General features: G+C 35.8%; 3 long non-coding RNA genes across 4 annotated transcripts; 2 read left to right on the plus strand and 1 right to left on the minus strand.

Annotated features, from left to right (window-relative positions):
* The first annotated feature begins 18,672 nt into the window (after nt 1–18,672).
* Nucleotides 18,673–78,270, plus strand: LOC112988494 (uncharacterized). Its single transcript, XR_010387218.1, has 4 exons — nt 18,673–18,963; nt 30,481–30,563; nt 74,226–74,429; nt 77,323–78,270. It is a non-coding gene; the product is annotated as an uncharacterized LOC112988494 (long non-coding RNA).
* Nucleotides 46,942–68,110, plus strand: LOC135327140 (uncharacterized). 2 transcript variants are annotated; one of them, XR_010387219.1, is made up of 3 exons: nt 46,942–47,089; nt 47,913–48,054; nt 66,745–68,110. It is a non-coding gene; the product is annotated as an uncharacterized LOC135327140 (long non-coding RNA). The 2 variants fall into 2 exon arrangements; XR_010387220.1 differs by lacking the exon at nt 66,745–68,110 and adding an exon at nt 59,505–60,144.
* A 10,924-nt stretch (nt 78,271–89,194) lies between the features above and the next one.
* On the minus strand, nt 89,195–101,479 carry LOC135330242 (uncharacterized). The gene is made up of 4 exons (XR_010392126.1): nt 101,377–101,479; nt 100,376–100,399; nt 93,368–93,503; nt 89,195–89,455 (listed from the first exon to the last, which is right to left on the minus strand). It is a non-coding gene; the product is annotated as an uncharacterized LOC135330242 (long non-coding RNA).
* Between the last annotated feature and the right edge of the window lie 42,700 nt (nt 101,480–144,179).

The following is a 144,179-nucleotide window of genomic DNA, read 5'->3' on the forward strand; positions in this document are numbered from 1 at the left end:
GGAATTCAGCATGTCAGAGGGTCATGTCTACTCCTGAAGTCAGCATGTCTACTCATGAAGTCAAGACTCTCAGGTCCAGCATTTCTTGGCATTTTCTAACTCCCTGATCTCCATGTGGGTTCCAAAGACTTTTCATATTTGCCCAGGATTTCTGCTGTTAAGGCATTAAAGCCATAAACCTACATACTTTTGGAAGTGTCAGGCCCCTGAGGGCACCGCCAGCCTCACTGTCTCTGGAGGGTTTGACAGCCCTATCGAGTTGTCAACCCCTGTCGGGTTGATGAAACCCCTCAGAGTTCTCCCTAGATGCCTTTGGGACTTGGTTGTGCCAGTTGCAAGCCAGCCCCACATTCCTTTTTTCTCTCACTCTCTGCTCCTGCTATTAGGCATCTCCTTTCCCTGTCACTGACTGCTTCTTCACTCTACTATTCAGAGGTTTCTTTAAGCATCTGAGTGAAGGTACAATATTCTTTTTTTCTTAAAAGGGATATGCTCCTGACCTGGACTGCAATAGGTAAGACAAGGTGACTCTCCTTAGGGAAAATATAAGACCCAACAGGAGAACAATGAACAAACAGGTTTTAATAGTTCTACCATCCATCACACCTTGTATCAACTCTTGTTCTCAGACGAGGGCATTAAACTGCACTGAACTGTGGTACAATTACTCTCTGATGAAACAGCTAATTTGCTTTGCATTCTTGGAACAATTCATTTACAGCCAGTTTGGTCTGCAGCAGAGACATGTGCAAAGAACACAAACCCTTCTGAGGTTTCCCATTAGAAGCTTTATAGGATTCGAAAGGATATGTGTCTGCCTTATAAGTTCTGCCCCTTATAAGTTCAACCTCCATAGAATTATGAAGAAGGAAAATAAAAATGTGCTGGCTAAAAATTTACTGTGAACTGAGTTCATGCTTTAGACAGGATAGATTCCCTTCCCCCTCCCTTCCCCCCAATACACAGTGTACATCTTAAAAGTCTATTCAGTGTTCCTGTGGTATAGTACTACTTTCTGTCTGTCTTGTTTCAAATGCTTATATGGTATTTGAAGAAAATGATACTTAAGCTATCACGGTAAGTTTATCCTTTTGTCCTTGCTATTAATCTCTGTATTCATTTTCAATATGAAACCATTATTTGACAGATCTTAAATATATAAATTTTCAAAATTTCAACACTTTTTGTGAAAATCAGCTTCTAAGTAGTAGTGCATGAGTGAGTGTCCCTGTTAGCGTCTTCACAGAGGGAAAAGTTACCATGTGATACTTTTTTAAACATCAGCAAATGTAAGCATGAAATGCAACAGTCTTCATCAGTCAAGTGAGAGACACTATTCATGCTTCACTACTTGAATCTATTGCAGAAGTACTTACAAAATGTATAATTAAAATGTTAAAAGTCTGAGTTAAAACAAATAAATTATGGTTGATTGTCATGTGTGAACCGTTAGTTCACCTTTTCCCACATCATAGTAACACTTCAGGTTTATTTTGTGAGGCCCAGGTGAGTAGTAAGGGTGCTGCATCATATCAAAACCAGCTACAGGGGCAGGTCAAAATAGAACAGTCTATTTTGGGCTGGTCTAAGGTTTTAGTTTAGGTGAACATCCCATTTAAGATATGCAAATACTTTAACAAAAGAAAAATCAATTAGATAAAATGGCACCCAGTTTAAAATTTATCCTATAATCTGAGTTAATGAAGCAATTTCTGAGGGATGACCTGCTAGAAATCAGCTCTGCAGAGGAAGACCTGGGAGCCCTGGTGGACACCAAGTTGACCACGAGCCAGCAATGTGCCCTTGTGGCCAAGAAGGCCAATGGTATCCTTGGCTGCATTAGGAAGATCTTTGCCAGCAGGTTGAGGGAGGTGATCCCGTCCCTCTCCTCAGCCCTGGTGAGGCCACACCTGCAGTACTGTGTCCAGTTCTGGGCTCTCCAGTATAACAGAGATATGGAGCTACCAGACACAGTCCAGAAAAGGGCTGCTAAGATGATGAAGGGACTGGAGCATGTCTCATATGAGGAAAGCCTGAGAGAGCTGGGATTGTTCAGCCTGGAGAAGAGAAGGCTGAGGAGGGATCTTCTCAATGTGTATAAGTATCTGAAGGTAGGGTGTAGAGAGGATGGGGCCAGACTCTTCTCAGTGATGCCCAGTGACAGGACAAGAGGCAACAGACACAAACTGAAACACAGGAAGCACCAACTGAACATGAGGAAAAACTTTTTTACCGTGAGGGTGACTGAGCACTGGAACAGGTTGCCCAGAGAGGTTGCGTAGTCTCCTTCCTTTGAGATATTCAAAAGCCATCTGAACAGGGTCCCAGGCAACATGTTCTAGGTGATGCTGCTTGAGCAGGGGGGTTGGACTAGATGATCTCCAGAAGTCCCTTCCAACTTCAGCCCTTCTGTGATTCTGTGAATTAAAAGTTTTATTTCTAAAATTCTTAATCTTTTTGAAGTTTTTCTTACACTTTTGTGTTAATCTCATAGATATGGTTCTGGTGAGCAGAAAGTTTAGAGCAACTCAGTATTAATTAGCTCTAATCTATTCCTCAGCTAGTCACCTGGATCTCTCTCTTATTTCTCTATATAATAGAAGTGGACATTGGTTAAAGAATTCCAAGAAAGTATCTGTGAAGAAACAGGACAAGTATTTGATCTGTATGTATGTCTACCAGAAAAAAAAATGTAGTCAGTTTAACAGATTGGCAAGGATATGTTGTCTTCATAATCTTGGAAAACCATGCACATGTGCTGATAACAAACACTGGGCTGAAGAAAAGATTGACTACCTCTATATAAATCTATCTTCTTTTACTGAAGTCAATAAAAAAATATTTCTCACATTACTTCTTTCAAAGTTAGGCCCTGAAGAAAGGAAAGACTCATGTAAGTCCTAAATGTTGTTAATATCTTACTAAGAGGACTGTTGATATTTTTAACAAATACCATATTAAGAAATGTCATTATGTAAATTTTGTATTTTTGAAGATGCCTTTTCTAGTGGGGATATTGTTAGAGAGTTCACTCCAGGTATTCCATAATCATGGAGATAATTCAGGCAGATTTTTGGCTGAACCAACAGTGGTTGTCAGAAGCTGGGCTGCGGACAGATACTCCCAGACAGTCCCAGCGGCACCTCCTGCTTTCCTTCTTATCCCCTTTCTTGATCCTCCCCATTACCACACTTATCTCCCTTCCAAAAAAAGCATCAGGTCCCAATTTACTCTTTCTCTTTAGACCTAGTTCACTGACCCACTCTCATTTAGTACTGGTGATACGGTTGCTCTGTAAACTCCTGCTTTAGTGATCACCCTTTGGCAATTCCCCTTTGTTAGATACATTGCTAGTTGTAGGATTCCAGTCCTCCCTTCCACTGACTTTTGTGTGGCACCAAGTCACTGTTGGTCACCTGCACAAATGCACTTATAGGTGTTTTATAAGAATGAAAGACATCGTTATACAGCATTTTAAACTTCTACTGATAAATATGAGTTTTTGTTTTCATTTCTGTTTTTTTTTTATGAGAATCCATTGGAAATGGAAGAAGCTTCTGAATATTATGAGTGCTTTCTTAGACAAGTATGCACCTTTCCATTACAGTCTAACTCCAGGCAAAGAGAGAAAAAAAAACCAAAAAACAAACAAACAAAAAAAAAAAAACTAGAGAAAGAGTGAGAGGGAAAAAGAAAGAACCCTTTAGAACTGCTTCTTCTGGAAAAGTGCAAGTCTGTACTTACTCCATATTCCACAGATATTCCATTTTGAGCACATTTTCCTTTCCTGGACCAAGGAGACAATTAGTGCTAGAACAAAATTTTATATTTTTCTTCTCCCATTTTATATATGCATAAAATGTACTCACTTTTTTTAATGTCATGAATCATTAAAAGTTATATTATCAGTAGCTATAAAATTTTTTTCAAAACATTCATCCAAAAATATGCCAGAGTAATGTAAACAACTTATTCATTAAAAACAATAAGCTGATGAAGAGTCTTTGGAAATTGATTTTTGCTATCTCTGACTTAATGCCAAAATTATGCATCAGCATCTGCAGTTTTCTGGCCTAGGACACTTTAACTGTAGGTTTTTTTCAGTTAAAGCAAAATAAAAATCTTAAGATCACATTTAAATAATGTTCAGAAACACAGGGAGCTTAATCTTGCATGGTGTTTCTGATTTTCCTCTCTCAAAATCTTTAAGCAAATTGCTCCTATCTAAGCACAAAATCATAAATGTAATGTCTGACTACAGTGCTTTGCAGTACTCAGCACTTTAACTGATTCATCGCAAAAAAAGCAGACTTGGAATACATATATATATATATATTAATTCTAGTTTGTATGAGGAGGCTTATCTCAAACATTTGGATTTTCAGAACTGACTGAATAAGCATAAGTTGACATAAGCCAAGCATATGTCAACTCTAATACCTTGCAGATACTGTTTATATTGTTATTGTGGTGGTGTTGCTCAGTGTAGGTCACCTTTCTATATCAGCTCTTTTAAAATGTGCCCTTAACTTGACAAAGACCTTGCAGATGAATATCTACCTTATAAATCGTCTTGCAAGGGTAAATTAACCGCAAGGGTTTAATGCTTAGGTAATGTCACTGTATTCTTGATAAGCTGGAGAGATACCAAATGACACTGCATTTAGAAAGAAATCTAGCTGACAAATAACCTGACTGTATGGTTTGTGTACTGAAGGTGCAAATACAGTGTGGGTTTTTTTTTTTTTTTCAGTTGCTTAGTTCTTATTTAGCTCTTCATCAAAATGCTTACTCTTGAAGTCAATTCCACGTGTTACAAAGTATAGTCTGAAAAATGATCAGCTTAGCAACAATGACATGTCTTTAATTGACCTACAACCAGGGAGACAAATCTCCAGAGAGAGCATGAATAGCGGCAGTTTTATGAGCCAGTTTTATATAGACTATTTTACTCCTCCTTCCCTGATTCAAAGGCCTGGAGCACGACAACACAGGAATAGGGTAAAATACTGTCTGTTTTGCTCCTTTGTTTATTCTCCACCACAACTTAATTCAGTCTGTCAGTTAACAGCTCAGTTTTCTTCTCTGGATCAGTATAGATTAGGGAAAGACTTCTGAGACTGCTGGGTTGGACTAGATGTTCTCCAGAGGCCCCTCTTCATTTCAGCCATTCTGTGCTTTTGTGAAATATTACTGACTTGTTTATCCCAATATTGGTAGGCTTTGGTAATAGCAGTAATGATCATACTTTTTAGTTATATTTGATGGAAAGACTGCATTTCTTTAAAGGACTAGTACAAAACCATACGTTCTGAGATATATTTTGAAGCTGAGCGAAATAAAGAGCAGAAAGAATAAATCATACTCAATTGACAGTTAATGGAGTCTCTTTCTGTGAAATATGGCTGGTATCAGTACTGGACATTAACAGAAACAGGATATTAGATAGGGGTACAGGAGAACAGGAGATTAGATATTAGACCAGCTGGGATATTTCTGTGATCCAATCTATCCATTCCTATGCTAACAAATGCATCATTTACTGCAATTTTAGCTCAAGTTCTACAAAGTTCCTACTTTCTACTAATCATATATATAAAATATATATCTTTTATTTTATTAAAAACATAACTGCATTTTGAACTTTTGGAGCTTTTAAAGTTTTAAAATTATTTGATTCAAGTTTTTCATGTCATTTTCCTGAGATTTTTGTTGTTTACCTGATTAATTAATTAATGATTACCTAAGAAAAGTCCAAATATCAGTAATAGAGAAGATAATAGAAAAGCACTGAAGTAACAAAGCCAGTAACAGTGGTTGATATTTACAAAAATGGGTGCCACAAAGCAGAACTGAGAGATTAGCTAATGTTCTAGCCAGTAGATTCCTACTTTCCTTAAGTAACTTTCTCAGGAGGCTATAAAGCTGTAGCTGTGAATCTGTGATAGCAATCTTATGATAGTAAAAATGGCAGTTTATTAGAAATGTATGCAAAGCCACCTTGTAAATTCTTCTTTGTATAGCATGGAGATCAATCAAGAGGAGATCTTAAAGTGCAAAAATTACTCTGTGGCTGCTATGAGTAAATATATCTCTCTGGAAGCACCTTTTCAAGCATCACTGCTGCAAAAGAACCACCTAGCTCCAGAAGAGCAAATGTTAACTCGAGGTCTGGTACAATGTATTATAATAGATAACATGGGTACTGGCACTGGCAATTAGGAATGCCTGACACTTTGCATTACAGTTTTATTTCCAGCTGCTTCGAGTGTTTTTGTCCTATAAGTTTTCCAGCTGTATTCTATGCTGAATCCGAGTTCTGCACTGGTCTGAATTTTTTGGAGATTTTAATCTGAAACCATTCAATTGGTTCCACAGTGACATGAAGTAAACACTTATTATTATTCCAGTGTTTTCAAAATAGCTTTGTTATCTTTCTTGTTAAAAAGTCCGTGCTCCAAAAGTACAGGTGTGGTATTTAGCTGATAGTTTGCCAATATATCACGGAAATATATTTACTATTCCATTAAAAAAAAAAAAACCCTCTATTAGGTAAACTTAAAGCTTTTAATACATATTTGTTTGGTAGAGATTAGAGTGTGTAATCAAATTTTCTGAAAATTTAGTCCTCACTGTTCATATTGTAGCCAAGGCCAGATGGCCTGAGCATGATTTTTTCTTGAAATTGTTATTCCACGATGTCGATATAAATGATTTCTAGAACATCCAAGCAACCGGGAATCTCGTAACTCTTGCATTCTTGCCTTGCAGACTAAATTCTTTTAAAGTAGCATGACTGAATACTTTTTTTTCCTGTATGGTTCTTTTGGTGTCTGTTCCTAACGCAAGTTGTCTGAAGAAAACACTACTGAGAACTGAAGTGAAAGTGTACCCATTTCGCATTATCCCGTTGTGAAATGGATCTGTATCATTGGTGTGAATGGCTAGAAAAGAGTATCTGAAGTAAAAAGATCAGAAGATGTAAAGTCAGGCATTGCTAAATGATATATCATTCACACTGATTCACATATAGATATCTGAGAGCAGGTTCCTTGCTATTATGACTACTGACTTTCCAGATAGGAAAATGATGAGATAAACTGAGACCCATACTGATGTATCATTAAATCACCTTTACAATTATCTCCTCTTCTATTATGAGTGTACCTCATTCATGGCTGAAAAATTGTGGTTGTCCATAACATTTGTCTTAAGTCTTTTTTAACAGAAAATTGGGGAATGAAACGGAAAACACTGACAAATATACAAATTATGATACTACTACTGATCTGACACTGGTACAATATGATAGTCCAGATGTTCATTACCCTCAAAAGCTAAAAATAACCTGCTTATTAATGTCATTGCTCTTTGTAATTTTTTTAAGATCAATTTATTACAAGGAAAAATAGTGTTGTGTGAAGCAATCATACTGCATCAAAAAAATTGCTTGCAAACCTCATATATAAATTGTCAGTTCAGAGTATTAAAATAGATGGATGTAATCATTAATAATGTAATTTTAATTTTAAAAGTCCATTTGCAGTAAGTATATCATTATTACTTCACAATCTTGAAATTAAAATGTATTTTATGTTATCTCTTACTAATTTGCATTTAAAATTAGATAACATGCTATGCATAGTTAATATCAATGAACATAATTAACCTCTATATGCTCAATGTCTTCTTCAACATTCTAATCTAAACACATTCAAGATATATAATTACATGTAATTATAAAAAAATTAAATAGCTGTATTTATTATATATTGATTATAAGAGAAGCCTATACGGTTTATGAACAACTACAAAGTATATCTATTCCTAAGTGAGAATTCTCATGCTTGCTACTCTCTGAAATAGCAATTATTAAAGGAGAATAACTTAAGAGAAAATCAGCTGTTCAGCCTATTAATAAATAAAAATAATCTGGCAACAATGCAAAAGTGGGTATTCTAAATTCAAATGAGGGCCTTTTAAAAGTTTGCTATTTCAAGCAATAGCAAGACATGTAGCAGAAGTATACAGAACATTAGTTTTTGATAATGTGGTAGAGAAAAGAATAAAATAAAACACAACAGTGCATAGTTATCCGATTAAAAAATATTCTTTATTTTTAACACAGACATTTCACAGCTAAACTGCAATATGATGCAGTATTTTTTTCTAGAAATTTAATATGATTCATACAAACGTAGTACATTCTCAAGGTTAATTTAAACTCTCATATAACCTACTGAAGTCAATAGGATTTCATTAAAAATGACTGACACCCCCCACCCCCACCCCAGAATTTAGATATATCTAACAGGAGTGTACTTTGTCAAGAGGTTAAAAAATTATTTAACCCAAAACTACTTGAAGGAGAAAAGCTTCTTTGTCAGGATTGTCATTCATCAAGCTTTAAACAAGAAACTAACAATATATTACAGCATATAAAGAGGACAGACATAATCAATATTTGTTATTTGAAGGAAACAAACCCTATAGTCTCAATGTATTTCTAAACTGCCAACTCTGGTTGTTACAGTGCCTGTCTTCTTAGGAGTGTGATGGTTAGTGCTGGTGGATTCAGCTCCCTGACAGGACCTGTTTGACTTCACACTCATCGCAGACTTAATGCTGTGATCCACTGGTGTCTATTCTCACTTTTGGACCTCCTGTTCCACATAGGTTACAACCAAAGGCAATTGTTTTGTTCTTTCATAGACACTAAGGATGGTTTACAACTGAACTGTACATCTTTGCAAAACCAAACTTCCATTCCAGTTTTAGAGTCAAAGTATAACGAAAACTGCCTGGTGGATAAGCCACACATTGGATACAGACAATACTAATACAATACCTTTATGTCTAAGGAAAAAAAAAAAAACAAACAAAAAACCCCCACCACTTTGTTTTATCAAGAAAGACAAACTGTTTTTTTTTTCTTTCCATGGGAAAGGGAGAGTAATTGGGAAAGGGAAGGATAATCTCCAAAAGCTGGAGTGCAGATCTGAAGAATAAAGCTGTCCCCTGCTGTCAGAAGGGACATGGAGGAAATAGGACTCTGCTCCCATTGAAAGAGGAAACTTTCCTTATCCATTGCCACCTTCTGCTTGGTGGTAATAGGAATTATTGAGGAAAAGCTACAAAGAAGTCAGCGAAGTCCTGCTGATATATACAGCAGCAGAGAGAGAAGAAGCAAACCTAATATACAAGGCTATTACATACTAAATACAAACTCACCTGAAGATTTGGAGGGAAATGTAATTTCAATAGCCTATTTATGAATTTGTATCCAACAAGAAGAGATGTAGCACAGACTTGTGTAATGACAACTAAAAAAGAATCACCTTTTCTGTATGTTTCTCCAGAAGCTTCAGAAAGCCTTATGTAAAGGATGCACAAAGGTATCTAGATTTTCCTGAGCTTGGAAAGAGTGGCTGTTAAATCCAGGGACATGTGGAAGTGACTATGTCCTCGAACAAAATCCAATCAGCAGTAATCAATCCTTTCGATTGTGTAATAAAGTCTTGAGAAAATGAAACTTTGCCACCGAAATGTGACATTGTTTTCCATTAAATAATGAAGCAGCAATTGCCACAGCAAACCAAGGTCAAATCACCGTGAGTAAAGGACGATCCTTCATCTATCATTATGTTAAGTTAGGGCATTTTAGTGGAGTACTTGAAACACTGGACAACAGTATACATAAACCATAGCAACTGCGATATTACATTGGATTTTTTGGCAATTAGAAAATTATTTACTCACCTTACATGCTTATTTGCATTTTCTTCTTTCATGAATGACGAAATGGTTATCAAAATACCTGTCTTTTATTGTTTTACAGGCTTTTCTGTGAGGACAGGTAGAAACTGCAGATTATATATACTCCTCTCCACTGCGAGGCACATAAAGGAATTAAAAAGAGAGAAAGAAAGAAAGAAAAATAACAAGCCCCAAAAAGCTCTGAAAAAAAGAAGGGATAAGAGAACAGAACTTCAGTGAGGACCTTGAAGGTCTGTAACAATTTTTTAATGAACATCATTTATCTGTCATTGGCATTTATCTTTCCTTCTTCCCCTTTTGATCCCCACTACCCCACAGCTATCAATGGATTCACCTCACAATATTCCCATTGTCTCCATTTGGACACTTTTTGTTTGTTTCTTTGTACAGCAGCTTTGAAAACTTGAATCAGTTGCTCTGAGCTAGTGAGCAAGCTTAAAGAAAGGATCCCTCTTGTCTACCTTAAAACAGTCTACAGTAAAAATATCTATGTCCCAGCTAATCACTCTGTTCTCTTTATAGCCTGTAAAGAGAAATGGCCACTTTCAGGCTTTCATTCACCTGACCTTTTCAGGTGTTTGCTTCAGGATGAGATGAATCATTGGAAGCAACCATTCTTTCCATTAGCTATGAAGGGAGTTTAAATTATTATCTCAGATGCAGGCATCAACATTGTGAACGTCTACATCTGCTCAGATGAATTCCTGTCACTGAGGCACAGACATCTCTTACTCTTTCATGAGCGCTATTTGCCTAAAGTATGCTGCCTATTGGTGTATTAAATATCCACCACAGTTACGGGCCTTATCGTCAGAGATATCCTTAATCACTAAGAGCACTGCAATGGGGACCTGAGGCAGAGAATAAAACCTAGATCAACAAACTCATTTTCTACTTTCACGGGTTAATGTTTCAGGGAGAATAAAGATCATTTCTGATCAGAGACCAAACCTGAGAGGTTTCATACAAAAATGCATTTTTTAGAAAATTTTTATTTTAAAATACAAAGCCAGAGCAGAAAATGATCTCAGGTAACAAATTCCTATTTGAATAAAGTGGTGCATGTGGTAGAGAAAAGGGTTGCATATTTACCATTTGTGATATCTGTTACTATGGAGCAAATTAACAACCAAACATTTTCTGAAGATGTTAATGTCTCCCTCTCTCACTAACGTAATTTTTAGATTCCAGGACAACATTGGCTGAAACTGGACCTACGGGTTGGCAAAGATAGATTATTAACAATGCTATAAAATAATCTGAGAGAAAACCTCCTAGCAAATAAAAATTGGATACCAATAAAGTATATTATTAAGAGCATGGATGATAGATTTTGACAGCATTTCATTAAGGAATGTGAATGTGAAACATCTAATGAGAGGAAAATGAGGAAAATAAAAATTTTGCCTATCTTCTAGCAATAGAAACAAGATAAAAGGGAAACTTTATGAAAGACAATAATCATATAAGAAGGAAGTGAAATAGAAAATAGTATAATAATTTATCTATCTTTCTTAATAAATCTATCTTTTTAGCTATCACTGTATGACCTAACTAAACAATGTCTTAAGTAACTAACAAATTGAAAGTGAGAAAGATCTATGCTTTACTCCACTTGTTATATAGTATGTAATGGGAGAGAGAAATGTCAGTGATCATATAAAACCTTTTAAGGAATAGAGAGGATTTGATTTAGACTTTGTTTTTATATTCATTGGCTAAAGAATTGTCAGTAGCCTATCAAAAAAAAAAAAAGAAAAAACAGAGAAAAAGAGAGAAAGAAAAAGTAAACAGGATGTCTATTTGTTACTGACAGGCTCTAGTTAATCCATTGCCCCCAAAGCAGATAATTAAAGGATTTTTGATGTGTTGCTGGTGAATTCAATTTGACACATTAGAGTTTATAATCCCTGTGACCTCAATTATTGAGTATGAATGATGGCAAACACTACTAATCCAAATACCTGGTGTCTTAATTTCTTTATAAAATCCAATACTTAGTTAACTAGCTGTGAATGAAGGTTATCTGAATCACTCCACCCTTCATCTTTCAAAAAGGAGAAAAAAAAAAAGAGCGCATTGTCCTGTCTGTGAAGGTCACTGCTTTAACAATATGCATTGCCTATACTATGAAATATACAGAAAAGGTATCAGAGGTTTTTGTTCTTAACCTTTCTGTAAAGAAAAGGGCAATTGAAATGTTTTTTCTTTAGAAAAAATATGGAAATAGAAATATAGAATACAAATATAGAATATAGAACATTTTCTTTAGAGAGATACTAATTCCTAATGTTTTCTATTTCAAAATAGAAACAAAACAGTCAAACTTCAACAAGCTTAGGACAAACGTTTATGTGTTACAGTACACGTATCTTTGATAGCGTTGAAGAAACATGCAATGAAACAGGAGGTGTTGGTCAAAACAGGTCAGACTCTGAGCTAGTACAACTTCTGTATTCGAGTTAAAATAAATTTTTCAAAATCAGTTAAATGAATTTCTGTAGCTTGGTGTTTTCAAGCTTGAAAGGTATTGAAGAGTACAGAAAAGGTCCAGGATAGTGGGAATCCCTGAATTAACTTATACTTCGAGTGAGAAGAATTAAAATTGCTAGGAGATTTTCCCTGCTTCTGGATCATTAAGGGAAACATGCCCTACTATATTTACTGTGTAAATACAGTATATAGTATATATTAAATTAATTACTTGCTAATTACACTACTCTTTTGAGAATATGACTCATTGTAATTATTGACACCAAATCCAGGGAGGGAATGCAAAAGCACAACACTATTTGTGGCATGGTGTGTTCCCTGCTTCCACCTATTTTGTGGGCATTACTGGACCACACTAAACTTTGTTGCCTATCTGCCACCTCACTTTTTGAGCGTTTGTTTTCATCTCATTGTGCACTGTGTTGCAATAGCTGTCCCATAACTCTGCATTTCCTGAATGCAGGTCATCTTTGCTGGCACTGCATTTCCAACTTGCTTGCCTCACCCTACAGCTGTATCACTATGCCTTTATAAGATACTATACATTATATGCATCCTTAGCTATTATTTTGCAATTGTGACATCAAGATGGCAGTTAACATTGCAGCTAACGCCATCTATCTCCTGCTGCTATGGCTCATGTGACCCTTCTCAGTAATGGTGGCCCACAAAGAGATTTGAATTAGCTATAGACCCCAAGGGTTAGTGTAGCAAATGTTCTGTCAGTCACCTGTAAAGTAGACCTTAAAGGAAAGGGTGGATGTCATAATTACTACCCCAGAGGCCGTAAGATCACCGAGCCCCAAGTTAGATTTTGCTTGAGAAATGGATTGACCATATGCTGAAATAATGTGGCTCAAGTGCAAGTAGAGATTTTTAGGATTAGATGGATGGACAAGAGAGCTCTTTTGTACTATTGAGTCCACAGCAGAAAGACCTAGAATGAAGATGATAAAAGATGTGGGTTGTGAGGAAAGCACTTCTTCCTGGTTTTGGCTATGTCTGTCTCTGGGACAGAGGCCAGGCTGTGTTAACATGTTTACCATACAGGACTGAGTTCTGCTGTGGTTGCATGCACAGGTCAGCAAAACCCTGGCCCCGTAAAAAGAGAAGATTAGCAGAATACACATACATACACTGCATTGCCTCAAGAAGACAATACCTATCACTGATCCCTCATGCAGACATCTTTGCCATTTTTAAAATTATTTTAAGAAATATTGTTCATCTCTTTCCTGAAAGCAATGTGGGCAATCCATCAATCTTCTTATGAAAAGCAGACTCTAGGCCATGTCATGGTAAATGAAGACCAGAGCGTTGATCAGCTCAAGCTTTCATGTCATCTTCCTCACCTCTAAGTCACTGCCTGTTAATATCAAATTATAACAAAATGCTGCTTTTATTAGTGTGGCATAAGACTACAATAAGTGTAATTTGGGACACAGCTGCCCCTTTGGGGCAAGGGCTTGACATGATATATGAGGGCACTTGTCGACGCATCTTAGGATACTTCCAACTATTATAGTTGGAAAGAGTGGTGTTATTTTTATTCACATTGTGCAAACCCTGACACAAACTACTTTCTGATCTCTATCAGGTAACTAGCTACCTACTGGTCTGTAAAATAATGCTATTTGGGATAAGTATGATTAAGTAGGAAGTGGGGATGACCTAAAAAGTAGGATCCCAGCAAAGAAGATGAAACAAAGGACTGGTAATAACATTACAATTAGTGAGAAACTTAACAATCGCTAGAGCAGAATATGTCTACAAAACTGTAAGTTAGTAAAAAACTTTTCCTCTCTCCCTAGACATGATGTCTCTCACTTACAACGTACTCCATAGTGGAAAATCTCATCCTCTCAGAAGACTCTTATTGGCCAAATGCACAATCCTTGGATTTTGTTGTTGTTTAAAAAGACATTTTCCCCAGAGTGGACCTATTCCTGCTACTTGCAAATGGTCAGCTTATTAGGATGGCAGGCTTGATTCTCAGCTGACAGAGATCACACCTTCAGCTTAAAGCTGCCCATTGAGCACACCTGGCTACTGAAGATGTTGTAGGTTTGTGGTCCTTATATTTATTACATTATGCAAAACTTAAGTGTTTGTACACAGCAGGTTTTGATAAAACACTTATATTTGATAATATTTTCTAAAATACTTGTATAAGTACTTGTATTTTATTTTTTGCTGGTATAAACCTAAAAACTTAATAAAAATCAATGGCAAATGAAAAAGTTATTTATATTTATTTGTATATAATAGCACAACATCCAGCTGGAACAATTATATCTTTAACTAAAGGTGTACTGTGGAAATAAACAAACCCTCTAAAGTATTAGGTGAAAAGTGTTGAATTCATTTGGAAATACTGCTTAAAGCTCATTTTCAGGTAGAAATGAAAAAGCAGTTTAGAAGAAGTAAATGACACTTCTGGATTCTTATTTCCCTTTGTTTAAGCAGCTGCACACTGCAAATAAAAAAGGTATATTGATTTTTTTTAAATATAACATTGGTTTTGAAAATAATATTGAAGATTGTAAATATATGTGGTTTACAAATATTTGCATTCTGTGATTGCTTCTACAAAATACTGGAAAGGTTGAAATATATTAATTCATTTTTTCTTCTGCAAAGAGCAGCAGAATTTTAACTAGCTTCTTTTCCTGCTATTCAGCCTCTGTGATATTTGATCATACTTGCAGTCCCCCCCCAGAAGAAATTCACATATGAAGTGACAAAAAATAAATAACCACTGTATTTAGATAATAGGAATTTCTGAGAGTATTATGTGTAGTGCAAGGTTCTGCGTGCATGCCATAATGGATTGCTAAGCAGGGTTTGATTTCATCATATTTCAATGCTGGATTCAGAAGAGCAGTTATTTTTGCGGTATTTAACACAAATTGCATTCATTTGGGAAAATAGAAGGTTAGGTCTTCTGTTTTATACTAGACAGGATCTGTTTGTACGAAAAAGGTATATTTATATGTTTAAATGGATATATAGTAAATGACTGAAAAATAGGTCCATTATACAAAATGTTGTGTGATTCATTTACAATGAACATATCTCAAAATCATCATAAGTTCAAAATAGACTGCCTAAAGTTGAGTAAGAAAAATTCATATGAAGATTGGTTTTACAGCAGATTCTATATTGATTTATGAAGGCATTAATTTGCCATTTAGCTCTAAAATTTGACTATTAATAATTCTTGACATTCCAAAGATAAATTATTATTTTTTACAATTAAACCAAGTCTTTTGACTTTCTTAAAAATATGACTTTGTACGTGTGTGCATTTTTTTAAGGAGAAATGCATTTTTCAAACTTTTTAAACATAAAGGCCTTTTTTCTAAACTTGGAATAGATTTACAGAAGTTTTTTTTTAAGTTCAGATTTTTTTATTTCAAATAACTTACTAATGTCAAAACTATCCGTCCACTGTAACATTCCCTAGTTAATAAAGTACATAAAATTGTCAAGGTGCTATTAAAATGACAGTTTACAGAGTTATTGAAAACTGTTGTCGTATATACTGGCTACTCTACAGTTGGCTTCTTTATCTAAGCTAGATTCAAAATGTACTAGTCTACGTCAAAAACATAGCATATTTTCCAACTGCTAGTTAGCTGATAAAAGTATTATATACAAAAATACGTATTTTCTTGGAAAACAGATTTAAAGGGATTATTTAATTTATAGGACATTTAATTCTTAGTTAAGACAAAGAAGAATTCATTTCAGTTTAGAACTTGATCACAGAGAAAATGAGATAGGCAGAAGTAATCACATAAATGAGTAATATGATGATAAAGATAACTGTAAATTAAATGCTTTGGGTTATTATAGGCAGTCAAAGAACAAACAGAACCACTTAATTTAGTAGTTCAACAGGAGATATATTGTCTACATATTTCTTTTTTTATGGAAAAAGAAATAATATATACTCCTTAATACTTTCATACAGTAAGAGTTTCCAAGAGCCCTAAAGCTACTTAACTTAAACAAATATATCTCATAAAATCCTATTCAGACAGCTACAGAGGAATAGGTGCTATGTATACATCATAGACTAAAACAAACTGAAAAAAAAAAGACTACAAATAATAAAAAAAAGCAACAGCTAAAGATCACACAGGGGAATGAATTGCTATCACTTCCAAAAATAGGAGTCAGAATATAGTAAATAATTGTAGTCGATACTTGAGGCTCCAAATAATACTCACAGCACCACTGAGAAAAAGCACGCTTGCTTTTTAAGACTGGAAAAGGGGATACCGAGATAGGTAAGAGTTGAAAGAAAGAAAAAAGATGAGAGAGAAAAATGTGAATAAATACAGGAATAACAGTATACAATGATGGTTACAAGGAGCGCAGTCTGAACAGGGTTTCTTTTCTACTGCAGATTGAACATCTGCATTGGGATTTCAGGAAATTTTTGTAACATATACAGTAAATATTTTTTTTAAAAAAATGGGTTTTAAATCCTGGGTGAAGACTGGTGGATTCTGAATTATACTTTAACACCAAAAGAGAAGAATTAGAATTTTCAATTTTTAATCAGTTCTCTTAGTATTCTTAGGACACATAAAAAGACTTGTCCTAAACACATCCACAATCATCAGAGACACAGGAAAAAATTCTGAGCATGAGGAAAAAAACACATCAAAATACTGAAGAATCTTTGACAGAATATATTGTCTTTATTTACTGGACGGTATGGAAGAGAGCAAGCTCAGAGAGAAAATAGGAAGACCGGTTTTCTTCCCACTACAGTAGAAATGGTTTATCTGTACCGCAGAAGCAGAGGAAAACAATGATAGAAAATTGATAAAAGAGCACACAAGTATATTGCTTAATGGTAAAATAACTGGTGAAAATGAAACCCTACTCCTAATTGGGAAAGCTGTGAAGCCTCCGGCATTCTGTAACGTTTCAATTCCAGATATGTCAGTTACACAGGGCTTGGGTGACATCTGTCATAAAAGCTGAATTTCTAATTTAGACTAATAGAAAAATAATGTTGCATAGGTGTCATCCCATGCTTTTTAAAGACTGTATCCTGAGTGGAGCAGACACGAGTCTTTCAAATGTAGGGCTAAGCAGACTTCTGGTAAATCTGTGGGCAACAGTATAGGACTAAGTAATCAAAACATTTTCAACCTTGTTCTAACAGGTTTTCATGACAACTCTGACGGCATAAATGGAATCAGCAATATTGAAAATGCAATGGTGTCTAAAAGGCACATCAACCTGATTGACCCCTTGCCCTGAGGCCGCTCTAAGTTGATAGACAGTGAAGACCAGGGCAATTCCAAAATATTTAGTTAACTGTGACTTTTTTTTTTTAAATTTGGCTCTACTCAGCTCAGCTCTCAGACAGTAACAGGGCATCTGCATTGCAGTGAACAAATTAATAACAAAGCAAATAGAAGCATATCAAATATCATGATTGATTCTACTATTATAGTTAAAAATGAACTCCCTTTCTGTGAGGCACTTAAAGATACCTGCAAAAACTGTTCTTTTTTTGTTTTGTTTTTCCCAAAGGCACAGTTTGAAATTAAAATATATACAGAGCTAGGAAAATAAAAGGAAGAAAGTAATAACGTACGTTAGAGCTTGTCCACTGCCGAGATCTGTATTAAATCCTACTTTCTAGTAATCAATATTCAAGATGTTTCAGAACAGCAAAGAACTGTCCTTTGATAATTTTAAATTGCAAAATGTGTAACTGATGAATAGGAAGGTTTTATTTCCTCCTGGAAAACCACAGAGGGTTTTTTGTTTGTTCTGGGGTTTTCTTTTGCATTTTTGCAACACAGTGAACAAGAGTGAGTCATCAATCAGGTACAAGGTGCAACATTATAGATTTTTTTTATGAGGCAGAGTAGCAGACGAAGAAATATTTGAGATATATTTTAAGATTAATCTTAATGAATTCTTGGAGGATGTTCTGAAAACAACTTTCTCTCTCTGGAAGTAAAAGTAGAATCTTAGAAGTTACGCCAGAAGGGAAAAATCCCATAAAAATGAAGGGTGGAAAAAAAGAAGTAAAGGAAATTGTGATTAGGATTTAAAACTTTATGTTGCAAGAATCTTTAATTTCACATACAGCAAGATGGAAAAAGATTTAAGAAGAACACAGTTTTGCACAAGCAGAAGTTTAAGGGGGGGGGGTGTCTCTCTAACTGCCACCAGTATGCTTTTAGTGTTTCCCATCCATCTTTCCCAATGTAATTAAACAAAAGAGAATACAGTTCGGGGGGCGGGGGGGGGGGGGGATCACAGGGACTGAGATGAATTTGTGAGCAGTATCAGTCCCCGCGGGCTGCTGCCCTCCGGGCTCCCCCTCCCCGCGCAGACCCGACCGCAGCGCGGCCCAGCTCGGCGCCGTGAGTCGCTGCCCCGTGACGCCGCAGCGCTGCCGGCTCCAGCCCCGCCGCGGCCCGGCCCCTGCCCGGCCACCGGCCCCCCGGCCCCGGCGTCCTGCTCGGCGGCGCCCGACGCCCTCCGGGGCCGGAGCTGCCCCGGCTGCCCCGGGCCCTGCTCCCTTGGGGAGGGGGGACGGGCCCTGGCGGCCAGCACCGGCCCGGACCGGCCGGGATCCGCCCCGTCGGCAGGCCCCGGCCCCCGCGGCGTCGGCACCGGCACCCGGTAGCAGTGGGTTAGCGAGGTGCGCTGGTAAGTCTTCATCCAGAGGGGACGGATTCCCCTGCAGGGTAGGAGAGGAATAAATGTAGCATAATAGAAAGAAATAAAATAGAGACATTGGACAGATAAAAACAAGATCGTGTTACTATCAGAAAAAAAGGGGAGCCATCACCTCTGGTGAACAGTTGTGTGAAGGAAAACTCTTCAGCGGGTGGGGAAAGAAGGAAAAATCGGAAGCAAGTTATGATAGTGCAGAGCAAGCTGGAAATGCATTTTTTGGAACTGTATTCTGGTAAAAATAATCCAGAAATCAAGATGATAATTCCATCGCAGCTAACAGTTAATTACACTTTCTCACAGTATTTCAGCATTTTTTTCACACAGTTCTGTAGAAGACATGCACCTCTTTTCCCTGCATCTTTTCCTATCCCCCCCCCTTTTCTTGTTGGTTGTTTTTTTGGTTATCAGAAAAGTGTTTGCAATCTAAAATGTGTCTGTAGAAAAAAGGAGATTGACAATGTCTTTTTTCTTTTTTCTTTCTTTTTTTCTTTTTTTTTCTTTTTTTTTTTTTTTTTTGCTTTCAAGAAGCTACAGAAGCATATATAGGAAATGAAGTACAATGTAAAGGCCCTGGATGTCCTGAAGGACTTTGTTTTCAGCCAGGTTGTGGTATGAGACCCAGTCTTGTTTCACTAATGATACAGACCTAGTCAGAGAAAATCCGAGGGAAGACAGTAAGAGTGTGTAAAGGTGAAAAAGATATGACCTATGAGTAAAGCTTGAAAAGGCTGGTGTTAATAATGTAAAGAACTAAAAAAGGGACATGAGAATGGTAAAATTTGGATGTAAAGAGGAAGGGAATAAATTTACTCTCTGGATATCATGTGAAAGATTGGGCAATATGAGACCAAATCAGCTGGTGTTACTGAGACCAGCTCATTTTTCCAGGATTCTGATTATATTTGGAAACGAGACTTTTTGGTTTAGAGAAAATCGGGCATGAATCATTGGTTTTGGCAGTGTGATCAGTCATATGCAAAAATGAAGCAATAATATAATGTGCTTTTTATCTGGTAAAAGGAGCCATAAGTCTATGTAAGAGAGATCCTAATTTTTATACAAATATTCGTATTTTCAACATACATACACATACATATATATGTAAAGAACAAGGTGAAAGTTGACTAACTTCAAAATTAAGCTCTGTCTGCCTTTTTTTTCTGACAATTTCCCTTTTATTTGCATATACAATGAATTTCAGTATGTTGAAATACATCATAGTTGCTTTGGAGAGGTTCAGCAGACAGCATCATCAAAGAAAAACATGTAAGAAAACGGTGTTTGACAGCAGATCTCTAGAAATCTATAGAAATAGAAGAAGAAAATAATAACATTATGTTTTAAAGAATATTAAAATGTTTTGGGACCTTTTTATCCCTCCACCAAAATACTCCTCAGTAGAACATGATTACAGAAATAAAAACCCCTTTTTCTTCTCCATGGTCATTAGGGCTATACAAACACTATGGATAAATTCAGGAGAACACCGCCATTAATGGTAAGATTAAATCCTAGAAATAGTTATATCAGTTGCCATGGCTGATGAACATTTTAAAAAAAGAACTAGAAGTTACCAGTCTTTGTTCTTAGTTTTAGAAAAGTAATTTTTATTGTTTGCATTGGTGATTTTTTTTATGAGACCTTTAGAGGATACAGTTACACTGAAAGGAAAAAAAACCTCTTTCATTAAATATTTCATGTACTGCTACTCAAAGACTGCTGTACTATATGATACAATTAAACTTCCTTAAATATACTAAAAATGTGGACAGAACTGTATGAAATAGGAGAATGAATTATTAATACTGTAACATTATGTAGTCAGTCGAGGGCAGGATAGCTATGTATAGTAAGGACCCTTGGGTGATAGAGATCAAAGTATGGATACTCTCTTCCTGTCAACATCATCTTGATGTGAAAAATCCTATTAAAAGTGTTGTGGAAGTGAGTAACGGCTATGACAGACACTGATGCTGAACTAACATTGCTGTTTTTCATTCATTATGGTTTAGGACTGTAAAGATGCTTTGCCCTTAGTAAATAACACAAGAGATTTTCTCCTAAAAAATAGATTGTCTTGAATATCAATCTGTTAATGTTAGCATAGGCATATAATATGTTAACAACAAGTGTGGAACCTTTCGGGAAGTAATGGAGTGGTTTATGAAAATATTGTATATAATTATAGTAGCCATTTTCATATTATTAATATGAATCATGAAAAGATGCTCCTTTAAAACCTCCAACAGTACTGAGAATCAAGTGTGTATATATACTACTAGAATTCGTGATTTTACAAAGCATGTTTTTTGTGACTTATGTTAATAACCTTGTGAACAAAAATATTTTCATAAACCACGTCTAATAATTCCCACAGCTGTCATACGCTTGAAGTTACTGTAGTTTTACTGAGTGCATTAATTAGCAAAATACAGTACAACGATGTGATGACAAAAGAGAGTATGATGATATTCAAGTTTAAGGAAAGGAAAATTACATGTGTGTGCAATCATGCAATTGCATAATATTGAGACATAAAGCTGGGATGTTTAACTCCTGAAATTTGTAAATAAACTCAGTGGAAATGTATGCATTTATGCCATTCTGAATTAAGATCCTTTACAGTCATTAATGGGCTCTGAAATGTTAAAGATACTTCAAAGGCATTTTGGAAGTCTACTCTCCATTTTTGCCTTGGTGCAATTCCTTGCATGTGACATTAGCTTTAGGACTTCATCACTTTAGGGTGTTCTTAGAGTGAGTATCTGCCTCTGAGTCGTTGTCCAGTTTGTCATTATAGTTAATAAGCGTCTAGGTCCTGAAGTCGCTTAAACAGGGCTTCTGTTGGCTTTTGAGTTAGTTACTGTATTTCTCCTAGTGTCCAGCTGCTGACCCAGTAGCATATATGCACCTCCCATAAATCCTGTCACAAACCTATGCAGATTTACCAAATAGCACATGTTGCTCTGGCCTGCCCTAAGATATAAGAACTTAGGCTTTAGACCTCTGAAAATGGGCAAGGTGAGTCTTATCCAAGATGCTCAGGCACTTTCCCATATGCTTCATTGCTGTAAGCATCGCCTGGAGTTTTATTTGCAAATGTATACACTGCTACACAAAATAATCAAAACCATTCATTCAGTACATGAACATGCTAATGCTGCATGGAGATCAGTGGGACCAAGACTGAGACAATGGCCTTATCCTTTTTTATGTACTAGTGGCTCCCACTTTTCAAAAAGGTCTTCTGTTGAATCTCACATAATCTCAAGTAAGAATGAGATGATATAAAACTAACCAAGAAAAGGAGAAACCAGAATGTGGCAAATGAGGGTAGACACACCACAAGAACTATTAAATTAAGCTCTGGAATAGCAGGAGAGAACACTATCATTCTTAGACTGGCTCAGCTTCTTTCCTCTGCTGAATAAAGGGTCAGACTAGATATGTAGATATGATTGTTAAATGAGGCTTATCCCAAATCTTTTTTTTGGAAAATAGGGAGATAGGAGAGGGACAGCATATGAACATGAAAATGTTTTCCCTCTCTCCACTATCTCTATCTCCTAAAAAAAACAGTTAGTTTTGTGGCACTGTTATAATAATAAGGGCATCCCAAGAAAAATATGAAAATAAGTGATGATGTATATTTGGTTATGTTAAATTGAACAAATAGGAATCATCATATGCCTTGGTGGAAACAAAACAGAGCAAAGCAATAGGATTATTATTGATTGAGGAATGAATACAGAAATGTTAAAGCATAAAAATGTCATTTTTATTTCATTTCATTGTTTACATGGATGGTGTATATTAACCACAATCACAACAGGACTTAAAGGGTAGCAGGAATACAACTATTTCAGAGAACAGAAGATGTATCTCATTATATATATCATGTGCTTTGATGTTTTTGTTTCTAAGTTATCCTACAACACCCCTTGTTCTCTTCCGTGAATATGATGTTTGCAGTTCGAATAGATAATAAAATGTCCCCTTCAGGGAAAGATGAAGAATGAAGATCATTTGATCAATGAGCTACCTTTAAGCTCAAATAGCAATTCATTGCTTCACGTCTGACTATTAAGGCTTCTGGGAATCTCAGTATGGTTCTTCAAAAACAGATCATAAATCCACAGAGAAAATTCAGAAGCTTGCATTTCTAGGAAACATTTCTGCTTTAGAAACTAGCAACGTTTTCTTAACATTTTCATCTCCAAATCTGGTGATGCAAGCCTGTAAACTTTTGGGCTAAGATAGAGTTATTTGGAAATGTTCTGTTTCAAAGATCAGTTTTCGTATTTCAATTTATTTTAATTCCGTACAATAATTGCTGATTATCATGTGCATTGAGTTATTTTGTCATTGTCATAGCAGTGCTGAGCCTCACTTGGGATAAACAGTTCTACAAGCCACAGAAGTCTTACAACTTTCAGTTTACTTAAAGGATACCAGATTTGAAGACCGTAATAGATATCTTGGCTTCACTGGCATTTGTGATAGTTTTGTAGTAATTTCAAAGGACCTAGACTTTCACCCTAAATCTGTACCCAGAAAGAGATTTTTGTTTTACTATAAAGCAAGACAGGAAGGTTTACTACCAAGCAGATTGTTGGTTCAGATCTTTACCGTGTGCAAATTTGTGTAATCTGTAAAACTATATTGATTTAAACCGCAGAGAATCTGGACTGCTGTTTGCATAACAGTAACCAGGAATCAGCTTATGTTTATCACTTACTTATTGATCACAATCGTATATTATTATGGACTTTTTAGTTACTTTTGGCCTTGTTGATAAAGCTTAATTGAAAAGAGTGCAGTCTATCTAGAAGGCCCATGCCAGGAAATAAAAAAAATTTCATGGTCACAAAGTACTCTGATATATGTATTAAATTTTATTATTTTCATTAGATTGTTAAAACAATACAACTATAATAATGAATTCTAGCAAAACCATTTTTAAGTTTTCAGATTTCCTGCCACCATCATGTGGACTTTTAAAGATATGAATACATTTTTTTCCTTCCTTTCCTTCAGATGTTTTGGAAGGGGTAGAAACTAGTGTTTTATTATTCAAACAGAACTTCATACACTACAAAGATTGATCATTCTGTGTCTTACAGATTACTAGAAGTCGTGAAACAGAATATCTGTAATACATATTGAAGACAGAGTGCTCTGTTTTCTTCTCAAGAGGTATCTACAATACCTTTACCCAGATTTCACTTTACATGAGAGTGATAAGCATATAGATGAAATGCAGCTGGTTCAAATTTAACTCAGACATGAATGAAAAGGCACTGGTGGGATTTGAAAAATATACTAATATATGTATCAATATTACATTCTTCTATCTATTGACAATATGTATCCTAAAATCCTCAGAGCAATGTCTTTTAGAGTTGTTTCTGCTCTTGGACTAAATGTTCTGAAAAAGGAAGAAAAAGGCTGCCTTCCTTTTCTGTTCTCATAGAAAGCTTTACATTTCCAAACACATGAGAACATAATCATTGAGCTTTGACCTTTTAGCTCAACCTTCTGCTGAAGGATGAAACTAAAATCGAAACTAAACATATAACATATAAACATAGTTTCTACAACAAAGTAAACCAATAACAAAAGGACACCAAAATAATCGTGTGTAGTTTGCTGTTCAATGCCTCCTTACTGATCCATGACACCTTATGGACTAGGACCTCATCTCTTACCTCTTTGTCTTTTCTCTTTGTTATCTCTTTTCATCAAGGAAATTCAATCAAGACCAGCCTGGCAGGCTTATGAAGCCTGACCAGAAGAGCTGAGCAACCAATATAGCAGTTTATATGCATTCTCTACAGTTATGTATAGAAAATAAATACTGGTATTGTTTGGATTTAGGGTGCTCTATATCACTGATACTTGCTGTGATATTAAGAAAGATAAAACACAAATCTTGCATGAAACAGAGTTTAAAATTACTTTCATGAAGTTTAAAATATTTCCTTCTATCTGAAGAATGTTACGCAACTCTGATATTTTACTGTTGCTAGACATGTAGCTCTCCTTTCAACTGATTCCACCAGAAAATAAGCTTCAGGAAATTTATACAGTTACAACAGGGATTTCTCCTAATGACAGGACAGAATCTCAAGCTCTTGCACTGTTCTGCAGATTTGAGAAGGAAATAATGTTAAAGACAGAATCATAAAGTCATGTAGGTCGGAAGAGACCTCTGGAGATCATCTTGTCCATCCTCCTTCCTGTGGTCGAACAGTTCAGTCAGGCTTCTCTGGACATTCTCTACTCAAGTTTTAACGTTTCCAAGGATGGAGTTTATACATCCTCCCTATGCAACCTGTTCTAGTGCTTGACTATCTCATGCTATTTTTTTTTGTCCTTATATCTAGTCAGAATTTCCTGTCTTCCAGCTTTTATCCATTGCCTCTTGTCCTTCCACTATGAACCTGGGAGAAGAGTCTGGCTCTACATTCTCTACAGCCTCCTATTAGGTTGCTGACAAAAGCAATAACATCTTCTCCCTAGCTTTTTCTTAAAGATAAACAACCTAGTTCTCTTAGGGTCTCCTCTAATGTCATGTGTTCCAGCCCCTTAATTATCTTGGTTGACCTCTGCTGGACTCACTCAAGTTTATTAATGTCTTTCTTGCACTAAACTGGACAGATCCTCCTTTTCACCCTGCTTGAAGATGAGCATTACATTTGGGCTTCTCCCATCCTCAGCAACCTCCCCTGATTCAAAAATAATAGAAAGAGAGCTCATAATGACATCGACCAGCTTTCTCAGCACCCTCAGGTGCACCCATCTGACCCCATGGACTTCTGTATGTGCCAAGAGTTATGACTCCTTCCTACAGACTCTGCTTGTAGGGTTAGTGATTTGGGGTGCCTGAGAACAAAGCTTAGCAGTAAAAATTGAGCCAAAAAAAAGACATTGGAGTACCTCCTCTTTTTTTTTTTCCCCCAAGTCCTTTGTCAACAGGTACTCTACCCCACTGAGCAGCAGCCCACATTCTTCTCAGCCTTTCCTTGGCTGACAGTGCACTTACAGAAACTCTTGTTGCCCTTTACAGCCCTCCCTACTTTCAATTCCAGCTGAGCTTTGCTTTCCTGACTCTAGCCTGCATGCTCAGGCAATGCCGCTGTATTCCTCCCAGGCAGACTTTCCTCTTTTGCACCTTCTGTGTACCTTATTTTTGCTTTTTGAGCTCAGACAGGAGTTCCCAGTTTATACCTGCCGATCTTCTGCCACACTTATTCGACTTCCTGCACATTGGTATGGCTGTTCTTGTGCTCTGAGGAAATTGTCCATGAAGATCAACCAGCTCTTCTGGGCCCCTTTGCCTTCCAAGGGCAGTTCCCCATTGCATCTTGCCAAGTATATTCCTGAACAAGCCCAGATCAGCAGATTTGGCTGCTGATTATCCTATGCTTATCATTCTAAGATTTATCTTGCTCACTTCTCTCAGGATTTTAAACTCCACCTATCTCATGATTGCAGCAGCCAAGGTTCCCCTCAGCATTCACATCCTCCATGACTTCCTTGTTTGCGAGTAGCAGGTCCAGCAGAGCATCTCCCCTAATTCTTATCAATCACATGCCAAGAAATTATCATCCATACGCTTCTGAAATCCCCTACCTTTCCTGTGCTTAGTCATACTGCCCTTCCAGCAGATGCTGTGGTGGCTGAAGTTCCCCATGAGTACCAGGGCTTGCAATTGTCAGGCTACCTCCATCTCTGAAGAAGGGTTTGTCTGCTCCCTCTTTTTGATCAGACAGTCTGTAGCAGATACCTGCCACAATGTCACCTGTGTTGGTCTGTGTTGGTCATGAACTCTTGACTGGCTCATCACCTGTCCCAATGCAAAGCTCCCTGCATTCCAGCTACTCCTTTTAATCTAGCAAACCTTACTTTCCTTTCCTGGCTTTTCTGAAGTGTTCATATGCATCCATTGCAGCAGTCCAATCATGCAAGCTCCCCTCAGTCTTTATAAACATTAGTACAAAATGTTTTTCTCCTACCTGCTGTGTTTTCTTTCACAGCAGCTGATAGAGTTTAAATCCCACCTGCCCCAGATTTCCTCTGCCATAGCAGCTGATTAAACCAGTCATGCACTGTGTCTAATGCGATAGCAAAGCTAGGGAAGGAAAGAAGGAAAATCAATGCAGTCAATGAGCTGGTAATCAAGAACTTCACTGTTCTGTATGACACAATATGACATTGCAGGCTGGGTTTATATAGTAAACAAAGTAGAGGAGGGCTCATTTGAAACTGCAAGGGCTGTGCCATGGTGTGGCTTGTTTTAAAACTCTTTTTCCCTGAAAAAAACAGGTAGCAATAGTGCCTGCTTGGAATGGTTTCTGCTTCATGCTGTCTAAAAGATTTCTAGTTTATGTAGACAAATTAATTCCACAGAGCTTTCTAACAATTAAATGATATAGACAATCATGTCTAATGCTTCTGCTCATGCTTTTGTTATGTTTATTTTCCTAGTACAGATTTAGTTGCAAAGACTTCACTGGAATGTATTTTAGGTGCATTTTGCTCAATACAGGCATACAGTAGATAAACATGGTGAAATAAATCTAGAAAAGCTTTCATTTCAAACTGGTCATGTAGTAGGTTTTACATCTCAAAGATATATATATATATATATGTATGTATATGTATGTATATGTATGTATATGTATGTATATAAAAAGTTACATTTTATGAAGATTGAAGGGATAAATATACGCATACCTGTGTGGTTTTCAGAAATTTTCAGATCTTCTTGGCAGGATATACAAAGTCATTTATTTAAGAAATAAGAGATGTAGGTACAAGTCTCCTTTTAATTAAAGGAGGTTCAAAGCCATACCTACTGTTTCCAGGAAATTTCTACTGTTGATCATCCCATTTTGGAATAGTTGTCTCAGGCATCTATTTCTTCACAGGATATCAATTACAGATACTTAACTATGTACTGAAGCATTTTGAGTTCTTTTCTGGGAGCTGAGCTCTAGTGATCACTTAAGCCTGCTTTGTAAATGGCTATGTCTTTTCAGACATCTAACCCAAAGACTGCAGCCACATTGTAGTCTGAGCATGGGTTCAAGCCAGTCCTCCAGTTTACACTTGATTCCTGTCCATCTTATGAGGACAGCCTTAAAGCTGGTTGCTCAGTGCCTTAGATACCCTAGGCTTTGACTTACTATGGGTCTTCCATTTTAAGTCCTGTAGCCTACTTTTCACTTGCATCTCTGTGACTTTTCACATAAGCTATTGTGATAGTGTTTTTCAAGGGACTCTGTGGCAGTCGTCTTTCTCTTGTTGTTTCTATGCTTTTGTTCTTTTGTGCTTAGTGTCATGGCCTTCCACCTGCAAACCCTGATATTATTTTTATGGTGGGTTCTAATGGGAAGCTACTGCCATTGCTCTGGGTGTGAGAATCAGACTTTCTTTCCCCCATTGCCTACCCTTTGCTTGCTGCTTTTGGTTTATATTAGGGAACCCAGAAATATAGATTAACAGTCAATCAACATGTAACACCTGCCCCTGATCAAAGTATGCTCCAATTAGTGCTAGTAGCATCATAAGTAGGAGTAGCCAATAGAGAGTTTGAAAGAATCCTAATAAAAAACTACAGTTACTATAAGAAAAGTGGTATGGGATGACTACTGCACTGAAAAAGTTGCTTAGGGCAGGATGCTCTCCTGGGTACGTGTGTTACTTTTCCTTCTGGTTTGCTCTGGGAATATTTTTTTTCTTTTGCGCCTCTTTCTCTCTGTCTCTCTCACCCTCTTGTTTTTATTTTTCCCTGTAAGTAACTTTCATTATTACAGTCAATGTATGTCGTCAGCTATGGACCCTGCTAATAAAGCTTTGTGCCCGTAAGCATGTCTCAACACCCTTTGTGCAACACGTTGCCTTAGGAATTGCTAGCAGAGAAACTTGTGGGCTGCATTATCTATTGGTGTTGACCCAGATTTGTACTTATTTGAACTGGCAGTCCAAATTCTATCCAATCACATGACCATAGGATTTTTCCTTGACGTGCCCCAGTATTGCCTATCTCAAGAATGTATGAGATTTGTAGGCAGATAGGGTCTCCAGTATCTACAGACAAAACAGATATGTGGAATCATGGGCATTATACCTTATTCTATTGATTTCTTTTTTTTTTTTTTCAGTAGCTAGTGACTAAATACTTTTTTTTTTTTTTGCATCTTTACATTCTGGTAAAAAAGTTAGGAAGCCTAATCTGTTCTTCCTTGGCACATCCTCTATCCTGTTTAGATTTCAGAAACATGCTGGCCATTTGGCGTAGGAAAGAGAGAAAAAGCTTCTTGTGAGAGTGGAGAAGGCTAGCTAAACAGCAGCCTGCTACATTCATAGAAGAAGAATTACACTAAGCAGGATGTAAATAATATTAGCTTGTTTTGAACTGAAACATTAACACACTGATATACATAGCTGATAAACATTGCACAAGCATTTCTTCTCCCAGTTACACATCAAAATAGTATTTCTTTCACTGGGAATAGGTCTAAGGTCTTATGCTAACTGTGCACCAGACTGACCATCTAGCTTGCTGTCAATTGTTATGAAACTTGATGTGTGGACTGGAGCTAAGCTGACTGTCTGGAAGCTAAATATCTTATAACCATATGCTTGGAGTTATCTGGATTAATCCTAAACCAATTAACATGTCTTTGTTTCCCCTCCTTGTCTGACTGTCTCTTTCATACATTAATTTGTTGGTTTTGCTTAGATGGGTGAAACAGCTTTCTATTTTATTTTTCTTTTTGTTCCCCCTTTGCGTGTTAAAAATTAGCCTTTTTTAGCCTTAAAATAAAAATAACTTAGCACACTGTCCATCACTTTGGCACATGCTTTTAATAATGTGTGTAATGATCCATAATAATTATTTATTTACCTTGAAATTTCATTTTCATCAGAAGTATATTTACTATACACAAACAAGCAAACAAAAAATCTCCAATGCAGTAAGTGCCATAAAACATCCTATAAATCAAATCAGTTCAAAAGGAAGGTAATTGAAAACTCTCAATTTAATATGATTAAGTAGCTGTAGGTCCAGAATTCACAGAGGAAAACAAAACAAGGAAAACCATGGACAACAATATTTTTATATATTCAGAGTCTAGACTAACTTTTACTTTCAGTTTACTGAAAGTAACTTTTCAGTTACTTTCAACCTGTCATTGAGAGAGTTTTTCTCACTTAAAAACCCCCAGAAATTATTTTTACATTAATATGAAAAATCTTAATTTGCTTAAATCAATTGTTTTTCGTAGCACAAGATGAAAGAAACATGTCCATCTTGTAACTTCTTTTCTAAAATAATATATGGACCACCCTATTAACCTCATCCTTTCATGAGTGCCAGGAATGAAGTCTCTTCAACTACTGGGGACCCTGTCTTCTGTAAAGCTTCATGTTAATTCAGGTTCACTACTTAATGAGTAATGAATTCTATTCTTACAGAGAATTTTGACTTAACCATAAGGTGGATGGAAAGTGATACGTTGTTACGGAAACCAGGAGACTGAAGAGTGCTAGTTCATAAGGTAATGGGAATCCAAATGTACCTTTAATTTTATTTAAAGCGCGTTTCCAAGTATTCTTCTATCTATTTCATAATACCTGACTGTTTGCTATTTGATCATGTTTCAGATTAACTGGTATAGACGATAAATGTAAAAGATACTTAGTCCTGATACCATGATCAGAATTGAAGAGGAACTATAATTCATCAACCAGAGGGAGATGTTGATGCATAGAGTCCTGGGAATATACACAACATAGTGTTGCTTTACTCAGAAATTCAGATGTTCAGATCTGCTCTTGACTTTGCAACAACTAAATTTACAAAACTTACGGTTCCTTAAATACATACAGTTCTGTTGGTGGATTTTTCAATGCCACCTAAAACAAGACTACCAAGCCAGAGAAGCCTGTTCCATACCTAAGATCCAGTGGCACTTACAAAACAAAGCTCCTCTATTTATTTCATTGGCATGGTGCATTCAGAATGAGTCCAGCTCACAGGAAGCATCACAGAGAAATCTCTCCTTTTTCGGGAACTTGTTATGAAGTAATGGCATAGGAGACCCAATTATAGACCCAAATCTATTCCTAGCATCAGGGAAGACAAACTCACATTTTTAAGACTTGTGGTCAGTCTGTGCAGCTTCAGGAACTCTGTTGTCCTTGACTTCTTTTGTAATCAGTGTAGAAGCACTATAACATCCAGAAGGGGATTTTCATGACTGATCTCCACTGATTATGAACAAAGCTTTTTAGTCTTTTAACTTAAGCACCAGTGTGAGTCAGTGTGCTGAAAGAATCCAGATCTTCCTTACTGGAAGAATACGTTATCTCCCAACCTGCTACAGCAAAGAGGTTTCTCCATCCCCCCTTCAGAAGCCATTCTACTTTGTGTAAAATGCTAGCGGAATCATAACTGGGTCAAAGATCAAAAAATAGTAAATGGATTAGGTCTCTGTAGGTATGGAGAAAGTTAGATTTCAGTTCTTTTACAATGTCTTTGCTGCAATGTTTTTAATGTATAAAGAAAAGTTTTGCTTTCAATTTCTTCATGGGATTGGCATAGATTTGTAGCAATTGGGGTTTTTTTCTCCCCTTCTTTTTTTTTTTTCCCCCTCAGAGGTAATTTCAGGTGTTTTTTTCAGGTAACACACATTCATATTTCTCAACGGCATGACAACATGTGTAATAAGAGAAGTTATCTTGGTTCTGGAATAGTTAGAGGTGATACCACTGATTTTTGGTATTCATTTTTAATCAGTGCATTTCAAGTACATTTTGGAATTTTATAGTGTCAGAGTGCTTCCAGGAATGGAATATGTTGGCCAATGTATGAACAAAAAAGAAGAAGAAGAAAAAGAGAAGTATAAAACCAGAACAACTTCTGCTTGAGAAAAAGAAAGTAGATTCTAACACATTTTTGTCAATACCAGCCTAAAGATCCAGACCAGTGCATCATAGACAGTGTCTGGACAGCCCTGAAAATTACTGGAGAGTAAAACAAAACAAAACAAAATGATTTATACAAATATTTATACAAAAAAGCAGTAATATGGTCTTGCAAAAAATAAAATAGGCCAGGACTCATAATATTTCAAAAGCATAGGTATTCATTTGTTATGGTTGAGTAAAGAAGTCTTCTGGATATGTCTGCATGAGAAATCTTGACTACTGGTTCTTGGTGCAAAAAGACCTTACTCTTCTCTTGCTGGGCAGGGCATGCTGTTACTCAAAAGAAAGGAGATAAAATATATTATTGGACCTGAAAACATCTTTTTTATTTCAGCTAAAAGTATAATAATAAAAATTTTCTGCTGTTGCTGCTATAGTGGAAATGTTTTCCAAATCATCTCCACAATCCTTTTCTGTAAGGCATAACATACAACAGTTTCCAAAGAACCTTTTGCAGAAACATTACTTCATCTTTTTTTCTTTACTAGAGTTGATCCTTTCTTTTCTTACATAGCCAGAACAATCTGTCTTTAAGCAGAAAGAGAGAATACCAGGTGAAAAAGTGAATAAAAGAATAAATACAATATATTTTCCAGTATATTTGTTCAGATCAAGACGGAAGCTATTGCTTTTCCTTAGCAGAAGTATTAACAAGCTGTAAGAGAGGGGTTTAAATGAACATTTTCGGTATTATTACCAGGGTTTTAGACATGCAAATCACATAAAACTTAATGGGATTCAACAGCAAACTAACTTTCTCTGCACCCTGCAGAAAGCATGCCCTGAAGCATCAAATGTATGATAAAAAGAAAAAAAAAGGCTTGAAAACAAGAGAAGAGACATTTAGACTATAGTCCAGTAATAGTAAAAGTTTAATACCTATTCCTGAAAAAATTATAGATTTATCTGAAACTTTAAAATGGGTTGTTAAATTTAGGGTTAAATAATCTTTTTCTAGTTAAAAGGAATGAGTGCCTTTCTCTGCTTCTCTGTTTTTTGTTTGTTTTTGTTTTTATTCATAGAAGTCTAATGATGGGCTCTGTTTGATTGAGGAGCTACCATAACCTAGTCAGAATCTCATGATCCTGAGAATCTACCCCTTAAAAATGGACAATTCATACTCAGAGCTCTTTGAAAAAAAATGCAGCTTTTGCCTCTGGGCAGAGAAGGGTTAAGAATTAAATGTTACACAGTTGCTAAAGTTCATTGTATGTGCATTTAATGGTACTATTGTTTGAATGGAAACAGATTTATTTTGGTAGCAGTAATGATTAGGTTTCCATCACAGTGCACAGGGAATTACTGTCATTCCTGATTACGTTGATCAGAATTTCTCAGACGTTCTGAATATAACCCTGATTCGTAGACTGCACAGTCCCTTTTGAAGTGCTCTCTAAAACTTAAATCATTTGGTCTTTGTTCTTTTTCTTTTTTTTTGTCTTTTATCTGAAAATGAGTGACTGTTTACATACAGAGATGTCTTTTCTTTCTGTGTGTGCCTGTAACTCCCACTGACATTAAGAGGAGTTAAGCATAAATGTTGAAAAAAGGATAGATCTGTTAGGATTTTGAAGATGTGAATTGCTGCCTCCAAGTCCTTTTTTCTCTTTGGTTTCTTTTGATAACTCACTGTCAATTACACTGACCAATGAAGTCAAATCTTTATAGACCTTGTACTTTCAGTAGATATTTCTCACAGCACAACTGTCTTTGGTATATAATAATCCTGAGTTGCTCTCATTTTCTTTTTGACAAAGCCATGCGTCTTTTTACAATCAAATACATACCGGTTTTGTTTGACATGATACAGTATATTTCCTCTGCAACCTGATGAAACCCAATCCACTTTTTCTATATGTTATGGGAGTTTGAAGGGAGGTTTCTGTTCTTAATAGGTTGCTCACTTTATTTTCTTAGTAAGGCTTTTAGTAGTGGTAATTGCCCTGAACTTTAGTTGATGGCTGTACATAGTCCTTCTTTATATTGCAATCATCAAAAGAGGGCTGATGGTAAAGTAATTAAGACATGTTCTCAAGGTATGAACCTAACCCTCACTAAGCTTTTGCCTGAAAGATGAGCTTTATCGATGAAGTTATGAAATGGATGCCTTAATCATTTGATGGAGGGGGCATAAGACAATATTTGTGACAGCAGCTCTTTTATATATTCATGCCAAAAGAAGTTAGTATGTCTTCCATATGCTAGCCATGTAGGCCAGAAAACTTAAGGCAGATGTGCTTTCTGAAGCAGATGCATAAGACAACAGGTTTCTTTTCTGCAAGAGCACACAGTCTAGAAATATAAGGGGAAAAAAATGGGGATAGAAATAGTTAGTGTCCAAAAATATCACTCACTAATGAGCTGGTATATTGTGCCCATTAAGAATATTGAACTCCTTTATTTCTGTCATGTGAGCTAGTTCCCTCTGAACTTCCATGTGTAAGCAAAGAAGCAGCTGCTGCTCGTCTACTGATCTACTGCATCTGCAAATAAACAAAAATGGCAGGGGGAATAATAATTATTTTTTATTATTATTTATTTATTTTTATTTTCTGCTTATGCAGAGTTCACAGGAAACAGCATTAAATAAAGATGAAAATTATTTCCCTTCTAGGCTGACAAGGAACTGAGAATGGAACTCTGCTATAAGCAAGATACCGCCTCATAGACTGATTTTGTTTTTACTCCCAGAATAAGCCAGTCCACATAATTTAAACATCGGTCCTCTTTTATCTGTTTATGCAAAGATGGCTGAGGGTGAAATGCAACAGTTTCTCAGGGCTGGTGCTCCATTCCTTTACTGCTGGGTGAGGCACTCCATTCCTGTCCCCTCTCATATGGATGAGAAAATCATTCAGACAGAGGTGTCTGATTTTCACTTCTTAACTTCATTTTCAGATGGTTCCATGATCATAAACACCCAGAAGAAGTTGAAAACTGAACTTTCTCTGCGTAATTAGTAGCTTGGTCTTGGAAAGTGAAGATAAGAGATTCAATCACTCTTAAGCTGAATAGTTTCTGTGGTATATAGTTAGAGTCTAACAAAATGTTTATCATTGCCATCATATTGTGGTCATTTTCTTGTCTGCAGCACATTTGCTGAGTCTCCCTAGGTTTAACTGGAGTTCGAATGAGTGTCTTCCTATTCCAAGTTTATAGACTGCTCAGCAGGAAAGAGACATTTTTGCCTTTGAGCAAATATTTTTGAAAATGCATAGGCAGCTAAAGTGAAAAGCTGGGGAACTTTTAGAATAAACATGGCACTAAATGGGTTTAGACACTTCTGGAGAAAGAGACTGGATCTCGCCCTTCACAGTATATAGAGAGAAAAGTGGCATTTTAGGTCCCTGGAATTGATAGTATCTATCACTTATTCAAAGAACAGGGCAGATGCATTGCCTATTCCAAGAATTTCTTTCCTTCTTTAATGTTGAATCCTACTAAAAATTACAACTGTCCTGGGCAGCTCAGGATTTAGCATATCTCCATTTGGAGAAACCTGAAATGAAACAATGTGAACAAATCTCTGAAGGAAAATAAAATATGTTGCTTTCTCTTCTGTCTTAGTATGGGTAATGTTTATTTTAATGGCGATAGATCCTGTATAACTTAACATGAAACACAGATGAAATTTTCTGCTTTAAGTTTCACTAAACTAAGATGACAGACAAGGTCAGAGAAATAGACAATATGTTGACTATTTGGTAGATGTTTAGAAAATTGGCTTCCCACTCTAGTTACTCCATATTGACATGGCAGAAGTATTTTCATTACAGTCCTGGTATTCTAAATTGCTAAAGATCAGTACATCATTGACTACTATGCTGACTATCATAAGTATATGGCTATCAAAGAGTATAGCTACAGAATACAGAATACAAAACACGAACAAGAAGCCCTGAATTATATACAGAAATTGTAGCAAAACAATATACCCTGAATTTGTTCCAGTGTGACATTTAAGTCAGTATAATAAAAAGTATCACTAATATACTTTCCTTTCCTTTCATATATCCCCATAAGAAGCCAAAACAGCAAAAAAAACAAAAACAAAAAAAGACAGTCCTGTCGCTTCATCTTACTGAACCAAATATGAGACTGTCCCCACTAATTTCCCTGCTTAAGCAGCAAATGCTGTTGATGACAGCATATGACAAGGAAGTGTAATCTCAGTATAACATAATCCCTACTACAGCTCACACACACAAAAAAATTGTACAGTGTAGGCAGTGCATTGTACAAAGCCAAGCCTTTCTAGAAATTATGTAGGCTATATATTTCTTTAATTGCAGTCACAACTGTCTTCTATGCCTCCTTTTGTCTCCTTTGTTGATGGTGGCAACTCACAAGAGATTCAGCTAGAAACTAAAATAGATAAAAATATTCAAATGCCTTCAAGAAGAAGATAGAATTTCACTGAAATATTTATACTGAGAAGAGACTGAGATGATTTTGAATAGTGTGAGGAGCCAAGGTTATTTATTTATCCTGTGATCCAGAATGCATCATCTTGTTTTCAAATGAGAGATTACTTATTACATTGAAAAATACATTTTTTATTTATATTGTTATCTCAGAACAAGCTACCTACTATACACTTCTTTGACGATTCCTTAAGAGATTAGCATGCAAACATCTCACCTTAGAACAATCCAGGACACTGAAAGACTCATTTTACTCTGCAATGGGCTAGGATAATGAATTTTTAACTAGATTTAGAGGTTGAGATGGTGCTGTGTGTTAGTAACTTCGTCCTTTGGTTATGGAGACTTTAGTTCACACTAGACATAAGTAGCTGTTAGAAGAAGAGTTGATAATGATATGTATGTATGATATGTATGTGTGATGATTGTAACCTGTATTTTGCTCTTCTGTTCTCAACCGCTTAAAAAAGTTGAGGTCCCATTTGTGTCTAAATGTGGATTATGAGGGGACACCCTTTTTATTGGCAGACAGTGAAGGACAGTCATTTCAAAAAACACCTGGTTGGCCTCAGTTCTTAAATCATTTTGATTTCTATCCAAAGGTCAGTGCCTCACAGACATATAGGTCATAATTTACTTCATTCTTCTCCACATCTTAGTGCTCTGTATCACTGTTTGCCCGAATCTTGTCAAGCGGAAAAAATTATCTGAAAAGCATAGAGTAGGGATCTTCATGACTTATTAAGTAAACAAAGGCAGGCTCTGCATCCTTCATAATACCTCTAATTAAAATTTGAAGTAACAATTTAGGTGTCTATCAAGAAAGAAAATCAGGTGTAGCATTGCTCAGCTCTGCATTCAGAATTGCACTTGCGTCCTTCATTAGTGTGACTGGTAAAATAAATAAACCACCTTCAGAGTACTGCCCCAGTCCACATTCTGTCCTGTCTCAGGAGACCTCTCATGTCAGGGTTAAAATCATTGTTTTTCTTGCTGATTTCTGTTTGGCACCATGAAGTTTTCATGCTTTTCTGCACAGTAGCCTGGCAGGAACAGAAGCGTTATGGACAAACTCAACTTCATTCTGTTTCCTATGCTTTTCTCCTGGGAAATAGAGGAAGTAAGTTTAATCTCTAGCTGGAGGAAGAAAGTATTGAAAGTGGAAGATAAATTCATCTCACCTTGTTTTAGACACCTAAAACACAGACCTGTTTTCCTGAGCTAATCAGGGTCTTCTTATATTTTCTGTAGTTTTCTACATGTGATCAAATGAATCCAATTTCAGATCTCTCACTTCCAATCACTAACCTATCATATACAAGGTGGTTAAGTCCTCTTTCTCATTTTTTCTCTCAGTTACAGTTTTGAATGAAAGCCTTTGCAGCTGCTGTGCTCTATGCCACATTCAATGTTATTCATATTCACTAGGGTTTGATTAGGCCCCTTCACTAAACAAGGCTATGTTGGCCTTCTATAATCCTCTAAAGACAAAAACAGAGAATTTCAGGAAGGTGATTTGTCTCATTTAAAATTAGCAAGGGGATTGAGCTCCAGTAGGTACACACTTAAATTTGCTTAAGTGTGGATATTTATATGTGACCTAGAAGTTTAAGCTCCCATTAGATCAGTTGACATCCAATCAGTATATTGGTGGAAAGCAGAGAACTCTTCAACTGACCAAATGTGGGTAGGGAAAATGAAAAGCTTTCTAGACTTCATTAGTTGCATTGATAAGATGTCTACAGTGTGAACCAGCGGCTGTCATGTGTACACACTGGTGAGTAGACAATGAAGTTTGAGCACCTACAGTCTGAAGCTGCACACCATCTCTGACACCTAAAGTGCATGAGAAAAAAGGCCCAGGGAAGTGGGTCCATCCCAACAAACAAGAAATCAAGTGAAGGTGGCAGGAGGCCTGTACAAATGAACAAGGAGCTCTTGACTAAACTCAGCTATAAGAAGGATGTGTACAAGAGGTGGACTCAGGGGCAGGTGACCCAGGTGGAATATGGAGGCACTGTGTGAGCATGCAGGGATGGGGTTAGGAGAGCTAAGGTCCACTTAGAGCTGAAATTGGCAAGGGACATGAAACACGAGAAAGGCTTCTATGAGTGTATAAACAGGAAAAGGAAATCTAGGGAAAATGTGGACCCACTGCTAAATGAAACAGGGCCCCTGATAGCAGAGGAGACTTAAAAGACAGAAATACTGACTGCCTTCTTTGCCTCAGTCTCTACTGGCAAGACCAGCCTTCAGGAATTCTAAGCCACTGAGAGCAGAGGGGAAGTCTGGAGCAAAGAAGACTTACCCTTGGTAGAGGAGAATCAGGTTAGGGTATACTTGAACAAACTGGACATACTCAAGTCCATTGACCCCGATGGGATGCACCCGTAAGTGCTGAGGGAGCTGACTGATACCGTTGCACAGTCACCCTTGGTTATCTTTGAAAGGTTATGGCTATCAGGAGAGGCTCCAGAGGACTGGAAGAAAGAAAATCTCACTCCTCCCTTCAAAAAGAGCAAAACAGAGGGTCCAGAAAGTCACAGGCCAGTCAGCCTCACCGCAGAGTCGCTCCTGGGATGAAGTGACTAATCCTGGATACTAATTCCAGGCATATAAAGGACAGGAAGGTGATAGGGAGCAGTCAGCATGGATTTACGAAGGGTAAATCATGCTTAACCAACCTAATAGCCTTCTTTCATGAAATGACTGGCTTGATGGATGAGGGGATAGCAGTGGATGTTACTTACCTTGACTTTAATAAGGCTTTTGACACTGTCTCCCATACCATCCTCATAGGCAAACTGATGAAATATGGACTAGAAAAGTAGACAATGAGATGGACTGAAAACTGGCTGAACTGATGTAAATAATGTCATAAAGTCCAGCTGGAGGCCGGTCACCAACAGTGTGCCCTGGGGCTTGATAGTGGGTCCAAGGCTGTTAAACATCTTCATTAATGATCTAGATGATGGGACAGAACACACCCTCAGAAGGTTTGCAGATGATGCAAGATTGGGAGGAGTGGCTGATACACCAGGGGTTGTGCTGCCATTGAGAGGGACCTCGACAGGCTGGAGAGATGGGCAGAGAGGAACCTCATGAAGTTCAATAAAGGGAAATGCCAAGTCCTTCAGCTAGGGAGGAATAACCCCATGCACTAGTACAGGCTGGGGACAGACTGCAGCTTTGCAGAGAAAGCCCTGGGGTCATTGTGAACAACAAATTGAACGTGAACCAGAAATGTGCTTTCATGGCAAAGAAGGCCAACAGCATCCTAGGCTGCATTAGTAATAGTATGACCAGCAGGGGAAGGAAGGTGATTCTTCCCCTCTAATCAGCCTTGGTGAGGCCGCATCTGGAGTGCTGTGACCAGTTCTGTGCTCGCCAGTATGAGAGAGTACAAGAGAGAGATGGATTTACTGGAGCAAGTCCAGTGAAGGGCCACAGAGGTGATTTGGGAACTGGCGCATTTCTCATTTGAGGATAGGCTGAGAGAGCTAGGACTGTTCAGCCTGTGGAAGAGAAGACTTAGGTGAATGTTATCAATGTTTATAAGTATCTGATGAGAAGGTACCAAAAGGACAGGGCCTGACTCTTCTCAGTGGTGCTCAGTGACAGGGCAATAGGCAACGGGCACAAACTGAAACACAGGAAATTCCACTTGAACACAAAACACTTTTTTACTGTGGGGGCAGTTGAATGCTGGAACTGGTTGCAGTGGTTGGATTGTGGTGTATTCATCCTTGGAGATATTAAAAACTTGACAGGACTTGGTCTTGTGTACTCTACTGTAGCTGACCTTGCTTAAACAGGAGGATTGGACCAGATGATCTCCAGAGGTACCTTCCAAATTCAACTGTTTAGTAATTCTGTACTCTCTCCCATGGAAATAGAGAAACATTAGACTGAATGCTTACTAATTGGTAATTTGAATAGAATCCTTATTCTTCATTCAGTAATATATGTCACAGTAAAGAACAAAATACACCTTTTAAAAAAACACATAGATATTCATGAGCAGGTAGAGAGCACAAATTCTTACAACTTTGGATACTACGTTTCTTTCACTTTGTGGCTTGTATTACCAACATATTAAAGCTAATATGGAATAATGAATTTGAATGACTATATGTTTGCATCCCTTTGAAGTGAGCAAGCACTGTAGAGATCAATGCATTGATCCAGTTACAGTTAAGAATGTCTTGGTGGACATGGTGGTTGGACTAAAAGTTGCCAAAATCCTCAAAAATTTCTGTCTCCTCTCAGAGATGCTGGAAGAGGATAACTGGAGGACCAGTTAAAAACAAACAAAAAAAAGGACAAAGAAAAAGAAAAAAAAATAAACTGGAAAGACATGTCATAGATACTTAAAAAAAAAAAAGATAAAAAGATGTATTCCGAGAATTGGCTTCTCCCCATTCATTTTTCTGCTTAATGAAGTAAGCAGCAAATATTGCTGAGAGAATGACAGCATGAAAATAGCACATATTTTATCTATCTTGAATACTGAATTTGCAAGAAAAGGAGACCTGCTTGTTTTTTAGTTATTATACGGCTTTCCTTCCTTTTAGCCATAGCAATGATATATAGTATTGGACAAAATGACTAATGGATCAAATTTTCTTTATATGACATAAAGAATTGCATTGCATATTGACAGGTCCAATTATTTTTCAGTACATGCAAATTAGTAGATACGCATTTTTGTTTCCTTGTGAAGTTAATTCTGAAAATAATGTATTCATTTGTGCTTTGTATTCTTATTTGCATTCAGTTCAGCTGAAATCAACTGTTGCACAGCTTTTTGAGCATCTGAACCTACAAGCAGCAATGGAAATAAAATCCTGGCAGAATTTCAAAATGGTATCATATTTTTACTTAAAATGCAAGAGCACTTTTTCTAGCAAAAAAAGAGTCTGACTACATATCAGTGTACTTAAAAGTTTGACCTTAAATAGCGGAATGTCATGTCAGACTATTTTTTTCAAGCTATTGTATCTTACTAACTAAAGCAGAAGAGAAGAAGCTGTGGTTTTGATCTTCTACTCCATCATGAACACCACATGTGATAATGGCATAAATACTTTAAGCAGTTGTACATGGAAAATGTATCAGCATGAACCCTTCTGTAGTCATTCCACCACTATACATACCTATATGCTGAGATTCAATCTTTCTTGCTGATTTTTTTCTTTACTATATCTCAACATATGTTTCCCTGTTAAGTTTGTTTTCAGAGAAGTGGAAGGTCCAAAACAGATTCAAAATGTGAGTAGGTTATGCAAACTTTATTTAGGTCTTTCTCTGTGTGAAGTTGGTACAAAATGAAATTGCAGAATTGCAGAAGTAGCAGCAATTTACTACTAAGTATTCAGGTAGCTGCGTTTACATTACTTGTAAACAAGATCCAGACTCAAGAAAGATGATTCAGAAGGTGAATACGTATTTTTATTTGTTCACGATAGTTTTTCCCAAATATGACAAGGTACCTTGCAAACGTAAAGGCAGAGGGTAAACTCCTGAACCACCAGGGTTTTTTTTAGATCACTGCACATTAAATACTACACTTCAGACTTGATAACAGCAACTGTTAGGCTATGCTTTGTGTCTGAATAGTCCTTACAAAACTTTCATAATAAACATCTCCAGCAGCTTATGTTTCAGACCACCTAATCCTCTTCTGAACAGAAGAAGGTACTGTCTTTTGAATTGTTTTGGCCCGGTTAAGCACCAAGGTGAAACTGAGACACCTAGTTGACACTTGGTGAATATGAGTTACATAAAATTTGGGAAGACAGGACCCAATTTGGATTCAGGAAGTTTACTAGGTAACTTAAAGCTGGATATTAAGCAGTCAGCCGTATCTCACTTTGTGATTATAGCTCGAATCACTTTACCTGATTGTATTTCAGTGTTTTGGAACTGACATATAGCTTTGTTCCTCTGAGACAATAATACTTTGCATTTATAGAGGGCCGTTCATCTGCAGATCTCAAAGGACTTTACTAGCAACAATAAAGCTTGAGCTATTCCGTAACATTCTCTTTTCATTTTGTATATTGTTTTCTCAGCCTTCTATCTCTCTCAGACTATTAAATTTATGTATGTTATTTTTTTTTCCTTTACAAGCGGCATGGACCTTATCTACTTGACTTAGAGCTCTTTTCGGTATTAGATAGACTCAACTACCTGCACACAAATGCACACGTACAATCTAAAATATTAATATAGGCTAATTTACTCTATTGATCTCTTTCTGTCTTAAATCAATAATATCCACTGGATAGTACTAAAGAAAACAAAAGCGAAAGTAATATTATTGCAAATATATCCCTTGAAAAGTGTGTTAGTGTGCTCATTCTGTTAAGACCAAGGAAAGGCAAAAATAATCAGACTGCTGATGACAGTCTAGCCAGGGGTAATAATCCCCATTTTATCAGATACATTTAAACAACTGTGTTTCACATTTCTCTAAAGCAGCTTTGCACATGTCACAGCACAAATTAGTGAAGTCTAAATTTCAGCTCAAGGCTCCATGTGTCATTTGATTGCATACACTTGCTAACGGTAGCCAAAAAGCAGGCTTCCATCAGGGACCCTGAAACACCTCATTTACATAAGAATGGGAAGTTAATTGTGTTACAGATATTCTGGCTTCCCCAGGGAGTTCATTAAGCAAGCTGAACTTGCTGAGAATATAACTTAACTGTCATTTCTAGGAAATCAGGGAAATTTAACTTCAGAGACAACACCGGTGGAAATAAAAGACTTTAATTAATATTCATTTGATCCAAACCTTTCTGGGATGGGCTTGGAATACCTACTACACTCTATTTCCTGCAGTTATTTCCCAAATATCAGCAGTCACTTGTGGCAACTATTTCTTTCATCACCTCTGAATGAGTCATGAGGTTGAAATTACCAAAAGGACCTGCTTAGGGTTGTCTTACATACTGTTTTGCTAACATTCAGCTCAACTGCAAGCATAGAAACACACAAAGAAGGAAAGAAAATGAGAACAGTAAAGGAGAAAATGTATTTATACTTAACAGAACTGATAAAGGGAGACAGAGACATCATAGTTTGCAGCTTCCAGGTAAGATAACATTTTTGTAAGTAAGTGATCCATTTCTACCCTGTGTGAAAGCACAGGTTTACTTAAAAAAAATAAAATTAAATAAAATTAAATTAATTAATAAAAATTAAATATGTTAGGGTTAAATTCTACCTAGACAAGTAAGAATAGAAGAACAATATTTTACTTTCATTTATAATCATACCTACATATAAAGAGATGGTACTCGAATTCTAACATGAATACGTGACTATAAAACTTTAAATACACCTAATGTTCTAAATGTACTGTAAATATACTTATCGATAATGCTAATTATTTTAAAATGTTGTGTGTAAATGTTTGGATTTAAAATTCAGTCTGCAGTAGGACCTTCTCACTTATTCGTACCTATTCTTACAAAACTCTTTTCTACATTATCCTGTTTTGTATAGCCACAGGCTGTAATACCTATTTTCACTTCTCTCTTCTTCCTGTCATTTAGTTTTAATATTTCCTCTTTGACTCCCTCCCAGAAAACTTTTGAAGTTTTAAAATCATTATGTAAACAGTATTACAGAAGTTTGCAGGTGCTCTGGACGTTTTTGTAAGTGGGAAAGTCTGCCTGTTAAGGATATCTAGGTTAATTTAGTTTTACAAGCTTTCAGTACAGGGTCCTGAGTTGATTTTGTTATTTGTCAAGAGGATTTGCATTTATGTTTACTCCTATGGATGAAAAAAGAAAGTTAGAGTGAAATTCTGCTCTCATGCACACATAAGTGAGAGAACACAAGCACTCAGCATATTCAAGACATTTATTCAAAATATTTTGGTCTTAAAATAACTCTGTGAGATAGTAAAACAGTACTGAAAATGTTCTTCCAGTTAACACACAATCTCCAGCAATAGACTGTAGTGGTTTTATATCAAAGAAGAGTCTGACTAGGAAGATATGGCTGTCATGAACCTTCCTATAAGGCCTATGGTCAACTGGAATGGCTAGAAGAGATTCCAGAGATTTTTTTATATATATATATATTTTTTTTCTCACTAAGAAGTTTCAGATAATACAAACCTACATTTATTCTATGTAAATTAGCTTTATGCAGAAACAAATATATATATATATTTTCTATTTATAGGTTACTGGCATTTTAATTAAATCGGGGAAATACTCTATTGTCATAGGTTTTTGTTTTGTCTTGTTTTGCTTTGACTTACTTTTTTCCAGAAAAGGGAGAAAGTGAAAGTATGTTATTAACCATTTACTCTGACAGGGAAAGAAATGGAGAACAGGATTGCTAACTTGCCACATCACGTGAATTATAGGGTATAAATGCTTCTCGTTGCAAGAGTGTAAGTCAAACCCTTACACATTATCCATTTTGCCATTTTACAGAAAACTCCTGAGCTATTCAGTTCGCTGAATAGCACACTTGCTCACTAGCACATTCAAAAAACAGTCCAAAGTGGAATCATAGTAATCACATATTAGAGAAATTTGACCTCCAGTTCTAGATTTGATTATTTGTAAACTGAGGATGTCATATGAGGTGATTAAATTCTATACCTTTTATAAAAAATCCAGGTTCTCTGGAAATTTGTTCTCTGAAAACCGAGAACAAAATTAACTTAAATGTATTTACATATATATATGTACACATAGTAATTTACATCATGTTTCCAAATAAGCTTTAAACATCTTACAGTAAAACTGTCAAAAAATTGAAGTTTAGTATCAGGAGAACAAAACTTCAAAATGACTGCTCTTTCCAAGTTTTGCATACAATTTTGCTTACATGAAGATTATTTGTGTCAGCCAATAGAACAGAGAAGGTCATAGATCCTTTGACATAGATGACATTATTTAAACTGCAATCTCAAATGCACACGAAATGGCAGCAGCATTTTTGGAAGTCTGTTTCAGGTTTTTTTGAATGCTTCTGTAGAAATATTTAATGTTTATAGATCTAACCTCAGCTATTTATATTATGCAGTAGACTGAAGCACTTTCTATTTTTGGCTTCACATATACCTTGTTTAACCAGAAATGGGTCTGGCAGTACAAGTCAGATCTCATAGCTCTATGTTAAAGCATGTATGTCCAGTCAAGAACCATTCAATACAACTCCAGTTTTGCCGCTGAAAAAGCAATATATTGTTAGGAAAGAAATGCCAGGATATGCCATGAATACATTGTTTATTATTTTCTGGTCAAATTGAAAGTAAATTTGGTTAACAATATAGACTGTATCACCTCTTAGACCAGTTCATGTAAGCCATTAACAAATAATGTTTCACACTGTATTGCAAATAGACATGATGTCTTACAACTTGCTGCAGTTTCTCACCACAACATGTGACTGAATAAAACAGCTCAATATAGCAGTAGGATTTATTGTTATACTACATTTCTGAACTAGAGCTTTTTGTGAAAAATCCTGTGATAGTGGTAAATGAGGTGTACCATATACGTTTTAATATTTCAAATACATTCACCATTTTAATCTACAAGCCTAAATACAGGCAGCTGCAATAGAAGAAAAAAAAGTAATATCTTTAATTTAGGAAGCAAGGAAAGGGATAGAAGGATAGTGAAAGAAGAATATTCAATACAATTCTGAAAAGGTCAGGAGGGAAATAAACAGCAATAAATAACAGAGGCAAATTAGACTGCCTGCAGTGCCAGTTGACTAGCATGCACAATACGAGGTGATGGAACAGAGGAAAGTCTTATGAGCTCTTCTCACCAATGCTAAAGGCCTAAAATGGGTAATCACAGTGCTTGGCATCCATTAGCAGCTCTGAGAAAAAAGCCATATCATAAACCTGGGAGAAGGAAGATAAACAGTAGGTTACAGTATTGCCAGGCTACTAACTTTACAGGTGTGATAGAGTAGGAAGTACAGGTGGGGGACTGGCACTGAAAGCGAAGGATTAGATAAAGGGGAACAGCACCAAAATTCTACAGAGAAGAGAAACTCTTCAGAATCTTTGGAATTCATAAATAAAAATGTAGTACCAGGTTTGTACTACTGACTCTTTAAGCAAGATGATGATTATACTCCGGAAATGTTAAGTGAGGTTAGACGAGCTGCAAAGTTAGAACAGACAGAAACAGTAGGCGTTCCATCCAGGCACGTATAAGCTGAATTAATTTCTCATCAGTGTGAGAAGTAGCTATAAAAGCTCTGGAGGAAACAAATGATTGCTTCCTAGAAATAGTCTTAGAACTCACAAGGAAAGGTACCATTCTCATCTGGTTTTGGGTTATGTCCAGTATTTAGTCCAAGAGTCATTAGTGAAATAGTAATGGAACAGCAAACACAGCAAAATTTGGCTTGCAATTGTAACAGAGAAAAGCAGAGAAAAGAAATTGAGAATTTTTTTTTTTAATTTAAACAAAGGGACCTATATAAAAATGAGGCAATTATTAAGAAAGTGAAAAGCCAAGAAACTCAAAGGACCAGTACAGATCACAGGTGGTCTACAAGCAGCCAGGGGGTTGTTTAAGTTGGTGTATTAGAAAACCTGGTAAAATTTCAAAATAATTGAAACCAAAACCAAACAGAAATAAGTTGAGAGATGTGAACTTCTCTGCTTTGAGTAGAAGGTATGGAGAGCCATGACATAGCCTATCCATTATTCTATCTACTTATAATTAGTATGTCTTTGTCTATTCAACTGTCAAAGATACAGACATAGTGGCTATTTAGGTAGAAGAATAGAGTCACCTTAATGTCTTCTGACCTGTTTGGGTGGTTACACAGCAAAATCTAACTCATAGATATTAATCTAGACACTTTAAAATAGAAACTATAAAATATTCAAGGAATTTTCTATATTGTTATATAAAATTCTGGTAGATTTTTATGACTGGGAAGTTGTGAGGGTCAATCAGTTTTGTTTTATTCACTATATTTTTATTTATGTGTTCAGAAAACTATTCAGAAGGAAGTAATGAACATTTCTTACAGATTAAGTAATCAAAAAAATTATTTCATAATAAAAGGTGTTAAAAGTATCTCCTTTTTCAAAATGGCTTTTCAATCAAATTTGAAAATGCCAGATTGACAGCCAATGAAACTGAATTTTTATTTACTGATACAATGACAGTGCAAATTATCCCTGTTATTCTGCCCTTAATTGTACTGTTTTGACATCAGATGACTCATATTTAGCTTGAAATTTTTAAAGACTCTATACCTATTTTTTACATGCCTAAGTGAATAGTTATTTGTGTAAGAATACTGTTATACTCATTCAAAAATTCTATATAGAGAAGTTTCAACAGTATTACTTCTTTCTTTATTTCCCTGTGTATTGATGTTGCATTAGAAATTCTGCATGTGTGTACATAACGTCTTAACTGTGCAGCTTTATCTGGAAGATAACAATAACATTAGATACACAGTACATTTCTTCTGTGCCCAAAGGGTGAATACCGCAGAGTTTCTTCTGAAATGGTTGAAAAAAAAATCACTAATTTATACTCTAAATCAGTCCTCCCAAGACCACCTCTATCAGCAGTATTGATGAAGAATGGTGAAGAAAAAGAATTATTAAACAGTAGTAACTGTAAGTGAATCTTTTATTTCTATTACTATACCCTTCATGGATTCATGTCTTTTATTATGTCATACATCTTGGCATTCTTCTGGTTAGATTCATTCATTGATTTTTTTCATATTAATGTGTTCATGTGTAACAACCTGGTCTCTGAAGAGCTCTACTATTTTCAATTGGATTTCTCATATGCTTCTGAAGTCAAACCCATTTCAGCTCTGTACTGGTTCACAGATGTGTCTTGAAGGAGTAATAACCTTCTTGTAATCCATCCTCTTTTACTCTCCGAGGAACAAACAGGTAAAACATCACACAGTGTAAGTAACGGGTGACAACCCATGCTTAGATTAAGCACTAAACTCTCCAGTAAAAGATACTTTTTATTTTGTGTTTGTACCAGTCCAGTAAAGCTCCTAATTTTTAGCAGAAAAATAAAAGTCATTCTTCTTATACAAATGAGTAATGATAAATATGCAAAAAGACACCCAGGTTTAGTATATGTTAAAACAGAGCTATAGTAAATCTGTCCCACAAACTTGCTTTCCTGAAATAAGTACATTAAAAAAAAAAAAAAAAAGTGGTCAGTGTTTCCTAATCTCTAAAGCAATGTTTGATTAGTACACAAAAATAATAAGCTAAGATAGGATAATTCTGTAAATAGTGGCAGCTCAAATCTTCTGGCTCAGAAATATTAAATAAATGGCCTAAACAAATCTTCCCCTTGTTAAATAAGTCCTTGAAAAACAGAACTTTTTGTCTGGTCCTACACTCCTGTTCAGAAATTTTCCTTATTTTAAACAAACTTTCCAGAATATCTTCTTGGTATATCTATAATGATAAATAGGAGAAAGTCATGGAGCAAGTTCAAGCACTAGACTCCTGGTTGTCCTTGTTGTTTAATTGCTCATGTCCTAGCTCAGGTTTGGATTGCTGCAGCTAGCTCTTTGCCAGATATATCTTCTATAAAAAGGTCTTTAAGTGCTATGGATTCAAGACAATTTGAGCTTTGGAGCTCTGTCCTGATTTTTATTTAATACTAGAAAGAGATATAACCTTCAGATATTCAATTTTCAATTCACTTTCTACTGTGGGCAAATTCTTGCCCCTCTTTGCCCTGTCCCATTTATGTCTGTGCTATAGCTGCCTGCCTGTCATGCACAACTGCCTTCTAGAAGCACAGCCCAGTTGACCATATTTAGTTACTTTTAGGGGAAAAATAGAAGACTATCGCTCACTCTTTCTCTCAGTCTGGATAGATTTTGCTTGATAATCTGTGGCAACCCAGACAAGTAAATTAAGCATCGGCTCTCTTCTGTGCTGCACAGACCCACTCTTTCTAACAAAACAGAAAAAAAAAAAAACCATAGTAATCATGCAACTATGATGAGGCAAACCATAAGTGTATTGTTTGTCACGGTTTGTAACAAAGAATAGCAGAGAAGGGTTTATTTTATGAATATTCAGTTAAAAAATTCTCAGAAATAATTGTTTGAAATAGGTAAAACTAATGGAAGCTGTGGAAAGATGTGGAAACTTTTCTCCTACTTTTTGGCATATATTACTATTTCACTGGACTTAGTATAGCACTACAGATATTAACAAGATCTGAAATTTAACACTAGAAATTGTCTGCAATTTTGATGACTTTATGTTATAAATTGTATGTTGTAGATAAAAATTTAGCATCTTGAAAACTGTAATTGAATTCAAAAACATTCTGATATGTGTGCGCTGAGACCCTCCAGCTTGAACAACACAGTCAATGTTGTCATTATTTGCAACTGGATAATTTAAAACTATGTGGTTGTGATTTTTCAAATATTTAATTTCAGTGACATCTGCCTCAATATATACAGATGTTTTGCATTAGCTTAAAACATTGTTAAAATGTAAATAACTTTAAAAAACTAGCAAATAAATATCCTATTAATGTTGAGAGTATCTGGTGTTTTGCCTTCAAGTAAAAGAAATACATTTTTTTTTTGTCTGAAGCTAATATCCTAGAGGCCAATGAGAAAGTTATTTGGGGATGAAAAAAGAAGGGGAAAAGAACCGATATTCAGTAATCAGTATTAATGAAATATGATCTTTTCAAGCCTCCCTCTCCTTAATTGAAAATCAAATGAATATATTAGAAATGTGTGAGAAAAACACTGGAGAGAAAATGAAGTCAATTGACAATTAGAAGAGAAGTATGATCTCCCAATCAACTCTTTAATTTATAATTGAAAATTAAGTAATATAAGGTACTGTGAGCATCTGTGTAAACAACACTGATTAGTCATTCAGATAAAATGAATACAAATTTGTTATATAAAACAATATGAACAACAGTAGACTTCACAGTTGTACTGCAAAAAAATGAGAAATCAGAAAATGTCAGTCTCTCTAATGAAGAATTATTTAATAAGATGCTAAGTGTGTAAGAAATTAGGTAATAGTAGAAAATTACAAAACATGAAATATATGAAAAATACATAAACATTCATTTTTGAGAGTGTTTTAACTAAATGAGTCAGTAATGATGACACATCTATAGAAATGCTATGGGGAAATAGAGATCTTAATGTGTAAATTACAGAACTATTCTATTATGATTTTTTGAGATGAAATAAGGAAAACAAAAAAACTCCTATGGCTCAGCATTAGAATGATTAATCCAAAGATGAAATTTAGGGCTTGTGTGTATACTTTGGAATAATGGCATTCATGCTAATGAGAATTAGACTGGATGTATAAGAATAATATGCTAGATTTGAAAAAAGGGAAGTAAAAACTTCACAAGTGAAGAGTAAGAGAGTTTTTTTTTTTTTTAATAATTGGACTTGAAATTACACTTTGGTATATAGAAATGTTTAAACATTCTGAAAGGCCAAACTACACAGAGGAGATAATCAGGTGTGACAAAGCATATTTTGTTGTTCTATTCCCTTAGCTGTTTACTGGCGCCGTATTTGTCACAAAACAACTGAAGTATTTGTGTTATTCATGTTACAGAGAAAATAAATTGCTGTTTTCTATTTTGAATTCACTTAGAATTAACACACTGTTCTTGTTATCTCTTTTTACAAGAACCCTATTTTGAATTTGGATGGAAGTATATTAGTCTTTTAAGTTCTTTGTTATTATTTGATAGAAAGTGAGTGTATACATTTGCATTTATATATGCAATACATTACTCTTTTAGGATGCTTCTAAGAATCAGTGAAAGCCAAAATGATCAGTAGACAAGAAGAACTAGGACCCCAAATTTTGATGTTTACATTTTAAATCCAAACACTGTACACAGTTTCTCTGATGCTGGGTAGACCCAGAGGCACACTTTTTTGTAGCTACATTTTGACACCTAGAACTTTATTCTATGTTTACATTGCTAAAGAGTCTTCTCTTTAGGTCCAATAGGTCCAAAGAGTTAATTTAACAGTGGACCCTAATCACTGTTATCTCGCGGCCCTGGTCTGCTCTGAGTCCTTTTGGATATCTCCTTTTTTCTCTCTCAAAAGAAAATCCCAGACACCGTTCTTGTGACCATTTATTTCATGAACATTTCCAGGAAGTAGTAGAGATGATACCACAGCAACTTTTACTCCCTTTTGACTCTCATAAACTACTGCATCCAGATCTACACTCTCAAACATCTCACATCAATCAAACATTTCCCCTTTAATCCCTACCCTGTACAGTGCACGTTGACCTGTAGAAATACTGATTCATATCTTGCTACTTCAAGAGAGCGAGAGAGTAGTATATGTTAGAAAAGTTTATTTTCCATGTAAACCAGACAAATTCAGATAAAAATCATGCAGAAAGGGCTCAGTGCAGTTGCCTATGGACCATCATCATATGAGAAGCCTTTTTATATGCCACCTGACCTCCACCTGCTCTTACAGAATAGCACAGGTCTCCTAGGTCATGTGGTGTTTTCGCCAGTACCACATGGATGTCTTGAATGCCTTAAGACATCTCCGTGTTACCAGATGGCTAATGCAAAGTCAGTCTGATCGAGCCTTAAGTGTCCACGTTAACATGTATAGAACCACTCTTGGGGTTTCACTGCTACTCCAGCTCCTTCTGCTTAGTATACAGTGGGAAATTAGACATCTAGACAGCATATGGACACCTACATATAGATATCTGAATTTAGGTGTCTTAATCTTAAACTGAATGACTCCCAAAGTGCCTCCAAGGCTGATGCAACTCCATGCTTCCCACAGCATGGAAGATGTTCTTATGGAAGTTTTGTTCCAGTAAAGTTATGTTCAATATTAGATGATAAAATATATCATTTTACTGATTTTTTTGAGCCAAATATGTTTTTATTTCTTAATCAAAATAATTTATCTGACTCTGCCCTTATACAGTAGATTTTCTTTTTACTTGAGAAAATAAAATCCAATACCACTGATGATGAGTAAAAGCATATTTTTTTCCTAGAATCTTATAACACCTACTGTGACCAGAATCTCTGATGCAGTGCTATATATTTTTCAGTGGTACTTTCAAAACAACAGTAACACAAATCCAAATCTTGAAAATGGTGTGAGAATAATGATATATTATTATATCCAGCTTTTAGATTTCCAGCTCTGGGAAGGAAATTCATAAACCCAAGGCAGAACAGAGAAGCTAACTGAATATTGGGCAGGGTCAGTTTAGGCAGCTGGGACTAGAATAGGCAGAATCCTAAGATATATGTCAACTAGATTACAAAAATGGCTGGGGAGAAGAATTCAACTTAAATTCTGCCTCTTGTTTGAGTTTATATAGCTGTCCATACTTCTGAGTTTGTGTGAGGCTGGAATTGACAGCACAAAATCTCTTCTTACGTATAGATATTTATACCATCTTTTTGGATACGAAATACTAGCTGACACTTTCTTTGAAAATACAGTTGATGGGAGAGGCAGTGACAAACATAACCTTTCTCATAATGGCCTATGAAGAAAAAAAAAGTAAGAATCTTACCACTGGGAAAAAATAAGGAAGGGGAACACGACTGTCCTTAGGAGTGGTGTAATCAGGGTCCAATTCACAACACTGCTTATGCATTTTGGCCAATTACTATAATTCAGAACACACAACTCAGGACTCTTTCCTTTGGCTCGTTCCTTGCCTGCAATGTCGTCTTTCTTTTTATGTTCTGCTCTTACAGCCCAGTGAGTCTTGAATCATTTTTTACACAGTGACACATTTCCAGCAGTATAGGGAAGGGACAATAATCTCACACAGACAATAATACACCTACACGGAAGCCTTGCACTAACACTTCTTTCTCTAGAGATGCTATGACCTACATCTTCAGGCTGGAGCTGGGGACTTAAAGCCCTGATACTCCATTTTGCTGATAGCTGTTTTAATCATCATATATTAAATAAAAGCTCATCTCTGAACTGTAGTTCTGAAAGAAATTAGCCATGGTTTTTATTGTACCTGATAAAATCAATATTGTTAACCTTTAGCAGGTGTGATCTGAAAGATTTGCCTCTCCTTTTGACTTTGATACAATGGAGGTATATTTACTAAAGGACTGTAAACTTTATTATAAAATTTATTTTCTCAGTCATGGGACTGTGGTTTCTCTTAGTGTAATCTGCATTTTTGAGAATACAGCTCACTAACAATGTAATGTAAATTATATATGTCAAAGCATGCTTTTATATGAAAATAAATTTAGGAGTATGCTCTTGCTGTACCTAGTGATGGATTAGAAGAATACCTAGAACCTACATGGGGAGCAAGATTCATGCTGTGCCACTCCATACAAAATTAATATCAGTGTTATATTATTATGCCACTTGCATTTTTCAAACACCTTCTGGGAATTAAAAAGGATAAGCCAATCATCAATAAGAATGCTTTCATATTAAGCAACATTTGCTTCAGTCAAACGTTTATTTAAATAATTGTAGTTCTTCCATTTGTTCCAGTAATGGCCTCAGAAACAACAACGACAGGGTTTTTTGACCAGACTCATAGGATATATCTTTGTGAATTCACAAATTTCAACAAATTACAGCCTTCACTGACATCAAAATAATCTGAGTAAGAGAATCACCTCAAAAAACAGAAGTTTACTATATATTTATGTGTATATATATGTTTACTGAGCAAAGAACTTGAAGATCTTGTTTACAGGGTATTTTCTGAGGAAAGAGATTTAATTATGATGATTTAAGCTGTGTGGATTCAAAAGGGTAAACAGAAAGAGAAGAATAAAAATGCCTGTTAACTATACTTACAGCATCTGTGCGATTGCATACCTGGTACTTCCGGAAATCCTGGGTTGCAAATAGATTTTAAGAAGAACCCCTCAATAATGCAGAATCTTCAGAAGATTGAGCTCCACTCTCTCATTCACATATTTTATTCTTTCCACCATGACTTGAGCTTTTTCAGTTTGTGCATGTTTTCTGTGTGCACTAAACCATCTTGCAGGGATGCAGGCTTCACAGAAGAATCTGGAATTTAAACAAGGCAGTGCTGAATCAGATGGCATTATTTTTTCACTGCTTCCTCCCTTGAGTTTTGCGTGGGAGAGTCCCACCAGAAGCAATAGGACTTTCTCTTTTCTAGCTGATTATTTCAACCTAAATACATTGTGCATTTAATGTATTTGAGAATACTAAGGAAAACAGGATAAATGCTGAGTTCTACAATCCTGTCTCAAACAACTCATCTTACTTGAGTCACTAGAATCCATTAAATGGCACACACAAAAATTCCATGTTGAAATACTGCTACTGCTGTAGAACCAAGTTATGCTTCTTTCCTAACTTATTACATTCAAAATTTTGTTTTGGGCAAAAAGCCAACACATGTTATGGATCCAGTAATATATTGCAAATTCAGTTAAAAAAAAAAGGGGGGGGGGGAGAAAAATTCAGTTAAAATGGAACTTACACAACAATGATCCAAATTCCTCCATTAAAATAAAAAAAAAGTGAGAATTAATAATGCAATTAAAATAGCAATATACAGGATATACTATCTCGTTGCTGTTCCATTTATGTGAGGTTTTTCTTCATCCTTCCAGTTGTTGAAGGATTCCTGAGTGTGTTGACCAGTCTTCCTTGGGCAAAGGGGATGGGGAAGCTGTCATAGCAAGATGTTAGCATCCCAAATTCCAGTCAGGAAGGACAAAAATCAATGTTGATGGGGTCAGTTTCTTGCTCTTCCGGTTCTTTTCAAATTGGGGTTTGCTTGGGATCATATCATTTTTTTTTATCATTCACTGCCAGTGTGCTTCTCTGCCATTGCTCAGCAGTTCTATATTATGCTACAGTTTTTACTTATCCATGGTTGTTTCCTGGACTTTTGTAATATATAACACAGTTAAGCTTTACAGCCTCTGATACGGATAAGCAGTACATCACACAATTAAGAAAAGCCAACCTCAAGAAGTTCCAAAAAGTCCCAATGAATTCAAGGATTAAGGGTAATGAACAAGGTCTGCGGTTAAGCTATAAACACTTAAACACTTGTTTTTGCTGTTAGACTTTATATAACAAGCAGCTTTGCAGCTAGAGCAAGCAAACCAAGACAAGAGAAGTTAATAGAAGTCCTTAGGCTAATATGGTCTGTTGCTATCAATAACATCGTATTTACTGTACTACAAGGTTAGACATTAATTGATAAAATACTGTTATAATATTAAGCTGGAAATAGAAGGGTTGTCAGGTCCAACATAACTTATATCAGTGATGACATGGCTCAAAATGTAGGCAGAATTTATATTCCACCAAGGTGAAAAACTGAGCAGTAGTAACTAGAATGCACCTCATATTCACTATTTTTATTGTGAATGCTTTCCTAATATATTGCTAGCAAATAAATAGCCATTGAATTTGTCTGGCTTTCCAGAGGCTGGACAAGATTACACTGCCACAAAATGCAAGTAGTCAACTACTCACTGTCATACCATACTAATTCTTGGTGTTTGTGACTCATATCAAGACAATGGAGAATGATGATACACTATATTACAGCCTCCAGTCTTTGTTTAATTCCTTTACACCTTGTTAAAAACATATCAGATATGTTTTCTGTCATACCAGCACTCTGAAGAGTTTAAGAATGGCTTGAGAAGAGTGGAGGAAGGTGAACAAATGTAAAGTTCTATGACATGAGATTTGTCTATAAATAGTAACAATTTTCAGTGATGTTCAGTGCCTGACTTCACTCAGATTTTTTCTGTTGCAAGCATAGTTTAATTATGAGCCAGATGTTGTTGGTATGGCATGAATTTTGTCTTGTACGTCTTTTCCATGACTTAACTGAAGCTGAGTTTGTTTGGCTGTGTTCCCTGGGTCTCACTATGGTCAGCCCACTGCAGGCTGTGGAAATGAAACCTAGTAATATCTACTGTTAATCAGATTATGGATTCCCACCAAAAAACATGGTCAAAACAAGCTTTTCTTGCAATAATTATTCACTATTTAGACTGGAATTCCAGCAAACCAGTTTTGATTTGTCCATTTTGTTCCATTCAGGTCTTTCTCCAAATCATTTTAGCAGACATGGTCATACACATTACATCATTAGTCTCAGTAATCCTTGTATATTTGCATCAGCCTTGTTTTTGTATCAGAACATTTGCATATATACATATATATACATATATATTAAAAAAAAAGCTTTTCATATATCATGCTGGGTTAGATTTTCCATTTCTGGAATAATTTAATGTAGAGGCCTCTTCACATTTATGCATCATCAGAGGAATGACATTATGGAATAGTGGACTCTGAAAAAGCAGGTTTAAATGCAGACTTTGATATTTCTGTGAGAGTGAATATTTGAAGTTGTATTTAGGAGGCACAAAGCTTGTATGTACATTTTTTCGCACACACACACACACACTGCAAATCTGGGGCAAGACCTATTCCTTTCCAGAGAACAGGCACAGTACTGTATTCCATCTAAAACGGTCTTCATATTTAGGCATATAGTTTGCTTGCTTTGTGTAAATAACTATTTCACTCAGTCACTTTGCCTTGGATTCTTAATTGAATTTTGTTGTAGCTAAAAGGCAGTCTGAGAATGGTAAAGCTTATTTATAACAGTCTTCAGGGAAAATATAGTTACATTTATCTTAAGCAGATGCTGTTATAAAACAGTAGTAAATCACACATAACTTTATAGTGGGTTTGATGGAAACATTGCATAGCATGTAATCATTCTGTATGTTTTTAATGATACTAGCTTTTATATTACGCTATTCAGCAGATTTTGATGTCATCATCTGTTACGCATTCATGAATGATTAATTTCCTAAGAAAGTAGTTACTTTCCCTAGTCATTTCAAAAACATGAACATAAAAGCTTTTTAAATACCCCCTTCATCTCTATATTCTGATAAAGAACTGTGCTAGTCCAAACTGACAAGTTTGCTTTACCATTTTCCCTCAAATTCATATCTTGGGCTAACAATTTGTGAACAAGCCAGTGCAAATGCAATGTTTTTTTTTTTTCTTTGTTTGAACTAGGTTGTAAGATGTTGCCAGCACCTTCCTGGCTTGGCTTTGCATACTCTGAGATGAGAAATGATGGGAAGCATATAATGTATATATCTGTGTGTGTGTATACACACACACACACACACACACATATACATATATCATTTTCAACTCCTGCTTCCTGTGAAGAGTGTCTGTTCTTATGTCTAGGCACTCAGTGCAGTCTTTTCAGTGACAGACTTATTTCCATTGCCATTCCTGTACAATTAGTGTCAATTCAAATCCAGAGAAAAAGAAGCAAACTCAGATGCTGTCAGTGAGCTCCGGGGTAATTTATAAGGTCTATGTATCACAAAGGAATGTTGCACTTCATGTAAAGGATTATATTAACTTCCACAGGCTTCAGTCTCTTCCTTTTCTAGAAACAGAAAAAGCTTTTCACTTATTGACCACCATTGTTCACATTTTCCAGATTCATAGCAGAAATAAAAAGATAGAAGGATAGAAGGATAGAAAGAAAGAAAGAAAGAAAAAGAAAGAAAGAAAGAAAGAAAGAATTTTTTTTCCTCAAAAATTTCCTGTTGGAGAAAACACTGCATTAATTTGTAGAATTCAAAGAGTTATTGATTGAGGATTTGGCTGGGGGGAAGGAGTCTTAGGTCAGGGCATAGAGACTGCAAGATTTGCTGTTCTGTCTGCTGTTACTTAAGGGGGAACCACAGGCAAAGAACCAATAACCTGAAATTAGAGAACAGTGATCTTCTGTATATTACAAGGTTAAAAAAAATGGAAAAAAGCTGGCCTTGGGTTGCTTTTGAGAAACTATGATTAAAAATTTCTTTTTTTATATAAATGTATTTTTTATATATTTATCTGAATCAAATGTCTTTTAAGATCATCCTATGACAATTTTTCATAGCAAAATCTAGAAATGCTTGATGAACCTCAAAAGTGCTTGATTTATGTATACATAATATAATCTTAGCTGCTGGGAATTGTTGATAAAATTATGTTAATTTACAATATGTTCCTCAATGTTCTTTCAGCGCTAGTGACAGCTAAAATGAAAATTAGCATATAATATTTAAAGTTAGCTATAAAATTAAATATAGATTTCATAATAGTTTACTACAAGTTCTTAGCTGTTTATTAGTTTTTGGATTGAGTTATTGCTTAATGCTCATATAAGCACCAAATCCTTACTCTGATTTCCCTCAGAATGAAAACACCATAACATTTTTAGGACAGCCACATCACTAGCTTACCTATGCTGCTTTAGTTGGCTATAGTTAATGGCAGACTACATCAGTACTTATGTCCCAGTACTCTCCTACATCAGTACTTATGTTCCAAGGATAATATGGCTATATGTGTTTGTATTTGGGGGAAAAGAAATTTCAGGGCATAAACATGAATAAAACAAGCAGCTATGCTGGCACAATTCCTGTCAAGAGCAGATAGGCTTTTGTCTTTTTACAGACAAAACCTATGTTTTGGATCAGACACAAATAATTTTTTTTATTATTATTCATACTGTAATTTAAAATTATATGATGGAAGCTAAAGTCACTTTATTCTTCCTAAATTCTGCAAGCTGAACATTTTTTCTGCAATATTTAATATTATCGATCAACCCCCTTTTTTTTCTGAATTATACCTCTTCAAATGCATGTTAGCAGTGAGTAATAAATAGTTAACAGTAAAATGATTTACCAAATGCTATAGGATTTTGGCCCATGGGAGTATTGATGTTGCATTCTGGCGAAGATAGAGGAAGTCAGTGTTCAGAACTTGTATTAATTTTAAAGTTTCAATTTGATAATTGAAAGTTTTGTTCTGCTTCATAGCCCTGATCCAATGTTTGGGTTTTGATATTATGAACTTTCTGCCAATGAAGAGGCAAGAGTAATCTGGCATACTGAAATCTGTAATCCAGCTAACAATGAATTTTTGGAGAGTGAATTACCTCTGTAATTGGTTATAAAGGAGCTGGTGTTTTGTTTATAGGTTTAGTTATAAACAACAAAGAAGTTAGCACAAAGTTGGCAAGAAAGAAGAATAATGTCCTCAGGAATTGTGGTCACACTGATGAAAAAGAGGAGAATTTTTGGCTGTTCAAATTGCACTATAAGGTTTATATTCCTAAATGACATCTGACCACGTTGCAAGGTATCTGAATTCAGGAGTTAACTGGTTGACAAACCCTATCTGTGTCAATGGAGACCCTGCAGAGGACGATAACCAAGGAGTAAGGAAGCAGAGACTGGAGATATTCTGATGAGAATTATGAGAAAGTATTACTACCACTACTACTACTACTGCTGCTACTACTGCTACTACTACTACTAAAAATCCGTGTAGGAAAAGGTGCCAAGTAATTAACAATGATGCTTCAAGATAGCCAAAGAGAACAAAATACAAAGAAGAGGAGAAAAACCAACAGACAGCAAACATAAGAGCTAGGACAGTATACCATCTTAAGTCAGACCTCAGAGAAGCTTAAGAAACGTTCATACTTAATCAGAGAGACAATCCTCACTGGGCATTCTGTTGTCCTTTCAGTCGTATGTAGAATATTCCACTGGTTATTTAGTTAATATTGTTTCCTTTTTTCTGCTAATCAAAATTAAAATCAGAATAAACAAGACACACAGGAGAGTGTGGAATTTCTTTATGGTCTCTAGGGTCATATTGGAGTCAATAAAATTACAATAGACAGTCATTGACAGAATTTGTTAAATTTTAATATTTTAGTGTTAAGGGGGACGTTTATCTAAACAATCCTCCCAGAAATCTGTTCTATTCCTTGCTTGATCAAAAGAAAGATGAAGTGAAGAAATAATGAAGGTGAACAGTTTCTTAAAATAAAGATGTAAAAGGGAAACTCTGGGTTTCATGAAGCATCAAGACATATACTAAGTAACATTAGCCATAGTAACTTAGATGGCTTCAGACTAATTACAGAAGCGTGTCGTGGCAATGATGAAGTACCCCTATACATCCAGACTCTTGAATGTGTACACAAGCTACACACACATTAAAGCCAATGGGAAGGAACAGGGGAGGAAATTTTGAAATTGTAGGTAAAGAAAGAAATTGGGGGGTTGGGAAAACAACAAAAAAGAGGCATTAAAAGACTTATGAAAAGGAATGCATTGTGATTAGTATTACTGAAACTTAATGAGATATTTTTAATGAATGGAATATTGAGATTAACGATTAAAATTTGTTCCTAAAGATAAGGTTAGAAAATGGCACAGAGCAAAAATACATTACCTTAGAGACAAGACAGGGTGAAATTTTCAATACATATCAAAAGTGATACATTTCAAACTATTTGGGTTTCTACAGTGTTCTACATCTGTTTTTTTTTTGTTTTGTTTTTTTGTTTTTTTGGTTTTTTTTTAGTTTCTATGTGAGTAAGATGTCTCAGGTCCCGTTATTCTCAGTGAGGTCTATGGGTGGAATAGCTATAGACATCTAGTGCATTTAGTATCATACTGCATACACCCTTAGTGCTTTAGGGTGTTTTTCCTGGCTTTCATTTATGACTCAAAAAGAAGAAAGGCCCTGCACCTGCATCATATCTGCCATTCTTTGTCTTTCTTCTATTATCTAGGGCAAATATCTAGGGCACATATGGCACTTCTATTTCAGCAACTGTGTAAGAGTCTAAAAGCTTTAAAATATCTAAACAGTTTAGCAAGTAATCTGTTAATGGTGTATTACTGTAAGTTAATAACAATTGTTTGTTGTTTGAACTTCCTAATTACACTTTTCAACTTGAAACCACAAATCCTCTTAAGGTCTTTTCTAAATATCTACATCCATTACTAGATTTAACTACTCTTTAGCTGACTTGCTGTCTAACATTTATTTTAGCATCATTTTCCCAGTCTCCCTTTTATTTTCAGTGTCTTCAAGGGACCACAGGGTTTAAAGTACTGTGTAATCATATATAATGATGTAACAGATATTACTTTCAGGAAAGTCTACAGGAACAGTCACTCCTTCCTTTTCAACTCATTTTCCCGTGCCAGAACACAAAGAATAATACATGATGACATGATACAGAACATTTTGCTACAAAAGATTAAAAAAAAACAACTATCAAAATAATAAAAAAGAGATAGGAATATGTCCTTTACTTGTGTGTAATGTCTGGGAGTTTCTCAGGTGAAAATATCTAGATAATGTAAGAAGTCAGCTATGTGTTATGGTATGGAGAAAGTCAAAAAAATCCCACAGACACACAATATTCTTGAGTAATCTGGTCTGGAGGGAAATTCTTTCCTGACATCTTCTTGAACAAAACATATTAGAGGCATAAGAGATTTCAGTATTGTTCTACTACCTGTAACCAGTTTCAGATGTTTCAGGAGAAGGTGAAAAAATAAAGATAGATATGTAGGTAGGAAGGGGAAAAAAACATATTTTTTGGAATTACAGGTGATCAGAAGAATCACTGGTACATAATTTTGTTAATTGTATGTAATAGAGTAAGATGAAATAAGTTCATTGGCAGCCATTTTTCAATACATTCCTTAGGATAGCTATGTATGACTTTAAAATGTCTAACTCCAGGTGTCTCTGTTCCTTTCATGTAGATACTTCCAAAGAAAGCATTATTTTGAAATAATTTAGTTTTCATTCTCATTCAGGAAAGTTGTTACAGAATTATACGCTCTTCATAGTTAGAAAGTTTTTTCTGATTTCTGATCTAAATTTATTCATAACCTACCTAAGCGTCTTGTACAAATAATGTCCTTTAATTTAGATAATCTTCTTCCTAACTTTTTATGGAAAAAAAATATATAAAGATTAGTGTAAGAGGACTTAACTTCTGAAATGACTTTGAATCAGTTAATAATGTAAATAATTATTAAATTTAGAATATCAGAGCTATTACAGGAAAATGAGCACTGTATTTATTAATCTTCAGTTATGCACCTGGCACAAGAAACAAATACAATCTATGCCCCAAAGAGCTCATTTCCCAATTTGCACAACCAAATCAGGTTAATTTTATCTTATTTACATCATTTTAAGGTCAGTACAAGGTTAGGAATATATTTACTATGAATTACTATGGATATATATTATAGTCTCATAAAACTAAGTCATTTTGCTGACACACTGTTAATTACTTCTTGTGGATCGACATCACTAGGGAGAGAAAGCAGCCATGCAAATTTTTATCTCATATTACAGCCAACAGCGTAGAAGAGAGAGAGAGAGGGAGAGGTTTGTCTTCTCTAAATTTCAAACATACTGTATGTAGTTCGGTATTCCTGGTTTCATATTGTGATCAGAGTATACACATGTTGCTACTGCTCTTTATATATTTATAATACCCCATTCTGATCATATGGAAGGATGTATGTACATTTAGGAAATAACTTAAAAAGTGCTACTGCTCTTTATATATTTATAATACCCCATTCTGATCATATGGAAGGATGTATGTACATTTAGGAAATAACTTAAAAAGTATTCTTTACAGGGTCACACCGGAGTGGCAAGTCTATGTGTTGTTGAAGAGGCCAATACTTCTGTGGTGGGTGGGAAGAAACTTGACCATTCATACCTATTAAAAATAAGGGCTTTCACATAACTGAATGGCATTTAGCTTTTGCAGTCTTAGAGCTTTATTCTGTTATTATTCACACAGAATATCATGTTCTTCCAAGAGTCCCAAAATCTCAATCTGAGTAAAGGTGTCGGTTTAGGTTCTCCTAATACTTTTTTACACAAAATTCCATTGTATATCTGGCTATCTGTGTTGAAGGTAGATTATCATTATTTTGTTTTCAGTTGTTTATATAAATATGTGCTCTAAAATATTTTTTTCCAATATGCACCAGAAGCATCTAGAATATCCTTTTAATTCCATTTAGAATAAGATTAATAAGATTGCTCACTCGCTAATTTGGCATGTCTAATACCACACAGTGGTTGTTTCCTTTCCTAGCATAAATTCTAATGCCGTGAGATTTCCAAGGCCTTTTCAATATGCCGCTATCTTATCCATATGTCAGGCTACAGAAGTTGTCGCTAGCCATAAAGAAAAACTGAGATAATAACAAAAGGAAATATTAATTTCATCCAAATTTAAAACTTAATTTCATCCCAATTCAAAGTGCCATAAATAGCTAATAATCTATTATAATGAGGGTTTGCATGCTTTTTTAAAATATCAGACATGGTGCTGTTTCACATCAAAGAACTTTCCAGAAAAAGAAAAAAAAATCTATTGAAGACAAACTAATTTTAGAAATATTAATTAAGAAAAACAACATACTTTTATAAAACTTTTTTGTTTTCTTCACTCATGCTTTGGTAATAAAAGGACTGAAAAATCATTTAGTGCATTGAGGTATACATTTTGGTACTGTCTTGAGGTAAGACTTAGTGATATTCTCATCAGTCATTTAATGGCTTCCCAAATCACAAATAGGTTTGCCATTTGCAGGGGCAATTCCTTCTTTAGACATCTTCTAATTGTTTTTAAATTTGGCCATGAAAATATATTGAGAAATACTACAGCCTATGGTTCCAGGGTGATTAAATTCTCTGAGAAGCTTTTGAAATGGAGACAGGTTTCAGACTCATCCAAGCATGCAGATACCTGACCATTTCCCTGTAATCCTCCCTACAGTCTTAGAATACTTCTTACTTCTAACTAGAAGTCTATTAGCACTACAGTTTCTGTTTCTATGCTTCTATACAGTATACGTTATACACTGTCTGAAAAGAAACACATTTAAAATTGGGCTTTTTTTGGAATAGGGAAGGCTCCTTAATATTAATTTAAATATAAGTTCTCATCTGCAAAACAGAGGGAGAAATGCATTTTCTTATACTTTCCAAAAATATAATTAAATATCATTTCTGAGTAGGTTTATTAAGAACATGATGCATGAAACCATGGACCTATGAAAATAAATGGAAAAAAAATCCCGTCAACTTCAGTAGAGCCTTGATATGCATTAGCCCCCTGACAGCAATCTCAGTGTGGAATACAAAAGATTGTAGAGTCTATAAGCACATGTAGCGTTAAAATTTTGTACATTAAATTTTGATATGTACACTAATGTTGAGGTAATAGAGAATGGGAGAGTGCAAGCCAAAAAGCATGCTATTAACATAGCAAAAACTATTTAACTTGTCTAGCCCTTATACCATCTACTGACATAAATTAATACATAATTTTCACAAACCTGTACAACAACTCTTGAGCACGAAGATAGGAATGATTTTCACAGCCTCATATTTCCTTCAAAATTGTGAAGAATGCTCACATGCTTTAGTTGAGGTGACCTAAACCAATCTTCAAGGTGGGGAAGGGATGATAAGGAAAACCTAATTTCTTGGGAACACTTGTGTTTAAAGTAGTCTTAAAAAAACACACACACAAAATAAACAAGTGCACATTGAATGCTCCAGGGCCATGTATACACTACATGCTATGATGCCACATGATCTTGAGGAAAACCTTACGGAAAGATCTTTTAGTTGTGTAGGAGATGAAAACCTCTCCCTGCTCCCAGGAGGAGTTAATTGGATGAAATATCATAGTAACTTTGTGTTGTTCTAATAGTACAATTGGGGGTCTTAATCTCCATGTGGAAGATACAGGCTTGGAGGATACAAAATTAGCACAATCCTGTTTACAAAAAATGTAGTTAAATATTTTTTAATCATCCATGTAGTTCCATTATAGATTTTTTTGTTGTTTTTCCTAGTAAATACTAGTCCCTTTATTACATAGTATGTAAGGCCAGGATTTTAGGACAGATCCTTTTTAAAAAAAAAGAAAAAAAATCATTTAAGAACACAATTGTTCTCATGAGTGAGTCAAAAGTTACAAAACAAGAAGGGAAAACCAAACAGAAAACTTATTTGTCTCAGGGACAGAAGAACATTTCCTAAATATTGTATAAACCTCTATTGGTATATTTCTGACCTTACCGAATAGCTTTTTCTTGATGGAAGTCAGTCTGCTGTGAGTCAGTCCTTGTATTGGATGTATTTGCTGATAAGCTTTCGAATTCTTGCTGTAGACTTCCTTCGTAGGAAAGTCTACCCCCTCAGTTCTTTAGCAATTTTATACCCCCAGAGGAGTTTCCCAGACCTCCTGAGCCTTCCACTGCTTAGACCCTTTTCCCGCAAATTCTAGTTCTAGTTAAAGCCTTCAAGTCCAGTTAATAGGAAGGCAATGAGAGCAGGCCTGTGAAAGCCTTTCTTAATCTCAGGTGCTTTCAGCTTGTATGGTGCTATAGAGTTACAAGTCTGAGAAAAAATCAAAATTGTTAACAGAGCTGATTGCTCTTCAGAATCTTGACCTGTTTTTCCTCCATGTCATAATGATCCATCCCTTGTTTAGAAAGCAATATCCCTATATGTTTCCACTGGGGAAATCACAGACTCCACTCCAACCTATGACTTTTATACAGAATGTCATTCAAAGTCAATGGCCCAATCGAAAACCCATAGTTGCAAGAGAATGAGTCATTCATCATTAACGACTCTTGATTGTTCTATCACCATTTCTCGGTCTTTTTATTTGGTGCCAAATTTACACCACAAAATTGTTGTTCCAAAGCCCAAAGGAAATTTTAGCATCGTGTAGAAATAGCAAATGAAGATCACAACAAAATATAGAGCCTCTGAAATAAGATAGAATTCACAAGCTGAAAAATATTATTTCTGAACTTCTCTGCCTGTTTTCATCTTTATTTTTAAGCTATATTTTTTTCTTGAACTCACTATTTCATTTTAGCTCCCTGTTTTCATAAGCACTCCCTGAGGAGAAAGTGTAATTACTAATGCTAAAATTTAAACTGAACTTCTGAACTGATAATGTTTGAACATTTTGAAAGTAGAAAAATTCATCCCTAACTGATTTGTATGATACTACTCAGACAGCTCCACAAAACAGGAAATTCCAATATTATTTAATGCCAATGATATGATTTATTTTCATTAAAATACTATTTCAGAAAGAACAAGGTTTATTTCACTTAGTTTTAGTTAGAAGCATCAAAATTCCATATAAATTTACAATACTATCTTCTTCTTGAACAGCTTTTTTTTACATTGTCTGCATTTAAACTGGAGTCAACATTTCTTCCATGATGGGAAAATTCACTCAATAATGATTTTAGCAGGCTTATTTTTGACACAACAGCAAGTTAGTCTTTCTTTACAAACATAGGCTTCTTTCCTTTGTTTTTTACTGTTGCAGAAATACACACTACTCCTGTTGGACTGTACCTGCATTGTCTATGAAGTAGCACCTCAGAGCCTGGAAACTGGTTTGCTACTTACAGTATACATCCATACTTCATATATCCATACCTCCATTAGCAAAGTGTACGCTCCACAGCAGAATGGAAGACGTTGCACATCATAAAAGTATAGAGCTGTTTTCCTTCACCTAGACCTTTGATAGTTTTTAACACCAGTGTATTGATACAAATACCTGTCAAAACAGGATGATCATGATTGCCTCTATTTCACATCAACTTTGTATTAATGAAAACCATTGCATAGTGCATCTGATGTTACATATCACTGTACAATATATTACATCCTTAGAATATATTGGTGGCAGTTTAACTTTGAAGGAAGAGTCTTCTCTTTTAAAATCTAGAAGAAATAAATTTTGTTGTGTACTTAATGCCCAGCTTCCAAGCTGTAGCTTTTTTCAAAAAGATAAAATGTAAACATTTGAGGACAACATTATTGTTATCTCATTCACTTTTTGGGACCAACATTATCTCACTGGCACAGTTTCAAGGTAGAATGCTTTTAGGTGTGTAGAACAAAAATTTCTGTGGATGTTTAGTGAAGTATGTCTATTTAACACTCTGTCAAATTTGTAAGAATCATATCTTTCTGGAAGAAATAAACAATGATAATTAATGGCTGGCTCTGAGGTGAACTTCGAGAGAAGAAAAAATATTAACTTTACTTTTCTGTTTCCTCCTGTATCTTAAATGCCAGTTGTTTGCTCTTTATCCCATACTTGCACACAAACCACTGGCATTAACCATTGCTTGTTAAACATGCTTGAGGCTTGTTCGACATTTTTCTTAGACGACATTGTGTTGCGGATCACTGGTTTCCAATAGACAATTCTTAAATAAATTGTATCACTTTACCAAAAAAAAAAAAAAAAAAAAAAAAAAAAAAAAGAAGAAGGCAGATCCAGGATCATATTTATACTCCATCAATCATCTGAAAGAGCTTTTCAAGTCCACTTCAAATGTTGTTTCTTTGCCAGGGTAGAAGAATTGTGTGGCATATAAAAAAATGGAATGTTCCATAAGTAATTTAAGCTCTACCATTACAAATATTGTTTTGCTGGGGCACGCTAGCAAAATCTATATGTATGCCAATTATTCTATTAAACATCCAAGCCTGAAATAACCAGAGGTTTATTTCATTCATGTAACTTGAATGACCTGATGGTTTTTGATATTTTTATGGGAGGCATTTTGTAACTTAGTATCACGACAACTGGTGGCTAATAAATTACATGAAGTTCATAAAAAAGCTTGTAAATAAAAGCAAATTTACTAAGAAACAAAGATCCTGATTCTCCTTTTCTTCTCTCTGGTACACATCAGGAATGATTCCATGGATGTCAGTGGAGTTATTCTCGTGGGAGAAAGAAAAAAAAAAAAAAAAGAAGAAGAAAAAACAAATCCAAAATCTGGCTGACACAGTTCAGATGGTTCAGACTGATGCTGGTTGAGAGCTCTTCTATTCTTTTCTGATCCAGACAGATACCTATCAGACAAAGCACATGTAGCAAATTGACTATGCTTTTGGTAAGCTGAACAAACTCTTCCCTGCCCCTGTCATTTCATTTGAATTTTACACCTTACCAATTAATTCAGTCTTCTATGATCTCTCATAGCATGGACAGCATTATAACACTTAACAGTGTTCAACAAACAGCCATAAAGACCATAAATACTGCCAAAGGTATTGACTGATATTCCTATTACATTGGCAGAGAAAGTAAGGATGAAAGTTTATTTGCCCAATATGCATAGGAATCAAAATAAAATCAGCACTCAGCGCATTACCGTGATTGGGGAAAATCACTGCCTTCATGCAGATTAGGGACAGAATTTGGAAAAGAAAGCCAGAGTTTAGCAGAGTCCTCTCATCTGGGACTCAAGGCCTTTCAGTTGTACTCCTAAAAGTTCTTATTAATGTTAATTCTTATCAGTACCAACCTTGCTGAAAACTATTGCTTTCTCCAGGAAAGCCATAGCTTCCTAAAGTTACATCTAGCCTGCCATTTCCACACAAAACTATTCTGTCCGAGGAGGAGAGCTCATTATAACAGCCCCCAGTCCAACACCAAACAAGTTCTGGCTTAAATGCAGTAGGTAAAAAGAGAAGGGAGAGTGAGAAAGAAATACTTTCCAGTAAAACATATTATGAGGTGTCTCTCTGACTTTAGCCCTGTAGCATTTGGATTTGCAGCACTCAACAAGCTGACTCAGTTCCTAATTCAGGTTCTATTAGAAATGGAGGCAGCTCTCCCAAGCAAATGGATATTGCAAGCAAATGGATACTGGACTCATCTAGATTAAGATCATCATCATCAATGGACTGGGACCTAATGAGTATGCAGCCAGAAATATAAAGAAAAGAAAGTTCACTGTCCTGGAATAAAAGACAAATAACAGGTCTATATATGGGAAAAAAAGTCTTGAGCACTCAGGTTCATCCACATAGAATGTTCAGGCTTTTTGAAAGCTTCATCATTTAACTTTTTTCCTAATGAGGCTCTTGGTTGTTTTACCCCCTTCTAGTTTTTGGCATGATCAGTTATTGTGGAGTTAGTTGAAACAATTTGTCTTGAATAGCTGCAAATTAAAATGGAAATAGATTGCTTATCCTAAATACTATAAATAAAGTAGTCAGAAAGGGTGCACAAAACAAAAAACAGAGCAGGGCTACAAATTACTGGAAATGTGAATGAAAAAATGAATGAATTTATATGAAAAAAAACTTTTTGTTGTCTGATCTCTGTTCACTATTTGTGGGCCAAATGTCCAGAAATTTATTTGTGAATGCACCAGAATATATTCAGGAATATGAAAAATATATTTAAAAACCTATCAAGATATTTTTGAAATGGAGAATGCAGGTGATCTCTTTTCTGTAGCTGTACCAGAACACCTGGATAGAAATAAAGACAACAGTCAAGCTGCAGGCCTCTTTATAAGGAGAAATCAAGAAATTTAAATATACAGCCATAAATACCTAAGTACACAAGCCACCTCAATGTTTTCATGGCTATCAAAACTCAAGATTTCGAGGCATCAGTTGAGTATAACCTGTTAAATCTGCTGGCATGAAAAAGAGATAAATCATTTGCATTGCATTTTGAAGCGTTCTATAGTTAAATACGCAGAAAATATGTTCAGGTTTAAGCAGTGAAATAAGAAAGTCTATATTAATTCAAGGACACAAGATACTGTAATATTTGCTTTTTGCAATGTGAAATACTGCCTGGTGTTGTACTCAAAAAGTTGAGTTGGTCTTAAAATCATCATCCTAGATTGTAACCGTCATCAATACAAAAAAGAATCCCTAGTTTCATAAAAGTGTCGCTCCTATCAAAAGCAAAACCAAAACCAAAACCATACAACTCCATATATGTCTCCTTAGATCTATTCTGTAATCAATGATGTAAAATAAGCATATCTGGAAAATGATTCATACTGTAGGTGGGCTGAGCCATCCTGTAAGCATACCTATCTCTCTCTACTGACTGCTGAAAATGCTGATGGTAACTCTTGTAGTTAGATAAAATGAATCTGGAGCTTCATTGCTGGATATTGTAATTTACACAGGTAAGTGGTCACTCTCCCTATGTAGTATATATGGGAAATGATTTTTTTCTAAATTCTGCTTCTAGTTCTGAATGCTTAATGTTTAAATGTCACTAAGCTCTTTCCAGATCTGCAATATAAAAACTGGATAGGGAATGCTGTAGTCTGTTTTCAAAAAATGATTAGCCGTTGAGAATATGCATTAAGCAAACCATCTAAGTATCTAAAGTTATATTTTTTATGGAATTCAGGAGATTAAATTTAGGGCAACGCTTCAATAAAACTGAAGGTAATATATTTAGGAGTCCTAGAGTACAGTGTCTTGTACAGCTGAAGCTGTGCCATATTGCATTCCCAAAAGCAAGTCTATTTTTTTCTGGAATATGTAATTGTGGCCACATATACTTTGCTAACTGTATCTGCACCAGCGAAACATCCCTGGCCTCCATACCAGTTGGTGAACAGTGGCTTGTAATGGGCACAGTGCTCAGAGTTAGCGTCTCACAGCAAACAAGTCACTAGATAGCACTTGACTCTCTCTGGGCGGTCTCTTCTGGGACATGTGATGATGCTTTAGTTCTCACACACTATTATTTCACATGCTCCCTTTTTGTCAACCTAAAGAGTCTGAAATAATTTGAGGGATACTGCAAACCAAAAGAGTTGTGTTTTCACAGTATGAAATATGTGGATATTAATTGGCATAGGTGTGGCATGAGGACAAGGTGAATGCAGGTCCAAAGACTTATGGGACTGAGGTAGGGAATGGCAGAATGAAAGAAAGAACGAAGTTATAGTTTTCTCCGTATTGCCTTTTGGAATCGGCCATTGTAATTAATCTATTCATGCAATTATACACAGGCTTTATTTCAGAAGGATTCTATCTGGTTCAGTGCTTAAGAGATCTCAGGAATGAGCTAACAGATGGGATGCACACCATTAGGAGACACAGATTGAGGGAATAAGAAGCTAAGCTATTTGATAGTATAAACATTTTAGATAACAATAAGCTGCTTCATGTTACTGAGACATAGAAATTAGGTATGCTAGTACCAAAGTCTTCAAGTATGCTCAGATCATGCTTAAACCACTTAGAGTTTAAGTATGATATGAAACTTCAGAAATAGCATTTGAGTACCAGCATTCTTATTTTGCATAATAAATCTAATAGTTAAAAGTATTTACTCAGGATACAGGAGACCTGGATTATACACCCTTGTCAACCTGAGAGAATTTGAACACAAAACTTTCTTGTTTTGAGAAAGTGGAAAGTGTTTTGACCATTGCTTTAAGATATTCTGGGCAAAAATGTTCTCCACTGTTTTTCATGAATTTAAGAGAGAAGATACAATGTGAAATGCAAAAGTTAGTAGGCCAGACTGTGACGTGCTAATAGAGGGGCCTCCGGGATTCTATCACATTCTGAGATTAGTCGTGCTGAACTCGAGAGATCATCATTTGTCAGGTATAAGAATTTATGATGGATAAGAGGTTATAATAAAGCTAAAAGTATAGTAAAGCTAGAAATATAACAGAATTCATAAAATATATATATGTCAGAGCTCTATGATTAAGCCACAAATGCACAGTATGACAACCATGCTCACCCTTTCCTCGTTCCTATGGGGCCACCCCTCCTCTATAGTTTTCCTTGGATTGTTCTCCCCATGCATGAGCTGCACCGGTATGATTCCTGTTCTCCCTGGCAGTCAGCATCAGGGGCATCCTCACTGGTGGGTGGGTTGTCAGGTCCACAGGCCAGACGATGGTGAGTCCAAGTCCACACAAAGGGATGTTGTAACCAATCAAACACTCCCAGAGCAAGGTTACACAAAAGCTGTATGGCCTCAGTCAATAACAGCGTGCATATCAACAGGTTGTTCCGTGGGTAATTCCACAGCGCTGAGATGTCTATGGTGTGGGTCTGCGGTGCCACTTCCCCTTTGTCTGGACTTGTCAATCATGGGTTCATTAGAGGATGTGCCCCCAGGCTGCAGCAAGCCCACAGTGTGGTGGCACCGGCCATGATGCACCTGAGGAGCACCCCAGAGCAAACCCCTCTTCTATGGGCTACGCCATCCGGAGTCCCATGCATCCCTGTGAGGCACCTATCACAGCCTCAATGTGTAAGTTAGTAATCTGACTCTGTAGCTCAGTAGATAGGGCATTCAGTGGGAAAACAGATTAACATGAATTCGTTTCCATTATTTATTTCTGTGTATGAACCAGGATTTGTCTACAATCCTGAGAGCAATTTCATGTTGTGAATCCATATAGACAAAGGAAACTCATTACATCATTGATAAAAGGGGAAAAAATATTGCAAGCAAGCCCTGTTTTCACTTTTTCTTGTACCTGCGCAAGACCTCTCTGTACTCAGTGTACTGTGGCAAGTCTTGAGGTAGGAGTCTCATTATTCCCCATGTAATGCATCAGAAAAAAGTAACTGGACTCCATTTTGCTGAATTTATGCCTCAGTTTAGTATTCCAAGTGAAATAGGAGCCCGTACTCCTTCTGTCTTTCCCTTCCTGATTGAAGTGTATAAATTTAAAAGAGAACCAGGTTTCACTCTGGAATCCTTTAAAGGCTTTAAATTCTCCTTTTCATGGATACTAAAGGACTGGAAATTCTCTAGGAGTGTCCTTGCCATAAGGCAAAAAGTTAAGTGAATAGGCTAGGAAGACAGAATCTCATCTTCAGTATCTAGTTCAAGGTTGTGAATTTCACAGAGTTGGGAACTGAAATTATAATAGCATAAATTAAATTTTAATATCTTCTCCAAAGCCTAAATCTTATTGTCTTTTCATGAGAAGAGTTAGAACGTTGAATTCTAAGATGGTTTTGCTTAATGTTCTATGTAGAATCAAACAAAGATACTTGTATTCCTAATTCCTACTTAATGATTTAAATCCCAGTGAAATACTGGATCCCGATTCAAGATACATTTCCAGATTTTAACCTAGAATATTGATCTATCTTCAGGAAATCAATTCAGGATATCTTGATTAGAGACTGAGATATCAAAACTCAGGAGCAACACAGAGAGTCAGACTCAGGCTTTCAGAGAAATTTGAAAAATGACACAAACTTTTTCCATATTTTTTATATCTATCGAATGACTGTTTATCTTTTTGTTCTATGTTCTATGAATTTTTGACAGAGACCATACCTATACATGCATGAATATTCATGAATTAATTCACATTCTAGACTGTGCTTGAAAAGTTCATAAAGGTATCACCTGCCATAGTATTTTATCTACATGATCAAAATATCTAACCACTGTGTTAAAAAAAAAATAATCAAATGAGGAAATTTCTTTTTGTGATTAGAAAAAAACAAAATAAAATAAAACCAATTTCTTCAAGGGATTTTGAGCTTTCTTTTGAAATACAAAAATCATTGAAATAACAATTTTGATCATGAAGATACTGTTTTAGAAGAACTGCTCTAAAGTTTTGACACATACTTCAAAATGTTAGGTTATGTTAGAAAAAGCTCACCTGCACACAAACAGAAGAGCTGTGGCAGCCTCACCTCTATCAGGCTACCAGGTTCAGCATCCCCCTAACATAAAACATTTATTCAAAGACAGGAGCTAACTTTGAATTTTTGATGAAAACAACTTACTGAAAAAAGCTTCTATAAAGCTTCTTCTCAGAGGCAAAATATTTGTGTGTGTATATATATATATATATACACACACACACACACACCCCAAACAAAAATAATCTCTCCATGTCTCTTGTCATACAAGGAAACGAACATGAACAACAAATTATATGGAATCTAGGAAATAACACACTTCCTCCTTTGCTTCTATTCTTGTTGCTCTGCCTTCCTGATTTTTTATGTCTTTTTCAGTTCACAGCTCTGTCATATCAGTCTCAGAAATGTACACTGGCATTTATAAAGGACTGAATTGGTAATTTGATCCATAAAAGCATCATGACAGGCACAGCAGAAGAAAATCAGTGGACGTGTCCATCTTAAACTTTTTAAAGATTATCAAGGAAAGATCCAACAATGACAGTGAACAAAAGCTTCTTGATGTGTGTCTCTGCAGAGGTATGTGTAATCATAATCGCCAGGCTGCTTCATTAAGACACTTAAAATTAGGATTTTTTTCATTACCTGTTGGAAATTTGTCTGACTTAAAATACATTTGAAACCACATTACACTGATTATTGAAAGAGAAGCAAATTCAGATCAAGACTTTTAGGATAAAATACAGGTTTTTTGCTTGCTTGGAGTAAATACTAGTCACAAAGATGTCTGTTGCTGCAGTCAGAATGAGGATCATCAAAAAGATATTTATATATCAGTATCTATGTATTACATTTTTTTTTTAAATTTGTTTGCAATTTGCTCTCATCAGATACAATCCTGTACAATGGATAAGCCAGCAGACTTTTAGGTGTCCATCTCACCTTAGACACCTGCAGTGGCAATCTGAACTAGTCATTCTATGCTCCTTTTCTCATTAAATAAGAGGTGATTCACTAAAGGCACAATTCATCTGATTCAGTGGCTTGTTTTGCTTGATTAACTTTGTTAAGAAGTGTATTGTAAATTTTCCAGGTTCCAACTTCCTATTTCCTGCTTAGACCAATTCACAATACAGGTGAAAGTTTTCCAGGATTCCGTGTTGCTACCTGGCTATGCTCTGACCCATTTAAATTAGAGTTTCAATTTGTGATGTAGATGTGATTTAATAGTATTTTAACTTTGTCCCTGTAATTAATTAAGTAGTGTAAGGGAGTAATGAAGTGCCAAGTTGACCTGTTTCTGAAATGCTTTTACTAAGCAAAGCTGCCACACCATTCTGAAATAAATGATTGAATTAAGCTATTTCCATAAATATAGTTAGTTTAAAATTCATAATGTGTATGCTCACCCAGCTACATATTCATACATACGCACTTTTTACACATGTTGTTCCAAGAAGCAACTTTGCTAGTAAACTGGCAAAATCACTTATGTCATTCCATTTATTTTACCTTTTTAAGTTCTGATTTTCATTTGGAAAGGCATGTTTTCTCTTATTCATTCTGTACTCTATTTTTCAACACAGTAAATAAAATGGTTAAAAATAATATTTTTACTACTTTTTTTTTTTTTTTTTGCTTTTCAGGGTACTGCGCTCATAGCATAAAAGTAATTAATAGAAAAAGAAAAGTGTATTAATCAGAAATATTATTATAGAATGTCTGTGCTCTACAAAAAGTCTTTCCTCTCCTATCTGGTTCTTTACACCTCTGATTACTCAAGTAGGTCATTTATTTCTTTCTCTTCTATTTGTACTTTACATAAGATCAAACAGGAGTGTAGCAGTTCAGCAATAGGCAAAGAGTACACAACAGATAAGCATAGCCTGTGATAATGCTAGAGGAAATAAAACAACCAGCTAAAAAAAATACAAGACCTACATTCTGATTTATTGTTTCATCACAACAACATTCTCCCTGGTTTTCAGGTCTTTATATCATGCTTGAGGATTGTAAAAGTTTAGGGTAATTTAGAGATATGCATAAAGTCATCAAGTATGCCAATGCATTACTTCATTTTAATACCTTCATTACAGTGGCTCACAGTGAGGAGTCAAAGTATTTAAAAATAATATAGCTTTTGCTAAAAACTTGGTCTCATTTTTATTTTATATATATATATGCATATATATATATATATATATATAAAGACCTTCAATGTTGTTTGCTTTTAGATTTTTTTCCAAATACCCATCAGTTATCTGAATGCTCTTGATGGAAATAAGGACTTAAAATGGAAAAGACTGACTGTATTTCTCCCTTTTTTTTAACGCTATAAAGTGTGATGGAGAATGATATACAAAAATATTAAATATTCAATGCTCATTATTCACAATACATTGTAAATTAAAATCCATAAATCTTTTGCACACAGCTGTTATAAGTATTTAAAAATACAGACCTGAAATGAAATGTGTGTCAGCTTAATGACTGGTCTGAAGCAGAATGATCTTAAAAACACTCTCTGTGATTTTCATCCTGACAGTTTACCATGATTTATACTGAATATGTTAGGTCTTATTTCCATGAATCTGAACACAGATAAATAGTATGTCCTTGTGCTCTCCTTCAACAAATGGAACATTGTTGAACCCAAAAAACTTCAAAACAATCATAAAATGAATCTCCATTAACAGATCATGCTTCAATATTTGTATTCAATTCTTGTTCCTGTCTGTCAAATCTGGTTCCTAGATCTCTTAATTTAGCCACTGTTTTACTGAAAAAGGCCTTACTTCATAAAGCCTTCCCTATTCTTCGAAAAGTCTAGATACATATTTACCATAAATGATGTGTCTAATTGCCACTGACTTTGTTGGAATCTAAATATGTTCTTATATTTAAGCTGTTGGTTAAGTACTTCCGTGAATCAAGAACAATTACATCATTTGTTGAACTAAGGCCCTTAAATAATATGACGATCCCTTGCAAAACAGCGTCTTGGTTTGTACTGTTATTCTTATTCATTCTACTGCTCTTTGAATCATTACTGCTATTACCAGACAGATCAATGAAAGAATGAATATTTCAATAGCCAATGTGTTATTTTTCTGTACAAGATGCCCCTTTAGAATTCTACAGAGCTCACAATTATAATATTTAAAAGGATGTCTTAATATGTCTGTTGGCTCTTAAGCATTGAAGTCCAGGAACCAGTCTGCTTCCTTACACTTCTGGATAGACAAAAAGCAATTTATTCACCCAGTATATAACTACAGACAGAGGTAGCACTGGTGAGGAGCATACAGAATTATTGTTCTGGAACGCATTCTTCCTTCTGTCAAACAGAAGGTGTGGAGTACAGCTGGCCAACACTCAGTAGTTTGTTTTCATTAGAAATTTCTGTATTAGCAGATATATTTATTTCCAAATACAATACTGACATTCCCTATACCTTGTGTTTTTTTTCCAGGATGGCAACAGAGGGGGGAAAAAAAAAGATCTAGTGAGAAGCTATATGCTGAAATCTTCTCATCTTGAAATTGAAAGTATTTGTCAACACAAGGGTTGAGAAGCTATACCATCAATTATTATAGCCAGATTGCATCTTGGTCTGCATACACACACACACACACACACACACACACACACACACACACAAATTCTTTTTTATTAAACTTCTGAATTGTTAGCACTGCTAGCTATTCTGAAAGAAATGGCAGAACAAATGTGCTGAGAATAAAGTCTAGGTCACATCTTACTCTACGCTAAGCTATATAGAATTGGCTCACATCTCCAGTGTGCTTCACACTATAATGATTGTGCTTTTCCTGAACACACTGTTTTTAGGTGTTTTTTCCCTCCTACCTCTCTGCTAGGCCAGGTGTCTGTATCTTCTCCTGCCATAGTGATTTATGCCTTCATCATGTCCAGGTCAAAGTATTGCATGTGAATGTAACACCTCATAGCACACTTCAGCCACCGCAAATGCCAACATTCGCATTTGAGTACTCTTCCACACAGCCTAGAGGTTCACTGTTTATTGGATGAAATGAAAGTCCTCATCTTAATCTACATATTTATGAAATAATTTCTCTATCTTACATTCTTATTACATCCCCACCTGCCTCCTAATTCAAAGTGTAGTAAGACAGTTACATTCTGAATGCAAACATTAAATACAGAATGCTTTTGTTCAAAGTCAGAACTAAAAATACATATTAAAAAAAGAATGTTTGGTTTAGTTGAGATATTTGTTCTTTTTTTCTTTTCCTTCTCCTTTTAAATGTAAAATTAACAAACTTCATATTTGGTCTAATATGATTTTTTTTAATCTAAAACCAAATCTCTTCCTTAATATTCAGACATTTTAATTGTTTTAAATATGTCAACTTCAAAATGCAAATAAAACCTAAAAAGAAAAAGCTTTTCTCGTAAAGATTTTTTTATTTCTTGTTTGTTTGATATTTCTCCTGTTCACCTTAAGTGAATAAATATTTTGGTACCTCTTTGAGGACATTTTTCCATTAGTTTTATTATGGGATAAATCATATCAGATGAAACACTTCTTTCATTTATCATTTATTTCTGTAAAACAAATTAAAAATGATAGGAGAGAAAAAAAAGTAATTTAAATTTATACATTTACATTAAAACCACATGGAAATAATTTAAATTCATATATAGTATGTTGCTTTATCAATGTCTCATATATCTCTCTTCCCCCTCACACAGCAAAATCCCTGGAGTTTAAATTTCTCATCAACTCAGTTCCACAGTGTTAATGTTTCATTAATGTTCATCCTTTATCATGAGTCTAACTGACATAGTAACGCTGTGAATTTCAAGGAGCTTACGTGTCTGTTTTTGCCAGCTGGGAGAGCACTTTACCACAATTCTGTGTATATTCAAATACTGTTATACGTGTCATTTATTTTCTCAAAGTATTATGGTACGTCACTGATTCAAGCCAGCTCCATCAAGTACAATATCCTGGTATTTCAAAAGAACCCCCCAAGTCCCAAAATGCATCTGGCCAATCCTGCATTGCCGTACAACAGGGAAAAATCTTTCCAGAACAATGCAGAGGCTAATCTATGTCCCAAAGTTTCAAATGTGATTGCTCTTATTTTGGTATGTATGACTGCTCATTACTAGTCATAGAACTGGCTAGGCTGTTTTTCAAACCCTGTTACCATTTTTCAGTGTGTGTCTTTTTTAATGGTGAACACATTATATGCTCTGTAAAATCTTTCCCATTTCTGCCTTCAGAATATACATATCATTGATTTATTTTGCGATGTTTTGCTGCCTTTTTTCCTAAATCCATTTTGTTTTTTGTTCATGAGAAATTGCTTTTATTTATGGTTTGGATCATTACAGTATTGAAGTACTACTTGTAAAATAAGTGTTTTCAAAACACCAGCATAAAAATAAAGTCTAATTATCTTAGAAATTGCTAACATAACTCTCATATTATTACATTTTTTCAGTCCAAAATAGATGGAGAAGATGCTCTTTCTTTTCACACTGTTGCTGAAAGGCTGTATAGTAACTTTTCATCATGTGTCAGTGTATGTTTGTGCATTTGTAGAAGTCTACAAGAAGAGGTTGATGTGGATTTTTCATGCATATTCACTGATTTTGAGTTGTGTAATTATGAAGCTTTTATCATTAAATAAAGCAGTAGTTCAGTTCAATTTTAGCATTTAGCATCTCCAGTGAACACATATGGAAGTCAGTTTTACAAGCTATGGTGCCTGTCTTTATCAGCAGCGACCTGGTCAAAGTGCATGCACTGGACACGTAAGAACACGCCAGAAACAGTACGCATTTTTATACCTGCACCATTCTGCTCCTACATATATATTTGAAAGTTAATTCAGACAGACATCTCGTTTTGTTTGTTTGAGGATTATAATTTAACAATGAAGGCTAAGAACTGGCAAAGGCCTGTTGGGAAGAACTGTATTTTTAAGTCTTTGGTAAATCTAGTCCTCAGTTCCAATTTGTAGATACTATGACCATCAATCCAACCAAAAATAACTGATGAAAAGCAAGCAGTGAAAGTGAATAGTGACTAGCCAAATATAGAAAGTCCCTTAGGAATAGTAATATGCAACAATTATTACCTGAAAAATCTAACATTATACTTTGCGGTCTATAGAAAACCTATAAAGGTTATTGTGTATTCATGCACCCAATACCACAATCCATCAAACAGTTAATGGCTTTCCTGGTATGCTTTGGTCTACTGAATATGCTGCAACTACAATGCTTACATGAACGCGACTTTCAAAAAAAAAAAAAAAAAAAAAGCTTACCCGAGCAAGAGGATTATTTTTAAACAGGGGTTTTATTTTTTATTTCCAAAAGCTATAGCTTCAAAGAAGTCTAGAATGCTTTTTTCTTCTCCTCCAAATAAATTTCAAGCAACCCAGCAGGTGATGCATAAAGCCCATTGATGAGACAGAAATCACTGAAATGCAAATTCTGAGTCCATTAAAATATCACAGATAAAAGGAATAAGTCTTATTTTAGGGTTGCTCCAAGAATTGTTTGCAGAGCATTTACTGCTTCTCTAGTTTAATGGCATCTGCTATAATTGTATATTTTCTTACCAAGGTCAGCAAATAAGGATTTAAAGAATATGTACAATAAGACCGTATCATTAAGCCAAAACTACGTTTAGGTATATTCTTGCTTGATCTGGCTAAGATTGTGTAGTTAGGTTAAATGGAATTGTTGAGGAGACACTTCCCAAAAATCAGACAAGGGTCTAAGTCTTAATTTTAAAACTTTATGGTGATGTAATTTGAAAAGAATGGGTCCTCCTTACCCTATTACTTCACAGATTTTTTTTTCCTTTAATAATAATAACATATGGATTGGAGCTATTCCTCCTGCATTCTTTTGAATATTACTGTATTTAGTACATCATTGTTATATTTGACAGGATAATACACGGAAAAATGAGCACTGAGTACTCAGTGAAATCCAGAAACACAGAATATCTCAGATCCAGCCTCAATTTTATTTAAGGATTAATTTAAGGACTTTCTTTGTAGTTCATGAAAAAGAAGAAAAAAAGGATCCTTTATGACATAATTCGTGTAAATAAGAAAAAAAAAGATAAGAATAAGGCACATAATTTTTAAAGCCAAAAAAGATATAAATTCTTTCCTTATTTGGAATGAAGACAATTATCTGAAGAGGGATATAAATGTTTTATATGCATTCCTATGTGATACTGTTATCAAACACATTAAATTTCTATTCTCTGTTCTCATTTTGCAAGTTAAACATACAATAGCCTACTGCCATTTTTTTCTTCTTATTAGTATTGTTTTTGTTTCTGAAATATTAGGCCTGAAAGATTACATTAACGGTTTCAAAATGGCTGCCAGTTTTCCATCGATGTAAGATTTTTCTTTTGTTTTTTCTTTTTTTGTGGTCTCAGAAACATTTCTTGCACATACAAGACTGAATCTATACACTTTTTTGTTGTTGTTCCTTCCCAGTCTAGATGTTGCATTTGCATTTAATTGTGTACTCCATCAGTGTACATGTCAGGCAGAATTGCATTCCTTCCACATATTTCCAGTGAAGAATATGCTCTCATTTTGCTTCCCAATAACCAATGAAGAAAACAAAGAAACCATATAGGCCTATGGTTCTAGCTTACATAGCTGTGGAAAATATCCTGTCTTCTGTGAAGAACAAGAATTCCAGTTGTGGAGTTTTATCCTTCTTTTACCAAAACAGTTCACTGGTGAAAATATTCACTGAGAGTGTGTAGACCTGGGTTCAATTTATTCCTCTTTCTGAGGAGATTCAAGCCTAGGTGTAACTGAAAAGCCAGTCCAGGTGGTGAGGGTATCCTTACTCTGACTCTTTTAAAGTGTGCTGTTTCTCCAGAAGTCTTTTGTTTTGGGACAGACAGAGAATATGACTATCTTTAATGGTTAAAGCATTCCAGAGAAAGAGAGGAAATCTTTGGCATACTAAGAATTTCATTTTTGGTATCCCGTCAGCTTACTCTTTTTTTTTTTTGTATCTCCTTGTTTCAAATAATTTTTACTTATTTGATAAATAGTAGAAAAGATTCAACACAGGAAGAGACATTAGATAGTATTATATTTTATATAATTGCAATGACTTTTCATTACCCATGAACTGTTTTGCTCCAGAATAGCTTATAGGTCAGAATAAGCCTTTCCCTCAGTGTATATACCAATTTGGTTCTCACCATTCCATCTGGTATCTAGAGAGTGATATCTGCATGAATATTCTTGCTTGTCATATTTGGAAGATGTCCAACAGATTCAAAGATTATCAGGGTGCAAAATTAACATGAATGTATAAGCCTGTTTTCCTTTGGAAATGAGGCTAAAAAATGGAAATTCTCTCTTTTGGAAAGGGCATTGGTATAGTTACAGTCTTGCAGTCCCCATTACAGTCTTTATTGGAAAATGTAGGTCGAGAAGTTTTTTGATGGCTGGCTTTGGGACCTTAGCATTTTTCTAACACAGAAGTTTTGCCTTTTTTTTTTTTTTTCACTGAACCTTCCTTATATATTGCACGTACATAGACATGTTTTAGAAACACCTTTTCCTAGACATTTAGTTGTTGTTTATGCACTTGCATATGTGTGGGGTAGGGCCTAACAAGCAGTGGGGAGCAGCTTATCCCTTGCTTGTTTTACGTGGCCTGAGCAGGAGCTGGAAAGCAGACCTCTCTGTGCTTGCCTTGGCCTGAGCTGGCCTAAGCATCTCGTAACAATTCCCTAGTGGTCAAGTGACCATGACCTGACCTGCTGTAGCTGCCAGCCTGGGAATAGCATGTCTGGTGAAGGTCTGACACCCCAAAGGAGTCTCTGGCTAATGAACAATAGCCCTTTGCGTCAGCTCAGGCTGGGGGAGGCCACCGCACAACTTTTAAACCTTAGCTGGGATCACACGAGAAGGAAGCAGACTGTGATAAGAAAATATATATAAATAACAAGCAGTAAACCACACACTGAAGAGGAAGGCATTTTTACTGCAGACATCATAGTCTTCCTGGTGAAGATCTCAGAAAGATGACAGTTTCTTGGAATCCTCCCCAGTTCCTCTCAAGAAAGATTGAAATTGTCAAAAGACTCAAAGGAATATTGGAAGGGTGACTATAACACCAGAGAAAATTATTAGATACTAAGAAGGCCTTTCTGAATAACAATTTTAATCATATTGTTCATGACCCTCTTTTGTATTACTTAGATAATTTGAACTATTAGACTGCTAGAGTGTTAACTGGACCAACAATAAATGCATGCTTTCATGTTTATGATGCGTTCCCTTTTGTCAATAACAAGATTTTGAGTGTAACATGGCTAAGCACTGTGGTATTACAGGGACTGTCTCTCTTGATATTAATAGGACTCTTTTATTTGCAATTAAAAGATGTGCCCATGATCAGGACAAACATCTTTAAAATACTAGCCTAATAATTTCATATTTTATGAAATAATTTAGAATCTAGATGTAACATATTACATTAGAACCTGATAAACATTTATATTAAATATATCTGTATATATGATTGTTATTGTTGATTTCTGTATATTCGCTTTTACATCTGTTCAAATCAGGACTGTTGCTAGTGAAGTAAATGTAATGGGAGAGTAACTAGACCAGATCACATAAGTCATTGAAACATTATTTTAAAAATACATTTTTTTTGTTTTTAGATCCTTTTTCACTTATAGTTAGAGTTATACAGAACATTATTAACTCACATGAATATTAGCTCACATTTTAAAGCTAGTTTGCTCTAGAAGATAGAAGCGCAGTGGAGTGTTCGCCCCTACTAGAATACCCTACACATTAATCTCTCCCATTAGTAACTATGACTCCCTTGTTTAGTGATGCATTTGCAGATTCATTAAAAGGTAAATACAGAGCCTTTAGCTTAAATCAGTGATGCTGCTCTGGAGACAGAAGATGTGGGTTTGAATTCCTTCAGATTGATAAGGGTGGAGAGACTAAGGATCTCGCTTCCTGGGGATGCTTCGGCTGTTAAATTCTTCCAAAGCACTCATCTCTGCACATACAGCATATAGGGAGAACACTGTCTAGCTTGGTTTGGGATCCTGCTTTTGGAGCAGAAGGCTAAGGATTAAGTGCTTAAGATATACAACAATTATTTCTTGTGAGATGTTTTCTTTAGCTTTCATGCATGCACAGGATAACTTTTTTAATTGGATCAGCAATCAAATAAGTGCTAATAGAAAACACTGTAAAACTTCTAAATTCTGACACACTGATGAATTTGATATGACAGCAAACCATTATCTCAAAATGTATATTTAACTGCTGTTTAAATACATATTTGTCCGAATGTTAAATTAAAAAAGGTTATTATTACTAGAGCAAACAACATTTTCCTGTTCTTATTCTTCATAAAACTATAGACAGCTGAGATTCTCAGGATGCCACTTTTTTATCTGTTTGTAGATGCTTCTCCCACAGATAAAAGCATTAATTAAAATGTAATATGCTAGAACAATTTTTAAAATGTTTTATTCCCTCAGTTCCTCCCTAAGCAACTTCTGTAAACACTGAATTGTATTGTTGCTCTGGCTAGACTGAAATATTGTGGCTTTCACTGCTTACATGGCTTGCAGTATTAAGAAATTAATAGTTTTAGTGTTCTAAGGCAGAAACAGGATTCTGCATGCTCTTTCTAATTAGATGAACAGTCTTCCTTTAGGAATAGCAAAGCAATCCTGAAGCAGCCTACTTTCTTATCAGAAATTGATTATCTAGAGATGAGTCTTTTTTTCTGAGACTCCTTGGGCACAGCAATTACATGGAGGGCAATCTAATGATTTAGAAATAGAGAAAAAAATCAAATGAATCAGATATATTACATTTCTGACTTCACACAGTAAAAGAAAATCAATTTAACTGCCAAAATAGAGCAAGTATGGATTCTTTTATACTCCATATATTGGTGAATTATTAAACTACCCTTTGTTCTTAACAAAAGGAATTATGAAACAAACAGTAGCAATTAAAGTGTCAATCTATGTGACTCATTGGATGACTTCAAAGTTAGTAGTCACATACTTATGTAAATGGAGTCATGCAAAAGAGACTTAATGAAAGAGTGGGGCAAATACTGAGAATTATTTTAAGGTATTTTATTATTTTAAAATAACTTTAATTTCATCATATGTCTCACTCCAATTTATATTGATCTTTACAAAGTGACTTTTTGTTTGTTTGTTTTGGTCATAATATCTGTTTGGAGAGAAGTATGTGCATGTCTCTATGTATATTCTAGAGTTTATTCCTCATTACTTATGAAAATGAACATTTATTTGCACATCGTCGTGTGAAAAATACATTTGCACAGAGTATTTCATCCACATTTGTGTGCTAGGGAAAGGAGAAGGGGAGGAAGGATCTTTAATAGAAGGTTCTTGATATACAACATAAAACTTAAAAAAAAAAGACTATACAGTAATTTATAGCGCTCTCCCAGCAGCATCTGAAGTATAGACTATTATGGATTTCAAATGGCTTTTTCTCAAACACCATATGTAGAATCAAGAGAAGATGAAAAAAAGCAACCAAAAAAACCCAAATCAAATCAAATCAAAACAAAACAAAAGAACAGAAAGAAAACTAAAATATTGTGTCTGGTAAGAACATACCCATCCCAGACGGGCAGGTGTGGAATTAGGAAGGCCAAGCCTTGGCTGAAGAAGAAACTGGTGAGGGATGTCTAGCACAACAAAAAAGGCTTTAGAAATATGTATCAGATGCAAAAAGTAGACAAAGAACAATATTAAACTTCTGCCAAATAAGGCTGATGAGCTAGTGACAAATGACACAGAAAATGTGAGGTATGCAATGTCTTCTTCACCAGAGTATTTGTTGGCAAATGTCAGACTTCCCAGGTCTGTAGGTTTGGAGGAAAGACCACCCAGATTAAAACACGGTCAAACTAGGGACTACTTACAGATTTACACAAGTCAAAGGGACCAGATGGGATGCATATAAATGTCCTGACTGAGCTGACAGATATCACTGTGAGGGACTTCTTTCCTGCTTGAAAAGCTGCGGTGGCTGGAGAAGGAAAAACATTACTCTCATCTTCAGGAAGGATCCAGGGAACCGTAGACCAGATCCTACAGCCTCACCGCAGTTGCTGAGGAGCAAGTCTTCATGGAAGCCATTTCCTGTCACAGGAAAACAAAAAGGTCATTGGAAATGGCCAGAGTGACATTATCAAGGGCAATTCATGCCTGCCCAACATGAATGCCTGCTATGATGAAATGACTGGCCTTCTGGACAAGGAGACTGGATGTTATTTACCTTGACAAGGAGACTGGATGTCATTTACCTTGACCTGTGCAAAGCCTTGAACCTCCCATAGTATCCTGACTGCCAAATTGGTGGGATACAGAAAGGACTGGTAGACCTTTGGAGCTGAAAGGGTTGTAGTCAATGGTACCAAGTATATTTGGCAGTTGATTATCAAGGGTCATTAGCGGAGTCAATAATATTTAACATCTTGATCAGAGACCTGGATGACGGTGTACGATAATAATTCTTAATGTTTGTGGTTGCCATCAAACCAAGGGGTAGGTAGCAGTTGATACACCGGAGGTATGGGCTGTGACTCAGAGGGACCTCATCAGACTAGAGGAATGGGCCAATAAGGACCTCCTGAAATTCAAGAGAGATGAATGGTAAGTCCTATGTCTGTGACAAAGTAACCCCAACCACAAGCTGGAGACTAACTGACTAGAAAGCAGATCTGTAGAAAAGGACCTTTAGCAAAACCTTTGTCATAGTCACTCATAATATCCTTATAGACAGATTGGTAAGATAAGGGAATGGATAGGCAATCTGGTGGGCAAGTTGAATGTGAGCTGGGGGAATGATGAAAGCTAAATGCATACTAGGTTGCATTAACAAAAACATAAGGTAGAGTAAAGTGCTTATTCCTTTTTACCTGGCACTTGCGAGATATCATCTGGAATACTGTGTCCAATTTTAGGCCCTGGAGATGGGAGAGAAATAAACGAACAGCAGTGAACACAGAAAAGCACAACTAAGATGATGAGAGGTGTTGCAACTACATAGAATAAATCTATTTACCAGCAAGGAATTGGAGATTGGTGTGATGGGAGAGTTTAAAATGACTGACAAATCAGGCCAGTTTCAAACTTTAAAACAACTCTTTACTCGCTTTTCTGGATTGGTATTCATTAACAATGCACATTGCCAGTGGTTAATTCTTAGTCATTATGACAACACATACAAAATGAATAGTCTTTCACAAATTTATCCTAAATTAGTTGTCAGTATCACATACCGTGGAATTGATGCCATTTCATTTAGCACTGATGGCTATGGTCCTTGATGGCGCTTAGCTGCCGAAGTCTAAGTGATCAGGCTTGAGAGCTTGTCAGTCACGGAAGCTGGAACTCTGTCTTCTCTCTTCTCCATCCTTCCTGTCTCATTGCTAATGTTTTATTATTCTGGTTTCATTTACTCTGCATTTCTGGATTATTCTGGCTCCATCAGACACCATTCCTGTCTGCACGGCAGTACTATTTTGGTTTTACCAAGCATCTAGGCTGCCTGCTTATTTTCATCTTGTAGGTATAACTTTTTTTCATGTTTTTTTTTACATCCATTTTGTGCAACTATAATACAAGTCTTCAGATGCCTCTTTGTGGTTATGCCTATTACTTATATATTAAGCCTTGCTGTGCTGCAATTAGTAGTATTACAGTGTTATAAAATGCTTCTAAACCGTCACAGGTAATGCTATTTTAGTGCACTTATGTCTCAGTGTGTTTATTGTTCAAGGCAAGCAAATATTAATTACACCTTGATTAGTGTGCATCTACTTCACAGGTACAACATTCCTCTGATTTGGATGCAGGGGATTGAAGCACACAAAGGGAGGGTTAGGGACCTGGATTTGTTCAGACTGGAGAAGAGAAGGGGAATTAAGTTGTCAGTCTTTTGCTACTAAAAAAAGTTGCTATAGAGGAGATAGAGTAAGACCCATCTCAGAGGTCCTTGGCAAACATACTAGTCACAAGCTGCAGTAAGAGAAATTCTCTCCGAACAAAAGGGGGGAAGTGCTTCATAATAAGAGTGGGTAAGCACTAGAACAGGCTGCCCAGAGAAGCTGTAAACTCTCCATCCTTGGAGATTTACAAAACTTCAGTGAACAAGGCCCTGAACAACCTGATCTAACTTTGAAGCTTAGCCCTGCTGTGAGCAAAATGTTGAACTGGATGACCTCCAGAGGTCCCTTCATACCTAAATTCTACATTTCTAATGCAAACATCTGTTGAATAGACTCCAGCTGTAGCTGGTGGAGTAAAAAGCCATATTAGTAACAATAAGTAAGGGCCCTTCAGAACACAGAATTCCTATCTTCAGCTACCTGCCATTTTGCAAATATCCATGTAATGCTTTCACAGCATTCTGCCAAAATCATGCCCTAGGAGAAATGAACTTGGAAAGCACATAGGACCTTATTTGGTTGTATAAAAATAGGTGTCTAGAGGCATTTGAAATATTCTATTAAAATCCAGGTGGCCTCCAACTGTCAATTCAGATGGATGCAGGTTTCCTTGTGTCCTGTGTCTAATTTATCAGACTCCACAGATACCAGATATCCTAGGGTATCTCAAATGGCACTAGACATCTCCGTGTAAACAGATGAAGGTATGAAATCTGAATTTAATTTATATTTATTACACATTTTATTAAAATTTGTCAAGATTATAATCTTTCTCATGAAACTAATATTGCAAGTTATGATTTCGTATTTCATTTGAATATTGTGTCTGGAATTCACTTCATCTAACTTCTGCTAGCTAAAAGTTAAGTGTTCAGGGTAAACCAGTTATCTAAGCTCTCTTTATGATCCATGAAAAGAAAAAGGCATTTCCAGAGGGCAGTTCATCTCCCTCTAAGATTGATGTCCTAAACATAAGTGAATTGCCCTATGGAAGAGACTATTTCTGTCCATGAACTATAAAGAAAATCCAGCTGACTGCTTGCACTGGATATCTTGTTTTTAGATGCCTGAAGACAAGGAAGATGGATCACCACACATCTTTCAACTGCCGACTTAACCTCTCTTTTAATCAGTTTGCCATTGGTAACATGGGCATACTTCGATTGACCTACCTATTACAAAAAATATTAGAAGGACTGATCTTTTCTTTTCTTGAGGTGATTTGAAACTTGCATGAAAGAAAATAATTTATTATTTGTCTAAAATTATGATTTTTTTCTAAATACACGAGAATGATTGCAATTTAAAACACAACAAAACAAAAACAAAACAAAACCAACAAAACAAAACCACTAGTTTTTTCCAGAGGGGACAATTTATTTCGCATCATTAAGTTTAGCAGCTGCCAATGGAGCACAAAAGTAATAGTTCAGCTCTCAGCAGTAATATCACGCAGGATAAAAATATGAAACAGTTATTCCACCCACCACTGATGGCTCTTAATTATGTGCAGTCATTATAGTCTCTAGTATCCAGTTGGCAAATAAAATACATGACAGGAGCATGACCTGAAATAAATCAAATAAATCAAAATGTCTTCAAAACACAAAAATGAAAAAGGAAAGAAATAGCAATCTTTAAATACAGCAAATAATAAAAAAGTTTACCAGCTGACTCTGATATGGTAGCAAGAGACAAATCATTGCTATCATACTTGCTTCATCAGGAGAATAAAAAAATGGCAAAATGTGAAAATAGCAGGTCATATTAGTCAGATCGCTTCTACTTGACATCTTTTCTTACACTCTCAGAGACTGAGCAGTGGGCCTTATAAAATCAACAACTAATACTAGTTAATATTTCTATTAAAGTCAGCACAGATTTTCAATTGATTTCAAAAGATGGAGAATTAAATTCATAATGAGGAAGAGAGTGATTTATTTCATATGGCTTTTCCTATCTGAAAGTAAGGCATTTCATCTAAGCTATAATACAGAATTTCTATAAATTTTTATTTAACCTTGTTAAGAGACTTTTTGAAGATGGGACATATCGCATTTGAGAGAGACCTATTTCTTTCCATTCTTCAGGGAAAACTGACTAACTTACAGAAAACTTTATTGAGATAGAGCCTACCTGAAGCATTCATAACAAAAACACAGCACCAAAAAAAGCAGAAAAATGACATGGAGTTGTTTTTCTAACATGTATACAGTTTCCTACTCTCTGTCTGTAAAACTGTAATATTTTGATGTCGGCAATTTATAGTAATAAACTATGGTAAAAAAGCAGGAGTTGCTGAGTGGTCCATTTATGTTCTGAAATGAATGACGTGGATTCTAATAAGATGTAATTCAAATATGTGCTAGTCAATTACTGTCGATGTTTTTGTTGGCCCCAGTGAAGCCTTATGGACATGGCAATAGTGGAAACGGTCTCCTGAGAATGTCCATCATTTTTATTTGTGAGTCTTATTTTAGAAGACATTGTAATGACTTAGCTTAACTGTTACGCCTACTTGAAAAATCTAAAACAAAAAGTTATAATTTCACTGCCAATTATTTGCATGGAAGTTTGCAAACTTTACAGACTGGCAGCTACTTCAATAAAGCACCCTTCCCCTCTTTTAAAATCTATGATAGATTAAGTTTAAATGCTCTGTTTCGTAGTTTATTCATGAATCAGACTTTTAGCTTTCCAATTAAATTTTTTTATTGCATATATAGCAAAGGGGCATCTTTATTGGCTTATAACACTACAGGACAATTTGAGATGAGTCTTATATACATAAAACTCCAGAAAATGCTAGTGAGATGATTTCCAGCACCATGGTGTAACTGGAGGAAGAATTTGACCTGTCATCATTTTAATCCACTGTGGCTCTTGTGGGAAGGGTTAAGGTGACCCTGACTAGAATGGTTTGGACCTGATGTGGTTAATAACACTTTTTGATTTGATCAATTTATATTACTTGAAACTCTACCAATAGTTTAACTGAAGCAAGAAATTTTGCTGCAACTTTATCTCTTGAAGTCCTTTAAGCAGCTTGTTCTCCCCAGCGAATTTCTGCTTTCCAGCAGAAAAAAAGTGTTAGCAGTCTAAAGTGATGTGAACTCGAGCAATCAGAAAAACTATATTGGATGATGTGGGTGCTATTATAGAGAGTCAGTGAAGGATGAGGGTAATGAATCAATTTGATAAATCATGACTGGCCCTTAAAAAGACAAAGTAAAGAAGTAAATCCAAATTGGCTAGGGAATGTTCATAATACCAGATAATATTAGATTGAGACTGCCTCTATATACCAATCTATAGAGATTATCTTAAAGACAGAATATCATCAGGAAGAACATGGTTAAATCATACACTAAAATAAAACTTTTTAAAAAAAGCTCAAAAAAAAAAAAAAAAAAAAAGCACTGGTAACAGTGGAGAACTTCAACACTATACAACATCTTTTGCCTCTAAGTTTTTCACATTTACCCAAGTCATAAATCAGACCAAGAAAAAATTCAGACCTAATTGAAGACTGGCTAGGAAAATAAGTGCAGTGGTTAGGCTTTTTGGATCGCAGTGGTAAGCAGGTTATAGAATTCTCAATAAAATGTGAGGGAGCCAGCTTGTTAGAGCCAAGTAAATGTGTGTGACTAGATGGAAAGTGCAATGTCCTCCAGTGCACCTGAGCAGAAAGTATTAAGTAAGATTTTGGTGAATCAGAGAGAAAATCGTGATGCCCATATGAGCCCTGGAATTTAGAGAGATAGCAGGCAATGTTTTCCTGGCTTAAAGAAGAAGATCTATTTTAATCCTCTTTTTCTGGGCTAGGTTCTGCCTTCTCCTGACATCTTGCATTCTCTTCAGGTCTTCTTTGCCTGTTTCAATTTGAGACAAGTGAAATGGAGAATAATTCTGCATTATTCTTTCTGGTTTTGCTTCATCAGAAAATGCTCATATAAGGCTCAAATCACTGATAATCATTGATAATTAGAAGACATGAGGAGCTTTCTCTAAATTATATTCTCCATTGTGACTGCTGTAGCTGTAGTTTTTAACAACAAAAGGGCTTGGTTAAGATTCAAGAGTTCTTACTTAAAAAACACTTAACAAAATATTATCCCAAGCCTCTATGCAGAAAACTGTGAAATTAATTAAATTAAGCTATCCAAACACACAGTGAAAAATTAAAGCAAAGAAAAATAAAAGGATATAAAAATATGATAGTTTTGATTCAGTTACTTAAACATAAGAACCTCATGATGTTTAGATGTCATAGGTATCCAGGGTTCCCATACGGAGATGGCTGATACAGCATGGGAGATTTGCAAAAGACCCATACACTATCCAGAGTGTCATTTGGAGGCTTAGGTTACATAACCTTGATGTTTGAAAAGGTGGCTATGGTAAAGCAAATGAATCCAGTCCAGTGAACAGAGGTCCATTTGATATTATTTCACCTAACTAGATATCTGTATGAAGGTGTTTGTCTGTAAGCTGCCTTCCTGTTATATTCAATGGAGGTGGGACTTGATTCACTTACAGGCAAAAACAGGCATTTTGTACCATTTAAGATACCAGAGGATAACCCAGCTGGCCTCCAGCTACCTCTCTAGAAACACATTAATATGTGTGGATCCTGTATCCTATCTGCCAGTTTCATTCAGAAGTCTCAGATGTGGGACATTTCAAATGGCACTAAACACCTATATTTAAGCAACAGAATATGCCTTAAGCATGTGCTTCATGTTGAGTTAAATCGCTGCCCTGGCTCCACGGAATATATCAACTAGGCAATAAACATAGGCATCTAATGCACCTGAAATGCTCTGATATACTGTAGATATTCACAATAAGCAAGTAAATATGACAGAGTAGACCCATGACCTAGCATAGCAGTGAGAAGGCTGGTTGGATATACTAAGGTGTCTCAAAGAGTGCTAAATGCCTCTCTAAACAATGCAGTCAACACCTATGTCTCTGGGGACTTTAAAGCAATCAGAGACTCTTGGCTCATATTTAGATGCCTGGATGTAGACACCTCAGTTTTGGTGTACTAATCTGGAACTGAATCCTGTTGAGTAACATCATAGATAATTCTCAAAAAGCAGATGTTAACCTCAAAGTCCACACTGGTACTATACAAAGCCTAAATCCTTAACCTCTAGTTAAGTGACTGATAAAATAACTTGCCTCTATCCTTTCATCCAACAGTATAGTATTTTGCTTCTTAAAAGAAGGCTGGATTTTCAAGGTTCTCTTACCTCCCTCAGTTGTAGGCAATTTGAAAAGTGAGGTTTCATGGGAGATTATGCTGATTTTGATGGTCATACTTATTCACTAGCAGCCATTCCTGCCAAATGTACACACTGTTTGTTGATCATGCTAGCTGTGGTGCCACTAATTACCATTAGCTGGAGTGCCGTTAGGTGTTTTTGCTAATTGTACTCTCTCTTAGCAGTTCCCATTAACCTGTTTAGTGTTACCTCTCACCACAGTAGTTTATAGTCCCCTGTGTTCTTGTTGCTAGTGTGATTTTGCTCTGCTTTGTCAACCCTCTGGTAGAAGTAGCACTGGACTCCTCCTCATGGGATCTGCTGGGCTGTCTTGTATAGTAATTGCCTGTAATATTTTAGAATATAGTGAAAAGACAAATCAGCTCAGATGCTCTCTCAGGATAGTGGGGTTTCCTAAATAAGATCTCCCTCTTCTTTTTTTTTTTGTTTTGTTTTTGTTTTATTTTATGTTTTAAGCTATCCCAGAACTTCCAAAGTTTCAGAATTCCTTTTCTTTAGTGCTGCAAGTTGTGAGGATTCCCTTACCCTTAGCAAACTTGGGCACAACAACCCATGCTATGGACAAAATAACTTCAATAGACATAATTTTTTCAGGTTGACTAAATATCTGTTTTTAACAGAAAACTCTCTAAACTATTACCAGATATGTGGTAATTAACCTTATCCATTCCATTATATCCAGTGCCCCAACATTTTCACTAGACGGTAAAATATTTTTGATCCTGTGGGACTCTCTCTCTCTCTTCATCTATAAACATCAAAATGCTAGGTTTACACTACTTCATATATTTCTATTTGCAGATGCAGTAAGGTTAAAGTAAATGCCTCTGAGAAAATATGTTCTGGAATAAGCAGCACAAGCAAAATTAGCTTACAAAAATATATAATAAATTCTATCAGTGAACCTGATAAAATAAACTAAGGTTTGCAGAGACCTTGTGAGAAGTAAATACTGTTGTTTTAATTTTAATATTAAATAATAATAATAATGATTTTCAAAAATTAAAGAGAAAAATATTTCACAATAACAGTTGTTCACTGATCTATAAATAAGAACTATAACCTCCTGAAGCTTAGATCTTGGTTTTAGCTGATATATTGTCTTTAGAGCTCTAATATATATTGAGTTTTTTGACATTCCTGTTGATGATATTAAACGACAGGTGAGAACGTTAGCATGATCTGAGTTTTTTTGTTTTTTCTATTAGAACCTGTAAAGACAAATCATTATGCTTCTCAATAAACATCTGACACTTTCAGATCTTGATATAGAATTTATTTCACAAACAAGTAATCACTGATATCAGGGTTTGCTGTCTTCAGCTGAACCAGTCAATGTGCACATTTATTTTATTTTCTTATTTATTTATTAATTTATTTATAGTTCTCATTCACTGACATAAGTGTTCTGGAGTACTCAGAATCATACTGTGATTCTCCAAGAATGGATAAAAGTATATGAAACTTCCAATCTTGTAATGAAATGACCAAGTATAGCATTTAATAACCATATAAAGCTACAATATCTTGTTGGATCATTACTTCAGAATGTGTTCATAGATGAAGAGACAAGGAGAGGAACTTAAACTGATTCAAAATGGTATTGTTTTCCCTAAGCAATTTATAGTCATCAGAGCCAGGTATTTAAACAGTAAAGAAACTAATGAAGCACTGGTGACTGAACACCTATTGATATGTTCCTTATTATTTTTCTCCTTAAATCTTAATGAGGTGTAATTATAGTTTCTTGTATTTTGTTTGGAACATGCATTATTCTAACAGAGAGTAGTGACAAGTAGCTGTGCCTGACTTCATGAGCAGCAAACTCACTGCAAATATGTAAATGAGGAACAACAAAGAAGAGCCTGGAGATATTAACATCTGTGTGAATGAAGCAACCATTTCACAACTCAGTGGACCTTAAACAAAGCAGACATTGAAATCTGTTCAGTACATGGGGTGGATTTTTAAATATGTTCAATTACTGCTTGACGCCCAGCTGTCACTAGAGCACAGCTTCAGGCACACTGGGGATTCTGCTTTGACATTACCAGCATATAAAAATGGTGTTCACAAGTTTTCCAGCATGGTAAAATACATGTTTTTCAGCCATGTCTATGAATTAGAGATCCACTCTTACTTCCTTGTCTCTAGAAATTTAGATGAGTAGACATGGAGAGGCATCTGCTAGGAGAAAAATAGCTATTTTGTCACCGGACCTAGTAACTACATGACTATCTGTGTCATTTCTGTGTAATATTTAAGAAAATACATTGCTTTTGAGAAGAATTTGATTTTTGAATGAAAGACAATTTATCCCTTTATGAGGAAGGGAAGGAGAAAACCACTCTTCTACTGAAAGGAAAAGTAAATTTCTCTTGCCAACTTTTTCCTAGAGTCACAGAGTGAAGCAGAGGATATTATAAAAACACTTTTGTGTCTTAGAATATTTTCCTATAAAAAGGGAATGCAAAAATAGTGCATGTCAGTTGGAGGAGCTTGGCAGTTCAACCAAATGATATTTTCAGATAATTTTAACATTTACATAATACTCAGCTATATTATTTTTTAGTTTAATCAATTATTACCTGTAATAATTATTATTACTTTTATTGTCAGTAATACTGATATTAATCATGGGGATTTGCATAAGTCTTATCTGATGTACGAATGCCATACATTGAATTTATGAATATCATTTGCTAGAACATTTCCTCTAATTTGAATAACTCTAAGAGGCAAACAGTACTTTTTGCAGAATAATACTTTCGTAAACTCTTGTGCTCAGCAAATTATCTCCTCAACAGCCCATTTCAGTGATTGGAAAAGCAAAGTGAACATTTACTGATGAGTACTGGTTGTTTAGACTAGCTGATTCTGGTCATTATTTCTCTATATTTCTGGCTGACTGTTTTACTAACTTACTAGCAAGTATTTAGCATCTTCATCCACACAAATACTTCAGTGTGACAGGATGGGAGTGCCTATCATTTAAACATGCCGGTAAATTCAGCCTTGAGTTAAATGTCTAAGATTGGAGTAAAACACATGGAAAGAACTGGGCACTTTGCTGTGGAATCACAGAAGCCATCACACATCTGGGACAAGTTTGGTGTTACCTAATCTTTCCATTAACTAGAGGGAACCTAATTTAGGGCAAAAAATGTTTAAAACACTTCAAAACATACTGGCCTTGATTTAGTTACCTAAACACAGGTGTGCAGAGCCACTTATAGATAGCTTAAGATAGTTTGTTTGGCTTCAGACTGAGACTAAGAAAGGCAAAAGTCTCCCAGGGGCCTCCATCATAACTGCTAGCCCCATCTAAGTGTCTTTGATGTGCTGGGGCACGTGTGCTTAGGTAACTGAATTGCACACATCAAATCAGTGGAGCTGAATCTCTTTTCTCTCTCTTTGATCCAGTGAAGCAACAATACTCTATTTGAGTATCCTTTTGTACTAAATGTGCCTATGTATCATAAAAATATCACATGAAAAGTTTACAATCCACCACCCATCTAGCCAAACCCATCACATGATGCTTGTGACCAGTCGATTCAGTTAATTTCTGTTCTATTGTGTCTGAAGCAGGAGAAAAAGAATTAGAAGCAGTAAATAATAATGAAAAAGCAGTGACACTCTTCCGGATTGTGGATTAGTGTGATGTATGCAAATTTGTGCATATAACCTCATTAACTGCAATTCAGATTTTCTAAACAAATGTTTGCAAATTCAGAGCTAGAGTCTGTAGTTCCCCAGGATCGCGTGTGCCTTTTAAGTCTTTGAACATCATTTTAAATGTTTCTGCTGTGGTAAATCTCTACTGACATGAGCCTGTTTTCAGTCTTTCCTGTGCTGAACAATGCCTGAGTTCCTGCTGCACAAAGTGGAGGAGGAGGGATGTAACAAAATAAATTCCTTATAGTTTTGGAAGGTATCTTACCTTTTCTGTGTAGGTCAAGCCCTGCTTTGCCTAACTTTATCTTCAAATTACAGTAGATTATGTTGGTAGATATTGAGAAAATGATATCTGCATCTCTGACAGTCTGTCTTCTCAGCAGTTGAAAATAGACTACGATCCTGATCGTAGGATCCTAAGCAAGGATCGATCCTTGCTTTCTATTTGCTCAATAGAAAGACTCCTTTTGATGCAGGTTTATGCAATCTACACTTCTTGTAAATGTAACATAGACAAGAAAGAGCCTATAAATAGTCCCTCTCTTCTCCAATTTTAAATAATAGATAAGGTGAAATACAATAACCCATAATAAATGTTTTGATCTGGTATACTTATATTACTTGAACCAAAGTGTTCTTCAGCCAAAGTGTGTCAGTGATGCACATCACAAGGTAATTGAAAACTGAGCTTCTTCTTCACTCTTTCTCTTATTTTGTAGCATATTTTAGAGCTGCAGAAGCAAAGAGTTGGACAATATTATGATAAAAAATATTTTCAAAGATTTGAAAATAAGCAGGTCAGCCAAAAGATGTATTTTCCTGTTTATAAAAGAAAATGAACACAATTCAGATATTAGTTGAAATTGTAATGGGCTATCAAATTAGCTCACAACTCAAAAACCTATATAGTAGGCCGTGTTTTACAAAGTCTGTGAAACATTTACTTTTTTAAATTGCCAAAATCTGTTTCTAAAAGATAGACTGGAAAAGCTCTGGGGAAATTATATCTCATTTTAAATTGTACTTCACTTAACTCTAAAATCTATGTATATATCTGAGAAAAGGAAATACCAGAAAACTGGAGGATTCCTTTACATGACCATAAAGCAGCACAAATTATGCATTAATTTAACAGCTACTGGAAATGTAGCCTACCTTATTAATAAAATATTTGAAGGTCAGTCTTGTCTTCAATAATAGTTGAAAGCAGTGGCAAATCTGTGGGTTATTCTCAAATTTTCATTTTGATTAGTCACTAGTGGCTATTTGTAGCTAACATATATCTGTCCAGTCATCTGAAGGAGAACTCTGGCCAGCTAGTATTGATCACCTAGTCCGATACAGTGATGTAATCTCTTTTGAAAGACTTTGTACTAAGTTAGGTACTTCCAGAAAAAGACATTTTTTCTTTCTTTGATTAAAAAACAGCTTTAGATGACTAAGAGTGCATTAACTATAAGATGTTAATATTGAAGAGAGAAAACTGACTCCAAGCACCTGAAAATGTGCTGAATTGTAGACATTCCCTGACTAACCTCCAGTTAGCAGTTTGGTCACCAGGACAAAGCTGTCTGTAATATATTCAATCTGTTCATGATCATACTATTAGAAAGTTGTCTTAAAGTTGTCAATTATCTACTTAGAGATAGAGATAATGTACATGTATTTTCTTTCATATGTGTTACTTTGAATCCTTCACTGGATAATGAGTCTCCTCTCCTCCTCCCTCCCTTCCTTCTCTCCCTTTCCATTTCTCTCTGCTTCTCTCTTTTCCTCTCTCTCTTTTGCTCTCTTTCACTCTCTGTCTATCATTCCTTATTTATACTGGAAGTGATGACTAATGAATTCTGGGTGACAAACAAGAACTAAAATATCCACCCTTTATGGTGAATTCTTTTTGAGGTAAAGTTAGTTAGGAGGATTAGTATTTTTATCTATCACTCTTATTATGGAGACTTTGGGACCAATAGTAATACAGGAGCAAATAAGTAAATAAAAGCCAGTGGCATTTCATGAACTGGAGAGATTCTAAATTTCATGTTTATCATTTCTTGATTGACATGCTTTTGGCTTTTAGTAGATGGATGGTATAATTCCTGTGATGTGAAGCATTTTTATTTTGGGCCTTTTGTGGATTTTTAAATTAAATGAGTGGTTTAGTAGCAAATCATTTGGAGTTAATCAGTTGAGTAAAACTTTGGGAAAGATGTGTAAGCAGTAGTGGATTTGAAGGGTTTTATATTAATCATAGTTTGAGAGCTGCAGCTGCTGCCTGGGTGTGCTGTGTGATGACAGAGCTGATGAACTGCTGATCTGTGAGACAACCAGGCAAAGCTGTAACGTGAAAATGCCATTCGGCTGACAAAGGAAATGGCACAAAAGGGAATGGTAACAAAGGAAACATACGATCCATTAGAAGTAGTCCACAAAACATATATGCATGTTGTAAAGTTTCTGAAGAAAATAATACGTTATCGCAGATAATTTGTAATAAAAAATCTGCTAATCATTCATATGAAAAGGGGCCAACCAGTAGCTCTGGAAAATGGTGAATGTTGTCTGTATTTCACACAAATGTTTTTAGCAATCTGCAGCACTGTATATTTGGATACAAACACAAGTAAATTCTGTAATGTAAATATAAAGTATATCTAAAATATTCTGCCTAAAGATATTTCAACTAATAACTCCAGTACTTTCAGCATAATGTAGGTGAAGTATCTCAAACTGAGTGAATTCATGCTAAATAACATTTGATCCTATGGTTCCTCTGGGCTATGTGCAGTGCCTCTGATGTAATTTTGGGGGAGAAGTTTTTTTTTTATTTTATCTTTCTTCAGTTCATGTATCTGAACTGTAAGATCTCTGCTGAAGCTGCTCAGAGCTATATAACTATAGAGTGAAACTAGGGTGTGTGGCATGCTCTGGGATCTAATATGAGAGTATGTAGGAGGAATATCAGAGGATGAAAAGCTTTTTGGGTAGTTTCTCAGGAGTACGTGGGTCTGAGGGAAAAAAATCTGGTGCAGTCTTGCTCAAAATGTTGATGATGAACTTTGCCTGGCGTATATTATCTTCTGAACGTTTCGTTATTCTCTCAGCAAGTTAGTTGCCATAGTTGAAAACTGTGCTAAGGATAGTGCTAATAATTAATTAGTATGCAAGATATATTTAGCACTGTAGCTGGAGACTCATGATCCTCATCTTACTTGACAGATGGATAAAGTAGCATTTTCCACTGAAGTAGCTGAAACCAATGTATTCAATAGTTAACCAATTTACTTAAGTCCATGCTTAGCCTTTTAAATAGTCACACCTATCCAAAGGAGATTATTTCCATGGTTTGAAAGCTATATGCTGACTCATGTCAAAAAAGTGTTATAATATGAATTATATAAATTATATCATAAGCCAAAAGATGTAGCATTCATAACTGTGGTTTTTTTCAGTAATGTGTAGGTGATGGAAGGCATAAAGATAACAATTAAAGATGACAGTTAAGATTTTTTTGGTACTTACATAAAAAATGGTCATGGACTGAACCTAATAGGTAGAAAAGACACAGAAATTATATTTTGGAAGACAAGAGAGTTCAGAAATATGGCCACCAGCTGTGGCATATGATATGTCAACAGGGACAAAAAATGGACCCTTACCCATCTTATTTACTAGTTTAAAAATTGCTGCTGATTGTTACTCATTTATATCTGGAATGTGTCTTAAAGGCAGCTCCTAAAGTGCAAGGTGGGCATAAGTGCAGTATCTGTGCAATTGTGAAAAGGGAATATAAAAGGTAATCTTTTCTTTTCTTTTTTTTTTCCCCCCTCTCTTGTACAGGCATAATTGAAGTTAGAATCTGGCTCTGAAACATAAGATGCTAGGATTTATGCTTGTATAGAGAACAAATCTGAAACAAAATCTACACTACATGTTAATGAAGAATAAGAGTTGGAATAGGAGTCTAAACATTTTCCCAGTCCCTTGATTGCATATGTATCTAACCAAAAAAAAAAAAAAAACCTCCTCAGTAGTGTAAAAGTTTTGTTTGGTACCTTTGTAAGATATTTCTTATCTTTAAAACAGAACAGCAAAAGGCTTTTATTTTTGCTTTTGTTTTCTTTTATCAAATATTTTGATTTCCTATCTCTACTACTTGTAAAATCTTCTGAAAACTCAGGTCTTCCTTTCCTTAATTATTTGAGTATATATCGAATGCTAGGTGGCAGATAAGGTCTTAATTCATTTAAATGTATCTGCAATGTTTCTAAACACATTATTTATTCTGTAAACACATTATCTATAAACACATTATCTATAAACATATTATATATTCTAAACACATAAAAACATAAGAGACGATTCAATATATTACAGAGGATCTTCAACCCCTTGTCTCACCTACTAGAATCACTAATATTATATCACTATAATACAGAATTTGCAAAGTAAAGAAACAGTTATACATTCCCAGAAAGATTAACTCAATTTAATTTATTGCATTTGGAGATGGATAAACTTACAGTAAACCAGAAGAAATGGAAAATTTTGCAGAGTGAGTTTTGTCCCATCAACTGGCAAATATTTTGAAGCAGAGATTGAGGGAGTAGTATAAATTTCACAACACAGCTCACGAAGAGTGTTGTGTTGACAATAGCAAGTTCCTTTATTAATTTTCCACCAGCTGTCATGAAGACAACATTATAGGATTTAGTGTTGATTGTGTGAAACATGCCAAGTATGACTGAGCAAGAGGTAATATAGTGGATAGTTGTTAGTTTTCTGCTTCAGTCTCTGACTTTTATAATACTGTTTTCAAAAGTACTATGAAGAGACTAATCTGTTGGAACCTCTTCAGAGAAAAAAAATTCTGTCAAGTTTTTTTTTTTTTTCAAAATCTGGTAAGGAAAAAAAAAATCTCTCAATTGTGTGAGCAAAAGGGCAAGTCTTGCATTTGGCCAGACTTGAGAACAGATTAAAGTAATCTACTGACAGAGTGCTGTGCTTTTTAATGATGTCACATCTACTTATAATTTAACAAAAGGAAGGGGAAAAAACCTCCTTTGAAGATTCTTCCAGAAGGCTCTCCTTTGAAAAACTACTCAGCTTTAATTATGGAGGGACTCAAGAAAGTGTTATTGGAATAATGTGGAGAAATTTATACAATTGAAAAAAAGCATAAGCATTTGAATCAGCAATACTGAGCTGTATGCACAGAATCATCAGCCAAATCACAGGATTAGACTGTCTGTGTTTGTTTCCTTTAGAATTTAAATTTTCTTTTAAGTGCTGAAGTCTTTTCCTATTGAGAAAATAACTTTTGTTCTTGTGTAAGTCTCTCTGACTGTCCACTCAGAACAGTCATTAAAGAAGGGAAGAACTTCTACCGCTTCTCTCATAAATGGAGGAATGACTCCAATATCAAACAAACCAGTATTTTTTCACCTCCATTTGAAAACATCTGTGACTCAAACCATCAACTAATTATTTAAAAATACTTAGAATGCATTGAAAAAATGGAAAATATTTCTGAAATCTTCCTAAAATTAAATCTTCATGGCTAATTTCAGCACTGTGGCAAATTGCTGCTGAAGAACAATTAGACGCAGATCCTTATTTCTCAAGTAGTCAGACTTAATAAGGGAGTTGCTGTAGCTTATCTTCTTGGCAGCAGATTTCTTTTGGAAGGCAGCAGATTGTAGTGGAGCTCTCATCCACATGATTTCCCCTTCTATTTCTCTTAGTCACCATCTCCTACATCACCCAGCACGCACATTCTGATTCTCTTCTCTTCAGACAACCCAACTGCGATTCGGGAGGAACTGAAATTTTTGCTACATAAAGGGAATCTCCAGCTAGGAAAAAATAATTTGCTTTTAGGAATGTTCTAAGCTTTATTCTATTATCCTCATGCTCCATATTGAGGTTTACTTCCACTATAATTCAGTAAGCTCACTGTAATGTACTAGGGCAGGTAGACTTGCATCTGAAAGGACAATATCTACTTAAACATAGAATCAGCAACAAAAAATTCAGGCAAAGGAAGAATTCATTGACTAGTGCCACTTGAGATGTCCTAGAATATATGAGACGTTCAGACTCAGCTGACAGATATGACACACATAAGCACACTCTTTGAAATGGCAAATAAGGGTCAAATGGATTATTCTGGAATTTCTGAAATGTCATTAGACATCTATGTTCAGGAAACTGAGTTGAACTCTGACTACTTGGGAGGGGTGGTAATTAAGCTCCAGTATAAAATACCAAATATAAGATAAAATAGCAGGTATATACATGTGGGGTCTATCTAGATATCTAATCTCTTATTATATTCATTGAATCCAAGAAAGCTAGTAGTATTACTTTAAAGTGGACACACACGGCAAGATTCATTTCCCAGAACTTAGCAGCTAGTGCTAGTGGTATAATGGGGTGTCCTACTTGACCTTGAATTGTTACTCCAGAGTGCAGATCTACAGTTCTGCATCATATCTGCAGACCCTGTGAAGATATTTTTGCACAAGTATCACTCTAGGTATCTACCTATAGATGCCTACAGATGATGTAGGTGTGTAAATTCCCTCTACAGTCTGTGGAGATCACCCGTACACAATCAATGAAGTAGAAACATGAGTTCAGCTGAACAGTCATTAGGCAAGAGATTCAATTACCTAAAAGAGTCCCCAGACTGATACACCTCAGGGTGTCCTGTCTGAAGGCTGAGTCTCCTGACTGTTCCAACATATCTGCTAGCTCTGTGCAGAAGTCTTGACTATCCCAGAGTATCTCAAATGACAATAGGCTCCTTTGTTTGGATAACTAAATCCCACCTCTAATTGTCACTGTTTTAATCCTGTTACTTGTTTTAATTAGCTAGTAATACACAAAAAGCTGAGGGAACTTTCTCTAAGTCTTTTGGAAAGTCTATCTATCTTCCTTGACTTTATCTCATAGATCTCCTCAACTGTTCCATAGTTATCATTGTGTGGCAATGACTATTTCCTGAAGATCTAGTCATTAGGAAGGCAGAAAGCATGTGAACACAACTCTAGGTTAGTGATTCAGATGTCATGCTGGGTAGCTTTCAACCAACAAGCACATTGCTTCTTTCAGCATCTGGTCACAAATATATGTAGAATAAACTGTCAACTTTTCATTATATGAAATAGCTTGTATTCTGTTCCTCGGCTGATTTACTCACAGTGCTTGGCCTGCAGGCCCCTACTTTCAGGAATACCTTTTGACTGCTTTGGTGTCCAGGGCTGTCAGGAGATACTAGTCGATCTTTGGATATTCATTTGTATCCTGGTTTTTGATGGTCTACTCCTCTAAGACCAAGGTAGAACCACCTCAAACCTGCCTTTTATCTTCTTCCTCCTATGGTCTATTTTTGCTTACAACAAGATAAAACAGGCTCAAGTGATACTTTGCTCTCTTGAATTGTATTTCATACTAACTTTCATGCTAACATCATTCTTGCCTCCTTATTTTGAAGGTATCAGAGGGTCTGTTTGGGATGGCACATGTTCTCTGGTTGGCTATATTTTACTTCCCTTCAGTAGAATTTGTTAAGTATGAGGAAAAAGACACCAAAAGATCAGATTCAGTTTTAGTTTAGATTAAAATGCCTTGAGAATACAGCTGTGGGAACACAGAGGCTTACAGCATCGTGACAAGCATCTCTCATTTGAGAATGCCTCTTTATTCTTGCTAAGGAGAGGGTATTTTTGACAGGTAGCTCAGTGAAGAGCCAGCTAAAGGCACCTTCTGAGTGCCCACAAATCTCCAGACCTGAGTAATGTGCAAATTCCTGCCTGAAAGTAAGTCATGAGTATCTTGACAGAACTTCTGGAAAATAATTCAAACATCTTTGAGACTTGAGTGTACAATGTGCACTGCCATCATGTTCATGACACATATCCCACTCCTATTCCTCCTCCTTGGCCTGGAATGATTGAAAATTAATTGGCTTTAGAATATGTTTTACTTTGATTTGTGTGGCATGAAGTACCATGACATACACAGTAAACATAGCACTGGGGCAACAGAAATGTTACACTCATGTCAAACAAGATACTTCAAAAAATTCCCTTTAAATAAAATCTAACAACACTAGTATATTCCCATGACATTTTTTGTTTTTTAAAATTCCATTTTGTGGTGGAAAACTGAGGTACTGAAAAAATGTGTACCTGTTCTGCTCAGCACATTGATAGTCTGTGATCAGGAAAGGTTTGAGCTTAATTTATGAATATTACACTCAAAATATATTTCTCAACAATAGCTGATTCTGTTAGGTCACAGGATTTGTATATCCTGTTCAGTTGGCAAGTGTTAATGGCCAGCTAATGGCTAATGTTTTTATTTAGTTTTATCAAATGGACTACCAAATGGACTACAGTTCATAGGAAAGTATATTAAAGAGAAGAGATTGAATGATTTATGAACTGCACTCTTTAAATCTTGTTTGACTAGAAGCAGAAAACTAACTGGTGAAAAGGTAGTAAAGAAAACTTGAGACAATGTCTGATAAAAAAAAGTGTTTATTTTATAAGAATGAAAAAAAAACCCCTCATGGCTCCCATAAGCTGTGGGAAAAGATTGTAGTATTTCTTTATTTTTTAGTTAAATCATATATTAGAGAAACAGGAAAGGATGGAAGACTAAAGTTATTTCTCCTCTAATTTTGCAAAATGTTAACATGAAGTTGTTCTGTATTGCATTTGTAAGTACTATCAATTTAGTGAATCAGCATGCAACCATCATGCACAAAACGACTGAGGACTGCAATAGTCTGTAGGCTAATGTTCAACATTATAAAGTGATCTAATTTTTCCTTCTAAACAATAAAAGTGTTCAGTAGCAGTCAATCAACTTTTGATATGTTTTATGGATATTATCTCTTTAAGCATTCTTTTCAAAGAACTGTTCATTCAATCTGCAGTCCTTGAAGAGAATTATAATTCTATTTTTGAGAGCATCAGAAAAATCTTTTCAGTTTGCACCTAACAGCATTCATTAATGTTTATAAATGTTTTCAAGGAATTAGCATCCATCATGGCTCATTATTTAATCCTGTAGATTTAATTGTACTAATATTTTCATCTAGGTGGCATAGCACAAGATTTGATTCTGTCTTAGTGCAGCTGTTGCACTTGAAGATGCTGCCTAGCTTTTATACATAATGAAGTTCAGTAAGTGAGTCAATGCCACACTGTAATATCATACAGGATGTTTGCAAGGGCATTGAAGCAATCAAGATCGATCTATACATACACACACTCACAACACATAATTTCTCTTGAAATAGAAATGAATCACTGGAGAAATATTTCAAAACCCTAGGTCATATCATCCCATCAGTTTTTGAGCAAAGCTCCCCATTGAGAATTCTGATTAAAAATTGATAATATTATATATAGTAGCTTTCAAAGTTACTCTTGAAGATGAAAAGTTTAAATGACTTTGCAAATATGTACTACAAAGTACAAACTAAGAGAGGCGCATCCATACAAACACAAAGTCAAGAAACACTGAACTTGGTAATTAATGTAATGATATATTCAAAATAGAAACTCTTAGAAAATTGTATATAGCTTACTCAGATCCTCATGTAGTATTAACATAAAAGATTTTGGTTGGTTGTGAATCTGGCCAGAATATATGATGAAATAACTAGATGAAACAATTATTTTTGTATTTCTGTCAGAGCTATTTCATCCTGGTCAAAATACAGTCTATGGTGTTATTTAGTGCAGACTCTACACTGATAGAAAGCTGATCATCTAATTTGATGATTTATGAAGTCTGACATTCTTCTACAAGCACTTTCAATCTTTTGTGGTACCATCTTTAAGGTTTAGGAAAAGTTTTCAACAATTACAATGCCATTGCCTTATTTTCTAACCAGTCATTTCTAAAAGTGTGCCTCTGTCAGGATGCATGCAGCATGCAGAAAAATGTTCGCTAGTAACAGCCTGACTACTGTTAAGGCATACTTCCCATGTTTTTTGTTGGTTTTTTTTTTTGATTTTCTGAAGTTACGCAGAAAAACACTGTTCTGTTTTTTGTTTAACTTCCCTTTACATATGTCTTGCTATTACATGTCTAAGTAGGGAGTCCTCATTCAGTATGCTCTGTCTTTGTAGTGTGTCTACCCTGATAACTGCAGGTGGATTTCAGCTGTCTGGAAATGTAGAGAAACACAATACAAAATCATCTGCAGTTGTCTGGATTGAATGTTAGACAGCTCAGATCCAGGTGCTGTGTTAGAACTTCAAAGAGGATATCCTGCTTCCCAATGAGCTGCATCACGTGGATTTTGTGCCTCAGTTGGCTTCAATGTCTTTGCGCTAGACTCCATTTCGTAGTGTAGAGATGTTCACAGGAAATGATAAAAGCCTGTCAAAACTGTCATGGTAAATTAAGAAAAAAGAGCAACTGATGAAGCAAAAGCAGCATATGCTGGTTTTGTTTTGTAAGTCTAGTTATTCACTACTAGAGCAAACATCTAAAGACAACGAAAGAAGGGTATGTAGGAAGAAGACTATTTACCAGGAAACAAATATTTCAGTGGGGCATGATGAGACTCCAAGCTAGCCTAGGTTAAAGTATCACATGTTTTACTGAAATGTGATGTCCAAAGGCACCTCAGGCTTCTCTAGGGCTCAACTGAATTAGACCACAAAATACTAGTGTAGAAAAAGCACATTCTTTAAAATGAAAAAGATCAGGTGATAAAGTCCAAAAAAAAAAAAAAAGCTAATTTTGTTTGGCTATTTGTGTGCTTGTGTGTTGGATCCTTTCCCCCATTCCTGTGTTTCAGTCCAGTGGCTGTGTGGATTTCAACAGACTCTGCATCTCTCTTTCAGTCTTTAGAAAAATCTTCCACATTCCCAAAGAAGAATGAAAATCATTAGTGTTAACCTAAGATATCTAAGAGATTGAGAGCTGTAGGTGTCTGTTTCTTCCCATTGAGTAGAAAGGGAGCTGTTTTTGCTCAGGGATTATAGAGTTATGCAATGTCATGATTTAAGATTAAGAAATGGAGGGGCGAAAGATATAGTATTATCTGCAGTAGAAGGTCCTTTGAGCTTTCTTTGACTTCAGTGGAAAACAATGAACCATGGTATCCTGCAAAACAGAGCCCTTCACAGGATATGAATTTGCACTATTTTTGTCTTCCATTATTGTTTTAATCAGCAATACGGAACAGTCTATCATAATTTTTTGTTTATGGAGCAGATGAAGATCCTGTTTATGAGACCACTATGTACATTTACCATCATACAGATGAGCAAAAATTTGTCATGAAAAATTTAGTAAATCTGAATTTCACTGCAACCTTAGTTTTATTTTTACTTGTTCTTTTCATCAGGAAAAATGAAGACTCATGCATGACTATCAGTTGCTGAAGCCAAATATCTCATTTTGTCGGTGTAATCTCTGACAGTTTAATGACAAGTCAGAAAATGTCTAGAAAACACAAAGGCAAATCAGTAGTGCTTGTTTTTCTTAAGGAGCAAAGAGTGGGAAGGCAAACAGCAACAAGAACAAATAGGCATAGCCAACATTTATGGTATTGCATGGTAGGAGCTCAAAAATCTGCTTGTGTACCAAAGCATTTCAAGACATTTGGTTTTCATACTGTAAACCCTGACTGTGGGAATGTCTTCAGGGACTGTAACCACAGAACATGTTGCCAGTCAACAGTTAACAATAATACCCATCTTCTGAGCAGTGCAGCTCACTTGGGGCATGCAGAACAGTCTTGAGGTATATCATTGTATGCTATTATTAGCACCTCATAAACAATGAGGGCTATTTCTGGGGTTTCTGTTTGATGCTTATCCTAAAGAAAATATGGTCTGTATTCTGAGAAATTTATAAACTAATTAAACACTGACATTATATAATATTATCACAGGTAAGAAAGACTAGGTGACAACCCATAGTGGATCTAGGGACTGGGTTCTATTTAAGAAACAACCAGATTAGAGCTTTTACTGCACTTTATCTCACACACTCACTCACTCGCTCACTCAGCCCCTCAGCAATAAGCTCACTAGGTCTCAACTTCCTTCTCCACAAGGAGGTCGTTGCTGGTCTGGGAAGGTCAGGCAGAAAGTCCTGTCTGTTCATGTGGTGCTGCTGCTCACAGTTACCAGCCATGGGCGGCACTGGCCACAGTCCCTAGGCATCTCCTGTCATTTGCCTCCATGCAACTCCCTCATCTCCAAGATCTTCCCCCACTTCTAGGATCTTTCCTCCAGCCAGGATCTTCATCTGCTTCATTCCAGGTCCTCCTTCTCTTGGAGATTACTTCTTATTTTTGGGAAATCTTCTTTTTCAGCCCCAAGTCCCAGTTTTGTGCAGTCTAAATAGTGGATGTGCACAGTCTAAAAGCACAACGTGATCAACCTTCAAACTAATGGTTCTGTCCCATGTCTGTTAACTGGAGGATTCAGGATATGCCACTCCTGTTTTGTCCTGGTGTTATAAACATTTACAGCCAGCCCATACCAGTTGAAGCTAGCAAGTGCTAGGCTTCTGCTTTAGAGTTCAAAAGTCAGGCATTCACCTACGAACACACATGCATCAAATTATCTGCATCCTGTTAGTGTACACAATTTGAGCTGTTTTTTTCACTTATAACAAATGTGCATTTATCAAACTTACCTTATCTTAGCACTAGAAGAAGTCAAAGAAAGAGATCAACATCCCCTGAGTTCCTCTGATTAAGTACTCAATATTGTGAACTCCCACTGAGGTTATAGGGCTTTTACTTTTTAACTATGTTCTGGAAGTATCTATCTTATCTTGAAAACCATGATGCACTTATAGAGGAGCAAGGTAAAGCTGTATCACAAAAGGAGAATCCCAGAAAAATATTTTAACCTGGGCATTTCTTCCCAAGTCCCTAAATTTGGTCGTGGGAATATTACACCAGGAATAGTATGATATTATATCATGTGTATTGCATATACTACATACCTCATGTTTTGGCAGGCAGAATTAAAAGCTTAACTATTTCACATCCAGGTTTTGTTTTGTTGTTCTTGTATAACTCCCAGTAATCATTAACTTACTCGTGAAGAGGTAGGAAATTTTTGATTTGAGGATTTCAATACAGCGATGGCAAAAGAAGCTCATTAACTCTACAAAGACATTGTGTAGATATAGTTGATCAAATTACCTTGGATTTTGTATCAGAGCAGCAGAACTCCATCGTTCTGTGAAGGGTGTGTATGTACATATATACATACTCACACATGAAGACTCAGTCCCTGCCTTAAACATTTTAAAATGTACTACAACTACCGAAAAAAATGTGAGAAAAATACCACAGTACCACCCTGAAAAATATCTAAGGCTCTATCACTTTGTGGAATATTCATGTCTGTCTATGGAAAGGTTGCCAGGAAAAAAAGCAAGTATTTAAATTTGCTACATTTGCACCAGAATCTTGTATTATTATTTTATCTTTATTTAAGTAACTCTCAGTTGAACTAGCTGAATTATACATTGACTATTTTCCTGGATATATTTTCAACAAATTACAGTGACTGATAGTAAGTTTGCTTTCTGCCCCAGTAAGGATTAGAAAGACTTGCTCGGAAAAGCCGAAATCAAAGAGGACAACATCCCCAGTAAATCTTATTAGAAGTAAGGCTAAGTCCAGCCAGATTTGACACTGTTTCTTCAGCATGAAAGATTCTTGGCCCATTAACGGGAATTTACATTTGTACTGTGTGAAATTAAGAAGTCAAACTGGCAAATGTGCCAAGAGCCTTAGGTTAATCAATAACTTGATTATGTTGAATCTTACAACATATGATTTTTTGAACTGTAATGCCAAGAGAAACTATCACAGTCTGAATGTTACTTGGGTAGCTGAAGGAAAGAAATAATACACAAGGAAAGAAATAATACTGACCCGTCAATTTATAACATTTATTAAAAAGCAGCTATAAATGCTTCAGTAAAAGATGGCCAACTCCCTAAAACCTCAGAACTCTGAAAGTGATATTTATTTCCTTTATTTACCGTGAATATTATTTAAATAAACACACATTCAAAGAAATTCAATGAAAGAAAAAAGTAGAGCAAATCAAAGAGTAATGGAAATTTTATGCAATTAACTTGAGAGAAATTAAATTTTGATGTTATGCTTTTGCAAAAAGAAAAAAAGATTTTTCAAACATGCTTCTTATAAAAACTGTTATTAAAATTAAATAAAAAATATCTTAACTAAAATTCATCCTTGTAATAATTTTAGTTTCCAAGCCTGGATCTTCAACATAACTTAAAATTTCTATTCCTCCACTTGTGCTTTTTTTTAATAATCTTTAAAGAAAAAAACATTACATATTCTTCAGTGCAGTTTCTGAATAACAGTCTGAAATTGATTTAAACAAAAGACATTTAAACATATGTATAATACCAGTGGTCCATAGTATTTTATTTTATTTTTTAAATAACATGAAATGATGATGAAATCTTGTTTGAGATTGTGGGTGATTGCTTGGAATCCTTATTTCTGATTCAAGAGGAATTTCTTGTTAAAGAAAACAGAAGGTTTTGGGGATTTTTTCTAAATTAAACAGGTATCAAAAAGCAAGTCCTTTTAATTAATAGTGGAAATATTGCTGAAGTTTCCAATTTTTTAAGAAGATAAACATTCAACTTCTCTGACTTTATGAACATTTTTTCTCAAGCATTATCTAATTTACTACTTTGCTTTAATTTCCCAAACTGAATTTTCAGAAGAAATACATTTTAAAATCATTTTGTGAATGTTTTTATTGTTTTCTTGCTTCTTTTTAAAATTGTATCTAAAATATATGCTAGTAATGGATGTTCAGTACTTTGAGTTGCAATTGATCTTAACATTTTGAAATTTTCAAAGAAGTAACATTCAATTTTGCACATGAACCATGTAAGCTTCCTACCTCCCATTTTCCAGAAGTGAAGTAGAAGATAAATGATCTTAAAAATTTTAATTGAGGAAACTAGTATGGTTAAGGATAATTTATAAAGCTTAGGAACATACTCTGGACAGAAATATTAATTACTTGATAATGATCAAGATACAAACTTTTATCCTATAAATGGTAGAAAATACAGTAATTCAATGTACAGCTGTGGAATTTCCAAGTGCCTCAGTTCTATTTATACCATAAAAAAATCAAATATTGTTCCTCTACCTCCTTATCAGAGGCGTTTAGAAAAAGAAGGCATACATCATATCATTGAACTAGTTGGCTCAACGGTGCTGAATATGATAAGAATCTCATAGGAATAGATAAAATAACATACGAGATAATATGCCCACTATGTTATGCCTGTAATTAGCAGATGTTAAGCCTTTAATGTCTATGACATTGTATTAAGACATTAAAAACTGTCTGATAGATGTCATGATATAAAAATGAACTAATATTAAAGCAAACAATGAGAAGATAATAGAATAGATTTATCAGCCTTCTCCACATTTATTACTCAATCACAGACAAATTTAAAGTGTCTTAATAAGCCATGAAACCCAAAGATTAAGGTATAAAGTACGGGGAGAATAGCTTACTCGAGTACACTTTACTCATAAAAAATAAATTACTTTTTCCTGGGAAAATAAGTGTTCTTCTAAGCAGTAATGGATTTACTGATGTGACAGTGACCTATCTGGTTGTTAGACTTCCCATTAACTTGTGTTTTTCCCTCTTTATTGCTTCACTTCGGATTGCTGCATTTTGCAGCATAGGAAATAATCTTGTGCCATGTGCCATGCAGTCCTAAATTCATCTGATGGCTGTGTCCCACCTGTTCTATGAACAAACATTATAATGAGACAGTATCTTCTAATTCAAAGGTTAATTAGTTTTTCATTTACCTCAGAACAACTGTCATATGGCTTCCAGCAGAGCAATGGCTTAATCTTTATTTGTCTGTATAAGGCCCAATAAAAAAGGGCCCCATTATCCTTTGACTCTAAAATATTTATGCAAAAAAACTGATAAGTAAATAGTTAGGTGTCTGCGAAATATAAAACTATCCTTCCATCAAACAATATGGAACTCTCAAAAAGTAATTTAGAAGAGGTGCTTTGGGCTTAATTATTTTTTTATGATTTGCTTGTTCTCAGTTTTCAAACAAAAAGCAATTTTAGTGAGAGTTACATATATATCACTGAGGAATCTGGATCTATTTCACATGCGAACACTGATGTCAGCATTGCATAAGTGCTTCAAAGAGAGCAAGAAATGCTTATGCATTTTAAATTGAAGGAGTTAATTCCCATCTGATCCTAGTTTGTGCCTGGTCCTTACATCAAACTATATGGGCACCTTCCTGCCTTCAGAGCACGGCCTGCCGCTGTGTTAAAAGGAGTTGTAGTTCTGATGCTAGCAGAATTTGTCCTCCCTTTCTTCCCTCCCTTCCAGATGCAGCATGGAGAGCAGGAACAGCAAATGGGGTCGATCAGGGAAAATCTTATGAAGGGATACAGTAGGTGACACGTTTTCTGTCTTGGTGTGACATTTCAGAAAGGTAGTACTCTTTGAGAAGGGAGAGTGCCTCTCCTTCTCCCGCCCTGTGACAATAAGCCTCCACTCAACCCTTAATCTCTGCTGCACCTAAGAAGGGCAATGCATGAGTCCATTCTGCAGTCTCTGCTGTAGTTAAATAACTAGTTATGGGCTCCTGTGTAACTGTGGAGTCACTGTTAGATCATTTTTATTTGCTGTCAAACTGTAGAGATGGCTGAATGTTATAATTGTTTTTTGGCCATAATATTACAGATGACAGTTATTTTTTTTCTGTCAATCACTCAGTGATGTTCCTGGCAGCTTTGGACCGTGGTTTGACATAGATTTGAACAAGTAGTTACTTAAAACTGTTATTGTAAGTTATTTGCAGCACTGCATTCTCATGACCAAAACCTGCTGGTAAGGTGGCAGAGGATTTTGCATAAAGGCAAGATTGTTCTTCTGTTTATTGTTCTCTTGTTTATTATGGTTCATGTGTTTGGATTTATTTTACTTAACAGAAGGGAAGCCAGTGTATGTTGCTAACAAAAAATGGGCCTGAGTATCTGCAGAGACAGTATGGGATACAGACAAGAGTAATTCCGAGTGGTAAAACCTATTTCACATGCATCCCCAGTCTTAGCCACACTGCAAGCTGCCTGCTGGATTTGAAAGTTAACTTATAGGTAGCTGTTTATTATCCATTCACTCTCTATGGAACACCCATGTATTTCCTATGAAACTTGACTGGGTGAGCAGCTTATCTAAAAAGAATTGCAAGCACAGTCAGCAGGCCTCCAACCTAGATTATGTTCCCAGCTCCCATAGTAATCAAGAAAACCCTAGGTGGTACCACATATCCTCTTTCTTCAGCAGAGTGAGGAGCTCAGAGGGAAGAGTAGACAGACCTAACAGGTAGGATGGAAAATGAAGAGCACACACACATTCTCCTTCCCGATGCACACACTCAAACCAGAAAGTAAGACTGTAAGAGAGAGATAACAGGAGGAAGAGGAAAAGAAAGAAAGAAAGAAAAGCAAAACAAAACAAAAAGAAAAAAAAATCAACTGCAGGAAAGACACGTCTCAAGTTTCCTGTGTTAGTTCTCCTGTATACTGAAAAGATGTCCAGAATCAGGCTTTTACGTATTTCCTCTAGCTTACTGAGAAGAGGACTCCCAGAGTCAGTAATAGAGCATCTCTAGTAAATTGGTTGCAATAATTCCACATAGAAGACCATAATCTCAAATTGAAAACCATGAAAGTTAAGCATTAAATACTTTTGAAGAGCTACACTAAAGATGGAAAATCCTGGCTTTTCATTACTGGTATGCGGCTATATAATTCTGATTACCTTTAGGTTATTGATTCAATCATTTTAGCACACTTGATGTAAAGTTGTATATCTCTTCTGAGATTACTGATACAAACTTTTTTATCACTTTCAGTTAACTGTAAGGTAAAAACATTGATAAGTTTACTGGTTTCTGGAGAGTATTTTTATATTTACTGGAAAAAAATACCATTTTTATAATTTTCTGGACTAATTTAAACATAAATGTGCTGTAGTTCTTGGCTCAGCACTTTCCACTTGTCTGAAATGATTCAGTGGATAATTTTCTTCAAAATTCCTACTTCTGCCAATATATTTTTTTGGACAGTGTGTAAAATTGTAAGCCTGCATGAAACTGGTAGTTCAGCATTTCTAGTTAGGAATATTGATATAGAGACCAAGGGTGGTATTCATCTACCTTAAATGAAGAATAGAAAAATTAGGTGTCTGACTTTGTTTAGATGTTAGGTTGAAGTCACCTGAGATCTCCTTACAGTAAGTGGAAGAAAACGGACAGTTGTTTATCTCGTTTGAAGGTAGGTATCTAAAAAAAAAACCTGTCACTTCGATTTTCCTTTTCTTCTGTTGTTTTTAAACATAGGATAAACAGCTCCAATATAAATGTACAAAACTTCCAGGTTTCTGTGGTAAGATAAATGAATCCCACTCTAAACTTCAATTATGTTGCTCGTTTACTGTATCTAGCATGCTGATTTTATATCAAGCGATCAAAACTGCTGAGACTACTGTTCAAAAAAACTCCTAGATTACTAGTAGCCAGCTTCTTAGAAAGCTGAATCCTTAATGTTCAGCTCAGTTTCAAAGTTTAGTCTTTTTTTTTGTGTGTGTTTGGTTATTTCGTATGGCAATTAAATTTATAGTTAATTAAACATTGCATAAAATAATATCTCTTTTTTATCTATTTAATGCCTCAGACTTAAATTTCATTGCTTGTCCTTTGTTCTTCAGCTTCGAGACAGGTAGAAGTATTCTGATGTGTCTTGTCCATGCTGTTAATTTCTGATTTGCTTTTATGAAGTTACCTCCTACATATTTTCTTCCTAAGGGTAAAAAAAAAGTCCTTCAATGTTTCTTTGGAAAGATTCCTCATCCCTTTGGTTATGTCCATTTTTTTCAAATGCCTTTTGACTCAGAATTATCCAGTACTTCACAAACATTTTAAAAAACATAACCACTTCATTAATTTAAATAAGCTCACCATAATGTTCTTTGTATGACTCACCTATTCATCCTCTACACATTTTAATATCTTGTAAGACATATTTTACCATATTTGTACGCAGAGCAGAGGTTTCTCATGAGCTGTCAACAGTAATACCAAGGTTACTTTCCTGGCTAATACTGTTAATTGAAATTCTTGTAGGTTATCTGAATAATTTTAATGTGCTTTTCTTCATTTTTACTGACATTGAATTTCATTAGGCATCATTTTACTCTTTTACCCACTACCTTAAGGCATGTGAAGTCTCTCATAGTACTGCCTGGTCCTAAGTAACTTAATTTTATGCCACCTGTAAAGCGTGTTGCCTAGTGTCCTAACTTTCAGACCCTTAAAATAGATATACTATCAAAAAAAAGACATAGTGTTGAATTTTGACATTACCTGCTTTTATTGTTTTACATTGGTGAAAACTGATGGTTCATGCTCTATCTTGATTTCCAAAATCTTGTATATCTTACTTTATGATAATACTCTTACTGCTGCCTGTGACTATGCTGTCATTAAACACTAAGTCTTCCAAAAATAGAAGAATTACTCAAGCCCTAGAATTTATTATTTTTGGTTCTTTTTTATTTTCTCATGATAAGCCATGATGTATTGGTAAAAAAATGACAAAACTTGTTTACTGAAGGTCAAAAAGTTTTACAAAGAGATATGTTACCCAGCTACAACACTCACTATTAAAAGTTAAAGATGAAGAGACTATCCCTGATTTTACAAACTACGGAATGTGTAGGGTATCAGCATTGTACCGCACTAGCGAAGTCAGAAATGTTCTACTTCTTCATGAAAACCACTAGTAACTTCAAAGCGGTCAATCAACTGAGAAAGAAATCAGAAGCTAATAGAGCAACACTATAAAACTGCAACGGCTTTTACTGTACTTTAATTCCATTAAGTTTTTTTTTTCTTTTTAAATAGGCTGACCAGATACTACAATACTTTTAATGAAAAATTAAAATAGCTACTTGTCTTCACTGCATCTCCATTTTTCGAGTACCCACCACCTTAAAAAGGAAATTATTGTAAAGTGTATGCCATTTAATGACACGGCTATAGGAGCTACTGGATTAGCTAAGCAGCAGGGAATTAAGAGCTGTATCTTGTGAATGCTATAACTAGGCCATTATAAGGTTAACATTAGCTGACTCTGATAATGTGGTGTACTGTAGGTCAACTGCACCATCAATCTTTAGCAAAGTGTAGTAACTACTAACCCTACCCAAACTGCATTCTGGGCTATCTAATATGTGAGGACCTTCATTAGGTGATGCAATCAAGAACACCCATGGACTGTTAGAAGATTATGGCTTGGGAGCGGATGCTTTATGTTCTGAATAAAATGTGTTAAGATAATATTTTGCATCCATGCAGTCTTGTACATATAAGGATCCAAATTTTGTTATACATATTCATTAGTTAAAATTCTTAACAGTTTTGATAGGTAGAGAGTAAATGTCTTGCAAAGATCAGTATAGTATATCAGTATTACATTAAAACATTCTTACTTTCTCTCACTGCTTTTAGAATTTTATTTGTATGTTTTCTGAAAGACAGAAATGGGAGAAAAACAGATATATTCTAGAAGAAATGAGAAAATCTGAACAATGCTGAATTGTCAAGACCCCTTCCCCTCCCCCCACAAAAAATCCTCCAAGATAGGTATAAAGGAAAATAACAAAACAGGTCACTGTATCTTTATTGTTACCCATGCAAGAGCTTTTTTTGGTAGAGTAAAATGTTGGTCATATATTTTTAGTAAACTACACATCATCATAAAGAGAAACTTACCCGTTTCCTCTTCTAAAGATGGGCAGAAAACAGTATGTCAGAGACAGGGACTTTGCTAAGAGAGATCACATATAAACAAGAGAAGCTGTCTGAAATCACTTACACTCAACAATAATATCTTATTAAATGGGTTTTGAAAATTGAAGGCAGTTTGTAAATCATATGAATGTTATTAATTTTTTATAGTTTATTGAATATTTACATAAAGTTGAAAGCTAAACATATCAGAAAGGAGGTTTTACTCTTATAGGCTTTTAGGCACTGAAATACAAATTCTGTGTGTTTAGCAATATTTTTTCAAAGCAGTTCCAGCCCATCAGTTTCTTGAATGCCTTGGCAGTGCATTTTTCCAGACAGAACACTTCAATTCCTGAGCTTCCCTCTGAAAGTCTTGGCATACAGCTGACCCCTTGGTAGTTCTATCACTCTGCTGCACTGAGCGGCCTGATAAGCAATGAAAGGGACTAAAGATTTGATTGCATGACAAAAGACTATATAACATGAAAGCTGTCAAGCAGCAAAAGATGGAGGCCATTAAAAAAAAAAAAAAAAGAGAGAGAGAGACTGAAAGCTCCTCCATATATTTCTGGTCCTTCAAGAAAAGTGTTAAAATGACATAAAGCAAATACATAACACATGGCATGGGATAAATAATAAATGCACAAGATGACACAGATAAATAAACGAAACCTGACTTTCTGTGAAATGATCTTTTTGGCAAGATCAGCATCCTTATCTTATTTTTGATGTATTGATATCAAACTTGAAGAACTTATGAGTCATAGAATCCAAGCCCCACCAGATTAGTAGAATTATTAACATTGTTATTCAAGTTGCATCTTCTTTACTTCTGTAATATTTTGTCACTATATTTATTTACTTAGAAAAGACAACATTTTTGCAAGTTTTATGGTACAGTAGAAAGACGTATTTATTATAATACTAAGAATGTTTTAGTAGGAATCTGACAAGAATGACTAATTAAAATTAAAAATCAAAGAAGGAAATTTCCAATATTGAAAAAAATATGACCTTTGAATGGTGACAGTGCATGGTAATTAATGATTATTTATGCCATCCACAAACATAGGAAACATATCTAATAATATGTGAGAACATATTTGTAGACAACAGCATCCTCTTTAAAAATAATGTGTGTTTCTTTTATAGGAAAATGTTTTTCTCTCCCCAGATAAAAACTGATTCTATTCCACATCACCATACAATGGAAACAATCCATCATTCCATTGCAAATTTATCAATAAACATTATTCTAAAAAATTTCTTCATGTTTTCTTTTTATGTTATGTTCAGTGAGCTTGACTTTAGTCTATTGTACACAATAAACCAAAAGAAAGAAACTAATGTATTACAAAGAAAATAAACAGTTCCTTGGTAAACAGATTCTGTGAAAAACAAACCAACTCAAAAGAGTGATTGATTCTGCATATTCAAAGTGTGTGTGGCTCTAAATACTGTCACTGTTTATGATGTTATTAATATTATATGGAAAAATTACTAAAATGTGTGCTTTTTGACAAATTTAAGCTCGAGTACAAACACTTGAGATACAGTGTTTGTACTTGCAACTTTTATTTAATTACATGACTGAAAAAAGAGACTGCTCTGGTCTTACAACTGACCAATTCTTTCTTGGGTTACAAGTGTAACATTTTCTAAGATCACTCAACACATTAATAAAAACAAACATTTATTTTCTATTAAATCATATGTCTTCATTTTCATACCAGCTATTTTATTCTTTTAATAATAACTTCTTTAAACTTCCTGGTTTATTTCTGTTGTAACTACCCTCCAATATTCCAGGTTTATCCTCACAGCTACATTATTAAAACATCGAGGAAATGAGGAGAAGACAACACTTACTGAGTAGTCAAGGCACTTTTTCTGTTTTGTGGCTTGCCTTTCATCTGCCTTTCATTCTTCATCTAAAGTAGACATAATACTAATTGTGGTGGATCAATGAATGAATCTTTTTGCCTTAAATATTTCTTGGTGCATGGGGTGCAGGTAGGCCATAACTCTGAACAAGCCATCTGTCCCTGGCAGAAACAGGACTGGGCTACTGCGACCCCCCGAGATGGTCTCCCTGCGACCACCCGGGACACACCGAGCCTGCACTGAACGAGACCACAATCGGGCAGAGACTTTGGGATCTGGACTGTAAATTATTGTCCGTTTTTAGCGCAACTTCTGTGAAACTTGCTTGGCATGAGTGGCTAAATTTGCTGGAGCCTAAGGCCGCACTCCCTAGTTCGGTGAGAAAGGGCCCCAGAGCTGGTGTAGGCGGGAATGATAAGGGAGTTACCAGCAGTTTGCATCTGAAACGGTGCTAATTGCTGGAGTTACCACCTCTTTGTCAGGACCTTGAGAGACAATAGCAGAACCCGAGGAATGGAGACACACCTGTGGAAGAAACTGCAGCAGAAAACAGCCTGCCGATGAGATCCAATAAGGAGCAGGAGACCCCAGACCCAGAAAATTACTATTGGTCCAAACTACCGCGTAAGGGGTTGATAGCTTAGATTGGAAGGTATAACTGTCCAGGGATTTCTTTGTTCGGGGTTCCTGTTCGGAAGTACCCAACTTGAGCTGTGTGAAGAGGACCTACCTACCACCAGACGGAAGCCCACCACCGAGACTCCCAAAGGAAGAGGACCAACGGGACACCGCTGGATCCACGAGTGGTGATATCTTCTCTCTCTTCCCCTCTCTCTTCCCCTCTCTCTTCCCCTCTCTCTTCCCCTCTCTCTTCCCCTCTCTCTTCCCCTCTCTCTTCCCCTCTCTCTTCCCCTCTCTCTTCCCCTCTCTCTTCCCCTCTCTCTTCCCCTCTCTCTTCCCCTCTCTCTTCCCCTCTCTCTTCCCCTCTCTCTTCCCCTCTGTCTTCCCCTCTCTTTTGTTGAATCTGTTTGAAACGTGTGGCACGGGACTTGTCTAGCTAGCTGATCCTGTTTGACCACATGCCTTATCTTTGTGTTAATAAATCTTAAAACTGGTTGGCTGGTGTTGTTTCACCTTAATTCAGTCCAAGGGCATCACGAGCTTGGTCATTTGGCCCCAAGGGGAGGGAGGTCGTCCTGAACAACTCCCTTCGGGCCGCGACACTAGTCTTTCTAATAGGAGTTTTGTGATTTTTTTTTAAAAGCAATTCTTAGTAAGGCGTTATAGGCGTTATAGGTAGTGTCCTTGCAAACACACCTAATTTACAGGATCCTTTTGAGGTTAAATATTCACAGTACCATGTTTGGACTGATTACGGCATTTGTCTTTTCTCACTAAAACTAATCTTATATTTCATTCACATTTAGGGATTCAGTGGAGCCCTTTGTTACCTGATATATTACAGCATGTTTAACTGTATTCTCTAAATCTCCTCAGAATGAAAAGACAAGTAGCAGCAGTTATCACTTTGAAGTATTTTCCTGTTCTGTGGAAATGACTGTGGGTTAATTCTTCTTTTCATGACCACAATACCCTCCATTAACCAGCAACCAGCTGACCACACAGGTGAGCTCTCTATTGCTAAGTAGGAGGACAAGGACCTCTCCCTTGCACCATGACTGCGTGGCACTAGATTTTTTTTTTTTTTGATCTACGCTAGTTAGAGTTAGCCACTTCTATAGCAGGTTTGTCTTGGAGTGAGAACTAGTTTAAGCTGCCCTAGAGCCTTCAAAAGAGATAAAATGAAACAGAATGCACTAGCAGAAATTAAGTGATCCAGCTCACTCCCTGTCCCTCCTGTGTTTTAACCCTATAGATGTTCATGATGTTTAATTATACTTCATCTACAATTCTGTTTTTTCCATTTGTAGATTTACAGTCTTCTTCATAGCTCATTCTTCACAAAATCTTGGTCCACATCATACTGGAGTCAGTGACTGAGTTCACAACATGAGCTGTGTAAAGCACTAAAGTGGGATTTGCCCTAATTTTCTGAAAGTTGGTTGTTGAGTGTGAGGTACATGTCAGGTTCCTCAGGGTCATTCTTCTTAGCTGTCTCTTGTTATTAGCTTTGTAATTCTATACAATTCTATACTGGTATATTTGTTATCCAGAGATTTTAATGATAATCTCTCTTTATAACATACAGTGACAAGCTTGATTCAGCGGCAACCAAAAATGTCCTGATTCCAGGTGCGAGGCAGGGGTAAGAGCAATGAGCCTAGGACAGAAAGGGGTTGCATTACAGCTGGAGACAGAAGTCCATACAGCCTATGGAAGAACAGTAAGACCTATTATAGTTTAAGAAACACTGATATTTGGGCAACTATATTTTTCATTTACTAAAAATTCATATAACAGTGTCCCCTGTATATTATTCCATTCAACAGCATCTGTGCATTCATGTTAAGTGTAAGTTACAGCTGCATTGTCTTAATTTTCACATTAAGTATTTTGTCTGTGAATAGTTATGCCACTAAGTCATCATAAGGATGAAAAATATCAGACTTGGAGTCTCCGGCTCCCACCACTGGAATTATTCTGTCTACCATCTTTCATAGATTCATAGCTAGCATTTTGCAATGCCCTAGTATCTAGCAGCTCCACTCAGGATTTCAGTGTTCTAAGAACAGAATATATATATAAAAAAGGAATAAAATGAAAGTCCTCCACTAAAAGAGCAATAAAATTTCTGTTGAACTTAATCGAATGAATATTCTGTCAAACTTCTTGGTAATATTTAGCCCTGGAGAAGAATAAATGTTTAAATTTAATATATTGGCAAGTTATGGAACACTGATGTGTTTTAATAGGTAGTGAATAAACTAAGAAAACTAGTTTAACTAGTTTTGTTTTTTTTTTCTTAGTGGCAGATGTTCAGTAAGATAAGATGAATAATAGTATTATGTATATGGATATTCAAGCGCTATGAATCAGATCAGATTAGAAAACTTTTTCAAAGAGTATGTGGAATGAAAACCCAATATAATTTTTTTTAATGGGAATGTTTAATTTTTTCTTAATTTTCCTTCTCAGCAATGCTGTGGCTTTGAGTTGGAACTTTAGTGGGCTGCACATGAAGTACTTTGAGAAGTTTTATCAGCCACCACATCTTCTAACTGCATCCTAGGTTTACACAGTACACAAACACACAGTATTACAAATAGGAAGAACTATTTGTAATGCAGAAGTTGAACACACACTTACACAATGTATAAATACCTTATATGTCTGAATATATAACACATACAGATGAATGCAAACAAAGGGACCAGAAAGGAAGTGGCAGTTATGTTAGACAAGAGAAGTGAACAAGACTAATAGGAACAGAGAGAGCTCACTTCTACCGATCATGTTTATTGAGGTGTGACTAGAGAAAAGCTTTATTATTAAATGCAGTCCTAAAGAGGTGTTGTGGTTTTATTTTCTTGTAACATGTTAGGAAAGAATGTTCTTGTATCTGTGTGTTAGATGAATGATGAAGCATACATCCCAATAATGTCACAGTTCTTAAAGGAGGTATACTCAGCTGTTAACAAATGTCCTGCTCACCAACACAGTTATCTGCAAGATTTGAAGCAGAACATTTAAGCTATACAAGCTCTGAAGGTAGCTATGTAGAGCTCTAAAACCTCTCTGTTGCTCATATAGTGAATGTGAGCATTTATTTTTGAATTACTGCTTTATCTGCTGCCTCAAATGTAAGACACAGGTTTAGGAAATGCATAATGTATTCCAACATAATTATCAGATATGTAGCCATACGCATAAGAAGATGTTCCAGTGATGATACTTTCTGATGGAGCACATGAAAACTTTCTATTCTTGAGCACCAATATGCTGCCTAAAGAACATCATACCTGTAGCATCTGAGTAAATGAGTTATGTGAAACTGGCGATAGATCATTATTAACTTAAATCTAAATCTTCCCTAAACACAGAATTCACTTCTTTACATGAGGAATAGAAAACATATACAAGGTAGAGCAGAGGAAACAGACAGAAGCTTTTTCCCACCCCTTCTATGCAGGCACAAAAAATTCCTTCTTCTTGCAACTTTATGCAATATATGAAAAAAGTTATGTTCCTTTGCTTGAAGTTAGTGTAAGCATTTTATTGAGCATGCATGTAAATTGAAATCTGGCCCAAAAGGAAGAAGGAAGATACAAACATGCATTCTCGCTGACTTATAAAACTGATGAGGATCAGAAAAGAAAATTGTGCACTAGCAAAGGAGTCTTAAGAAAAAAAAGGAAAGAAGAAAAAAAGAAAGGATTATAAATTCTCTTTGATTTTATGAGTACGGTTCACCAATACCCTGAAGTACTGATCATCTTCTATGTCCTTGCCCTAGATCTCATTCATTGCAATAATTATCCAATGCACACATATATTCTTAAACTGTTTACACATTGCAACACAATAGTATCAATTACTTGTTAAAAAGGTCAGTATTCCAATTTTAAATAAATTTTACTTATTTTAAAATGTATATAACAGTAAAGAACAGATACACACAGCATTTAAATTTCAATATTCCAATATAGCATTTATGCTAATTTCCCCAAACACCTATTATAAAAGGTGGCAAATTCTGTAGCCTACATGCCCCATGCAGTGTTTCCAATAGAAAGAGTAGATAACAACAAAATGAATGTGAAGATCTGAAGGTTATCCCAGCCAATTCCAACTTTGGAAATTACAGTGGCAGATGCTTTGCCTATAATCTTTGGCATCACTGAAACACAGTTTTATTACTCATTCTGCTTCATTAAAAGCAGATCTTTCAGACAATATGATAAATGACATTTTCCCTATTTATATATAAATGAAAAAGAAAGAAAAAAACTTTCCAAGCTGCAAACTTTATATTTAATTCAAGCTTTACATAAATAACAAGAAGTTCTTTGGGTACCTGTGTTTTCTGTTTTTTTCCTCCAAGTAGCTGCCTGTTCTAGCAATTACAAATAATTAGACTGATTCCTCTGGGAATACCCTCACTGTTGTGATATGCTCTTTACCTTGATTATGTCAATTTGTTAGGAGACACTCCATTTAGAAAGAATATAACCTTTAATTTGAATCATTTCCAGTGAACATGAACAACTCCTATTAGGAATTTTGTCTAGCAGTGTGGAAGCACAGATGATCAAAATCATTGAGTACTGCCAGTGATGCATTTTAAGTGAATATTGATGCTGCCTGCATTTAAATAGTTACAATGCTTACTAAGAATAGTTTCAAAAAATAAAATAGACTTTAGAAATACATTTTTAAACACGATGAAGTTACCAGATATACAATAAATATATTGTAAGTATATACTATATATCGTTAAATGTGTATATATAGCCATATAAAAGATATTATGTCTAAACAATATATATATGCATGTATATGTACATGCATGTATATAATGAATAACATAGATATAATAAAATACACAACTATCTATCTGCATTATATATAACCATAGAATATCATTTTTATGTTCTCATGTGAGAAGGTAGTTCTTTAATGGTTAGTGACATTAAATGGAAATCGTCTGTCACTATATAGAAATATATTTTTGCATCATCCACCGGGATGACGTGTTCTCTTTTTGCTTTTTTATTTATAGCCATAAAATGTAATGTTGACATTTGTAGCCCAAATGTTTGCAAATATTCATAAAAACATCAAATCACCAAGTTTTACAAAGGGAGATATAAAATAAAAATTTATTCACCTCTAGTCAATTTAGGCTGCAAACACTAATGTAGCAGATAGAAATCATCCATTAGAAAAACAAATGTAAAAATTATTACTGGTTCTCAATAAGTAAGGAATGAAGTCTTTATTTTTTAAGGCTTGGATAATGATCATGATGAGATTTGAAGAGAATACTCTGAGAATTAAATAGAGGGAAAAATATTCACTTTCTAGAAGAAGCTAATAAACAGGTTTTTTTCTTTCTTAAGCTTTCAGTATTCTTATTTAAAAAAATTACTCAATAAAAAATAAACACAAATATTCATGGATTTGGCAATTAAATTGCATTCTCCATCCTAACTTTAATTCCATCCCAACCTTACCACTACAGCATTGGCCAGAAGGCCTACCCTTCAAAGCAGATTGGGCCCAATGACTGTTTTTGAAGACAAGTCCAAGCACTACTGACATGCAGCCAGAAGTGCTCTATCACTACTGCTATGTGTGCCATAATGCCCTTAGCAATGATTCCTCTGCTGCTGCCAATGTAAGGTCAAAGCTTTAAACTTTACTTTTCTATAGGAATAGTTATTTTATTGCTGCTCTTTGGAGAAGAAACAAGTAGTACCAAATATAATATTTGTAGTAAATAAGATGAGGGGTAAAAACAATCTTTTCTTCCCTGTCTTTTGTCGTGAATCAGGGATAGCCCATTATTTTCATGGAAGAATCCTCATGTATGATGGGATTATTTAAATATCATTGCTGTATACTCATTTTGAATTTATTGGGTTTAGCATGGGTGCTATTAACTCAGACTGTTGGTGTTTTGTGGAAATGACTTTGCCTGACAGCTGATAGTAGATACAGCGGACCCACTAGGCTGCCTTGAGATGTTCAGTACTTTAGTGTTTCCTCATACAACAGCATGGAGGAATGCTGCTTGCTTCCAGCAAAACTTGGTAGTGCAACAGCTATCTCCTCCACAGTTCAAAGAGTTTCTTCCTAGAATGATAGATTTCACAATGTGGAAATTTCTCTAAGGAATTTTCAGTAGATATGTTCTTTCTGCAACTTAGTTTCATGCCTTTTATGTTCATAGTAGCAGTATCACATCATAACACAATAGGTTGTGAATCCCTACTGTGCATAATTCCTACATATAATTTCAGTAGACACATGATGGTTATTGCTAGATTGTGGAAACACTGAAAGAGTAATAGAGGCAGGTTTCTGAAACTGTATTGTTTGAAGTTTGGCTTAATGTTCTCTGACCTTCCTTTGTTTTTTACACATAAAAAGCAGAACACATCTGGACTTAAGTGGATAAATAATGTGTGGAATTATATGTAGAAAACATTTTTTAAAAATGACTATTACTTTAAATAATGACATTCGATAGAGTCCTGATAAGAAAAATGTTCAGCAGAGAGACCTGGACACAAACAAGTGTATCACATTGACAGAAAAGAGTTATGGAATAATACTTCTATAATCCCTCTTTTCTCTGTATGAATAATCTAACAAAACATGACATCGTCCTTAGCCTCCGTATCTCACTTTTTTCCCTCAGGACCAATATTTCTCTTCCCTAATACAGGGGACATATATTGGGACTTCCTTCATTTCTTCTGCAAATAAAAAATTAAATTAGTCACATAAAGCAAATTATGGGCCTTCAGTCTGGCTGTCAGGATGTTTTTTTTTTTTAATTCCATTTGTTTTCCACAGAAAAAGAAGGCATCTCCATGCTTTCTTTATTCACTCTAATTAACATGTCTATAATTTTTTGTTTTTCTGTATGAAATATTGATTATTTCCCTCTCTCAAAAAATGCCATCATTCTTGAAGTTCTACCAGGTCTCTTTATTAGAATCTTTCCTCTTTTTTCTTGGTGAAAACCTTTTAATCCTCATCTTAATTCTTAATATGGAATAGCAACATCTTGAAAACTTGAAAATCTCAGTCCCTATTTATACACATTTTAGAGACTCCTCAGAAGGCCCTTGTTCCATCCAAGCTGAGGCAGAGTGAGGCCAGCCTTGAGTTCAAGCAGGGCATAGCAGTGAAAATTTTACTCAGTCTAAAATAAAGTCCGGATAGTCTAAAACATGATTATGTACAGAAGTGTCCAAAAGATGTTTGCATCAGTGAAGATAGTTTTTTTACTTATTAGAAAAGTGTAGATGGAATTTCAGTAATGTACATAAAAAAAATGCAGACCAGAAGGTCTGCACTATGACCATAGGTCATAGGGAAGGTGGTGGCAACTAAAATGTTTTGAAGGTGATAAGCTCCAAGCACAAATGACTGAGCTGACACTGTAAAGGTAGAGGAAAGATGGAGAAATTTAGATGAAGCATAATCAAAGTGCAAAAAAAGTGGAAAAGGTAATAAAAATTAATATAATAAATAAAAAGCTAAAGCAGTTGGTTATATGAATATGAAAAAATATCTTACTGAACAACTGCAGTTCTCAAAAACTTGGGAAACTGCTAATTCTTAAAATAATCATGTATGTCTTCAACACTTTCATGCACAAATATAATATTATGATAACTCTTCTATTTTTTAATTTTAAAAGGATATGAATTATTGGTTTATATTTCACAAAACTATTCTAAGAACCAGACAATAGTAAAGAGAACATACAAACAAACTTCATCCATCATATTAATCATGGGTCCTATTCATCTATTCATTTCTTTCCTTTCTCTCTTCTCAGCATGAGCTGATGACCCCTTTCAAGCTCCCTCCACCCTTTTTGTTTGATTGTTTGTTTTTTCCTTTTGGGATTGTGGATTTTGCTTTTTTTGACTCATAGATCTAGCTTTCTTGGCTACAAGAAATTGAACCTCAGCAGGAGGTGTGAAAGATGAATATCCAGAGCTAATAGTTAAGTTCTTCCTCTGTTCTTTTGGGCATTGTGGATTCAAACTACTGGAGTGGAACTAACTTCATTTTCTGAATTTCTCTGTGCAAGTTCTAGAGTGTCAAGAAATTATGTAGAAATTGCAACAGTACTGCGTATTTCCCTAGCTGTGTTTTTAAGAGGAAAATGATTTTGGTACCTAAAGATTTAATTTTTTTTCAGTCTTTAAAACCCATTTCACACAGAGGTGAAATTCAAGGCAGGAATACAATTTTAAACACTAATTTTGGAAGAAGAGAGGGGTGATCCCACAGGCTAGTTCAAAGCATGCTGTCTGCTGTAGATTCTAGTATAGGTATTTTTCTTGGCATTGTGAACTCCTTTCCTGGAGCTGTGTGCACAGCTTGAAGACATTAAAGCAATGACTGATTCATTGCTTGCAACTTCCCCATCTCTGTTTTTGAGAGGATAGTTGGCCCTTGGATCTGGATCTAATTACATAACCTGTTCTGTCCATAGTCCCTGTCCCTGATGAGTCTATCATGTGCATCCTAAGACATGATGATGGATGTTTGTCTAAAGGCTTCAGTGTCTAGTATTGTCACTCACTTCTGTTCATCCTTTAGAGTATTAGCTTCTATTATTCTGAAGTATTTATTTACTTCTGTTTTAGGTTGTTGAATAGTTGGGGAGAGAGGACAACATTTCTTTCCCCTCCGCCCCCCAACATTACCAGTATTTTGGGATACACTGAATGGTCTCAGGATTGTTCTGTGCTATCCACTAAAGGACATTGCATTTTCCTAAAACACCCAGAGATTGCTATCAGAGAGCATGCAGTACTCATATTCCCTCCCAGTTCATCTTGTTGTCAATACCTACTTGCCTCCTATGTTCAGAAGACTAAAAAGTGATTGAATTGTGTGCTAATAATTAGCTGGATTTTTATACCAGCTTTGAGTCTACTTGTTACTATTCATAAAATATAAAGCAGCTTAAAAGATGATTTGGGCCAAATTCTCAAAGCCTTTTTTTTTTTTTTTTCTTCTTTCAGTAGTACATAAGCTCCTAAATACCTTTGTAGAACTGAGATTTGGATTCTACATTTGTAGGAAATCCTTTGATTACACTGACCATATTGTGACTTTTAACTATAGTGTCCTGCTCATAATGCAGTCTGCAGCATGAAACTTTGCCAAATTCTGGCTTACTGAGTTATTATTCACAATGCAGGACCAGCTAGAAAACAACTCTGTTCAAAAACAAATAACTGAGACATTGAAATGTCCTTTTCTTATGATGCTAATAATTTTAGTGGTGATATAGGGTAAAAGACAAACTCCACAGCTATTCAGGGTATTGGAAAAGTCATGCTCAGGTCCATCTTTGCCATATTTGTAGTAGAGACTTGAAATTTATCCTCCTGTATCCTACAGGGGAAAAAAAAGAAAAAAATTAAGCCAGTAATTTCTTTTTATTTATTCTGCAATTTGTTATTAAATTGAAACAGTTTAACAGGAGAGACTGAGGAAGTGCAACATTTTGGTTTTGATTGAAAGAACTTCTATAATAAATGTTTTCTGTCATTTCTCTTTACAGGTCCATACACTTTCATTATAAGTTATCATGTGGTATGATAACAAAGTTGAATTATTAAATCAAAACCAAAAAAGAGAAAAACATTATACTGATTGACTTTTAAAAATCATTCATATAATTTGTTATCTGGTGCAACAGACAATGTTGCAATATAAATATTGGATTGCTTGTCTTTGTAATTTGGCATTTATCTGTTCATCTGTATTAGAGCATGTTCATTAACTACACAGAAAATATATATATTTTTAAATAACTACAAGACATTTAATAAAATTGGTAATTTTATTTATTGTAACTTTTTTGTTTTTACTTGACATGCTTACAGTCTTTGGCTATATGAGAAAATATAATTATGTTAAAATAGCTTACATCTGGGAAGAGTGAAGTGTAAATTCTCATTTGCTAGTTTATCAATATTTTTTCTTCTTGCATGAAGAATGGATGGGGACTCTAAATATTCCCCAAGCCCATTAGACCTTTTGATCATTATCACCACTGCTTGCCATCTGCTTTGTCATATTTCTTGTCCAATCTTTTGGGCATTGGGTGTAATGTTATTGAACAGATGGGCATAAAATGGCATCACTGTGTTCTGACTGGTTAGTAGTTTCAGTGGCTACCCTAAAGTCCTATGACAGTCGTGGTCTCAAATATCAAAAAGTCCCTGCAAGGGTACATGGAATGCAAGATCATCTGGCTCATTAAGGTTATCAGATCAAGGACCTTTTCAGTTCAGGGGAAAGCAATAAGCCCAAGACAGACACACAAACCCATGAATCATGGAGACAACAACAAAGAACAAAACTCTTCAGCCACAAATTGATGAACCATTAAGAAAGTGTGGGCATAGCTTCGAAGAGGGTGAACCTGACTTTGTCATTCATAAGAAGGAAGAAACAAGAGGAACAGGAGTATTGTGGATTTTTGAGGGGGGTGGGGTGAATCAATGCAAAATTTATTAAGGAATGGTTGGAAGAAGGGTCAAAGTGGGTAAAAGGCGATGTGGGGATGTCTAGGACTAAGAAGGGCCAGGAGGCGGAGGAGAATAGACAGGAGGAAGGATAAAAGGGGCCAGCTCTGTCTAAGCAGGCACTGGGCAGTACTCTTGTCTGATGAAGCCTTGTGCCTGATCACCGCAATCTTCAGTCTAGCTTATTAAATCCTTCCTTAGCTATTTTTCTGTGTAATTTCACTCTTTGTTGCATATGTGAGTGCTGCAAGATCTTAAGTCCCAGCAACTGGAGAGACTGGAATGAGTGAAATGTAGTGCCAGCAATGGGAGTTGGACCACAGGTCACAAGGACAGCAACTGGAGCAACACAGGGTCTGGGTGCCAGCAGCTGGAGGGGGAACCACGGGCCACAGGGCTTGTAGGTCTATGTGTCAGCGTCTGGAGGGACCAGAGTGCATGTGTATGTGAGAAATGTCTAAGGGCCAGTAACTGGAGGGACATCTGTGTTCTTATATTTCCTGTTAGTGAATTTAACCAAATACCTATAGGGTGGGTTTTTTGCTGTTTTTTGGGTTTTTTTTAATGTATAATTCACTAACAAATTTCAAGCAGAACTAACTGAGGAATCGGCAAAAAGACTGCATCTGAAAAGACTCAGAGTCTGAGCCAGAGGAGGCCAGGGCCTGGACATGGACATCAAGCAGCCTGAGAGTTCATGCTGATATTGAGGGATCAACAGGTGTGGGGGTGCTTGTGAGAACATGCATCTGTTTGCTAGTGAGCATCAAGCTGTCCTAGCCAGTGAACAGGAGACCTGTATATTGGGTAAGATGGCCCAGGACCTGGGCAGTGGTATTAGGTGGGCTGAGGCCTTGGGCTGATATCTGAGGGATCCGCGATTGTGGGTGTGCTTGTGAATCTAGAGATGTAGATGGCGTGTGTGTGTTTGCCTCTCTGGGGTACAATCTCAGCTTGCTACTGGCCGAACCTGCAAGTGGGAAACCTGTAGCTGCATCCATCATCTTGGGGCCTCCACATCTCCAAGTGCACTGGGCTGGGCTCCAGCACCAGGTCAGGAGGACTCAGAGTCCACTAGAGGCAGTGGCTTACTAACATCCCTTAACAGTCTCCATTGTTTTGTGTCTTTTGTAGCACTATTTGCAGAATTATGTGATATAATGTATATAGTCTACGGTAACGCAGTGGTCATGGGCATAAGTTTTGGAACTTAAGGAATTCCAAAATTTTTGTTTAGTTGTGTTTTAAACTATTAACATAAAAATAACTGCTTTGAAAACCAAGGCAAACACTACATTTTAAAGCTTAAATTACTAAAATTATTCACATAAACCTGTACTTATATAAATAAGTGGACGTGAAAATATATACAGAAGTGGTGAGTATATACAATACTCAAAGAAATGACTGCTCTTTAGTGCTAAGAACTATGCTTATGAGGGGAATCGTGAGCATCAGAAATGGTCTTCCAATTCTGTTAAAATTGATATTAGTGTCGGAGAGACAGAAGGGCAGGTTTTCCATAAGTACTTTAGAGTAAAACTGTAAAATACAGCAATATGTCCAAAAGGAATTGGACATCTACAAGACTATGAATATTTCCCTGTCACTTCAATAATAGATTTTTGACATTTATAAGAATAAAAATAGCATAATCTTTTATACTGCTGATGTTATGATTTTTAGCAATAGCTTGGAAATCACAGAAGTGGATATAAAGAAAAAGGATGTAGGTACCACGCATTTACTCAAGTAAATAAAACAGGCTGATTTTTATAAAATACCTTATTTTGAAAAGTTACAAATGTTATTCTATAAGAATATAAAGATGTGAAAAAGATACAAAGTCAATTAACTCTGAAACAATGGGATTAAGCATTAATATATTCTCCTGTTTGTCCTGTTCATAAGAATCTTAGGAATCATTTTTAGTGCCTACAATAGAAGTTATATTCATATAGATTTACTAATGCACAGCTGATCACAGAAAAGAGATTTTTTTTTTTCTACAGATGGTGTCCAGAATCCAATTCTGAATTGTGCAACTAGACTTTCAGCTTAGTTCACAGCATGCCAGATAGCATATGAAATCAAATTCTGTAATTTCTACCTTGAATTGGTTTAGTGGCTTAGTGATCTTCGTAAGACTTTTTTTTCCCACTTATGAGTACATAAAAACATAAATTTATATCTAAAATAAATTCTAATTGAATTGTCATCAAGACCATATCTAAGTTATGATAATTAGATGCCAAAGATGCCTTAGTTTTCAAAACAGGGTACATTTTCTTTTAAATTAATTTTAAATTTAAATTTTCTTTTAAATTCTTTTAAATTAAATTGTCTTGTTCCTTTTCCATATTATTAACAACTACCTCTTAGTGAATATCACTTCAGGGTTTGTTTTGTACAAAACATTTAATTCAAACTGGTATTGGTCATAGCTGGGACAACCAGCTTTTATCACAGCTATTTGGATGTGTATGAGATGTAGCAATCTTCCTGGAAAAGAAGATGTAGCAATTCCCCTTGGAGGAATGAGCATAGTTTCATGACGGAATTGTGTCTGGGAGCCATTTTTTTGCACAGTGGGGTTACTAGCAGCAGTCACAACCATTCTATAAGAAGAGTGCAAAGCAGAGCAAACAGGTAGCTAACACACGCTGTAGTCATTGCAGCAGTTAACACAACAAAGGTGGAGAGAGGTCCAGAAGCTCTGCTCTAGATGTGTGGGCCAGTACAAAGTTGCTGTCAAACAGCCTCAGGGCACTTCTCAGGGTAAGTCTCCAGCTGAAAGGCTGCCCCAGTAAGTTCAGACAGAACTCCAGAGGGAGAATGCCACTAACCAGGTGTCGGGCTCCAGGGAGTGTCTGGTGCCTCTTCCTTGGGCTGGTGAGGCCCCAGGACCTCACCTGGGAAAGGCATGCTCTGGTTGAGGTGTGGAATTGCCCAGGTGAAGGACCTGTGGGAGAAGGTGAACAGACTGTCAGGGAGCACGAACAAGAAATTGATAGGGTCTTCACAGGGACCTGCAGGGCATGAGCCCTGTGATGCAAGGAAATAGGGTCAGTCAAAGAATATGCCCAAAGGTAGAGGTGGATGGGGACTCCCAAAGTCAGGGAGCCTGAAAGCTTGTGACTTCTAGCAGCAGAAAGAAGAATCTTTCTCCACATACAGCTCTGCCACTTCAGAACAGGTATAGTGGCCTTGGGATTGGTGAGGGGGAACAAGACCTGTCATGTGAGGCATCAGAGCCAGAAGAGCCTCCACCAAGTTTTCACATAAAGATGAAAAGGCAGGTGACAGTCGCTGGAGGCTCCTTTTTTCAGGGAATGGGGGCAACCACCTGCCAGCCTGACTCGATGTCTCAGGTGATTTTCTACTTATGAGGAGGCTCAGACCTAGGACATTGCAGAGAGACTGAAGGTTCGTCTGGCTTTTGGAACATTACCCCTTGCTGCTCACCCACAGTGGCACCAATGATACTGCTAGGGCAGACAGGGAGTGAATCAAGAGTGACTGCAGGGCTTTGGGGATGAGACTGTAGAACGTGCAGGCCCAGGTGATGAATCCTCAAACCTACTGTTGGGCTGAAAGGCTTGGGGAGCAGTAAATGCATCCAGTGGGTTAATACTTGACTACACAGCCCATGCTACAGATCAGGCTTTGAGGTGTATGAATATGGGACCCTGTATGAGGAACAAGGACTGTTGTGCAGGGAAGGATCTATCAGACAAAGTGGGGAAAGAATATTTTTGGAAACAGGCTTGCCAACCTAGCCTAGCCAGGCTTTAAATTAGTTACATTGAGGAATGCTTCTCAGAACCTTAAGAGAAGCAAAGGCATGGGGGGCAGTGAGGAATTGTCAAGGGAATACTGTGATGGATGAGGTGCTCTTGTGAAATAAGCATGACTGAGAGCCCAGTTCAAGGAAAAGGATGAGGTATTCAATGTTTTTTTAGTATCAGTTTTTACTAGTCAGCCCTTTCCCTACACCTAGCGGAGTCTGTGGGAAAGGATCATTATTAACAGTAAAGGAAGATCAAGCTGTACTCTGGCTGGAGGCCAGTAACAAATGAAGTACCACAGGACCTGTCCTATTTAACATCTTTATCAATGACTTAGAGGAGACAATGGAGTGCTTGCTCATAAAGACTGCAGATGACATCAAATTGGCAGGGCCAGTTGGTATGCTCTAGAGCAGAGCTGTCATTCATATGGGCCTAAACAGGCTGGAGGAATGGACTGAGAGGAACTTGAAGAACTTCAGCAAGGACACATACAAAGTCCTGTAGGAAGGAAGAACTCATTGCTGGGGCTGGGGACTGACTGGCTGAGGAGCAGCTCTGCAGAAAGGACCTGTTCGACAGTGAGCTGAACATGAGCCACCCATGTGCCCTGGAAGCAAGGAAGGGCAAGAGCCTTCCTAGTGGTATTAACAGGAACATAGCCAGTTTGAGGTATCCCCCAGACTGAGGGAAGTAATTTCCCCCTCTCAATAACACATTTTAGACTGGACCTGGAGAATTGTGTCCAGTTTTGGTCCCCCATTACAGGAAAGACATCAACAAACTGGAGGGAATTCATCAGAGGCCACAAAGATGGTTGAAGACTGAGGCACATGCCCTGTGAAGAAAGGCTGAAGGAAGGGAGCATGTTCAGCCTGGAGAAGACACAGCTTTGGAGGGGACCTCACAAGGAGTTTATCAAAGAGATGGAGCCAGTCTCTTTGCAACAGTGTGTGGTGGGAGGACAAGAGCCAATGGGCATAAGCTGAAATAAGAGAGGATCAGACTGGAAATAAAGAGAAGCTCTTCCACCACAAAGACAGCCAAGCATTGGATTAGATTGCCCAGAGAGGCTGTGCAGTCTCCATACTTTGAGGTTTTCAAGACCTGACTGGATAAAGCCCTGAGCAACCTGGTCTTATCTCATAGCTGACCATGCTTGGAGCAGGAGATTGGACAAGAGACCTCCTAAGGTCCCTTCTCCCCTTGGATTATCTCATGATCCTGAAGTTCTGCCCTCTGAAAGTGGAGTAACTTAACGAAACAGTACAGGCTGGTGCCTGACTGGCTAGAGAGCAGCTTTGTAGGAAAGGACCTGGGAGTACTTATGGCCAACAAAGCGAACAGTGAACAGTCAGCAATGTACCTTGGCAGCAAAGGCGGCCAACTGTACATGGGACTGTATTAGCAGAAGTGCAGCCAGGAGGTCAAGGGAAGTAATACCACCCCTGTAGTCAGCATTTATAAGACTACATTTGGAGAGCTCTGTTCAGTTTGAGACTCACCATTCAAGAAAGTTATTAGTAGATCAGAGTGAGTCCAGCAAAGCTCCACCAAGATGATCAGGTGTTTGAAGTAGATAATGTACAAGACTCTGAGAAAGCTGGGTTTGTTTAGACTTAAGAATTTAAGGCTAAGGGGAGATCTTACTGCTGTCTTCAACAACCTAATGAAAGAGTATAGAGGGTAAGGAGCCAGACTCTTGATGCCATAGCAGTGCCAGTCCCACCATGACCTTACCCCTGTCTGGCCACAGCCCTTCCCCCCCCCCCCCCGACCCAACCTGTGGGCAGTGCCCAACACGTGGGTCTGGGGCTGCCCCAGCTGCTCCCAGTACCTTGCTCCCCCTGCTCTGCCCTGTTCCCTCCTGGGCAGTGGGACAGGCACCGGTGGTGAGGCCCAGCCCTGTCCTACCAGCACACAGCAGCTGACAGGGAGCTGGACCAGAAGACCTATGGAGTCTTCCAACGTGAATTATTTTATGCTTTTATGATTCTAATTCACTTAACAGTTATTAAAGAAACACTTGTATGCTCTAGCTTTAACAATTTTTTGAAATCTCCACCTTAGCTATGGTACTTATCTGGACACTCTTAATAACAGAGAAAACACGTGTATCTAAAGGATGAGTGGTGTAACATTTTATGAATATAATATGAGCTTAATGTGAGCTGATTTAAGTTCTAGACATGCTCTTTCTTTTGTCAAAAAACAAGTAATCTAAGGTGGAATTCACTTCACTTAGCTTTTGAGGAATACAAGGTAGATCTGGTCTACTTTTGAGCTGGTCCCTCTACTTTCTATGTAGTTGCTAGAGATGTTCCACACATTGAGGACTACTCACCAGCAGGGGCTGCTAACTGGGAGGATATTCTGCACTCACCTACAGGACTGACTGACTGAGTGCTATTTGGTGTTTAAAAAGGGTTCAGCAAAATCCTTACAGTGAGGGCAAATAAGTATTCTGGCTTACTGTGATACTCTTAACAAGCACACTAATGCACTACGTTATTTTGTGACTCTTTATGACTTCATTAGCACAGAATATACAATGCCCTACATTTACTTAGTTTTTCAGACCGTGCTTTATGTAGGTGACCCTGGGTGATGTCCAGGTGATGTTGTTAAACCAAGACTTTCTTCCTTTTATTATTTATTTATTTATTTATTAACATTTCTTTCTCTCCTCTCCTGCCTTCTTTATTCATCCTATATAGATCCACACTTTCTATGCAGAGCCTATTTCCCTTCGTCTGGTCGGGGCCTCTGTGTCATTAATTGCATTGGCAACACTTATGTTCTCTTCTCTAGTGATTTTGACCTCTGTCACATCACATACCCCTTCTTCCTCCTTTCATTGTTGTTGTTGTTTTTTCCAAATTTCCTCATTCCCGTCTGTATTAATCTGGGTTACACTGAATACACATTGTCTATTACAAAAGCAACTTTTCTTCCATATTCCATGTTTGGAAGCTCTCTGGCCAAGTTATTGATGTGTCTACAGAGACATTTCGAGGCCTGATTCATCTCATCCTAAGACTGGCTTCTAAACAGACTAGATAAATGGGCTCTGCTTCTCTTCATTGATCTGCTTTTCTTCATCGATAGCAAGCAGAGTCTAAAATTATTTTACGTGTAGACATCTACATTGTAGATACCTACACTTTAATGAGATGAATCTCATCTACACTCTTTCCTTAAGTTCATAAGGATCAAGTAGGACAAAAAATGGGTGGATACAGTGGTCAGTCCAGTGAAATGCACTGCAAATAAAATATAAGAATAAAAGAAAAATAAAGCACTGTACACCTATAGAATACATAAAATGGAGACATTGTCAGACAAATGGAGAAATTGCCAGACAAAAAAGCGTGTTACTGCTTAGTACCTGATCAGCATCTGATTATAAAAATCTTGTCTGTATGTAAAGCAGACTAAAAGGAAAATGATTAAATAAAATGTGTCATCTTTTAATTTGTTTTCTTTCTCCCACTGCAATAAAAACATGAAAATTGGGGGGAAAAAAGAACAAACACTTATATTTAAAGACATTTAGTTCTTCTATGCATACTATTCAGAGCTGTAATAGCACTACTATTCAGAATATGTGTATAGGCTCAAGATTAAGAACTCAAGGGAGCAGGTTTCAGAAGTAGTAGCTGAGAATACCTGTATTATCATCTATATTGTTGAGAGGACTAACAACAATTCATATTGAACCTTGGTTACTAGATTTGTTGGAATCTGATTTGTTGTGAGATAAAAGTGCCAGGTAAGATTTTTTTTGTATTTCTGAAATTTCTTAATTTTCCAGAAATCCTAACATTTCCTGGGCAAGCAATGAGGTAGCAATATAACCAGGAAAATCAAAAGCATACTTATTGAGGAGAAACAAAGAAACAATCTGATTTTCAAATTAAGAAGTAATATGTCTTCTCCTTTTTTCTTGCCAGGAAAAGGAAAAGTGTAAAAATACACTTGAAATTTAATTTAATTTAAAGTCTTCTATGATTACCTCTGTGATTCTAGTGAATGAAGTGGTAACAAAGTAGTTTTCTCTCTTTCAGAATTTTTGGACTGCTTGCGTTCTTTTCCAGGGCTAAAGCTATTAATACTCTTGTGCTCTTATTCATTTTTTGTGACTTTTCAGAAATGTGTGTGACAATCCTTAAGATCAAATTTTATTTCATATGAAGAAGACTCTTTAAGATTTATAGCTCAAAGTTCCTCTGAGAAAAATGTAAATGTACAGATTTGTTACATGCTTCTCCCCAAATAGGTCTTTACATTTAGTCATAATTTTTCTGCATTGGAAAAAAAAATATTGATTTCCAACATTTATACAGCAGAAGGCATTCAAAACAAGTAGAATCTCATCAAGATTGATTTAACACACAAATATCTTACTAGAATGTCCATGCAACAGCATTAGGGAAGGATGTCCCTAGAGTAGATGCAATTCAGCACACTCAAACCTACCTTTTCACTTCTTCATCCTAACAGTCTAGTGACAATCTAGACCTCTGTTCCAAACAAGCCTGGAAAAAAAGGAGGTGGTCTGTACAGACAGAAGATAACAGTCCCTTTCAAGCTGTGCTGAAGGTAGAAGCAGAACTTTCTATAGTTGCCCAAGTGGCTGCCCAAAAGAGCGCCTCGCTGTCCCGGAGGAAACCAGGCAGCCTGGCCAGGTGTGGACTGGCTGCAACACACGAGGTGCCTCTTCTGGCATGGGGCAAGCTATGAGTGCAGGACGGGGGGCAAGGGAGTGGAGGTTAAAAGCAGCTGGGGTACTTTTAGTTGAATGAATTTGATCTGATTAATCCCAGACATGATGTTGTCATTTCCAGAGTGAGTAGCTATGCTATGACTGATACAGCTATGCTATAACTTTCTTTTTCTTTTTCTTTTTTTTTCCTCCCACATGTACTCTCATCTGTGAATTTGTGCAGTTTTCTATGAATTTATATTCTGGAATAATTCAATTTTAGGAATATTTGAAGGCAATGAAGACAAAAGTAATTCAATGAATCAAAATGTACTGACCATTTTTGAGACTATTCATTGATATGTATATGTGTATTTGTAGCATTCATTTTTGTGTTGACACCTGTTTCAGTTTAACTAAATCCTTTGCTGACAATATCTGTTTGGAAACACAGGATGTATTAAATCTTATGTTCTTTAAAAAAAATAATCCCTACAGACAGACTAGAGTAAATTTTATGTTATTAGTTTCTCACACTTTCCATACCTTGAAAAATACTATTCCATCTGGCATGTCACATGGTGCCTTCTTGTGCTCTGAATTCATCAAAATACTTTGAATAACAGCCAACAATGACTGGAGAGTCAACTTTGTCAAACAAATCAAGAGAAAATGTTTTCTATTAGCCTGGAAAGCAGGATAATTAATTAAATAATATTTCTGCTTTGGACTGTAGCAGATGATGTTGGTATTTAAAGCCTGTGCCTGCTGTTTGGAGAGTCACCTTTGGGGAATTTACATGTACACGAATTAGTATAAATAAATAAATAACTTCTTGACAGACGATGATAAAACAAAATTATTTGATAATTGTAGATATCTGGGGTCAAGATTATGGCTGAGCATATATGTACAACCCAAGATAATTTATGTGCATTTGTCTGTTCCTAAAATAATTTTCACTTTCAAATGTGATCTTATTCCATAAATGAATAACAGACAAACCTGTCAACTCAGTCTGTCCAACTTCATCTTGAGTCTGTCATTTTTGCATCAGGGTCCCCCCCCCCCCCCCTTTTCTTAGACAGAAGACACTGAGTTCCTTAATGGGTGAAAGTAACACATCTAATTTTGACTAAATGACCATTGGCTTTATTAATCCTAGAAAGGCTTAAAAGGTCCTTATGTTTATAGAATACTCATTAAAATTTTATTCTTTTGAGATATTCCATGATATGATAGCAAATGTTATTGAAATTTTATGCAGTATTTCTACCAATTCCCTAAATCTCTTTCTCTCTCTCTATTTTTTTCATCTGTCCCTTATCATTTAAACATATGCTTAGCTTCAGGTATGGATGTATATCTCTCATAACTGAGTTCAGATATTCACTTAGATTATATATAAAGAGTTTTACTAAAAAAGAATAAACTTGTCCACACCTTTTCTCAGATTCATTGCAATCAAACAAAAAAAAAAGTCTAGTATGATCTCTTCTATACCACTAGTATTTCATCCAAATACCCTAAAATAAGCACACAATTTTAATTAGATCAGTCTTTCAGTTATGAGGATAGTAATTGTGCCACATTGCGCCATTGTGCCACAAGGAGGTATCCAGAGAAATCAAGATGCTTTGATCTTGGTTTCAGCGACTGAGACCCTGGCAAAGACAGGAAATTTTGATTGCATAACACATACCCCAGTTATACTACCCTGCTTATGTTATCCTACCAAGTAAATCATATTTCCTGCTAAAATGGAAGGCCACTTTTCTCAAAGTACCTTTCCTGTTGGATCTGGAAATATATATATAGAGTTTTGCAACGTAAAAAAATGGACGCTAGCCTGAGCTGGAGCTGGTGGACAGGACGGGGTAGCCAGTGGTGAGAGAGAAAGCAGCCAGTGATCACTCCTTAGGAAAAGGATCTGCTCTTCCAGCATGTCCCAGTATAGCTTATATTTCATGTCCAGAGCAAAGGAATACAAAAGCTGAAAACCTACTGAGTCAGTCGTCTTCTCTGAAGCGAGAAGATAGGATGTGAGAAAATTATATATCTAGGCTAATACGTGAAACGTTAGTTGATGATTGCTTCTGTTCATTCTCTTACACAGATCTGCAAGTGTTAAGGACAATACTTACTATCCAGTTATGCTCAAAAGTAAAAAAAAAAAAAAAAAATACGAACAAAGGCCTTATTCATTCACAAATTTCAGTGCCAGAGAGCACCTTCCTGAAAAAGTCAGGTGCTTCCTTTTCAAACACATATGGGGTGTAACTTTTGTCCAAAAGACTTGATTAAAGCATTATACTTTAAAAAGACAGCTAATGACATTTTAAAGACTCCAAGCTTTGTTTAGTCCATTACCTCCCATGGTAAGCTTTTCCAGTGTTTAATTACCTTCACAGCTAGGAAAATGCACCTTATTTCAAGGTTGATTTTGTCTGATTCCAGCTTCCAGCCACTGGCTATTCCCTTTTTGCTTACGTCAGCAACGCTGTATAGCACCAGGGTCAGATCACTTTTCTATGTCTAAGTATCTGTGAACAGTGAACAATTCTCAACCTGCTCTTTGATAAAAAGGAGTATTTTAAGTATTTAGGATTCATACTGTAAAGCTTCTTTCTCAGCTTCAAATGGTTTTAATTAGCATGATGCCTTAGGCCACAAAATACACTATGACATCCCTACGCTATTGTTACCGTTAGACTTGATGTTGGATATAAGCATTAAAATGGAAATGGCAGCATTGATCTATAAGGGAATTCTATTTGATGAACAAGAGGCATCCATGCTGCCTATTTTGGGCTGGCTAATAAGAAGTAACCTGTATAAAACTAGCGGGAGTCCTTCTGTCTCCACTAGGATATGTACTGTTGCCATGGAAACATATGAACTTTTGATTTATGACAGACGTTCTTGTTTTGTATACAACAAGAAACAATTAGCTTTTCTTATTACTAAGAACTAATCAACACTTCATTGGATTAAATACATTCAATATCCTTTGTTTCAGACTGGTCAGGTGATATAACAGAAAAGAACATATATATTAAAAAAAAAAAGATTTATTGACTGTACTATTGAATAGTTCCTTTTCCTCCTTTCCTATTCAATGACCTTTTAGTTCTTCAGTCTGTATATTCATTGATGCTTTACAAAATATAGAGGTGTCTAGATGGAGATTGAGGAAATGGATATTTATTCTAAACTGCTGTCACTGATACTCAGTGACTTTCTTATCATAGGACACTTTTGTTCCCTTATAGAGTGACATGTTCAGAGGTTGAGGTGAAATTTCTGCTATCACTGCATAATAAACATATGATACAGAAAACGTAATAGTTGGAAGGTGATCTTTCACTGCTGCCTAAGTTGGATTGCAAGTATTAAGCTTACAAAAGGTTACGTGTCTGTCACAAAACAACAGTTAGTTTTCTGTAATTCCAATTGCTTCTGTTATGATAGGGAGGTAAAGTTCAAGGTTTTGGCCTTTGAATAATGAAGTCAAAACCAGAAAGAAGGGCAGAAAATATGGATGATCAATTTAGTTTTACAATATTGCAACTTTCCATAGAAAGTTCTATGGATTTGCTTCTTCTTTCTCCATTTATTTATTTATTTTTCTTTCTTTGTGAAGTCTGAAGATTTTTCCCCCCTAAAGCAATACTATTTTTCTATTATGACTGCAAACTCACATAAGAAAAAGCTATTTTTCCACCTTTTTAAATATGTCGACACTTGCAATTTATCTAAGAGGAATTTTAAGAGATTTATTTCAGAATTAAGATCTCTATCTTTGAGTTATAATAAAAGCTTAGAAGATATGAAAATGAAAATTAATTTCACAGATTATCAGGCTTATACTAAGGATAGTCTAAGTATTCTGCTTAGTAATACATTTATCTCATACGATTTTTCTTTTTAATCTTCAGTAAGAGATACTGTCTAGTAGGCTTATTTACCTTTCTTATAACAATTTTACCCACTAAAGCAGAGTTTTAAACACAATTTCAAATGCTTTTCAGGAAGTATGAACACATAATTGTTTTTTTGTTTTGTTTTGTTTTGTTTTGCTTTTTTGTTTCTTGGTGGTATTGCATTGGATTTCTGAGCAACTTTATTTCAATGTGCAGAACAGGTATTTCCATTCTGGTATCAGGTAAATGAAAACAATTTTAAAGATTACATTTCAACATTATATACTATTTTAGCTTTTTTTCCTAATAAATACGAAAGATTTAAAATGAAATTATGTTGAATTATGTTTAATTCTAATCTTAGAGAAAAGATCTTTTGCACTTTTGTATGATAAATTTGTATGTAACTATTATAAAATTTATTCATAAATGCAGAAAGATGGTCAGTGGAAAGAGTTCAGTGGTTCTATATGTGCTCTTAGCTACCCTTTAAACTTACTCTTGCTGTAAATATTTTCCATCACAATAATCTTAAGGATCATATTCACACTTATTAATAGAGAATTTTCAGAGGTAAATATGACTGACCTTTAACTTCTCTGTCTTTTTATCACTTGTGCCATGGGCTAAGGTATAACCTTGTGCTTATTTACATTAGGTAATGGTTGACTGAGGTAATGATGTAATAGCATTTTCATAATAGTTCTGAAGATTTGAGTTCAAGCCCTATGTATAATGACAGCAATTAATCTTCAAGCTGAAGCACCAAAAGCTATTGGATGCATTGTTTACTACATAGAGTTTAGTTTCTCTTAAAGCTGTCTGCATTTAGGATGGACCTTGCATGCATTTAGAGCTCTGTCTTATTAAAGCTTAGATGGAGCACACCACCAGCACCACTTACGGGTTTCAAATTGCCGACTA

This window comes from Dromaius novaehollandiae, chromosome 1, assembly GCF_036370855.1.
Source record: "Dromaius novaehollandiae isolate bDroNov1 chromosome 1, bDroNov1.hap1, whole genome shotgun sequence".
In the NCBI taxonomy this organism is placed as follows: domain Eukaryota; kingdom Metazoa; phylum Chordata; class Aves; order Casuariiformes; family Dromaiidae; genus Dromaius; species Dromaius novaehollandiae.